Genomic DNA, 140,023 nt, shown 5'->3' with positions numbered 1-140,023 from the left:
CATATTTAATTGCTGACCTGTCCATCAAGGAGACTATCGTTGAAGACAATGACCCGATCCACTGTAATTGCTAATTCTTTAGAACAGAAACTGCATGATTTGTGAAAGATTGAAATTCTGGGCTGAAACGAGACTGAACGATTGTTAAGCAGCTGTGTGATTGATTATTGAACCTTGTCTATGCATTCAACAGGGTTGGCTTCCATGCTACTCCATGTACTACTCCAGTTTAAGCACAAAAATTGGATCACTCCACCGTGTACTCACCACAACGTTAGCTGTCGAAAGATCTGCAAGATCTCCAGAATGTTTGACAGGCCAGTTTCAGAACCTATTTTCCACTCATTCAAGGTACTAGATTGGATGCCATAAAACTTCATCTAGGACAGCGTGTTCTACTTCGCAAGAAAAAGTTTCTTTCAAGACCGTGACACCCCTCAGGACAGCAGCCAAGCAAATCACGGTCATCGCCTGCTGCTCCTGAGGTCTTTCGCAAGGTTGTCATGTGCGCACAGGAAGTCCGAGAATGATGGCACTCATGCTGACTGTTGAAGCTAGAGTTTTAAATACTGGTTCATTATTTTTGCTGGAGCATCCTCTAGATCGCCACCGCTACCCTTCTATTCAATGCATTACAATACGCTCTTCTGCTGGAGTTCAGTTACGACTAGATTGTCCTGCAATACCCAACTCAATATTGGGTGCACTGAATACTATCATTCGCAACTACATGTGAACGACCTCGACGACGTCCTCCGTCCACGGACGACCCCAATCATTTCGACTGAGAAGACAATGAAATTCAGCAGACGCAATCGTCGACATCTGTCGTTCGTTTGACAGAGAACCTTATCCACATCCCATGAGCCTTTGTGCACTGTGCATTATCTCCCATCTTCTTCGGGGTTTAGGGTTTAGCGTTAGCAGTGTCTGAAGATTGGAGATCCTAGGTCAATACCCAATTGACAATAATTTGTGTGGAGCGTGATACTCATGAGAGAAATTGCTAAGCACGGGTGAGTTTTGCCGGAAGCGAAGTTGGTTTGTAATTTCATAGATGAGATTTGGCCGGAATCGTTAACGGTTTAGGGTTTAGAGTCACTCGGCTGGCAGTCAGTTGAGTCTAGCGAACCAGTCTTTGAAATTTTGAGATATCAAAGAAACGCGGATGCTCCACAGCAGCAGATTGGAGTAACGAAAATGAAGTGAATTGAGGCGTATTCGAGGCTCTGGTTTCCAGCTCCCATGGCCTGCTTAGCTCGCACTGTGTCGGGTTGCTCGTCTGGCCCCGCTGCAAGGTCATTGGAATGGGCTCAAGCAAGTATCGTGTCTAACTCCTTTCGAATAATTAGGTTGTATGCTGGATCTCGTGTGAGAAAATCCGTAAAGCAAGAATGTGTGAAGTATTGCTTGATTGGATTCAGAAATGGGAAGTTAACGGAGCGACCCATTGCGGCTTCTGCATTTAATTTTGCAAATAGGTTTTGGGCGTCTCCGTCCTCACCTTCAAGGGTGACGTTTGATGGACCATTCTTTGGCTCTCATAATTTTTGCAGTAGTTCAAGTAGCGGGTCTAGGTTCAACGATAAGGAAAAACATTCCACATCCGTAGAATGTGTAAAATCGAGTTCAACAAACACGAATGCCGCTTTCGAGAGAAGGCGGCAGAGGTACTTGGAAAAGTTAGCATGTCCTGGTTGTGGAGTTTACATGCAAGACACGGATCCAAAAAGACCCGGGTACTTCAAAATGCCAGCCAATTTCGGGAAATCGGACGATGAATTTGAGGAAAATGTGGTTGGAGGCATGGAAGAAGACGAGTCGGAAGAATTTAGCGACGATGATGATGAGGAGTTCTCTGGAAGAGCCGAATTGGACGAATCTGATTTTACACTTGACGAGGACGAAGAAGATATGGACATGGATACTCGACTGAAAAATGCAACAGAGTGGAATGAGATAGGGGGCAATAAGCTGGCTGGGAAGGATGCTTGGGCTGAGATACTGGGTGGGAAGAACTGGCGAAAGAAGGATGGAGCGCAGGGAGAAGCAGAGGAAGAGGAAAAAGTTGTGGTTTGCGCTCGCTGTCATGCCTTACGGAATTATGGGAAAGTCAAGGATGAAAGTGTGGAAAATCTACTTCCCGATTTCGACTTCGAGCGAGTAGTTGGTGCACGGTTGAAGAAGGCCTATGGCAGGCGAGCAGTGGTTTTGATGGTTGTGGATGGATCAGATTTTGATGGCTCATTTCCACGAAAAGCGGCCGAAGTGCTTGCTGAGGCTGACGAAGAATTAGGTACGGCTTGGCAGGAAGGCAAATCTGGGAACACCCCAAGGTTGTTAGTTGTGATGAACAAGATCGATCTTCTTCCCAAGCAGATCTCTGCTAATCGTCTCGAGCAATGGGTACGCCGAAGATCCAAAGCTGGGGGCGTGACCCGAATTGCCGGCGTCCACACAGTGAGTGCGTTCAAAGGGTGGGGGATTGAGCAACTGGCGGATCACATAAAGCAGCTTGCTGGTCCCAGAGGAGATTGCTGGGTTGTTGGTGCCCAGAATGCTGGAAAGTCTTCCCTCATAAACTCCTTGGCGAAGTTTGCTGGAGAGAAGAGGAGAGTGACGGCGTTGACGGAAGCAGCAGTTCCTGGTACTACACTAGGGGTTCTTAAGTTGGAAGGGATATTGCCAGCTCGGGCACGGCTGTTTGACACGCCAGGTCTGATTCATCCCCATCAACTCAGCACCAAGCTCAATCGGGAGGAGCTTAAGTTAGTGGAAGTGCGCAAGGAACTGAAGCCCAGAACCTTTCGCGTGAAGGTGAGATTTTGTCATACTTCACTACTTCATCCTCAATCATGTTCAACGGTTTTTCTACATGCTCTACAAACGCATTTTCTCACTATTTATCATAGGTTGACCTGGGGGCTGTTAAATCTTCTTTGGTATGCTTATTATATCTGATGTAGGTCAAGGGAGCTATTGATTATACAGTTTTCTTGGCTCGATCAGATTATGAAGAAGGCTATTGTTGTTTGTTGGAGATAGCAGAACTTTCTTTCTGTCATAGCTAAATCTCTTTGAATTTGAACAGGTAGGTAGCACTGTGCATGTAGCAGGACTACTTCGACTGGACGTTATGGAAGCCCCGTCTGAGAGCATCTATGTGACTGTCTGGGCATCTGCTCTGCTGTCTTGTCACATGGGAAAAACTGAGAAGGCTGAGGAACTTTTCGAGAAGCACCTCGGTGACAGATTGGCGGTACTTGTTTTCCTCTTACTTGGACACATGAAATATCTGGACTATTTTTGTTTCCTCCTTGTTACCACTTGCACCTTCTCTCTGATCCCTCGAACCATCTTTTTAGTGATAATGATTCTCGTGGAGCACTGTGTTAGTATTGGTTGCTCATACAGCCAGTTTTGATAAACACGCGTGCTGGTCTAATTTTTCTATAGCTTTTGTATACATGTGCGGACGTTTATTTGTAAACTCATTATATTGGTTCCATGTTTCTACAGCCACCGGTGGATAAGGAGCGTGCTGCCGAAATAGGACGATGGGTAGCAAGGAGGGTGACCGTGACTGGAGATTCTTGGGAACACAGTAGTGTAGATGTAGCTGTGGCCGGTCTGGGCTGGGTGGGCATTGGCGTCAAAGGCATTGCAGTTCTGCAAGCTTGGACGTACGAGGGCGTCCAGGTGACGACTCATGAAGCCATGGTATTCGACATGGCGGCAATCTTTGAAAAGCCCGGTTTTACTGCAATGAAGTCTCCCAACAAAGGTGACAAGAAGTCCAAAGGTCAAAAATCAAAACCGAAGCAGACCAAACCTATGGAAGAAATGGTCTTTTGAACAACTTTGGCTTATGTTTTGAAGTCTCCTTTGTGTCATTTCAAGTAGTTGCGCATCAATTTCAAAATCTTTAGCAGATAGACGCGCTGCTAGGTATTCATTACTGAACTTAGGTTAGAGACAAATATCAGTTGAAGTAAACATTAAATGGTGCAGTCTAGAGCAGAATCGAACATATTTTAGCGTCAACCTTTTGATGAAAAAAGTATTTTTCAGAACAGTAAATCTTAGCAAGTACTCAAATTCCCAGATGACTTATCTTAGCCACCCAATTACCGACCTCAGCCTGCCGTATCTTTTGGAACACATATCTCGGTTTTTTCAATTACAAAAAAATTAGAATTCGATGATTTCATAGGTCAAAGTTGGAGTTGCAGTGAATTTGTTGATTTATATTTTTGAAAGAGAGTTTAGAAACAAGTACAATATTAAAATTTGAATTTTATTACTAATAATAATTTCTAACACATGGAGAACAAGAGTGAAGAGTGATTAATAGAGAACATTTTGGTTCTACAAATATTTATGTGATTTTGATTTCTATACGATCAGCAATATTTATTCCACTGAGTTGGCAAAGGCATATATCCTTAAGGTTTAAATAAAATATGCTTTTATATGACTGGTTTTACATTGTTTTCAGTTATCATTGAAAATTATGAAATTCTATGTGGTACAAATACAACAAGTAAATTAATTTGAGAGGATTTGTTTCAATGTTATATTGATCTTATAACAATTGAGTCCATACAATATCTGTTATCTCTGTTAGACCTTTAATTTTTTTTTAAGGTTTTTAGACTTGTATCAAAACAGCATACATTTATATCAGTTAAATATAATTTAAATTAACTAATATCTTTTATTTGAAAATAGTTATTGCTGTACTAACAAAAATAGTATATGATAAAAGAGTAAGCAAAAGCATATAATATCATAATATATATATATATATATATATATATATACACACATACACATATACATGTAGAAAAATTTATTAACTCACAAGTGGTATTCTTGAATCATTTTAGGTGTTTTAATGCTCTATCATAATCAAGTTGATATAATAATTCCTAAAACTATTACTCTATTTTTAAAAATTATTGCCTTTTTAAATTTGACCACTATTTTATAATAATTTGTTAAAGCAACAAGATTGTTTTATTTTGAGGTTACAACTAAAAATAAAAAAGATGGTAGAAAATGAGATACATTGTAAAATAAAAAATCATTAGCTAATCTTTATAATTTTATATTTTAGAATTAATTTTATTTAAATAGAAATAATATTATTCATAAATTATTTATTTTTAAACTTTAGATAAGACCATGCTAGTTCTTATTTATTCATTTTAGCATCACAAAAATTCTTAAATATAAGTACACATCCTTTATTCAATTAAATGAGGTCAACAACCTCATCAATAGCTATTACATCTAATATATTAATATTTTAATAGTAATGTAAAATATGAAAAACTCCAAATCTTTTGTATTTTAAATAAGAACAATTGATAGTAGCACCAAATATTGGAAAATAAAACTTAAATCAACTACATATCCAATATAGTTCCTCCAAACTGCAATTGATTGGTTGCTTAAAGTGACTTCTGGTAAGAACTTTATCTTGGCCTATGTCACCTCTTCAAAATCTTCTGGTAGCTTTTCTTAATTTATATTTAAAATTCCCATGCACATCAAGAACTAATAAGATTGGAAGAAATATCATGTTTCATACTCTTGTGGCCATATATAATGTATGCTTACAACTAATGTTGAGAGATTATGACATTGAATTCAAAGAAAGGACAACATGAAACACAACCTGCAATTTTATTGACTAAATGCCCACAAAGCACGACTAATAAACATACATCAGCAAGATTGCATTAGATTCTATGCAAGGTACCTTCCAACACTAAGTATGATAACAAAAAAATTATTTAGCCATCTGCTTACATGAACATTAACCAACTGATCTATCTACCAAAGTATGCTTTTCAATGCCATAATATATGACACAAATGTTCCATCAAAGTAACATACGGTTTCAATTGCTAGTGTGTAAAAATTTCAATAGATCATATAGAGCAATAATGGTTTGCAAGATTATACATACATGTATTGACACATAATCCTTTAGCAGAGATTCTATTGAAGAGCTCTTTCAATTGTAACTCCAAGTCCAAAGGCAAGGAGCAAATTCTACTCAAATTTATTGTTGAGGTTGCTGTTGGACTTCTTGAGCTTTAAGTTGTGATGGCACATATAGTCCAGTATGTAGATGCTTGTGTTGCTATTGATATTCTTAAAGTCTCACAATACATGTCGTGTGGTCTGCAACTTCTTTGGAGCTAAATTAAGTTGTTTCTGCACAACATTCAATATTTCAAGACCACTTAGAAAATATTGTAGACAAAATGAAGATTAGTGAATAATCATACAAATAATGTTGTTTTGAGTTAGAATGCTTGAGAGGAGAGGGTTTCACATGTGAATTGGAAACCTAGTTGGACAACCCAGAAGATGCCATTACACTTCAACCCTCCAATTCTTTTCAAGATGGAATTTCAAAAGCCGTGAATGTTGCTCTCAATGAATTTTGGCAACTCTTGTGATAATAAATATTGATATGGACTAGATTTGCTCCAGTTCCAGTTTTAAGATGTCCTCACATTAGTCAATGATTGGTTTTGTTAAAGTATTATGAATTAGCAAGTTTAATTAAGTTTTAATGTAAACAATGATGATTGTGTGATGTAGCCAATTAGAAGGCCAATTTGTCTCTTTTGTTTATGACATTGATTTATACCCCTTTGAGGTATTTTACAATAGAGATTGAATGATGCAAGGATCATCCATGTCAGCAGGGACGTGGCAAAAAGTATGACTCACGTGTCCACCTCGGCACAAAGTGGCGTCACGGCGCGTGCATGTGGCGCTGGTGGCCGTGGAGGCGCCCTTTCACCGCTGCTCCAGTTTCACGCGCGGCGCCTTCTAAGCGGATTCCGTTTCCACCCGATTTGCGTTCCTCGACGTTGGCAACGACGCGATCTTTTGCCGCATGGGCATCGCAGGAGCTCTCTTCGGAAGGACCCCCTTTTGTAGCAAGATTCTTCCCTTTGATCAGATCCCAACTAAAACTCTCATGGGTCACTAACTGCATGACTGATTCACTGTCGGGTGCGCCGCTGTTCGATCAAGTCGTGTGAATCACATGCTCGATTCGAATCTTGGATTTGTTTTTGCTACAAATGACTAGAATTCGAAATTATCGTCTGCTGCATTCACAACCGCTGAGCCAATCACATCAGTGTGACTTGATTTTGGAAGTAAAAGAAAAAGGAAAAGAAACTGTGATGAATTGGTGTGTCGGATTTACTCCGGAGACGTGTTTGATAGATTATGTGGTTTGCGAAGTTGGTGAGAACTGGGATTGGGTTGTTGATAGCTGGCTCTTCACTCTAACGCCCACGACTCCGGCTGCCTTGACCACCACGTCCCGGCAGCGCTCACCATTCAGTATCCAACACGCCGTCCACATCGGCGGCTCCAATTCTCCGATTGTAGTGGCTCGAGGCAGTCCTCGGATCGACGGTCACTAGATTTCCAGGTGGCAAAGCAGGCCGGCGATAGAGGATTCGAATGAAATGTGTGTTGGATAAGTAAAATCCAACGGTTTCAGCATACTAGTGTCCGGTGTCTGAAGCTGTCTTGAGCGCTTCCTTGTTTTAACTTCTAGTGTAGACGAGATTCCGCAGATTCTCCCTACAGTTTGCGAAATTGTACGCGTTTCGTTGCAAAGGAGAATATAGGGTCACTCTCTTGAGGGGAACTTTGAGCTTTGGTAGAGTGTGACAGCAGACGATTTCACTATTTGAAGGATGACTCCTGTGGTAGAGTCTGCAGTGGTTTGTTGTGCAGAATTTGCCGCTCTTATTGCTTCTCTGAAGAGTCTTTTCCACCTTTGATTGTGTAGAAGCGAGCCGAAATGTGTGAGAGATATCGAAAGCCTCTGGCGCGGATAGATAGAGCTTGACAGTGATTCTGGCAGAATCACTGGAGATAGATAAACAAAGGGTGTTGATTTCACGGCTATTCTTTCATTCATTCATTTATAAATTTGCCGACAATTCACTGCTTCACAGTTTAGCTAGATAGTCCCCGAACACACATCTAGTATTTAGCAGAAGGGAGTTTGTGCCGTTAGTAGAGAATTCCAACGTGAAGAGCTTGAGGAGAGAGTATAAAGACTTGAGGGGAGTCTTGAGTGTCTGACCAAGGCGAAATTCGAAGGAGAGAGGGAGTTACTGAAATCGACTAGATTTGATGAGAAGCCTCCACTTTGTGCATGAAAGCATAAGCTCAGCAGAATGTCTCCAGGAGTTGCGATGCAGATTGTTCAAGGCGCTTCGTTGCTGGCCAGCGCGTGGTTGGTGAAGTCTGTCCTAGACGCTGAAGACCAGAAGCCGATGGCCGGCGGCAGGGAGTGCGCGACTTGCAACGGGACTCGGAGAGTGCCGTGTATATGTACAAAGTGGTCAGACAACGATATAGGCTGCAAAACGTGCAATGGCTCAGGGAAGATGATTTGCAGCAGCTGCGGTGGCTCAGGCACCGGGCGACCGATTCCTGTACAGATCCGCGCTTCAAGCATCCCGGGGAATAGGAGGTCGTCGTAACAGACTAATTGGCACCGTCTCCCTCGAGCAGCTGCAGCTCTCAGATCGCCATTCCCGTAGAACCTATATCTCATCGTCATCACGCATCCGTGCAGCTTTCCTCGAGCCACCATTTGCAGCAGCATGGACTGTGTTTCTGGATGCTCGAGAGAGTTCTACACTGATTGGTGTCGATCAAAGCCACCGAAACGAGCACATCGTGTATATATGTACAAGTTTTGTAGAATATCTAGTTCTAGATGAGTACAATTTTGCCTTCATCACAAAGGAATTTGATTGAAAAGTTTTGTATCTGTTGAGGTTTGCGCCACCTCACTCGGTTCATGTTTTCATGTCTGATCTACGATGTGAAGGAACCACCGCCTGAAAGGCCGTCTTGATAAAAAGTTGAATGTTTCATTCGGTGAGAGTACATGTTTCTCTTTAATACTTGCAAGGTTTATTCATTCTCAGCTCCATTATGCGTGCTTTATGTGATTGATAGCATCATGATTGTTAAAAATTCAATTCTGTAGCATTGAGCAGAATTGATGTTCTGTGTAAACCGTTGTGATGGTGCATAATTGAAAAGAGCTGATTTCCTTGCAAATATTAAATGATACTATTCTTTGGAAAATTGATCTACATGAGTGAGGAAAGTAAAATGATGACCAAACGTTTCTTTAAGTTTGTTACGTGGAAGATTGATATTTGGGTACAATTTAATATTAACTGATTTATACTTCATCATCTTTACTTAATTGTTATTGGTAGGTCTTATGATGGAGGACATTGTCCAATTTGTTCTACTTTAAGTAATATAAGGAACAAATTTCTACTGACAAAGAACATAAAGGATATTTTTAATGAAAATTGATGAATTTAAGTTTAATTAGTCAAAATATAGTTAAGTAAAATATATTTTCTCTTCTATTGAAGATGCATGGTTTTTTTTTTTTTTTAAAATAAATAGTATTGTTTAGAGTGCAACATTCACCTCAATAAGAAATTTATTAAGCTTGAGCAATTCTTGTCTAATTAGTAGTTCATCAATTAAAAGTCGCCTTTAATATAAGATTTGGTAGATATATGTCAAGGACATACACTAAGAAGTTGTAGAAGTTTCTAGAGAAGCTTTGTAGTTTATAGAAGCTACTTCAGAAGTTTTGAAGCTCGTGGAAGCTGCTTAAGAAGCTTCTGAGTTCGTAGAAGCTACTTAAAAAGCTTCTTAGCTTGTGGAAGCTGCTTGACAAGCTTCTTAACTCGTAGAAGTTGCTTGAGAAGCTTCCAAGTTTGTAAAAGCTACTTGAGAAGCTTCTTAGCTTATAGTATATATAGGAGCCGAGATTGAGGGGATCCTCAGTCTCGACAACACACCTTTTTGAGCTCTAGCTCACCTTTCTAGTGTTGTTCTTGTACTTATCTGATTAATCTATTTCTTCTCGATTCTTCTTAAGCTTCTTGTTTAGATTTTCAATCAGTATTCTGAATTCATGACAATTTGTCAAGACTGCAGTCATCTTTCATATCAGAGTTAGTTCCTTCTTGTTAGAGTGTGGATTATCCCTCTGCTTGAAGGTGTTGGCATTTTAGAGGTTGCAGATTACCTTCCTCTAAACTCATATTTCTTCTATTATAATATTAGAGTCTTATCTTTCTTGGAGAGAGTGGATTATGTTTCTTCTTAAAGGTTTTAAGGCGTTTTAGACGTTGCGGAGTACCCTCCTCTAAACCAATATTGCCTTCTTATAGAATCATTTCTTTCCTTCTCTTAGGATGGCCGGAGATCAAGATATTAGTATGACTGAAAGTTCAGAGTCGAAGTTAGGCACCATTATGAATGCTCTTGCTACGTTATCACAGAGAACTGTAGAGATTGAAGGAGTCATTGCAAGACTTCATAACGATGGAGCATCAAGGATGGCACAATCGAGGATTCACCAACCTCAAGCTTCAACACCAAGAGAAGCAACTTTCCCTCTAGTTCAATAAAGATCCGATCGCTACGACTAGGGGCACGATCTACATCAGTCTACACATTAGATTTTAGATAATTAGCACGTAACATCAATTGAGATGAGGAAGCATTGATTAGTCAATTTTATTGGAGCTTAAGGGACGACATGAAGGATTTGTTATTATTTCTTTTCGATCCATGAACGCTCAATAAAGCCATTAGCTAAGTTGTGAATTGCAATAATCGCATGTTCCAATGTCGCCAAGACCAATGTTGAAGACAACATACGACTTGTCACGCTCCAACTATGGCAACAAGCAGCCTGAATTCACATTCAAAGGTAAAAGACATGCAAATTGATGTGGTATGTATCAAATCCCTAACTCTAGAAGAAAAAAAAGCAGAATATGGAGGAAGGACTATGCTTGTATTGCTGTGAAGAACACCATAGAGTTGGAAACTGCCCCAAGAAGCAAAATCGATGCATTATCACGACCAAAGGTGCATTTGTTTAGGAAAACGAAGATGCCCAGCCATAATAGGGACTGTGCGACTGAACAATTCAATACCACAACAACAATCAGGTTCCTCTCTTTCCGCTCAGCCTATCCATTGTTTTACCATTCTTTTATCTTTTGGCCCTCAGAAACTAAAAACCTTAGCATTATTAGATTCAAGAGCATCTATTTGCTTTTTAGATGAAGAATTTACTAAGCATCACAAGATTCTTCTAGTACAAAAACCTAAACCCGTTCACATAAAAGTAATAGATGGACAACCTTTATTGTCTGGTAGTGTCATCTATGAATCAAAACCTATAGAGGTGATGTTTAAAGACCATAGTAGTTATATTATTTTTAATATTATTAAAATCTAGTCAAACCCTATTATTCTTAGTCTTTTTTGGTTAGAAATGCATAATCCATTTATAGATTGGAAGTTACGAAGGATGACATTTCCTATAGAACATTCCGAGAGTAAACCTGTTAAAAGATACCAAATCAAAAAATCCTTATTTATTGGAGTAAGAGCATTTGTAACATCGTCCAAGGAAGGCACATTGTTTGTCATTTATGCGACTCCAACTAACGGAGAGAAGATTTTGACAGCAAATATACTAGAGCAATATAAGGATTTTGAAGACGTTGTCATAATACATGAAGTCTTGCTTGAGAATGCTCTGGACACCTAACTATAGAAGAAAAAATGGAAATTACAATAACAAAATCCTAATTCTAATAGAATACTAACAATGCTCTAATTAGACCATAATAATTCTAAGCAAGCTTAATCAAATTCAAAAAAATCTCAAAGAAATTTCAAACAAACAATAAGAATTCTTAAAGAAATATTAGAAGGATCACAAATATCACTCAATACATCTCCATTCAATCTTAATTTAATTCTAGTTAAAATCCTATTGAACTTCATTCAAACTTTAGGCCAAAACTAGTTAAATCTTAAATCCTAGTAAAATCCTAAACCCTAAATCAAACCCTAAACAAACCTTAAACCAAACTCCAACCAAATCCTAAACCAAATCGTAACCAAATCCTGAACCAAATCCTAAATCCTAAATCAAACCCTAACCAAATCCTAATCCAAATCCTAAATCCTAAACCAAATCCTTATCAAAATTCTAAATCTTAAATAAAACCCTAACCAAATCCTAAACCCTAACCCTAAATTCTAAACCAAATCCTAAAACTAAATCAAATTCTAATCCAAATACTAAACCCTAAACCAAATCCTAAACAAACCCTAAATCCTAAACCCTAATCAAATCTTAAACCAAACCCTAAACCAAATCCTAACCAAATCCTAATAATTCCTATAACAGATCTAAACTTCAATAAATAATCAATAAACCATTGATCTTAACTCAAATTTTGCACACTTCTTAAAAAATAAGTTAAAAACAAGCACGAAAAAATTGAAAAGGATCGGAGTTACCAAATTGACGATAACCTCAAAAGTGTGCTCGGGTATTGGTCGACTTCCTTCTCCAATCTTGATGCCAATCTTCTAGAGCCAATATCTCTCCTTTTAACTGTTCGATTGATTTCAAAATTTTCATACAAATAGAAAAACAAGTCTAATATCCTCTTACATAAGTTTCACTCCAATCCAACTAGTAGATTGCAAGAAACCTTAAAAACCCCTACTAGATTTAAAATTCTACTTTCTAAGACCTTGACCCACCTAAACCTCAATATCCCTCAATTCAACTGTTAGATCAAGCTCAAATTCACGACACGTATTAAATACAACTATAACCATAAACTTACAAAATTTCACTTGTAGATCTATTACAAGACTCTTGAAATCACCCAAAACATAAACCCTATTTTATTTCATAAACCCCAAGTCATCTAAAACAATCCTTGACTTTGCAAAGCTATTACAAAGTCATAACAACTTCAAATCACCTAAAATCAACGCTCATAGAAAGCCTATTTAGTCTGCTATCAAATCTTACTCTCCGATCTCCAAAAGAATCCCGAAGTCCTTGTCGAGACTCGGTTTTGTGCCTCAAGGTCTGATTTCGATCCTAGTTCATAACCGGCCCTCTCCGGGTATCAATATCTAGTTTTTCTAAGTAACCTTTTTTTAGAATTTACTCTTAATTTCCTTTTAAAGATGCCTATATCATTTATTTTTCCAATCTACTTTGATTTGCCTTACTTATGGTGCTACAAAGTAAATAGAAGTCACCTTTCTAAAAGGCAGCATTGCTACGTTTTAATTTTTCTACCCCTTTGACTATTAATTATATTTCTAAGATAATTTGTTCTAATACTTTGAACTAAGATCTCCTATATTACAATAATCTCTACACTCTTTCACCTATTAATCATGTTACATCATAACAATGTATTTCAAAAGAAGAATGTCAACATGCTATCGAAGCATCGACCATACAATTGTACCATAGACTTGTAGGAAATAGCACAACTACTTTTTGACCCAATCTACAATTTGCCGCAGACGGAGTTAGCAGAGTTGGAGAAATACATTGATGAGAATCTATCGAAGAACTTCATTCGTCATTTGAAGTTATCAATTGGGACACCAATCTTATTTGTGAAGAAGAAAGATGGCTCACTGCGGATGTGTGTGGATTATCGAGGTATCAACAAGGTGACAAAGAAGAATCATTATCCATTATTCTTGATATCAGGTCTTTTAGAACAACTTCGGTGTATAAAGTTCTTTACAAAGATTGATCTAAGGGGAGCTTACAACCTCGTGCAAATCAATGAAGGAGACGAATGGAAGATAGCTTTTCGTATAAGGTATGGCCATTTTGAATATAATGTCATGCCTTTCAGTCTTATCAATGCTCTGGCGGACTTTCAAGACATGATGAATGACATCTTTCGAGAGCACCTTGACGATTTTGTTGTCATCTATCTAAATGATATTTTGATATTTTCTAAGAATGTAGAAGAGCATGACAAACACATTTGTCTAGTCCTTGAAAAACTCTGCAAGTGAGGACTTTATGCCAAGTTGGAGAAGTGCTTGTTCAACCAAACTGAGATGAAATTTTTGGGATTCATTGCAACTACGAAAGGCTTGAAGATGGATCCTAAGAAGAGAGAAGCAATCGTATCATGGAAAGTTCCAAAGATGATTAGAGATGTACAATGCTTTCTTGATTTTGCTAACTTCTATTAGATCTTCATCAAGAATTATTTTCAAGTTGATGCTCCACTCACTCGGTTCACATGTAAAGACAAGCTCAAATGGAGACCTTTAGCGGAAAAAGTATTTCAAGATCTTAAGACGACATTTACTATGGCTCAAATCTTGATACATCTGGACTTTACAAAGGCCTTCTATTCAGAGACTGATGCTTCAGATTTTGCTGTAAGAGTTGTACTTTCGTAGATAAGTACAAACAAAAAGCTTCATCTTGTTGCGTTCTATTCTCGAAAGTTTTCTATCACTAAGATCAATTATGAGATCCACAATAAAAAACTTCTTGCGATAGTAGATTCTTTCCAAGAGTGGCGTCACTTTCTCAAAAGAGCTGTACATCTGGTGATCATATACACAGATCCCAAGAATTTAGAGTACTTCATGTCGGCTCAAGTTCTGAATCGTTGTTAAGCTAGATGGAATATGTTGCTATCTAGGTTTGACTTTGTTATTACTTATCGACTTGGAAAGCAACAAGTACTATCCAATGCATTATCAAAGAGATCATATCTAGCGCCAAAGGTTGGAGAAGCAGCGTTTGATCAATAGTCTATAACATTGTTGAAATCAAAATAATTTAGGCTTTGCTCTCCTATAGTACCAATTGATGCTAACTTCCTCAACCAGATACATACTGCGACTATTGAAGATTTTGTAGCCCTCGATATCAGCAACGTATCAATAATAATAAATTCAAGGTAGAAAGATCTTTTATACTTTGAGGAGCGGTTGTATATTCCAAAGGGACCAGCATGACTCCGAGTTCTTCAATCTCGACATGACTTTTCAATTGCGAGACATTTTGGATTCAATAAGACCTTGGAACTTATTTCTTGAGATTTCTAGTGGCTCCAAATGTGGAAGGATGTCAAGGATTTCGTCTTCTCCTGTGACATTTGTTCAAGATCCAAGAACCTTTGGTATTGTCCTTATGGTCTTCTTCAGCCATTACCTATTCCACATCGACTATGGTCTTCAGTTTCCATGGACTTTATTATAGATCTGTCGCCATCAAATTTATTTGACAACATCTTTGTTATGATAGATTGGCTTACAAAGATAGTATACTTTGTCCCTTGCAAGAAAACATTGTCAAGCAAAGACACAATAAGGCTCTTCCTTGATAGTATGTATCGATATCATGGTTTACCAGATGATATCATGTTGGATCGAGGAATCCAATTCATATCAAAGTTTTGGAGATCTCTCTTTGAGATATTAAAGGTGGATATCGAGCTTTCTTTGGCTTTTCATCTTCAAACTGACAGCCAAACGGAACAAGTGAATCAAATTTTGGAGCAATATTTATGATGCAGCATCAACTATCAGCAAGATGATTGAACTGCATATCTATTGTTAGCCGAGTTTGCATATAACAACACCCTTCATGCATCGACTCAACAAACACCATTCTTTTCCAACTATGGATATTATCTGAAGCTTGATTTGTTGAGTCTGTCAACTAATAACAACTCGACAGTTGAAGGATTTGTGAAACTATAGGAGCTTCAAACTACGTTGAAGCTTCAATTGCAAACCGCCTAAGAAGCTTACAAGGCATCCATAGACAAATTTCAGAATCAGGCACCTACTTTCAAAATTAGAAATAAAGTATGGCTGCTTCGACGGAATATCAAAACCAAGCGGCCATGTGATAAGTTGGACTACCAGAGATTGGGACCATTTGTCATCCAGAAGCAAATCAATCTAGTGGCATACCGTCTGGAGTTATCAGCTGCTATGAAAGTATATCCAGTCTTTTATATTTTTTTGTTGGAGCCTTATCGAGAGCCGTCTTTTCCTAGAAGAGTGCAATGTTTACTACCTAGTATTGAAATTGAGAACCACGAGGAATACGAGGTGGAAAAGATACTAGATTTGTGGCATAAGTGGGAGAAATTGGAGTACCTAATGCATTAGAGTGGCTATGATATCAATGAGCACTCATGAGAACTAACAAAAAATCTTATCAATGCATCACAAAAAGTACAGGAGTTTCATCGACGCTATCTTTAGAAACCGAAATCCTTTTAATGAAAGTTTTTCAGTGAAGTCCCTTCTCCTTGAAGCCTCTTAATCCTCGGCCTTACAAAGAAGGGAGAGAAGGAACCTCTAAAAGTCATAGTTAAAGACTATAAATCTATAATCTGAGTCCATTCTTCCATATTTAGTACTTATTTTTTTGGTCTGATATAGATAGTCAAGAAATAGATACCATACCAATCATGTCCTCTCAACCAAGTATTTCACGAAGGCGACCTCGAGATGAAAAACCGCCTGTACCATGAATAAGACAGAGGATACATAGTAACAAGTCGTTAGTGATTGTGTTTGAGGTAGAACTTACCTATGGTGATCTTCTCAAAGGAGTGTTTGTAGGGCATTTTCATAATGAAGACACGGAAGTTTATCCTTGGTCGAAAATCAAAGATGTAGGATACTATCATTGGTTGTAAGGACCAATGAACTACTTGTCGCACAAACAACAATTGGAGCATATTGCAGACACTATGTGACAAATTTTCAACTTCTTACATTGGTACTGACTCGCAATAGGAGTGCTTCTCGGAGACCTCAAAGCTAAAGGGGGGGGGGGGTGATGTCAAGGACATACACTAGGAAGTTGTAGAAGTTTCTAGAAGGTTCTAGAGAAGCTTTGTAGTTTGTAGAAGCTACTTCAAAAGTTTTCAAGCTCGAGGAAGTGCTTAAGAAGCTTTCTAGCTCATGGAAGCTACTTGAGAAGCTTCTTAATTTGTAGAAGCTACTTGAGAAGCTTCCTAACTTGTAGAAGCTGCTTGAGAAGCTTTTAAGTTTGTAGAAGCTACTTAAGAAACTTCTTAGCTTGTACTATATATAGGAGCTAAGACTGAGGGAATCCTCAAGCTTGACAACACACCTCTTGGAGCTCTAGCTCACCTCTCTAGTGTTGTTCTTTTACTCATCTGATTAATTTAATTCTTGTTGATTCTTCTTAAGCTTCTTGTTTAGATTTCCAGTCAATATTCTAAATTCGTGACAATATAACACAATTAATACAATCAACAAATAAACAAAGGTAAAAAAAAGAAAAAAAGAAAAAAAGAAAGAAGAGATGACGAGCTAGAATCTATCTTTGATGAAATAACTTCTTTGAATTAGCTTCTAATGATAATTGTAATATAGATTTATTTGATACAACTTAAATCAAGAACTTGTGCTTATTTATGAGCAGTTGAATAAATATATTGTAATACATTTTTTTTGATCAAATTTGATAAAATTGGAACAAATCCACAAAATAAATAATTGATATATTGACTAAGCTAATAAAAAGATACAAAAGAAATAATGATACATCTTCAAAGTTTCTTTCTTTACTAGGTAATTGAAACTAATAAGGTAGAGAAGAATAATATCACTTAAGACAATTGTTTTGTCTTCTTCATTGAGAAAAACTTTAAATTTGTTAGCTGCTACATTAATGCTACATCACAAAGAGGATAAAACTCTTACATTACTAAAAAAGTATTCAAATGAAATGGAATTATCTATAATATACACTTTACAAGAGAGACGGTTCAATTCAAGGTTCTAATTAATGCTAATATGAATTTGCAAATTATTCATCAATTTCAAAAAGAAGTAATACCATCATTCAATAATATGCTAATCTATAAGGAACTAATCACCAAGCACTTGAAAATGATGCAACATACATTTTTTCATTAATATACAATAAAAATTAGTAGCAATTTATCAACAACTACTCCTAAAATTTACTTAACAATGTCTATGAAATAGTGATATGATACATGTATTTAGATTTTATGTAATGGATGAGAATTCGTTGGCAACATAGTCAACAAATTATCCTTATTAAAATCATCATAGAATTAAAACCACTAAATCCAACCATATTTATAATAGTTTTTTTACAACAAGTTCAAATTGAATCTACAAATAAAATACAATAAAACATGCTAGATGTTGTTGTAGATTCAATTTTTATTAAAAATCCTTAGATATACTTAGTTATGTTTATTACTTTATTGTTTCATACTCCAACTATTTTATCTCTTGAAGTAAAATATGTTGTTGTAAATATTTTTACCATAACATTGAATAATGATTTGCTACTACGTAATTTATGAAAGAAGTAAATTGTCAACAAATGAAACAAGAAAAATTTATAATCGTTAATTGAAGAACATGTCTTAAATAATTAATTCAATAATTGATTTAAAGATTCTTAAGCAATGCTTCTTACCATCAACAACATTCCATTGTTCAAAACAAGTGTCTATTACACTCAATAAGAAGAATATTAAAAAAAATCAGGATTATTTTATTTTATTTTATTTTATTTTTGTCTCCTTGTTTGTAAAAATGATAAACAATATTTTCTTTATTTTATTCTTTATTTTATAAAAATTAACATATATATATATATATATATATATATATATATGTGTGTGTGTGTGTACAACTTAAGTAAAACTATATTACAAATTTATGTTTAAATTTATATGAAATACAACATTTAAGATATATAATCTTGATTAGCATATTTTCTATAAATTAAAATTCAGTTCATCTTATATCTAAATTAGTACATAATATATTATTTCATCATATTTGTAATAAAAAGAAGACCTAAAATATTTTGGTTAATTTTTTATATCAAATTTAACTTAATAAATCATCTTTAATATAAATACACACATACATACACACACACACACACACACACACACATATATATATATATATATATATATATATCAAAATTATATTATGTTTATAATATTTTTATCAATCGGAATTTTTTAAGTAATATGTAAAATTTTGTGAATTTCTTATTCTCTATCATTAAAATATAATTCTTATTTTTAAAAGAAAATTTTATAATTCAAAAACTTTTGGATAAGTATAAAATTTTATTTTTAAAACTATAGTTGGTTAAGTGATCATAATAAGAAAAGAAAAGAAAATATTCTATTAGTATTCAAATTATAATATGTTATATTTAAACATGTTTTAGATTGTGATATGCTAAAGTTTTTGTATTAATAAAAGTTTAAAACTATATATAAAAAAATTATAGGAAGAAATTTATTTTTAATTCTTTATGGAATAATAATTTTTATTTACATACTTTAAGCTTCAACACCTAATATTAATTCTGTAGAAAAAGAAAAATACAACCTAATAAGTTCTCATTTAGTTAAATTTCTAATATGAACCATTTGTTTTCAGATGACCTCAAAAATCAAAGATTACTTTGTAAAATATACCTCAAATGGCAAACTCTTTAAACAAAATTTTGAAAATCCGAATCATATAAATCCATGGTTATTTATTTATGTGTTACAATAATTATTAAATTCAAAGCAAATATGACTTGTGAATTAATATCTGTTTATTATTTGATTTATTGATTAATACAAACCATATTTTTAAATTATAACTTATTTCTCAATAAAAGAAGATTTTGAAATAAAATTTTTTACTATTTAAAGAATCATACAACACTTAAAATAATAAAATTTAATCAACCTAATTAATTTTACAAGATGTATCTTTCATTAACCTTTTCAAACATCTATCTAAAACTTTAAAACAATGGATCATATTAAGATCCAAAATTGGTCCAATTATTACTTGTTAAAATTTAAAGAAGATTTGAGTGTGATGTACTTTTTAGACATCTTTGAAAATAGCATTTTTTAGAATGTTTCTTCAAATTTTATCAATGTCAAGTATAAATCTAAAGGACATGAGAATGATATAATCAATAATGATATAAAAATACAGGACTCTTATTTGTTGTCTTTTTAGTTCAGGAATTTAGTTACTAATACAAATGTGATTATATAAGAAAATTGTGTAGTAGTAACATCAAGTCCTTGTTTGTTTGATAGGATCTACTGTTATAACAATAAAAAATTTGTACATTTGATAGTATCAATCATCCTAATCTATGATCTTATTTGATTGAATAGTCTGTAGGCAAAAGAATTTGGATAGGTTAAAATGGTGGCTTAGATACCATGACAATTAAGGTTGCTTCAATTATGGTTAATAGTCACTAAGATGATATTTGTGGTTAAAATTTAAATTATTTTCACATTATGTATAGAAAAAAATGAGTAAATTTATTCATATATTTTTTTTAATATATATATATATATATATATATATATACATGTTTAATTTTTTTATTAAAAAATATTAGTCTATTAGATTTGTACATTAGTTTATTATATTTGCATCTATACAATTAATTATAAAAATCACAAAACTATTATTAAAAATTATAATGCTTTTTCTTCAATTATATAATTTTATACATATTTTATTTAATTTTTATAATATTTCTTAATTATCTAATTTTTTACTTTTATAAAATTAAACAATCAATTATTTAATATTAATAAATAATTTTCTTTTCTTTTTCTTTTTCTTTTTCTTTGTCACAAGTTTGACATGTATTCAAGAGTTATTTTGCATGGAAAAGACAAATCTCATAACCATAAGGTCACTAATTTAAATTCTATTATTTTAAAACATTGTAAAATTTTTTAAACTTTCATTAAATTGTCTCACTCAATTAGGTACCTAAAGATTATTTTTATTGATAAAATCATCAACTATAGGTAATTCTTGATGTTTCAATATATGAGAATGAGAAGATGCCAAAATATAGTTATATTATTTTCTATTTCTTCCATAAAACTATGCAAAAATTTGACCAAATTGATTTTATTTCATGGTCAACTTAAGTAACATGCATAGTTTAGTTCTTATTTCAGTTTAGGCTTCTCTCTTTGTGATTAGAAACTTCTTAAAGATTCATTATAAATTTTATTTTCAGAGACAAGTTTGTAGAATTTCATAAAAAATTTGAATCATTTTCATGCAATTTTTTTATAAAGTTCATTTTTTTTTTCTAATAGAAGATCACATGACATACTAGATTGAATTTTCTTGACAAAAGTTGAATCAATAGTTAATATTGATTTTATTGCTTAAAGATAAAATTGCTCAACATTCAAGACGACCATTCTTTATTGATCAAAAGTAGCATCTTCTTCTTTTTGTGCAAGATAATAACATCTAAAAAGTATATTTAAAAAACCTTGTTATTTTCTAGGTTGATATGGAATCTTAAAATCAAATCCTAATAATGACATGCTCCAACAAGCTTGGTAGCAATTCAATATATACATTGACATGAAATCCTCAAGGCTCTTGTAATTTATATACATAGTGACTAGAGTGAAAGCACCTTCTAGATAAAGATATCATTCGTGAAAAGAATCAACAGTTGATTGAAGTTCTTTATCATGGATTTCACAGTTGATCTCAATTTATGAAAATTTCTTGGAATAAAAACCTTTTGAATGAAGTTTGTCATCTACTTTTACTTCTGATAATATGCCATTTTAGGCAAAGTTTGATGCATTTCTTTCCATAAAAAATTCCTTGGAAGAATTGATGGAATACAAGTTTGGTGTAAAAATAAATTTGTTCCTAAAAGCATCAAAAAATATTTTGACTTCTTTACTCCACTCAGGTTTGACTTTATAAGTGAAGCTTATAAGTGGGGCTGTAACTTCAAAAAAATTCTTGATGAAGATCTAATAATAATTGACAAAGTCTAAAAACATTACACAACTTTGGCTATTCTTGGAATCTTTTAATCTATGATAGTCTAAACTTTCTTCAAATCCATCATGAAGCCTTTGTTAGAAATGATATATCCTAAAAAATCAACTTGAATAATATGGAATATATATATATATATATATATATTTTATCTTGATATATAATCTTGTATCTCTAAATTTTTGTAAGACATGTTAAATATAAATTCATGATTTTTTGTATTTTTAGAATGAGTTAGAATGTCATCAGAATAGCAAACAATAAAATCATCAAAAAAATCACAAAAGACGTCATTTATGAGATGTTAAAAAGTGGTTGGTAAATTTGTGAGTCTAAAAGGCATAACATTATATTTGAAATATCTATATCCAATTCAAAAATTAGTCTTTTATTCATTTCATTCTTTGATGTAGACCAAGTTAAATACTTCTCATAGACCTATTTTTGTGTAGATTTTTGCTTGATTGAATTAGTCAAAAAGTCTTGAAATTAGAGATAAAAGATACCTATTCTTGATGGTAATCTTCTTAAGTCCTTGATAGTCTATGTACATCTATAAAAATCCATCTTTTTTCTTTACAAATAAAGAAGGAGCTCTTAAATGGTGTGCAAAGTTCTTAGCCAAATTTTTGTGAATGTATTCCTTGACTATAGCTAATTCATTTTGTGGTAAGTTGTAAATTGGTATAAATAGTGATTGAATTCGTTCGTACAAATCAATTGAATAATCAGAACAATGATGCTCTAAAAGAATATCTATATTTTTTATTTTAAAAACATCTTAGAAATCTTAATACGGACTAAAAATACTATTTGACATCTTTTTACTATCAAAAATAGATGTGGCATATATAGTAGAAGATGACCATTCTTTTGCCATATACACAAAAGTTCTTGCACCTATCAATAAGGATTTAGATGTATTGAACTTCTATATTTTTATTTGATCAATATAATTTTGAATTAAATTATAAGAAAAATTAAGGTTATAAGAAATTAAATCTATTTAAAGATTATATTCTTTTAACCAAATAATCTTAAATAAGAGACATTCATAAGAGTGAAGAAGGCTTCATTCTTGCTTTCATATATACTATCTAATTAGAAGTTACATAGCAATGTTCTATAGGACCTCAAACACATATTGACTTTGCAAGACACATATCTTAATATGCAAGGTAAGTTTTTTTATATGTGCACCACATAGTTAGCTTGTTCTACAAGCTATCAATATGTGTGATATATAATTAACTTATTGATCAAGTTTCTAACCTATCAATTAACTATAAATATTTGTAAAGTCCTAATTATGTCTATAAATCTATTAAAAAGATTCTTTAGAAGATAAATTAATTTAATCTACTTTTTCCTACTTCTATCTTAATATTCTATATACATCCATAGAACTCCATCTGTTTTTTTTACAAACAAGATAGAAGCTTTTTCTGGTAATTTTAAATGGCATATGAAATTCTTTGTTAAGTTCTCATTAATATACTTCTTTAGTATAGCCAATTTTTTTTGTGATAAGCTATAGATTGGTCCAAATGGTGATTAAGCTTCTTCTCAAAGATCAATTGAATATTCATAAGAATGATGCTTTAAAAGAATATCTATATTTTTCTTTTAAAAAATATCCTAAGAATCTTAATATTGGCTAAGAATTTCACTTGACTTCTTTTCACTATTAAAAATGGACATGGCATATATAATAAAAAATTATTCTTTTTTTGTCACATGTATGAAAGTTCTTGCACCTATTAGTAGGGATTTGAATATATTAAACTTATATATTTCTACTTGACCAACAAAATTTTAGATTTAATTATAAGAAATGTGAAGGTAATGAGAAATCCAATCTATCTAAGGATTACAATTTTTTAACTACAATAATCCTAGAATAACCAAATTAGACAAAGATCTTATTATATTAAATATTTCTATACTATTATGATCTTTAATTGCTACAACTAAAAGAAAAAACTCATAGATAACATCTCTAAAAGATAACAAATAATCATATATGACTTCTTCAACATATGAAGACCGCTCTTCATAGAATCCATCCTTAGAAGGGGGGGTAATATCACAGACATATATATTTATCTCAATAATTACTTATATGATTAAGTAGATAAATATAGAATAATTTTATAAAGACTTCTAGAGAAGCTTCTTAGATGCTTCATAGACATGGTGTCGTAATACATGAAGTCTTGCTTGAGAATACTCCGAGCACTTGGCTGTGGAAGGTAGAATAGAAATTGTAACAACAAAATCATAATTCTAATAGAAAACTAATAATACTAAACAAGCTTTAATCAAATTCAGAAAAACCTCAAAGGAATTCTAAAGACACAATAAGAAATCTTAAAAAAATATTAGAATGATTACAAACATATCTCAAATACATCTCAATTCAATCTTAATTTAATCCTAGTTGAAATCTTACTTCATTCAAACTTTAGGCCAAAAACTAACTAAATCTTAAATCCTAAAAAAACTCTAATAAAACCCTAAATCCTAAATCAAATCCTGATCAAATCCTAACCAAATCTTAAATCCTAAACCAAACTCTCAATCCTAAACCAAACTCTCAATCCTAAACCAAACTCTCAATCCTAAACCAAATCCTAAATCCTAAATCAAATCCTAATCAAATCCTAAATCCTAAATTAAATCCTAATCAAATCCTAAATCCTAAATCAAATCCTAAATCCTAAATCAAACCCTAATCTTAAATCAAACCTTAACCAAATCCTAACTCTAAATCAAATCTTAACCAATCCTAACCAAATCGTAACCCCAAATCAAATTTTAACCAAGTCCTAATTCTAATCCTAAATCCTAAACCAAATTCTAATCAAATCCTAACTCTAAACCAAATCTTAATCAAATCATAATCCTAATTAAATCCTAATCCTAACTCTAAACCAAATCTTAATCAAATCATAATCCTAATTAAATCCTAATCCTAAATCAAATCCTAACCAAACCCTAGTAATTTCTACAATTGATTTAAACCTCAATAACTAATAAATGAACTGTTGATCTTAACTCAAAATTTTCACACTTCTTAAAAATTAAGTTGAAAACAAGTACAAATTTTTTGAAAAGGATCGAAATTACCAAATAGACGATAATCTCAAAAACGTGCTTAGGTATTGCCTTCTCTAACCTTGATACCAATCTCCCAAAGATAATATCTCTCTTTTTTACTATCCAATTGATTTTAAAATTTTCATATACATAAAAAAACAAGTCCAATATCCTCTCACATAAATTTCACTTCAATCCAACTAGTAGATTGCAAAAAATCTTAAAAATTATCACTAGACCTAAAATTCTACTTTTTGAGACCTTGATTCACTTAAATCTCAACAATCCTTAATTCAACCATTACATCAAGCCAAGATTCACAATACATATTGAGCACAACTATGACCATCAATCCACAAAATTTCACTTGCAGATCTATTACAAAACTCTTGAAATCACTAAAAACATCAATCCTATTTTATTTAACAAAATCCAAGTCATCCAAAAACAAACTTAACTTTGTAAAGCTCTTACAAAGTCATAATAATTCCAAATTGTCCAAATCTAATGCTCATAAAACCTTATCTATTTTGCTATCAAATTCCTTTCTCCAATCTACAAAAAAATCTTGAAGTTGTCGTCAAGACTCAGTTTTGTGCCTTGAGATCTGATTTCAACCGTGGTTCATAACCGGCCCTCTCCGGATATCAATATCTAGTTTTTTTAAATAATTTTTGCTAGAATTTATTCTTAACTTCCTCCTAAAGATGCTTATATCATTTATTTTTCCAATCTACTTTGTTTTGCCTTATTTATGGCCCTAAAAAGTAAGTAGAAGTCACTTTTTAAAAAAGCAACATTACTATTAAAAGTTTTATTATCTCCCTATCTTTTATCTATATTTTTTTAATTTATCTTTTAAATTGGTTCTTCTATAATAAGATCCATATTATTATCTTTCATCATATATTCATATTACAACACGACAATAATTTTAACTTTAGATGTGTTTGTAGGTTAGAAACTTGGCCAAAAAGCTAACCATGTATTGGTAGCTTGTGGAACTAGTTATCTCCGTATAATAGCTTGTGGAACAAGCCAACTACGTGGCGCATACATAAATAACTTGCCTTGCAAGATAAGACATGTGGTTAGCAAAGTCAACACATGTTGGAGGTCCTATAGGACATCGCCACATAGCTCTTAGTTAGATAGTATATATGGAGGCAAGAGTGAAGCCTTCTTTACTCTTGTCAACGTCTTTCTAGTCTTAGTCTTATTTCAAGACTTTCTCATCTTCTTGTTTTTGGCAATAGCCATTCTAGTTAACATAACATCACCTTTTGAGTGACTTTCTAGTTCTCTTTAGTGATAGAAGAGTGTATTAAGGATTCTCTTTCTTCAAGATTCATATCCTTAACAACTGGTTATATATCTTGAATGAACTCAATGATCCTAATTTCCTAGGTATTGTGAACCATCTATTTGAATATGGAGCAATTGAAGGTTCTAAAATTTCTATCTTCACCTTTTTCTTTTAATAATTCTATTAATTTATGGAGTAAAGCTCTTGGTAATGGAATAGGCTTTAAATTCCATGAAACATGTGGTATAGTGAAAATCACTATTAGTGCAATAATACTAGGATCCACACAACCTATTTCATTAGGAATTAATGCAAATACTTTATTATGACTAATAAATATTTTTTGAAATATCTTCTTTTATGGTATTGTTAAAAATTCACCTCCTTCAATCTTTAATTTAGCCAATGACTCCTTAATTAATTGATGTTCAATCTTTTGCTTCTTCCTTAATTTTGGCTCTTCAAGTGCTTGCTTGATATATTTCATGGTATTGGGTAGTAATTGAGTAACTACTGTCTTAACTTTTTTAGTCACTATCTTATACTTTGTTTGAACTATAGCCTCATGCTTTAGCCCATAGCTAGCACCATCTTCCATACTTTTTATTACCTCCTTCAATTCTTTATAAGCTTTTTTTGAATATAAATTTATCTATATTTCTTCTTCTTTGCTATTTTCTATGCTTTCCAAAACCAGCAACAAATCATCTTCTAAGCCTATTTCTTCTATCTACCTATAGTCTCTTCTCTTAAAATCAAATCCATATTTTTAAAATTTTTTTCTTATTTGTTCATCCTTTTTCTATCTACTAAATTCAAATCTTTAATTTTTTTAAAACTCATAGATCCATTATCATTCACATCTAAAAATACATTATTTAAAATATTTACATTGGAGTTGGCATAATTTTCATTTGCATCCTTGTCTCCCTTTTTTATAAAGATGCTTTCTAAAAATCTAGGACAAGAAGACCACCCTGTTATTTGATCATTGTTGAGGCCTTCATAACTTCCTTCAAATAAAACATTTGGAACACCGTCAGAAGTTGTTCCTACCTCTAACAAAATCACTAAACATTGGGAGTCTCTTCGAAGGTCGTGATACCAAATACATTATATCTCGCCATCTATTCAAGGAAAGACATGTCGTTCTTGAGGATCTTCATCTTGATTTCGTCATCTTGGAGGTTGTGATAATTATAATGTCTTGTCTGATAAGTCCACAAATGAAAGCTTTTGACTTGAATTCACTGGTTATTGGTACTCCATCTCATCAAGAATACACAAAAGCTACAATAAAAGATAGAAGATAGAATATTATTTTCCTTCAAGCTTGTTTCTTCTATAGCAAAGGTTTGATACTCTTCATCTTGATTTTGATGGATGTCATTGATGAAAGACTTCAACTTTCTTTGCTGCATTTGCAAGATTCTTTGATGGCTCTCATGTGCATTCACTAATATCATATCTGTGCCAATGAACAAGATATTTCAACCTATTTCGGTACCACCTTGAGTCTAAGACTTCTTCCACCTCAAATTCTTGGTTATTATCCACTTCTATAGGAAGAGATGGCATTTGTCTTCTTCCCAAGATATTCACTGTCTTATACGGCTCCAAAAGAGACACGTGAAATATAGGGTGGATCTTCATAGACTCCGATAGATGTAATCAATAGGCAATAGGATTGATTTATTCACAAATAGGAAAAGGTCTCAGCCTACAATAATCTAATTTATCACAAGGAAGAGTAGTCTTGATATTACGACAAAGTAACCATACCTTATCACCCATATTATATTGTGGTTGCTCCTTGTGATAGGCATCCACATTGGTCTTTTGTCGTTCTTGAGCTTCCTTTAATTGTATCTTCATTGTTGTATGTAGCTTTGATAAGCAATTTGCTAAATCTCCCATTACAAGATTATCAACTTTTAAAAAATCAAATATATCAAGACGTGGATGATAATCATAATTGGTAAAGAAAGGTGTTTGTTGAGTTGAAGAATGTATCAAATTATTATATGTAAACTCAACCAATGGTAAAAGAATTATCCAATTATCTTGATGATAGTTGATGGTACATCTCAAATACTGATCCAGAACTTGATTTACCTGTTCTATTTATCCATCAATTTGAGGATGAAAAGCTGAAGAAAACTTTATATCCACATTTAGAATCTTATATAAGATTTTCTAAAATCTTGATACAAATTGAGTCTTTCTATTCAATACAATATCTTTTGGCAATCCATGATAGCAATAGATATTGTCATTGAAAAGCTCAACTATTTCTTCACCTGTGATAGATTTTGTATATAGTACAAAATGTGTCATTTTGATAAAGTGATCTACTATCACAAATATAGAGTCATAAAAATATAAGATTGAAAGATCCGTGATGAAATCCATAGAAATAGAAGACCATGGTTGTTCTGGAATGGATAAAGGCCAAAGAAGTCTATAAGGTCAATGACGAGGAGTTTTTGATCTTGAGCAAATATCACAAGATTGTACAAAATCTTTAACTGCCTCCCACATTTACGGCCACCAAAAATCCTTGGATATTAGTTCCAAAGTTTTATTGTATCCAAAATGTCCTACTGTTAGAAAGTCATGACGAGCTTGAAGAACATGTAATCGAGCTTCACTTTCTAGAATATATAGGCGTCTTTCGAAACATAATAGATTATTCTTGAATTCAAACTTGGAAGTATCATGAGACTTAGAAGAAGTATCCTTAATATCTTGAATAAGAGGATCAAAGGACATGCTTGATTGAATTTGCTTCACAAATATTGAATCAACAGTCAATGTTGATTTTATAGCTCAAAGATAAAAATGCTTGGGCTTCAAGAGAATAGATCTTTGTTGATCAAAAGATGCATCTCTTTCTTTTGGTGCAAGATAAGAACGTCTAAAAAGAGCATCTGATAGACCTTGTTATTTTTTGAGTCGATAAGTGATCTTAAAATTGAATCTAAATAAAGACATGCTCCAATAGGCTTGATGACGATTCAAGACAGGTATTGACATGAAGTACTTGAGATTCTTATTGTCTGTATATATGGTAATTAGACTTGAGATGCCTTCTAAATAATGATGCCATTCTTGAAATGAATCCACGATTGCAAAGAGCTCTTTGTCATAGATCTCATAATTAATCTCGGATGCTGAAAATTTTCTCAAATGGAAAGCTATTGGGTGGATTTTGTCATCTATTTCCATTTGTGACAATACGGCACTTATAGCAAAATCTGATGCGTTTGTTTCCATAAAAAATGCCTTAGAGAAGTCAATGTAATATAAGATTGGTGTAAAAATAAATTTCTTCTTTAAAGCATTAAATGATACTTTTGCTTCTTTATTTTCCTGAAGTTTGTCTTTATAAGTCAAACATATAAGTGGAGCTGTAGCTTAAAAAAAAATTCTTGATGAAGATTCGATAGTAATTAACAAAGCTAAAAAAGCATTGGACATTTCATATTATTCTTGGAATCTTCCAATCTATGATAGTTTGCCTTTTTGGGATCTATTATAAGGCCTTCGTTAGAAATGATGTATCCTAAAAATTTAACTTGAGTAGTGTGGAATATACACTTTTTCAACTTGGCATATAATCTTGCATCTCTAAGTTTTTGTAACACACGACAAACATGAAGCTCATATTCTTCTGTATTCTTAGAATAGATTAGAATGTCGTCTAAATAGTAAACAATAAAATCATCTAAAAACTCACAAAAAATATCGTTCATAAGATGAAAAGTGGCCAGTACATTTGTGAATCCAAAAGGCATGATATTATATTCAAAATATCCATACCTAGTTTGAAAAGCAATTTTCTATTCATCTCCTTCTTTGATACAAACTAAGTTGTATGCTCTTCATAGATCTATTTTGGTATAGATCTTTGCTTGATTGAGTTGGTCAAGAAGTCTTGAAGTCAAAGGCAAATGATATCTATTTTTGATGGTGATCTTGTTGAGTCTTCGATAATCCAAATACATATGCATAGATCCATCTTTCTTCTTCACAAATAAGATAGAAGCCTTAATTAGAGATTTAGAATGGTGTATGAAGTTCTTTGCCAAATTTTCATCAATATACTTCTTTAATGCAGCCAACTCATTGTGTGATAAGCTATAGATTGGTCCGAATGGTAGTTGAGCACTTTCTTGTAAATCAATTGAACAATCATAAGATCAATGCTTGGAGAAAATATCTACATTCTTTTTTTCAAAATCATCTTGAAATTCTTGATATTACTTAGGAATATCACTTGACATTGTTTCACCATTAGAAATGGATGTAGTATATATATCAAAAGATGATCTTTCTTTTGTAGCATGCATGAAAGCTTTTGCACTTACTAGTAAAGACTTAGATGTACTAGACTTATGTACTTCTACTTTGCTAATGCGATCTTGGATTATACTATTAAGAAAGTTAAAGTTACAAGAAATTCAATCTATTTGAAGGTTATATTTTTCTAGCCATGATAATCCTAAAATAATCAGATTAAAGGTAGATTTTATTATATTAAATACTACTACATTGTTATGATTTTTAATTGCTATATCTAAAGGAATAGTTTAATGGGTAACATTTCTAGAAGACAACAAATGACCATGTATGACTTCTACATGTATGGATTTAACTTTCTTCACTAAAGATATTTTTTGATTTTTGGCAAAATCTTCATCTATAAAACATACTGAGGCTCTTGAATCTAACAAGTTAAAGACTTTGTGATTATTAGGTCCTAAATATACTTCTATTATAAAATAAGGTGAGGGGCCTGAGGAGAGGATAGGACCTTTACTAGGTATTGCACATGATTCCAACCACATGGTCCCTATTGTAGTTAGAGAAACTCGTTTTCCAACACATTATCTTTTTTGGTAATTGAGCTCCTCATTTTGTAATTGTGTTGCTTCTTTGGACAATATTGAGCAGTGTGCTTAGCTTCTCGACAATATAAACACAACCCCTCTTTGCAACGTTGAGTCTTTTTATGCTTCATGAGAGGTTTAAAATGTATCATATCAATTTGCGTTGGTTCTAACTTTAGTAAATACGTTTCAAAAAACTTGGAAGTTACCGCCATTACTTGACTTCTTCTTCTCCAACAAAATCTTTGTTCCTAATGCCTTTTTAATAAACAATTGTTGCATACAATGGCTTGAGTAATATATTATTCTAAAGATTTTACTTTTGGAATTATTAATAATAAATCTTTGACGCTATCCTTCAATTTATATCAAAATTGGTTGATAAGTGCTTTGTCATTTGAGTTTATGTTGTAAGCAAGATTTTGGAATTTGACAACATATGTAGTGGCTAATTGTGATCCTTATTGTAAAGATGAAAGCTTGGTCTCTGCTACTTGTTCTTGATCACTTTCTCCAAATATGGCCGTAAACACTTCTAGGAATGAATTCAAATCATAAAGGAGTCATGAATTTTTTTCCATTAAAGGTGCAAACCAAGAGAGAGTACTTCTTGATAGTAGTATGTCTATAAATCCGACTTGGATAAATCCATCAAGATATTGGAAAGGATGCAACTTTAGATAGAACTTGACTTGTTCCAAAAATCTTTGAAATTTTGATCTTATTCCATCAAAATTCTCTGGCATACTAATCCTTTCCCTATCATACTTGTAGAAGCAAAACTCCTTGGATTTGGTTGTAACGTTGATCTACTTACTTCTTTCAACTGCACAACTTCTTGCTATAGATTCTGAACTTCTTCCATAGGTATAGGCATAGTACTTCTATGATTCACTTTGGAAATATCTGAGATTTCCATTCTTAGAGTGTTGACAAGATCATGAAGATCTACCATAGTTACAAATCTATTCTTACTTCCGTTGAGAGTAGCATCAATAATCTTTCCTTCCATAGACAACTCAAACAAACTCAAAAGTTAAATTAGAGGAGGGTCATCCTTAACCTCTAAAAATAAATTCCACAAAGAGAGGTAATCTATTCTCTTTAAGGAAAAGATCAGTGTTTGAAAATAAGATTTTTTGTTTAAAGGTGGGTAGTTTGTAATCTTTAAAATATAATAATAGAAGTGAGATAATCTACTCACATCTAGAACAAGACAGAAAGAATATTTTAGCACTATTGTCAAACTGTCAAGGACATGAATCTCAAAGAAAGAGAATCCTTAATACACTCTTCTATCATTGAAGAGAACTAGAAAGTCACTCAAAAGGTGATGTTATATTAACTAGAATGGCTATTGCCAAAAACAAGAAGACTAGAAAGTCTTGAAACAAGACTAAGACTAGAAAGACATTGACAAGAGTAAAAAAGGCTTCACTCTTGCCTCCATATATACTATCTAACTAAGAGCTACGTGGCAATGTCCTATAGGACCTCCAACATGTGTTGACTTTGCTAACCACATGTCTTATCTTGCAAGGCAAGTTATTTATGTATGCACCATGTAGTCGGCTTGTTCTACAAGCTACTACACGGAGATAACTAGTTCTACAAGCTATCAATATATGGTTAGCTTTTTGATCAAGTTTCTAACCTACAAACACATCTAAAGTCAAAACCATGTCTATAAAGCATTTAGAAAGCTTCTTTAGAAGACTTTATAAAATTATTCTATATTTATCTACTTAATCACATAAGTAATTATTGAGATAAATATATTTGTCTATGACACTAGCAAATAAATTAACCATTAGAAATATGGAATCTAGACCAATTGTAGATGAAGTAGCAAAATAATTTGTCAACCATGCTATCTATTCTATTGGAAATTTATATTTAGGGTATGATCAATTCTAATTAGCAGAAGAAAGTAGGGATCTTACAACCATAAAGATTTTTTTGGATTTAATGAGGATGCATATCTTACCACAAGATGTTACCAATTTGGTGGCTCATATGGAAAATATAATGAATTATGTATTGAAAGAATTTGTGCCAAAATGATCATTCTATTTTTAGATGATATATTAATGAAAGATTGCAAGTATAAAGAAAGAGATGAAATTATTAATGCAAATGGTTTTAGAATATTTATCGAGAAAAATATTGAAGATGTGCCTCAAATATTGGAGAAGCTTCAATCAATAAGTTTGATATTATCTTTGGAAAAATCAAGTTTTGGAGTTGAAGAAATTCTAGTGGCGGGACGTATGTATGGAAAATATGGTAGGAAAACAATCTCCAATAAAATTAATGCTATATCCAAAATGAAGGCATGTAATAGTATTATTGAAGTTGAAAGATTTTTGGATGCATGTGTGTTTTATCATATTTTGGTGCTTCATTTTGCCCACATTTCAGAACCATTATACAAGTTATTAAAAAAAGGTAAAAAATTTATTTGGAAGGAGGAACATGAAGAAGCTATAGAAAATTTGAAGAAGATTTAACTTCACCACCCATCTTTAGATAAGTGGATTATCAATGTAGAAGGCCAATAGTAGTGATGGTAGATACTAATCCAATAGCAATTGAATAGGCTATTGGACAAAATAATCAAGATAGAAGAAGTTTTTTTATAAGTTTTGGAGCTAAAATTCTTATAGATAGACAAAAGGCATGTACACAAGTTAAGCGTGAACTTTGGAGAGTACTTACGTCTTTAAAGGTTGAAAGAAATTATTTGATTGGAGCTAATGTGGGTTTAGAAATAGATTGTCTATCTTTACTTGGCATGATAAGTAATTGTTCTACCCCGGATATTACTGTGTTAAGATAGATAGCTTATATCTACACATTAAATCTTCTTTTGTAGCTCATCACTAGCAAAGATAATTTGGTAGCAAATATATTATCTAGAGCTAGATACACTGGCAAAGAAGAGATGATGGCTCATTAAAATGGAGAAGATGGAGATAAAAAGACCTATAGATATTCATTTGCCATCGAAGAAGTGAATTGTAATGACAAGTTTAAAGTCTTCAAAAAAGATCTATATGAAGATAGGCTTAAAGATATTGGAATCTATAACAATAATTTTGTAGTTGGAATCATATATAACATCTAATAAAGGTCCTATTCTGTCTTCAAATTCCTCACCTTATTTTACAATAGATATGTCTTTAGGACCTAAAAAACATAAAGACTTTGTTTTATTATATTCAAGAGCCTCAACTTATTTTATAAACAAAGAATTTGTCAAAATAAGCTCATTTGTAAGAAATTGTAGTGCCTTCTTTCCATCACAACTATAAATCCTAGCATAATGGGAACCATCATCTAAAACTTTAATTTCCATTCTTGCAGCAGTGATATAAGATTGATTAAGAATTATTGGATATGTAGCTGAATTTTGTATAAAAAAATTTTGCTCCACTTCCGCATCTCTAATTCTTCTCTTTACTACTAGACAAGCTCTATAAAGATCTCTTTGTTGGTTATTTGCTGCTCTAATTACCTATCCATGATTCATATGAATTGGTTACTTATTATTTTCATACATCTTCTTTGATATGATGTTAATTTTTGACTCATGATCAACCAATGCCAACACTGGATCATATAAATCACCAAGCTTTACTTGTGTCTCCATGGTCGCTCTGGTCCAATAAGAAATTGAATAGCTCACTCCATCTTCTTCATAATTATTGCACTTAATATAATTTACAACTAGGGCTTCTTGTGCTTGATGTATTCCTATAAGCATATTATTAATGATGAAAGTCTTGTATTTTAAGTTTGCTTCTCTCTTTACTCTTGGTATTGCAGATTGAACAAATACATATCCTATCTCTTCTTCTTTATCTTGAGTCATCCGAGTATCTAATGCCTCAATCATAATAGCTTTAGCTATCATTTGTCTCTTTCTTTCTATTACATCAATGATCAACTTATAGAAATCCTTGTCTTCAAGAAAAACCTCTAACTTTTCTTGTAATTTTCCATCACTAGCTTGAAGAAACAATTCAACCTTATTTGGTCCCAAGGTTAACTTTTCCATTTTCAATAATCAAGAAAATTGCCTTTCAGATTTTCTTAATAATTTTGTAGCTTGTAAATTTTTGTTGGATTTTTTAATCTATTTTAAGAATGATTTCTTGATAATTCAATCAATATCCTCCAAAAAATATTCATCCTTCAATACATGTAAAAATACCTCCAATGAACTTCCAAATTACCCTATAATAGACCTTATATGCTCCTTTATCTATAGTAACATAGCAAGTTCAAATAATTTAATCATTTCCTTCTCAGAAATACGATTCAATTTCATTTCCCACACATAATATCTTAAATATTTAAAAATATCCCTTCCAATAAATTAATCAATCTTATTAACAAGCACTTGCAATGCTTTGGTTGTCAAAGCTTCTATTTGATCATTGCCCTGTTGCTATTGCATAAATAATATAAATGCTTGAAATATTTTTGTAGTATTTGGATCAAAGTACATACCTTGTTCACCAATAGAAAATCCACTTGAAGCTCTACTTAAAGATCCACTTGTAGCTCCATCCAAAGCTCCATTAAAGACACTAAATTCAATCTTCTTGCGTTCTTGCACCATCAATTCCAAATAACCACAAATACGATCCTATATCTTCTACCTAAGATATTTTACATCGGGTTCACCAAGTCTATTGTAGTACGTATTTTTTTATTTAGGAATATATTGGATATTTGGATGTAGAGAGCTTATTTTTGATTTAATGGCTTCTTACTCAACAACCAATTTATCTTCAATAGAGGCTCAAAAAAAAAAACTAAGAAAAGAAATTTACATAAATTAACCAAATAAAGCTTTTATCTATCATAAGCTTTTGTACATAAATTTTGTCTATAATCCAAGAAAAGTCTTTATATTTTTAACTACACCTTCAACTTCTTGAGTTTAAAAAACTATATTTTACTTGATAACTATAGTTAAAATCATCCAACTCAAATTTTATTTACAACAGTTAGAAATTATCACACTCCATAAATATAATAATTATAAAGTAACAATAACCAATAGCAGTAGTAGTAACCAACGGCACTAATAGTAATTGGCTTTAGTAACAATAACCAATAGCAATAATCAATAGTAATAACCAATAATAATAATAATAACCAATAATCAGTAATAATAACCAATAGTAGTAATAGTAAATAATAACTAATAACAGTACCCCCTTCAAAATTATAGAACTTTAATACTCAATTTTTTCTAATCCAACCATTGGATTGAGCTCAAAATTTTTGAAGAGTAAGATAATACCCTTAATTTCTACTACACAAAAAATCAATTGTAAATTCATCATTGAATTCCAGATATTGTTTGTTTAGTAGCAGATTTGGTACATATCACCTTTACAAACATTTGTATATTGATTTCACTATATTTCCCTAACTCAAAACTCAAATACTACAAAACTTATATATAAAGTTTAATAACATGAAAATACACATTTTTAAAAAATATTAGCTAAAATCTTATCAAATTGCATAAGATATAGCTCAAAACACAACTACTAGAAATCCAAGTCATTTACTACTTCTCAAATTCTAAGTGCTAATTTCAACTTCTAACATCTTCTTTTTTTCGACTTAGAATTTATCAAAAAATATATGTTAAGTGTAGTTGAAAAGTATTCTCTCTAATCCCAGTCATTGATCCTTTGTTGCTTTCTATATGCATGTGTTATATCCAAAAGAGTGACAACAGATACAAAATTGATACCTCAACTTTGAGTGCCTATATCTCTTTCATAAAAACTCCAAATGACTCAAAATTTTCACCAAAATCATAATTAAAAACCTAAGCTTGCTGTTCCTAACCTTTGTTATTCAAATGCCTCTCTATTTTGTTCTAAGCGGTTGTTTTAGTAGTTAGAGATCTGATTTTGACCCTGTCTCATAAATGGTCGACCCGTGGATATCAACCTAACCTATCCTAAGGATTTTTTAGTCCAACCCTACCTTCAACTTAATCTTAGTATCAACTATACTAATTATTTATTTTTTTTAATTTGATTTTATTAATTTACAATCTTTCTAAGGTAGTAAAAGAGTCTCTACAACTAGAAGGTAAAATTACCAATTAACCTTTAACCTATTAAATATTAAGATAAAAAAATAAATTAAGAGGCTTTTATAAATACCTTGAATTTTATTAAATTCAAGGTATCCATAAATGTTGCAAAGAATATTTCATGCTTTTGCTAATCCATTGTAAGCAAACACATGTGAAATATTGGCATCATTAAGATTTATTGCAATCAACTCAAAAATCTTCCTTTCACAACATTTTTACACCTTTTTTACCTTGACATTAGCATCATTTCTTGGAGGATCTTCACTTTTATTAACAGTATTTCAAAGATCCAATAAAACTAACAAAAGCTCTAATTTCTTCTTCCAATGGTAAAAGTTCTCACCTCTAAATTTCTTAATAACTCTCAAGCTTTTACCTTCACGTAAAGCCATGTCTAAAAAAAAATGTATCAAAGAAAATAAAGATAGAGCTTTTAAAATTAAGATAAAGAAGTTTTTGCCTTAAAAATCTAAATTGCCTTCTTTGTGAATAAACTAGTAATTTTATTCATTAATCACTCTCAACTCTTATAAAAAAAATTCTAATCTCACAAATACCCTCTTATCACTATCAAAAAACTTTTTAAGAAATTTAGCACATAAAAGCACAATATTAATGTACCATTGATATAATTCAGCAAAGAAAGATAACAATAGTATTGTAAAACATCATTTTTAGGTATCTCACAACTTTCAAGAATATGAATGCACTTAATAAGAAATAAGAATAAAAATATATCAATAATAAGATACAAAAGAATGTTTAGAAAATATTAAATTCTAATATTAGTAATAATTAGAAAATCTATTCTTTACAATAAGAAAGACTTCAAAGAATCTCAAATTTCATAACTAAAAGTAAATTGGCTCATAACTTATTGAATAAAAAGAACTTTGAAGTTACAATACATAACACCAATATTATTGCATATGCAAAGAATATAGACTATGATAATTTTTACTTCTATTATCCGTTACTTATAGATAGTGGTTGATGTCTTAATCAACAAGAAGCTTGTGGAGAAGCTCAAAGGTAATAAAAAAAATAGTTCTTTTGAAGAAGGAAGTTTATGTATGCCTTGTAATGCATTTCTTTGGTAATGGCACGATGCTTTCTTGATATATGTTTGAATGGAGATTGTAAGGCCCAAAACAAGCTACAAGGAATAGCCATGGTCATTGTCATGTTATGTGAAGCCTTGCTTGAGAATGCACCTAGCACTTGGGTATCGAAGGTAGAAAGAATATTGTAACAATAAGATTTTAATTCTAATAGAATTCTAAATAACTCCAATTAAAATTTAACAATGTTAATTATGCTTTAATCAAATGTAAAAAAAAACCTCAAAGAAATTATGAAAGAAGTATAAAGAAATCCTAAGAAATTCAAAGAAAGTATTAGAATAAAATCTTAAATGTATCTTAAATAAATTTCAACCAAATCTTAATTTAATCTTAATTAAAATTCTAATAATTCTTACTTAAATCCTAAATAATCCTAAATCCTAAAAAAATCCTAAATAATCCTAAATCCTAAAAAAATCCTAAATCTTAACCAATTCCTAAATCCTAAATCAAATCTTAATCAAACTAATTTAATCCTAGGGCAGTTTAAAACCTCAATATCTATGAAACATATCATTGATCTTACTTAACATTTTATACACCTCTCAACAACTAAGTTGGCAACAAGCACACAAAATTTGAAGAAGATCAAACTTACCATGTAGAAGATCAAACCTAAATTCTGCTCAAGTATTGGCCAACCTCCTACTTTAATCTAGTTGTTAAAATTTCAATGCCAATATTTCTTTTTTAAAACATTGAATTGCTTCCAAAATATACCTAACTTATTAAAAATCAATTCTAGTTTCTACATAAAAAAATCCTCTTCAATCTAATTTATAGATTATTAAAGATCTAAAAAATATTTATTAATCATCAAATTCCAATTTTTGAGACCTTAGCCCGTAAAAACCTTCATACACTTTGTTCAAATTTTTCAATTGACTTCAAAAATTCTATACAAACTAAAAACAAGAAAATCAACACATTGCCTAAAATTCATTCATAAATACACCACAAAACTCAAGAAATCTTTAATTTTGTAAATATAATTTTATTTTTCAAAATCCAATCCAACATAGAACATCACTAATTTTTAAAATCTTCCAAAAATTGAATATTAACTCAATTGACATAAAACCAAAACTCAAAAATCTCTTTAAAATTTTTCTTTCAAATTCTATTCTTTAATCTACCAAAGAATCTTGGAGTTGACATAAGTATGTAGTTTTATGCCTAGGGGCTTGATTTTGATCCAAGTTGACAACTGGTCCTCTCCAAGTATCAATATTTGGTAATTTGAGGTAATTTTTACTTGAACCTATTGATAATTTCTTTCTTAATATGTCTATATAAATTACTTATTTCATTTACTTTGATTTAAGATATTTATGTTCATACAAAGCAAATAGAAGTTCTTTCTCTAAAAGCATTAAGTCTAAACTTTTTATTATCTTCTTATCATTTATCTTTATTTTTTACTATATCTTTTTATTAGGCTCTTCTATAACAAAATCTATGTTTTTATTTTTTACCATATAATCATATTACTATACAATAATGTTTGCCACAATAGCCAATATATAATCAATCTAGTGTTGATTACTAGATTCTTCATCTTCTTGAACCAAGTGGATTTTAATCTTTTGCCATTTTTATAATACAAAAGAAGAAGATACCATAGAAAGTATTGGTAAAGACTATTACTATAATTTGTGGAGTTACAAGATGGAAGAGTCTTGTAGAAATTCTTTTAATACATGCATATATTACTAGAAGCCAACATGACGCTTTCATTGAAGAAAAGAAGAAGCAAGATTCTAAAGATACAAGAGAAGGAAGTACTTTTAAGAAACAAACTTAAGAAGAGAAGGCTTATGGGATGGCTTCACAAGAACTATCAACAGAGGATGTTTTGGAAATATTAAAGAAAAAATTAAAAGACAGAAGAAACAAAGGTAAGTTTTTAATATACAAACTACTCTCTAATATTAAGATAGCAGAAAATTTAAAGGAGGTGCTTGAAGTATATGTATTCAATGCTAAGGTTGAATTCATATTAAAGTAGATTTTGACAATTGTCAAGAAAGAATTTCATAATGTTATTATTGATAGTACTAAATAAAAGAGGCAATCGATGAGAGAAGTTAGATTGAATCATGCTATTGATGTATGTATATATGAAGATGAAAAAGATGAATTTGATAATTTTTACAAAAAATCTGTAAATGAAAGAAGGAAGTATAATCAAAGACTTTGTTTTGATGATCAAGTATTAAAAATAAATAAATAAATAAATAAATAAAATCAAATAAAAAAATCAAATCATTACATTCATAAGTATTAGAGTAGATCAACTATAGAGGCAATAATAAAGGTTGAAGATATGGATGAACTAGTTATTTTTTTGATTGACTATGGTTTGAAAATAAATCTTATGTCAAAATCTTTATAAACAAGAAAAGTAGTTAATTGATTCTGAGCATGGATGGATAATATAAGTAGCTAACAATACAGTAGATAAATTGTATGGTACTTGTCTAGATATAAAAATTTAAATTGGTGATATTGCAATGGAACAAAAAAAAATTATACAAAATTCAACATCTTATTTTCTTATTTTAGAAAAACCATATATTATTATAATATAGATGGAAACAAAGGTATTTGATGATTGTTCAGCTTATGCATAAATTTATAATAAAGATGAAAGAAGGACAATATAGTTTTTAAAAGTACCTCCAAATCATGAACAAAGTTGAGATAAGTGAGAGAAGATCTATTGCTAAGAGTTGTTGTGAAATTCAAGGATTTTGTAGAAGTACCACTTTTAATCAAGATTATAGAGGTACAAAAGAAGAATTATTCTTGCAAGATATACATGCATTTGATACAGAATTTATTTGAATTTTTGAGAATGTATAAGGGGATTGAAGATTTTTTTAAAAAATTGAAAAAAAAAATAAAAAAGATTGTATGATATTCAAAAAAAATGTGACTTAAAAATATTAAAAAATAATAAAAAGATTTTTGGTATTTATAAAGAAAATAGATCGAAAGATCATTTAGAATTGATTGCATCCATTGAATTAGAAGATGATGATAAAGTTGTGCCAATTCATTTAAGGAAGATTTATTCTATGATTAAGTTCTTTCAAGTATCAAAGATTATTGTGGAAATAAAATATAAGATAGTAGATAAGAAAAAAAAAACTTATTGCAAAGCTTTTGCTAAAAGATTCAAAAGAATAGATAGAAGAAGCATCAAAGAAAAAGAGTTTAAGGAATCTAAAGAATATTGGATATAAGTTCATTAAAAAAAATTTAAGAATTAAAGATTAGATTAAATGATTTAAGAGTTGTAATGTGGATCCAAGAATTGTAATGCCTATGATTATTTTCACTATATCACATGTACCTTAGAATTTGAGGCCAATTCCAGTATCAATGGCTCATTTACTAAGTTCAGTGGAATTATTGAAAGAAAAGATGTAAATTAAAATTTTACAGCCTTCTGTTGTACCATATTCTAATCAATTATTTATAATGCTTAAGAAAAATAGATCACTACAATTTATTCAAGATTTACAACTAGTAAATATAATAACTATTAAAAATATAAGAATTATACCAATAATAGATGAATTTACTGAAGTATTTGTAGAGAGGACAATCTATTTAATTGACAATTTATATTCAGACTATGACCAATTTCAACTTACAAAAGAGAATAGAAACATGAAAATTATAAGAACACAACTTCGATTAGTTAGAATGTATATTCTTCCATAGGATGCTACTAACTTGGTTATGCATATAATGAATGGAATAAATAAGGTGTTAAAGGATTTCATTCCTAAAAATATTATACCTTTTTAGATGATATTTTTTAAAAAAGTATAAAGAAGAAGAGAAGGATGAAACTTTAGATAGGAAGATATGTTGGAAGTATGTTACTTATCATATATAGGATTATAAAAGTATATTAACTTTGCTTGAAAAAGTTCTTCTAACACTATCAAATACAAAGTCTATATTTATATTACAAGTGTGATTGTTGGGTCTTTATGTAGATTTTATGGGAAGAAATTAGATCTAATCAAAGTTGATACAATTGAAAGAATGAAAAAAGATTGTAGTTCTATAACAAAGGTGCATAGGTTTTTAAGTACTTGTATATTTTTATCATATTTGAATTCTTTATTATGATCATATAGTAGATGTATTGTATGAATTATTATATAAGGAGTATCAATTTAAATAGAAAGAAAAACATACTAAGATAGTACAAAGATTAAAAAAAATTATTAATATCATCTTTGTTTTTGAGAAGAATTGATTATAAATATCATAGACCAATGATTTTTACTATAGATATTAGTCTAATTATAATTGAATAGATTGTAGATTAAGATGATTCAAATGGACATAAGTTTGGAGTTTGGTTTAAAACTAAGATTTTGAATAATAGCCAATGTGGATATTCACAAATAAAGAGGGATTTGTCGAGAGTTGTTTCAACTATGAAAGCTAAAAAGGATTATTTGATTGGAATAATGATCATGATTGAAATAGATTGTTTATTTTTTATTAAAATGATTATTAATTATAAAATACTTAATATTACAATGTTAAGATGTATTGCTTATATCAAATCATTAAATCTAGAGTTTAGGCATGTTGCAGGTAAAAACAATCCAATAGTAGATTTGTTATTTTAAGTAAGATATGATGGAAAAGATGAAATGATTGAAGACGTTGATAATGTGGATACAAAATTTTATTTGGTTTCATAATTAAACAAGGAAGATAAGTCATTTTATGAAGAAAACTATGAAAAATAATTATTGGATATTGGATATTATTTGAACATTCTGATCAATCATTAGTTGAAAAATTAGTTAAAAAATTTAAACAAATCAAAAAAAAAAAAAAAAAAAAAAAAAAAAAACATTTAGTTTATATTACAAGGAAGGTTTCTATGAAAGAGGCTAAAATCAAACATTGGAATGCGACAATAAATAGTAGGAACCAAAGAAAATCAACAAAAATTATACAAAGAATTTTATAATAGTCTATGAGTGGGGCATAGAGGAATTTGGGCTATTTTAATTAAATTAAAAGAATAATATTGATATGAAAATATGTATTGAGATATAATTTCATTTATAAAATCTTGTGTGACTTGTCAAATATATTCAAATATATGACATTGAAATGATCTATATTTAACATATTCTTTGGCTATTTATTTTAAATAGATTATTAATTTAATTATTATACCAACTAACTTATGGCAAATGAGATATTTAGTCTTGTCTTGTGAAAATTTATCAAACCAAGTAGAAAGCAAAGTATTGAGAATAAAGTCTACAAAAGGAATTTGTAGATTTTTGCTTGAAGATGTTATTTGCCACTATAGGTGCATAGGAAAAATCATTACAGATTGTCGAGAATTAAATACTTAAGAAGCTTATAATTTCTTTGGAAAATATGGGATTAAATTATCATTGACTGTTATTTCTAATTTTGAGAGGAATGCAAGGAGTGAACATGGACATCCACCAATTATAAAAGCCTTGATTAAAGCTTGCAATGAGAGAGTGAAAGAATAGCCTCAACTTCTATTTTATGCATTATATGCTAATCGTACGACACATAGCTCAGTAATAGAATATATATAAATGGAATTCATGACAGGTCAAAAATTTATCATGCCAATTAAAAAGCATGTGCCAACTTGAAGTATGCTACTATGGGAAGATGGATTGACAAGAAAAGAATTATTGGTAGTTAGAATTTGGGAACTCAAATAAAGATTAGAAGATGTGGAACTAGCACTAAAAAGTTTATAAAAAAAAAGGTTAAAAAACAAGGCTAGATTTTATAAAAGACATTAATTAAAGCCTAAAGCAATTGAAGAAGGTGATTGGATACTTATTTATAATACCACTTTGAATAATCAACATAATACTTTGCAAAAGTTTTTAAAATGTTGATTTGGACCGTATATAGTTTTTATCAATTTATGATAAATTTAGATATTCATTAATAGAGTTAGATGGCATAAGGTTCAAAATACCTATTATTAAAAAGCGAGTGAAGATTTTCAAAAGGTGAGATAGATAAATAAATATAGAAGTTCTTATTCAAAGATTCAATACTTTAGAAGAAGAAAATAGTATTGAAATGGATATTAACAATGATGAGGATGGATTAAATACCAAGAATGAAGAGGTGGTGTGATGCAAGGCAAATTCATTGGTTCTATTGATACATACCAAAAGATGCATAAATTGAGCAGCGGTTGATATTATATTATAATATGACTATTTGATTAAAAAAATAAAAAATAAAAAAGATATTATAATTTATATTCTATCATCTTAGATTAATAATAATTTTAGAAATTTAAATAAAACTTTTATAAAAGCTATTAGTTTATTTTCTTGCTTTAATAGCTAGTAGATTAAAGAATAGTAAGCAAATTTACCTACTAGGTTATAAAAAATTCTTCTAGTGCCTTAAAAAGGCCAAAAATTGATAAAATAAAGTAAAATATATAAATATTTAATATTATCAATATAAAGATGAAGTTAAAGATATGATCATATTAAAAAAATTCCTAAGAAATATTACATTGATATCCAAAGGACAACCATTTGTAGATCAAGATCAAAATCAGACCTCCATCCACTAAAATGGTTGCTTAGGGCAAAGTAGGAGAGATTTTAGTAGTTTGAAAATTAGATCGCAAAATTGGATTCAAGTTCATTCTAAAATTCTAAAGCTTAGTTTCATAGGTTTTAAGAAGACTTTGCAATTATTGTGCAAAGACAAAATTTATAACAATCATTTTGGATTTATCCAAGAAAATTAGGGCTAACAATATTGGCTAGTTTGTAAGATGTGAATCACATCTATAATTCAAATTTTGTCAATGCATAGTTAAATAGATGTACTAATTTTTTGTGAATTTTTATAATAAAATTTAATTAAAAGCTATTCAATTATGAATGCAAAGCGGTACCAAAAGTTGGCACTTTAGAATTAAGTAGGGTTTTTAGGATATTTGAAGATGTACTTATTAGAACAAGGAAAAATTTGGCATGGTTTTAGTAGACATATATATTGAACTACATAGCAATTTGGAGCTCAAGTAAAGATTTGGAGAGGGAGAAATTGTTGCTTGAACTTCATCATCAACCATGAAGTGGGTAGCTGAGAGACACTAATTTAGTTCTTTTGTATTTTTCACATAATTTATAAATTGGATTATATTAAAATCTTCTATACATATAAAAGACATATTATTTCAATATTATGTAAAATTTTGAACCAATTGGGCTATTTAATCAAAAATTATAGAAACTTGAAGTTTGTTGCCCAAGATTAGAGATTGGAGAGAAAATTGGAAGTTGCAAAAAAAGACAAATAACAAGACAATAAAGGATTGTAATTTCTTGAGGTAATAAAAAGAGTATTTTTGAACACTTTGCATAAACATTAAATCTTTTTGCATTGGAATTCAAATTGCTTCCTTCTCAATGGCTGAAACCTATGATGGTTTCTTAAATAATTGCAACATACAACTTCACCTTCTACAACCAAGTATCCAGTACATTGTCAAACAAGAAGATACAAAATACAGTATATTGGTAATACATTGAAACATTAAGCTCATACCTGAATGCACTTCATATAACGAATGAGGGGGGCATTTCTTGGGAAGAACCAATCTACAATCCCTTCAAAAATCAAAAAAATCAAAAAATAGATGTAAAATATTATTAATGTAAAACCCACAATATATAGACTCCGCGTTTATAATTATAAAGATAACCAAACGTTTGTCTGCAATGATCCTGATGTATGATATCTTGATCTCTCTCTAATGGTGATTTCTTTTACTATGATTGTTGTAATCAAACTTGGACGTACACAAGAGTGGTACATATGAATATTATCATAGTTTTCAACATGAATTATTTGCATCGTATTGAATGAAATCACACAAAACACACACACGCACACACACACACACACACAAATATATATATACATAAAATTCTTACCCTTATTTTTATTATTATTGTAATACATACAAAGCAAACATTTAATTCTAAAATGAACATTTGTTGCACTATCAATTGAATGTGAGAAAAATTACTAATCTATTTAAAGAATCAAATTTACATGATAGGTCGGTAAGATAAATTACTATTTCAAGTTTTAAAACATCATCTTGTATGAACTTCTTCAAATATTGAATACACAAACTAAAAAATCTTATAAGTCTTGATGTTGTGTCGAATCTTTGCATTTCAAGGTTTGTTTCACGAAATAGTAACCCCTTCACTCACTCAAAGGAATCCATCCATCCAAAAGTATCGATGAAAGGATGAATGAAAACAGGCCACACTCTGTTTCATCCACGTAGGGTTTCATTTGGTTTTTGTCTGCATTGCCATACCTGCACAACTTTTCCTCGTCGAGGTTTTGGCCGTTACACACGTTTTGAGCTTTCGACACAATGCGCATTGCCCTCCTGTTTTCGTCTATTTGATCGTTTGAAGTAACACGCTTGTTTTCGAGCAGAAGCAAGTTTCGCATCGTTGTTGAGAGAACTGTTCAAACCCTTTGGAGTAGAGAGGTCTCTAGACCCGGAAACATGAGTAAGAGTCTGGGCATCCCGGTGAAATTGCTCCATGAGGCAGAGGGTCACATTGTGACCGTGGAGTTGAAGAGTGGGGAAGTTTATCGCGGATCCTTGATTGAATGCGAGGATAATTGGAACTCACAGCTCGAGTCCATCACCTATACTGCTAAGGTGAATTTTCGACTTAGAGCATTAATACCTTGGAATGCTTGTGTCGGACCTTCTCATACTTCATTGTAGAAGTTAGGGCGCGTTGTGGTTATTTCGTGTAACTTCGTTTATGTGGGTTTAGGGTTTACGTAGTGCAAGAAAATATTGAAGGTCGCTCTAGGGCAATTGTTATATTGAGTTGTCAAACCCTGTATTGCCTGATATATGGGATATGTGATTGGAGCGCTCAGGACTGTTTTCACTTCTGGCGTAGAATTGCGAGAATGCTTATGTTCTCTCTTGTGGTTACCGGATTTAAAATCTCTCTGATATGACATCCCCTCTTTCATCGAAGGTCTCTCGCTTGTCAGTAGTCTTTCAGAGTGTGGAGTTTGGCAATCTACTATTTCTAGTAGAATCTCTCTATGTGAAAAAGAAAAAAAGCCGTTTATTTCTCTATTAAATTACGTTATTTGTAGGTAGTTTCAATGAAAGCACCCCCGGAACGCTGGAACAACTGTGTTAGCCACCCGGTAGCTCAAAAAAATTATTCATCTGTAAATTAGCTGCTGATCACATGGTGCGAGGTTTCATATCTCTTCTAAGTCTCTGTCTTGACTTAAAAATTAGCCTTCATTTCATTTTGGGGGGTATTAGAAGGAGTTCATCAGTCAATTTGCATGCCCGCTCTGTCCTTTCAGTTGTGAAGTGGCCTCGTGTTGACAGGTCTTTGGTTTTCGTGTTTCAGGACGGAAAAGTCTCTCAATTAGAACACGTTTTCATTCGAGGAAGTAAAGTGAGGTGTGTTTTGCTCTTCATCCTGTTCAGAAATTTGGGATTCGAGTTACTAAAATCTAATATTGGCTTTTTAGCTTAATCGTCATTGATATTTTGGGAGCTGGAGCTTCACTTTTGCATTGCTGGATTTCATATTCTGTCTGTTCTTAGAGTCCTAATTTTGATTTTGAATGGATTGTGCTATTCGCTGTTTGTCTGGTTTTTCTGCTATCTGCGCCATCCAGCGGGCGTGAAAGAAAATTCCTTGGAAGGAACTTGGGTACGAACACTTCCTAGTTAGGAAATATCGACTATCGGAATTCATGATTTCGGTAATCTTTGTGTTGCAGATATATGATCATTCCTGATATGCTCAAGAATGCCCCTATGTTTAAGCGCCTGGATGCCAAGATTAAGGTGCAATATTTTCCACCATCCCTCTTTGTTCTGAAGATGTCTCAGACGCTGTTTTCTCACGTATTAAAGTTTGTAGCCTGGGATTCTGAAGCGTTATACCATGGAAGAACAATGGGGACTTTCGTGGGTTTATTAATTAACATAACTGTGTTCAATGTGCAGGGTAAGGGATCGTCAGGTGTTGGGGTTGGTCGTGGTCGAGCATCTACCATGCAGGCAAAGGTTAGTGTGCCCTCCTCTACTTACGTTCATATCACTGTTAGGTGTTCTGAGCTAGTATTAGTTCCAAGCACTGGTTAGCTGGATAGGTGTTCAGTTTGGGTATCTGTTTTTTGGTGTTTCTGTTCTTCTAGTTTGTTTAATTTGGGGGTCATAGTATAGTATGTTGCAGTTATGAGAGCCTCAATCATCTTATTAAGTATGGTGAGATGACAAGTGAAACCAAGCTTGTTTGTTACAGAAAAAGTTGTTAAAGTTCTTGCTTTTGCGTTTTGTCTACAGGCTCGATCAGCCGCCAGAGGCTCCGTACCACCTCCAATGGGGGGTAGAGGAGCTGCACCTCCCATGAGAAGATAAGTGAATGTGACCTGCTTGATTAACACGTCTACCGGTAAAATGGAAGTTTGACACGCAATAACTTCTCAGCCTTTCTTCGTGTTCAACGCTGAGGCGTATGCCTTCTGTATTACAGATCACCGTCTAATCAAAACATGGTTCTTAGTGTAGGCTACTGGATATGCTTCACCAGATCATAACAAACTTCCTATCCATGCTGTGTGGTGACATTTCTTAAGTCTTCATGGTGACCTGCAGGTTTTAGATGAGATTCAGGTTGTACAGCTAGGTTTTGCAGGTGATCAAACTTTTTGAACTGTAATTTCACACGTGGAAATTCGAAAGCTTTACAGTCCCTCCGTAAGTCTGTTTGCTATGCTTTTTTTCACTCTAAGTGATTCATAGACAAAAGTTAAGTTTTAATTTTTAGTTTTTCATAAATCTGTCGGTAACTCCTATGAAGACTAAAAGAAACATGTTGAATACTTAGAGTTCTCACTCTTATAAGTATTGACTTTTAAGAATATTTTGGTAAGATGTATATTTGATGTTTTGTCCAAAAACCACAGAATGAATTGTATTTTTCATTGACTGCCAGTGGAGGACGTTTTTGTCAGCGAACATTTCATTGGGAACGATTAATTGAAGAACAGTTATGTCAATACCTCGTAATTATTCTAAAATAAATTACAGAAGTTTAATATTAATTATTGATCTTAATGAACAGAAATATAGCCAGAACAAAGCCCGATGTAATATAAAAATACAGGACTCTTATTTGTTGTCTTTTTAGTTCAGGAAATTAGTTTCTAATAAGAATGTAATTATATAAGGAAATTGTGTAGTAGTAACACCAAGTCTTTATACATTGTTGTACCATTTGTATTCTTGCTTGAGAATGCATTGAGCATCTAGCTGTAGATGGTTAGTAACAATGCAACAACAATTCTACCGAGTCCTGTAGAGCCTTAAATAAACTTGAAGTAATTTGTAATTTCTTAATCGAACATTAATTTATTGAAATGAATTTAAAAGAAATCTCCAAAAAAATACAAAGAATTGTTAAGAAATACCAAAAATAGAATTCTTAATATAACTATAATCAAAACCGTGATTGAATGTTAACCAAACCCTAGGTCAAGCCTTAATTGAAGGCTTAATTGAACCCTAAATAAATTCTATATGAAACTCCAATGAAACCCTAAATCCTAAATAAATTTTAGATAAGTTCTAAACCAAATCCTAAGCAAACCCTAATCCAATCAAACCCTAGACCAAACTCTAAACCAAACTCTAATGAAATCCTAGATCTTAAACAAATTCTTCACAAATTCTATAGCAAAATGGAACTTCTACAACTAATGATTGAACTCTTTATATCAATTCAAAATCTGCACACTTCTTAATGTCTTAGTTAGGAACAAGCACAAGAAAGATGAAATCAATTGCACTTACCAATTGAGAGAAATGCAAGATAATCCAATCACGTGTTGGATAGCCTTCTATTCCAAATTAAATGTTAAACTTCTAGCACCAATATCTTTTTCTTAAATTGTTGAATCGCTCTCAAATTTCATTGTAATGTTGGAAATCAAGTCTAGTATGAATACAAAAATATTTCACTTCAATCAATTTGAGGTATTGGTAAAGATATTAGAAACACTCACTAATCCTCAAACTCCAATTTCTAAGACCTCAACCCACAAAAACCTTCACACACTTTGATCTAATCATTGGATTGACTTCAAAATTTGCATACACATTCATGACTAGCACATCAACACACTTTCCAAAATCCACTTGTATACACATCTTGAAACTCAAGAAACCCTCAAATTTATAAACATATTTTTATTTCTCAAAATCTAAACCAACTAAGAATATCACTAATTTTGAAAATCCCTCAAAAACTCAATATTGATTCAATTAACATAAATTAATGTCAAAAAATCTCTCCTTAAGTCTTCTCTTATATTCCACTCTTCTATCTCCAAAAAAAACTCTAGAGTCACCATAGGTACATGGTTTTGTACCTTAGGGTCTGATTTTGCTCCAAGTTGACAATTAGTCACCCTCTAGTATCAATTCTTGACTTCTTGAGATAAATTTGGCTAAAATCTACTCTCAACTCTCTCCTATACATGCTTATATCATTTAATTTTCCAGTCCACTTTGCTTTGCCTTATTAATGGCCCTACAAAGTAAGTAGAAGCCTATTTTACAAAAGGCAGCATTAGCACTTTTTAATTTTAGTATCTTTTTGACTATTATCTATATTTCTAAGATAATTTGTTATAATATTTTAAAATAAGATCTTCTATAATATAATATTTTTTTCTCTCTTTCATTTATTAGTTGTATTCCATCATGACAACATTTGATAGGATCTATTATTATAACAATAAAAAAAATTATACATTTGATAATATCAATCATCATAACCTATGATCTTATTTGATTAAAGAGTTGGTACTTAAAAGAATTTGGATAGGATAAAATGGTAACTTAGTTACCATAATAATTAAAGTTGCTTCAATTTTGGTTAATAAAAGCTAAGATGATATTTATAGTTAAAATTTAAATTATTTTTATATTATGTGTATAATTAAAAAATATATATTTATTTATATTTTCTAAACATACATATATATATATATATATATATATATATTCAATAAAAAATATTAGTCTATTAGATTTGTACTCAATTAATTATATTTGCATCTAAACAATTGATTTTAACAATCACAAAACTATTATAAATATTTATAATATTCCTTCTTCAATAGTATAATTTTATGTATATATTATTTAATTTTCACAACATGTCTTAACTATCAAATTTTTTACTTTTATAAAATTAAATAATCAATTATTTTATACAAATAAATAACTTGATTTTTTTTCCTTTTTTTCTTTTTTTCTTTGTCACAAGGTCAACATGTATTCAAGAGGTATTTTACATGATAGACAAATCTCATAACCATAAAGACACTAATTTAAATCTAGATCATTGTAGAATATTGTCATGGACATGAACCTCAAAGAATTAAAAAGTTTATACACTCTTGTGTCACTCAAAAAGATTAGAAAATCATTCAAAGATGATATATTATTATATTAGAATGGCTATTGCAAAAGACAAGAAGACTAGAAAATCTTGAAACAAGACAAAGGAATAGAGAGGCATTGATAAGAGTGAAGAAGGCTTCACTCTTGCCTCCATATTTATTCTCTAACTAAGAGCTATGTGGCAATATTTTATAAGATCTTTAACACATATTGACTTTGCTAGACACATGTCTTAGATTGTAATGCAATTTATTTATATGTATGCCATATAGTTAGCTTTTTTGTACAAGTTATTAACACGTGTGACATGTAACTAACTTGTTGACCAAGTTTTTAGGCTACCAGTTAATTATAAATATATATAAAGTCAAAGTAACATCTATGAAGCTTCTAAAAAGCTTCTCTAAGAAGATATTATAAAATAATCTACTTTTGCCTACTTCTATTTAATCATATGAATAATTATTAGAATTGATATATATATCTATAATAATCATATTATTTTCAAACATTACAATTTTCCTTAAATTTTCATTAAATTGTATCACTCAATTGATTACTTAAAGATAATTTTTCTAAGTAAATTCCATCAACCAAATGTAATTCGTGAAGTTCTTATATTTGAAGTAAGTGAAGAATCCAAAAAATAGGTATATCATTCTCTATTTTTTCTGTAAAACAATTTAAAAACTTCAAGAATTTCATTTCATTTCATGGCTAATTTTGATATTATGCATAGTTTAATTCCCATCTTAATTTAGGCCTCTCTCTTTGTGACAAGAAGCTTCTAGAAGATTCATTATAAATTATATTTTCAAAGACAAGTTAGTAGAATATATATTACAAAATTCTTTGAAAAATCTTAATCATTTTCATGAATTTTTTTTTGTAAAGTTTTTTATTTTTTTAGTAAAATAATTTTGCAACTAATAGGAAAGGAGTGAGTGTGTGAGAGTTTGTGTCTCTGACTTCCAATGACTTTGCAGCACAAGGACTAGCCTAGACGACACCACCATCCGTCCAACTGCCTTGCCTTGCCACTCCATGTCATGATGTGCCATGCCATGAGTATTGCATACCATTGCGTGATAGCTTCTTCTAATTGCACATTAGTGCCTTCTTTGTCAGTTGTTTTTTCCTTAGTTTGAAATAAGGCTTCTTTTGGATTCGTTAACACCACTGTTGAGCATGATTAGAAGGTGTCTGAGTCAAGGTGTCAAGCTTAGTTTTGTATTTCATTTTCAATAAGTGTATTACAATGTGGCACACATTGTTAAGATAAATACCAAAAAATTGTTCATTTAATCATTTATGCTTACACATATTCATAAATGCATAACCTTATCATTATTCTATACTTGATATATAAAAAATTTAAAATTTACCTTTGATAATGGCTAAAATGATCCAATTCTAATAATTATAATAAATAATAGTTAATATCTTGAAATAATTAATGTCTTGAAATAATGAATATATACTTCTAACCTGATGTTTCATACTATATGGAGATGCTATGTCTCCATTTAGTATCAAACATGAGGTCAGAAGTGTATGTTCATTATATGACATATCTATGTGATGTTGAATTGTTTAAAATTTTAATATTAAAAAAATTAAGTTTTAAACTTTGTAATTTGTTATTTTTTTAAAATTTTCTGTAGAATCATTCCTTCAAAAGGCAAAAGAATCGCTACAACATGGAATAATAACTATATAATATTAAAACTTGATAGATTTGCACTTTTTTTAAACATGAATCTTGTTTAACAATTACTCAAGTTATTTTTATTTTATTTTTCTGTATTGTGGAGTCTCATTAACAAATGGTACAATTGATGGATTTCCATATTCATATTTATTATTGTTATTATTATTATTTCTAAAGAAAAGTTACATTACCTTTTATAGGTTACCAGCAAGGTCCTCAATTTCTAGGCACTGCATCTAAACAATGTAATGAATATTGAGATTAAAGTATTCTCAAAACATTAGGGCTGTTGCTACAGTAGCTTTGAGAAGCAACATAAATTAACCTTGAAGTGTCATTTTCTATTAAGGCAATGCGCGTACTTGACTGGATCTGATTATAACATTGGAACAAGTTTTTGAAAAATAAGTATATTTGATCGACTAATTTATATCTCAGGCTAGACTATGCATCTCATTAACTCCTCAATTACAAATGTGTTACCGAATTCTCATATTCTTTTTTGATCATACAAAAATATGTACATACATATATAGTTATCTTTTTCACTGCACTCATATATGATGAAACTTCGTGGTCGGAAGCCATAGATGAGGAAATATTCAGCTCAGCATTCATGACTCATTTTTGTTTACAATGCGTATTTAACTAGAGACCGACACTGTAAGTCACAGCATGATGGAACCGATCAATAAGCTGAACATTGTCAATTATGAGCCCTCGGGCTTCAGCAGAAGGGTCAGGCACCATACGATTACGAAAATGGCGGTCAACGCGATCAATTGTCAGTTAATTCACAATAGAGGACGAAAGAATTGGGAATACGAAGACAATTCAGAGTGGCCACATGCAAGACTCCAGGAGGAGCTTTTGATATTAGACTACATCACCACTACCTCCATCGACACAGCACACCTCCGGAGGAACAGGTAGAACCTACAAACAGTACAAGAAATCTTACGACCTCCCCCATCCTCGCATCATCCGTTTCAGTCCGCTTTCGGCCTCTTGAGGTGGCAGTGCTGGAGGTTGAGAAGTTTCAACAGCAGCTAAATCTGCAGCTGTTCGGTTCAAGTACCCTGGGTCCCTTAGGTAACCACCTTCTCCAAACAGGCTTCCTATCGAGCCCCCCATTGCCTTGGTAAGAACCTCCGAGATTCGGATGCCACCTCTATCTCTCAGAATAACTTCCAAAGCCTCCTTATGTGCTGGGTCCAAGGCCTCTACATCTTTCAGTAAATTCTGAATCGTTGGTACTAACACATTGCTGATGCTCGTCGAAGACAAATCTGATTGTGAACAGAGAGATTAGTGCACTACACGGGCAAGTAAACATGCATAGAGACTCCATGACCATTAATAGAGTGTCTGCACTAATGATTATCGGAATCCGAGCCCCAGTCTATCTCTCTCCCTCTGTCTCTCTGTCTATCCAGTCTCTCTCTCTCGCTCCGAAATGCTGCAACTGGTCTGAGTTGCCCTACGTTTCGCAGCTAAGGTAGCGCATAACAGAGAAGTACGCCAACTTCTTTGAAACAATCTTGTGATTTTGACATGAAAAGTAACCCTTGACATGAAAATTTCTCTTCTGATGATAAATGTGACGTCTTAATGTCGACTCCTCCTTCAGAACATACCTTACCAACTACAAATAAATATCACTCTAAATGCAAACTGCGTTAGGTGTCCACACAACACAGACGTAATCGAATTGAATGCAACCTACCGGGGCCGCAGATTCCTTGTACCGACAGTAGATGAACATGGCTACTAAAACTGTAGATCAAATCGAGTTAGAGGCTTACCAGTAGCATCCAATGCACGCACGGCTTCACATATAATATCAGCCCTCTCGCGTCGCCGCGCTAGCTTGGCACTAGGCATTGGTGTCCCCGATAATATGAAGAGCTTGTTCAGCAAATGTGTGAAAAGTTAAGTCCATGATCCGGATTATGTCTATAAAGTTAGGAGAGATATGATGATTAACGATCCTAGAAATATAGCATTCTCCTGATACTATCAATCCAAACCGCGTGTGGGAATAAAATATTTGAGTAAGAACCCTCGGGTGAATGCTGGCACGACTGGAAAAGGATATAATCTCGTAAGGTTGATGCCGTCAGTGGGATTGCCACAGACAGAGCACGAATCACTGCTATTGTTACTTCGTGCGATCCATCCTCGAGAAACGAATCCATTTGCATTTTGACCTTGTCCACGACCTGCACGCGCACAAAAGCTTATTTTACTTCTAGTCACATCCTCGATAACAATGTCATGTTCTAGGTGCGCCGGACCTCAGACTGAATCCAATATCGGAACACTGTAAATCGAAATTATTACTTAGACAACTGACCCCGGTAGTGGTTGACATAACCCTCGATAAACAATAATCCAACACCAAATGTAATTCTTTCATGATCACAAAATAAATAAGCAGCCATCTTTTGCAAACTTTGACTGCATCGAACATAGTCATTGGGCTATATGCTTTCAATAAACTTTACAAAGACGTTCTTTCATCAAATGCATTGCATGGGATAGATTTTCATGTTACTTACCTCATCGTCCTTAAAATGCTGAGCTACGGCGCCAAAAGCATCGATAGTGGCATGCTTAACATCCGCGTTAGGATCTGAACCAAGGGTCACCAAAGCCGGGATAACCTGCTGTGTAGCAGATTTCAACTCTACATTTCCAACCTATGGCCACGTCCCGTCAACATAGTTTAGAACCACGAGCTCATGTAACCTTCACGGACAACATGATAGGCAACAAAAATAAATCCTCGTGATTTCAAAAAACCCAAACGACACCAGTATCCCACTTCACAAAATGTGTGGTCTCCAATTAAATAGAGTAGCTTCTAACCAGCGCTTTGGAGAGTACAGCTGCACTGATTTTCACATCAGCATTAGTATTCACAACAAGCTCCCATAGAACGCCAAGAATAACTGCATGATGCTGCTCAAATGTACTGCATTTCAAAACCCAACGGCATATGCTCGTCAGCCCATCCCATGCAACCAGAATTCGCAAGTGCCGCTTTACATTCCACAATCAACGCTTCTGTGTCTCAACAGCCAAACTGCAACCCAGAAAGCACTATGGAAATAACATTTGTTCCAGCACTTTCAGCGGTGAAAAACCACTGAATCTTGCGCTAACTTTACTATATTCATGTAATGATCAACACAATGTGTACACTAGACTAAAAAGATGCGTACAGAAAGCCGTATTCACAATTGCACTTTCTCCTAACGATTCTCAATAAACGTGTTACTTTTGCAAAATATACAGAATATTGACAGAAAACACTTACCAGAGAAAACGTACAGAATCAATAAGTTCTGAAGTTTTCGTAGGTGTCCAAGCACCAAAGGTGAGGCTAGACCTCAAAATAAGATCTCTCAGGTAGACTGCCAGATCCTCTGGTTCCATACCCGGAGCACCTAACACTCCGGCCAAAAGCAGAGGCAGCACGCACATGGTTGCTAAACGCTCCTCCAATGGTGTCCTTGGTTTGAAACCTGACAAATGCCAGAAAACGTGTACTTTAGGCGAACAGAACCAGCACATTCTCTTCAGTGATATGAAAATTGTTGGATCGAGTCAGCAGAATCGTGCGGCAGCAGAACAGGAAGATATGATTAGAAAGCTGGATGTCGCATGAAATCAAGCCTCGCCCATTAGCCATCAAGACGGCTTCCAAAATGACGCATACAAGTAAGACAAGTAAGGGACGGTAAGAACTTTGTCAGAATGACAACAAAAAACCCAGCATTCACAACCAAAAACCAGAACCAAATCATCAAGACCAGGCAGACTTGACACATGTACCTTTGACACGGTTAGAGAATCTGAACGACATATGTGCATCATCAAAGTCGTCACCATTGGCAGCACGGAAAATCGGGAGCATAACAAGCCGGAGATAATTGACGCCAAAGCAATCATTGATCTTTAGAAGAACCTACATGTCACGGACAAATGTCAGAAGCACCCTTTCACAGAAAATCATAACTGCGGTAACAGTCCGAAAAATGTATACTCCCGATTCTATCTACATGCAAGCAGTAGCCAAGAAACCTGTCTACGAAATCTAAGGCAATCAAAAGCTCAAATACCTTGCAAAGGCGAGTTCGAAGGCTTTCTTCTCGTGGAGGAAGCATGCGAGCAAGCTGGAGAACTGTTTGTAAACAGTCCGTAACTAGCCAATCGAGTGTTGGCCAATCCGTATTGGATCTGAAGCACCGTCACAGCAGTACCAATTACTCCACATCATACAAAGCAATACAGACATCATAGATTGGATAAAAGAGCAGCGAAGTAACACAGATCACTTCAAATAACGTAATGCTTGAAGGACAGACATAAAAGTATATGTGATCTAGAACAGCCGTTCAAGAATAGGAACACATCCTAATTACACCCTACCCACTACTTCTGGAATGAAATAGCATGTAGACCGGACCAATCTCCTGAGGAACAGAAGAACGAGATTAGAGTGACAGCAGATGGTAAGACGGACATGTGCTTACCCAACGTACGATTTGATGACGACTTGCGTGAAGGAAGTAGCGTCCTTCTGTACATCAGATGCGTCAATTGAGAATGGACACGCCTCAACAGCAGCTTCTTGCACCTCTGGCAGTAGCTGAGTAAGCAAGCGAAGTAAGACGTCGATGCTCCACCGTTCTCTCTCTCCCAGAGTCCGAAGCTGTGCCTCCGCAGTACCTTCCACTCCAGACATGGGCGGACACCGCTGCAAGGCCACAATGACGTACTTATAAGCACTGCAAATTTATAACCATACCAAGTATTTGTGAACTAAAACATTCGAACTTCAAAACTCTGACAACTCAGTAAAGCAGATATTTGAAGTCTTAAACAAAGATCACTGACGACAACATGAAAATTAATCTCAAATTCTGTAATTCTCGAAGTAAGGAGTGACATATGACCAGTTCACAACAGCATAATAAATACTGGCAATCACCTGGGCAGCAAGGAGAAGCCTGGAGAGTAGTCCCTTATAAAGTTGAAATGGGGATTGATTTTCACGTTTTCTCCAAGCTAGTAATGCAGGAACAAGCTCTCTCAGGCTGGTATCGACAACCGGACCCATGGGGTCGCAAACCAAATCAAACATTAAATCCTCCACCTGTGCTTGCTCGAAAAAAAGAAAAAGAAAAAGAAAAAATCAGTGTTAATATTCTACACAAGGAGAATCGAATGAAATAAATAAATAAATCAAACTTCAACGACTGCATAGGCTGAAACTACCAGACGTGACGAGTTTACATGCAATATTAATTAAATCAAATCCTTGCTAATACCTATGAGACCTCCAGGCTTATTCACAATCACACTCCAATCCATGCCAGAAGACTTCTGACAGCTTTAGAATCTAACAGGCCTGCTAAGGTCACGCTGCAGACTGAATAACGACTTAATCATTTTAAATTAGGGCGGTGCCTAAGTTTATTAATTCTCAAGCACAGTAGGGTCCACACTAGAAATCTATAGGAACCCAACTACAGTGCTTACTTTGTGCCCCCGGCGAGCCAGGAGGTCAAAATGCAGCTCCGTAGGTTGGCCCCACGGCAAGGCTGACCTTGTAATACTTGTCCATGTCGTTGAAGAGGGGCAAAAGTACGGCCAAATTATGAGATGCAGCTTCCCGCACTACCGATGCTGGATCACTTGCTAACTGCTGTATGATGGATAAGACAAGAGAAGTCCGCATTTCAGATCCCACAAGCTGGCCCAACTCTCCACACGATTGCGCTACCAGAAGTCTTCTTTCCTCATACTTGTGGTCAATCTGTGGACAATTCATCATGCTATCAGGATAAATAGAGAAAAAAATGCGCCCGCGACTAGTCACACTCACAGACCCTAAATAATCCAGAAGAGAACCAACCTTTGGCAGAGCCTCAACTGCAATAATAATACCCATCAGAGGATGTGATTGTGACACATACCTGTTCCCAGCATTGTGGTAGTAACTCAGTCTCGGTCCGCATTTGCCCAACTTTTTTGGATAGCTCTACACATGCCTGAAACATAACAAACTCAGTTTCAATTGCTACTGCAAAAATCGGAGAATAATAGATGTCAAAAAGCATGTTCTCTCAGACATCAGTTTCTTCTACTAAAATGTTATAATTAAAGACACAGGCCGCTACCATACCGCTAGAAAGTAACGAAATTAATGAACAAATAAAAACATGACTGTTTTCAGATGAGTCGGCACAACAACGGCGATACCCACTATCCAAGAAAGTCTTGACTTACATCCATTATGATATGTCGTTGTGCTTCGTCTGGTCGTTTAATCAGATTAAAGAGGAGGTGCGTAAGTGAATCTCGGACAGTGCTCTCCGGATGCCTCTCAATAGCACACATGATGAGAGGCAGTAACTCCTGCGGATGAAAGCGTAACAAAATAACATGAGTACAGCACTGCATGAAGAAATAGGAGACCAAGTAGATATCGATACAAATTTTGAAGGAAGAGAACTATGGGGCATCATAACTTATTATGCACGAATACAAAGTTGTCAGTGTATGGTGAAAGGACAATGAAAGAAACCTCTCTGTGATTAATAAGCACGTAAGGAACTATCTTGGGCAAAGCGTCAGCCAGTATCTGCACGGTTTCAACTTCCTGCTCGATAACGGAGCCACAAAAATTAGCGGTCATACTTTTCACAAAACGAAAACCATGCGTAGCCAAATCCAACCAAAGTCTCATTTGTTACACAAGTCTAAAATGATAAAAGAAGAAACAAACGAACAGGAAACATACTGGGTCGTGTATATCCTTAAGCTCTCTTAAGTTCACATGCTCGTTGTCTGAACGTGTGTCGTCTCTACTGTCATGTCCACCTGATGTCCTGCACCCATTGCTATCTACCAAAGTCGTGCTATTTTCTAAAATAACTTCTAGTATATCTTCTACAAAGCTAAAACCCGCATATGCACGTGTATTTTCAACAGGTGATATCCTCGTTTTTGCAATACCGTTTACACCTTCAGTTCCAGCGTCGGTCTTTGGATTTGCTGTTGCTGCGATTGAAATGGGATCAAGCTGTGCGAGGTTGGACTCTGTCTCTAGGATTGGCAATGCCGCACTTAAATTGGACTCTAACCGTGCAGTTGTTGGCTCTGCAACTGATTGCTGCACATTTTCAACTTTCCTACTCGACATCAACTTATCTAGCTCCAATTTCAATGAAGTAACCTCAGCTCTAGACTCATTTAAAAGCCTGGTTGATTGCTCAAATGATTCCTTCATTTGCTGAGCCTGCCACAAAACAGAAGAAGGTCGATAGACTCTTGTTATATTATACACGCTCACATATGAAGGTTGGTTACAAAGAAACAACCACTATAGCTTTATGATAAAATTGTTGAACAACAATAGGCTTGGAAGTATCACATGCTTAATAAAAATAATATTGCTTCCTAATTTAGGCCGAGCACAAATACTCACCTGCTTCTCCCACTCTCTCTCTCCTTTTCTATGCTGTTCCACTGTTTTGGCCAAGGACAGATTCTCCCTCTCAAAGGCTTCGTTCTGATGAAGAAGAACATCGTTTTCTTTCACAAGCGCCTCTCTATCCTGAAAGAAAGAGAATAACAAAGACACAAAGGCGTCCTTATGCATACGCTTGCATTCCAAATGGCAGAGCCGACTACAAAAGGAAAAGCGCAATAAAAGCATTGCCAACCGCAGGTCATATGCTGGGGAAGTATGTCGACGCACCAGTACCGCTTCGGCCGTGGAACAAACAAATGCGTGATAGTAATGACGAAGAGCATCAGGCACATGTGCAACAGTGTCAGGCCAGTCATCCAAATCAAGGTTCACCTGCATACAAGGTTTTCCTCATTTTCAGCTGGATACAACATGAGAAACTTGAATGGGCTTTTTAATGAACACAATCCAACGATATCAAAAGTTGCATTGCAAATACTATACGACATCGATCTTGAATAAACAGCTGCTCCTGTAATCTTACGAAAACGAAATTCATTTAGTGCCTACATCTAGAACCGGCAAATCTACATGAATTTTCTATGCCATTTCTGCCGTTTCGAACGTCCATGGAAACCTTGACGAGTTGCCGCGTAACAGACCACCAACCATACCGATGATTAAGGCTATTCCCTCTAGTTGGATTCATGCATTGCGACAATATCGTCGTACCACGATATAAAACACTTCATGCGTCAGACATAAACTCATAAGAAGGTGAGTTCTCTGAAAACGAAATACACTAAATTCTGAATTTTCAGTAGTTAAAAGATACCTCCTCTTGGAAAGTCATTGCAGATATCTTGTAGCCAGCAACCATCAGATACTCCTTAACTGCACAATTTATATCTAGCTTCTCTTTTTCACCAAGCTTCCCGAGCACTTTGACGCTCCCGTTGCTAGTCATCGATTTCTCACCATTTGTTGCAGTATCCGTCAAACTAACATCTGCCAGAGAAAAACAACAATTCTATGTCTGAGTTGTTTCGAGCAAGGATTACAGATTCTGTAAGCATACACGACGTGACTCCGGCCAACAAAATATTCAACATTCCGTTTGCTCATGACACTCTTGTAAGGCCGAAAAACACTGCAGTTCATACCAGTAAATGAAAAATCCACTTACCAGGCCTAGAAAGATCTGAAGCAACTTCCACCTGATTTGACAACTTCTCTTGTAAGTTCTTTATGTCCTCCCGAGCAAGGCGTAGTTCATACTCACAAACCGCAGCTTTTTCAGCAGTCAGCTCTTTCTCCTCGGCAAGCTGTACAGCATCAATACCTGAATATACACAGGCCCGAATTTAGGTCAGACGAATGAACCTGCAAACCCTCAAGCACTCGATTTCTCTGAGGAACAACCAAATGCGTCCTCCATGCTGCGCACCAACAATATCCATTGGTACTCTGAGCTGTCTGATCCAGGAACTAAGTTTTTCGCCCCTTCTATATCATTTGCTCGGTGACACTTCACAGGCAAATAGATGTGTAGTACTAGAAATTCTCATTTCATATGATCGTCTGAAATCGTTATAAACAATTGGTTGAAACAAAGGAGACGACCAATTCCTGAATTAAAAAATGAGAATGGATACATGATAATCTGGCGGAAAGAAGATGCACATTTAGGAGAATGAACCAAACTAATTAGGGCGATCAGATCTACGACACTGGCTCGTCATGAGGTAGACAGTGCAGAAAAGTAATGCAGAGATGGCGCACTGTTGATGCAATTTATCCACGTGAGGGAATGTGAACCTCGTTCTTGATACAATCTGCGAACCCGTATCTACAGCTCGGGAGGAATGGAAGAAACATACAAAAAAATAAATTATTTAATTAAATAAAATACCGCGAACTGGCGCGGGGACAGCGAGAAACGCAACGCATGGCAAATCGCATTCCAAACCTTGTAAGGCCTGCATTTTGGCAAGCTCTTCAGGCGGGAACATGTCGGAATTGGCGAAAAACAGCTGCAATTTCGTAGCCGATTCCACGAGGCCGTCCTCCTGAAGCTCGTGGAGAAACTCGAAGGCAGTAAGAAGGTAGTTCTCTTGAAGGAGGAAGTCGATGCACGCCTTGCGACGCATTTCATTGGTGGTGGCGCCATGCTCTCCAGATAAGCGTTCGAATGGAGGCTGCGGGGCCGAAAACGAGCTGCGAGGGGTGGCCATGGCCGCTAGCCACAATAGCCAACATGTAATCAATCTGGTGTTGATTGCTCGATCCTTCGTGTTCCTACTTCCTCTTCCTCTACTCCGACGACGAAGCTCACGCTCTTTCTGTTCCCCTCTCCCACCCGTCCTCTCCACGCTGGGCCGGGTCTGACCCGCTCGGTCCATATCACGGCCCACGGGAACAGCGCTGACGTGTCAGTAATTCATGGGAACGTTGAGGTCGTACCTGAATGCACTTCATATAACGAATGAGGGGGGCATTTCTTGGGAAGAACCAATCTACAATCCCTTCAAAAATCAAAAAAATCAAAAAATAGATGTAAAATATTATTAATGTAAAACCCACAATATATAGACTCCGCGTTTATAATTATAAAGATAACCAAACGTTTGTCTGCAATGATCCTGATATATGATATCTTGATCTCTCTCTAATGGTGATTTCTTTTACTATGATTGTTGTAATCAAACTTGGACGTACACAAGAGTGGTACATATGAATATTATCATAGTTTTCAACATGAATTATTTGCATCGTATTGAATGAAATCACACAAAACACACACACGCACACACACACACACACACAAATATATATATACATAAAATTCTTACCCTTATTTTTATTATTATTGTAATACATACAAAGCAAACATTTAATTCTAAAATGAACATTTGTTGCACTATCAATTGAATGTGAGAAAAATTACTAATCTATTTAAAGAATCAAATTTACATGATAGGTCGGTAAGACAAATTACTATTTCAAGTTTTAAAACATCATCTTGTATGAACTTCTTCAAATATTGAATACACAAACTAAAAAATCTTATAAGTCTTGATGTTGTGTCGAATCTTTGCATTTCAAGGTTTGTTTCACGAAATAGTAACCCCTTCACTCACTCAAAGGAATCCATCCATCCAAAAGTATCGATGAAAGGATGAATGAAAACAGGCCACACTCTGTTTCATCCACGTAGGGTTTCATTTGGTTTTTGTCTGCATTGCCATACCTGCACAACTTTTCCTCGTCGAGGTTTTGGCCGTTACACACGTTTTGAGCTTTCGACACAATGCGCATTGCCCTCCTGTTTTCGTCTATTTGATCGTTTGAAGTAACACGCTTGTTTTCGAGCAGAAGCAAGTTTCGCATCGTTGTTGAGAGAACTGTTCAAACCCTTTGGAGTAGAGAGGTCTCTAGACCCGGAAACATGAGTAAGAGTCTGGGCATCCCGGTGAAATTGCTCCATGAGGCAGAGGGTCACATTGTGACCGTGGAGTTGAAGAGTGGGGAAGTTTATCGCGGATCCTTGATTGAATGCGAGGATAATTGGAACTCACAGCTCGAGTCCATCACCTATACTGCTAAGGTGAATTTTCGACTTAGAGCATTAATACCTTGGAATGCTTGTGTCGGACCTTCTCATACTTCATTGTAGAAGTTAGGGCGCGTTGTGGTTATTTCGTGTAACTTCGTTTATGTGGGTTTAGGGTTTACGTAGTGCAAGAAAATATTGAAGGTCGCTCTAGGGCAATTGTTATATTGAGTTGTCAAACCCTGTATTGCCTGATATATGGGATATGTGATTGGAGCGCTCAGGACTGTTTTCACTTCTGGCGTAGAATTGCGAGAATGCTTATGTTCTCTCTTGTGGTTACCGGATTTAAAATCTCTCTGATATGACATCCCCTCTTTCATCGAAGGTCTCTCGCTTGTCAGTAGTCTTTCAGAGTGTGGAGTTTGGCAATCTACTATTTCTAGTAGAATCTCTCTATGTGAAAAAGAAAAAAAGCCGTTTATTTCTCTATTAAATTACGTTATTTGTAGGTAGTTTCAATGAAAGCACCCCCGGAACGCTGGAACAACTGTGTTAGCCACCCGGTAGCTCAAAAAAATTATTCATCTGTAAATTAGCTGCTGATCACATGGTGCGAGGTTTCATATCTCTTCTAAGTCTCTGTCTTGACTTAAAAATTAGCCTTCATTTCATTTTGGGGGGTATTAGAAGGAGTTCATCAGTCAATTTGCATGCCCGCTCTGTCCTTTCAGTTGTGAAGTGGCCTCGTGTTGACAGGTCTTTGGTTTTCGTGTTTCAGGACGGAAAAGTCTCTCAATTAGAACACGTTTTCATTCGAGGAAGTAAAGTGAGGTGTGTTTTGCTCTTCATCCTGTTCAGAAATTTGGGATTCGAGTTACTAAAATCTAATATTGGCTTTTTAGCTTAATCGTCATTGATATTTTGGGAGCTGGAGCTTCACTTTTGCATTGCTGGATTTCATATTCTGTCTGTTCTTAGAGTCCTAATTTTGATTTTGAATGGATTGTGCTATTCGCTGTTTGTCTGGTTTTTCTGCTATCTGCGCCATCCAGCGGGCGTGAAAGAAAATTCCTTGGAAGGAACTTGGGTACGAACACTTCCTAGTTAGGAAATATCGACTATCGGAATTCATGATTTCGGTAATCTTTGTGTTGCAGATATATGATCATTCCTGATATGCTCAAGAATGCCCCTATGTTTAAGCGCCTGGATGCCAAGATTAAGGTGCAATATTTTCCACCATCCCTCTTTGTTCTGAAGATGTCTCAGACGCTGTTTTCTCACGTATTAAAGTTTGTAGCCTGGGATTCTGAAGCGTTATACCATGGAAGAACAATGGGGACTTTCGTGGGTTTATTAATTAACATAACTGTGTTCAATGTGCAGGGTAAGGGATCGTCAGGTGTTGGGGTTGGTCGTGGTCGAGCATCTACCATGCAGGCAAAGGTTAGTGTGCCCTCCTCTACTTACGTTCATATCACTGTTAGGTGTTCTGAGCTAGTATTAGTTCCAAGCACTGGTTAGCTGGATAGGTGTTCAGTTTGGGTATCTGTTTTTTGGTGTTTCTGTTCTTCTAGTTTGTTTAATTTGGGGGTCATAGTATAGTATGTTGCAGTTATGAGAGCCTCAATCATCTTATTAAGTATGGTGAGATGACAAGTGAAACCAAGCTTGTTTGTTACAGAAAAAGTTGTTAAAGTTCTTGCTTTTGCGTTTTGTCTACAGGCTCGATCAGCCGCCAGAGGCTCCGTACCACCTCCAATGGGGGGTAGAGGAGCTGCACCTCCCATGAGAAGATAAGTGAATGTGACCTGCTTGATTAACACGTCTACCGGTAAAATGGAAGTTTGACACGCAATAACTTCTCAGCCTTTCTTCGTGTTCAACGCTGAGGCGTATGCCTTCTGTATTACAGATCACCGTCTAATCAAAACATGGTTCTTAGTGTAGGCTACTGGATATGCTTCACCAGATCATAACAAACTTCCTATCCATGCTGTGTGGTGACATTTCTTAAGTCTTCATGGTGACCTGCAGGTTTTAGATGAGATTCAGGTTGTACAGCTAGGTTTTGCAGGTGATCAAACTTTTTGAACTGTAATTTCACACGTGGAAATTCGAAAGCTTTACAGTCCCTCCGTAAGTCTGTTTGCTATGCTTTTTTTCACTCTAAGTGATTCATAGACAAAAGTTAAGTTTTAATTTTTAGTTTTTCATAAATCTGTCGGTAACTCCTATGAAGACTAAAAGAAACATGTTGAATACTTAGAGTTCTCACTCTTATAAGTATTGACTTTTAAGAATATTTTGGTAAGATGTATATTTGATGTTTTGTCCAAAAACCACAGAATGAATTGTATTTTTCATTGACTGCCAGTGGAGGACGTTTTTGTCAGCGAACATTTCATTGGGAACGATTAATTGAAGAACAGTTATGTCAATACCTCGTAATTATTCTAAAATAAATTACAGAAGTTTAATATTAATTATTGATCTTAATGAACAGAAATATAGCCAGAACAAAGCCCGATGTAATATAAAAATACAGGACTCTTATTTGTTGTCTTTTTAGTTCAGGAATTTAGTTACTAATAAGAATGTGTTTACAATAGAAAATTGTGCACTAGTGATGTCAATTCCTTTTACTTTTGATACGGTCTACTGTTCTGACAGTAATATTAATTGTACTTTCGATTAGTCATCGTGACCCATGATCTTATTTGATTGATTACTCTGTCAACAAAAGAATATGGATTGGTCAAAATGCTGGCTTAAGTACCATCACAAATTAGGTTGCTTCATTTATGGAATAACAGCCAAGATCATATTTGTAATTAAAATTGAAATTATTTTCACAGTATGTGTGCAACTAAACAAATAAATTGATTAATATATATAAATATCTTTAATTTTTTATTTTAAAATATTAATCTATTAGATTTGTGCTCAAGTAATTATATTTTTATCTACACAAATGATTATAAAAATTGCAAATCTATTATAAACAATTATAATGCTCCATCTTCAATGGTAACTACCCATTCTTTTACTTTTATTAAACTAATTGATTAGTTATTTTACACAGATAAATTACTTGACTTGTTTTTTGTTATTGTTTTGTTTTGTTTTTTATTTGTTCTTTTTTTGTCACAAAGTTGTCATATTCAAGAGGTATTTTGCTTTGCAAAGACAAATCTTATAACCAAAAAGTCACTAATATAAATCTAGGTGCTTGTAGATCATATTGATTTAAACATTGTAATTTTTCTTAAATTTTCATTAAATTTTATCATTCAATTAGGTACTTAAGGATTGTTTTTGTATGTAAACTCTATCAACCAGAGGTAATTCTTGGGGTTTCAATACTGAAGAACAAGAAGAAGCTAGAAGAGTGTTATTTTATTTATTTATTTATTTTTGTAAATCTATGCAAAAGCTTCACCAAATTGATTTTATTTCATGGGTAACATGGGTAACATCCATCATTTAATTCCCATCTCATTTTGGGCCTCTCTCTTTGTAACTAGAAGCTTCTTGAAGTTATATTATAATTTTTGTTTTTAGGGACAAATTTGTACAATATACATTACAAATTTTTGTGACAACCCAAATAATTTTCATGCTACGTTTTTGTAAATTTTCTCTTTTTCTCATGTATTGGAGGATGGTAATTCTCAAAAGAACTTTTGGAAACCTCATTATATTAATATTAATACATATTAGCAATTTTACATGCAATAATTTAGAAAAAAAAATTGGAGTGTATATAATGGCATTGTTAGAAGGATCATCTTATTCATAGAAACTAATATATGAATGTCTATTCAGTAATTTTTTTTGTTTTTCTTCTTTGTTTTATTTATTTAAGTCATATATTTTTATTGTCTTCTTGGTGTAAACATGTTATGTTTTTTTCTTCATCGTGTTCATATGTTTTTTTTGATATAAAGTGATAATTTATTGTCTTTTATGTAAAGTGGTAATTTATTCTCTTTAATATAAAGTTGTAAGTTGTTATATGGAAGATTAATTATTTGTATGGTAGTTTTAAAAAATGGTCAAAGCAATATAAGCTATAACAACGTCAAAGTTATTTTTATATATTTCAATTTTTATAATATATATGCCTTTGTTTTTTCTATTTAATAAAATTTGAATAGATTCTTAATAAATATATTTTTGAAGTGAAATATTATAGACTATTTATATACATGTGTATTTTACATTAAAATGACATTCATTTTTTTAAAATCATATAACTATTTTTAGAACAAGAAATTCAATATTTTTTTGTAATATTGGTGGAAAAAAATCATTGTCAATTTTTGGAAATTATAATAAAAAAAAATATAAATCATAGATGCTTCAAGCTAATCAAGTCCAAAATCAATGCCTCATGTATCATTTTGTGAATAATCTGTATTTAGGAGTGTTTTTACACAACAACAAAAGGACTATTTTACAAAAAAATTACAATGTTTTCAATCATAAGTTTGATATCTTTCTCTTAAATAATCTAGGAAAAATATCATATATATGTATATTCCTCAAATATGCTGAAATATCAAGAATACTCATGTATTCTTCATAATAGCAAATATACCCCTCAAATTGGTAACAATAGCAAATGTATCATTGTTGGTGATAAGATATCACCAACATTTCTTGTTTAGTTATCATATGGGCTTAGGCAGTGGTCTACACAAATTTTGTAATGCCTCTTTTTGATTGATTCCATCAATGCTTCCATAGCTTTTGATCTAATTGTGATTGTTAGGCCAAGTGTAATAATCCTTAGAGTGAAGAAATATAATGTTGCAATTATTAATGTATTGGTTCTTAATAGGGTCTTCAAATATGATGTTAAGGAGCTAGAGATGAAGGCATGAGGCATATTATGTGAGGAGGACAAGTAGTCAAGCATCGAAGAGTTTAAGGCTACCTAGACTTGGAACTAGGTTATACATTTGACATTATCCATATGTCAAGGATAAAAACTCAAAGAAGATACATAAATAAGTCAAAAATGAATCAAAGAGAGATGACAAACTAGAAATAAGAAAGTTAATATATTTAATAAGAAATTGGAATAGCTATTGCTAAAGACTAGAAAACTATAGATTCTTGAAATTAGACTAGAAGCAAGAAAAGAGTTGACAAGAGTGAAGAAGACTTCACTCTTATCTCTACATACACTATCTCTAAAAACTACATGGCAATATTCTATAGGACCTCTGATACATGTCTAATTTGCATGACACATGTCTTAACTTTCAAGGCGAGTATTCTATATGTGTTCCACATCATTCCCTTGTACCATAAGCTACCAATACATGTGACATGTAACTAACTTATTGGCCAAGTTTTTTAAGCTATCAATCGTCTATAGACATATATAATAGTGAAATTGCATCTATAAAGCTTCTAAAAAGCTTATCTACAAGATATTATCAAATTAACCTACTTTTACCTACTTCTACATATTCATATTATCTCGGTAACTACAATTATGTTTGACACATTGTGAAGAACAAGCAAAATGTCTTAGTGAAGAAGGAGCTTGTATTGCAAATATTGAAGAAATTCAAAGGTTCACTTAAAGAGAAGAAGTTTGTAGTGCTAAAGATAATAGAAAGCCACAATTGTAATGATCATTAAATTATCCATTTGATATTTAAATACTATAGATGTCTTCATCCCCTTGAATATTACAATCTAAGTGCTCTAATACTTGTGATTATTGTTATAAAAGATCATAATAGATAATAAGGTCAAAGCGAATAGAGTTTTAGAATTATAAATCAAATTACTCGTTAGGATATTTTAGCAAATTACTTCTAAAGTTGAATAAGTATGCATTTTGGCAGATTTTTGTGTACCATTACCATTGAAAATGCATATGGTATGCACTTGACTTCTAATCTTAAATAAACAACCTTGAACTTTTATCCAAAAATCTCATTTAGATAATTTATCACCCTTGTGTGGCATCACCCTCTTGATTTTTTACCACCCCAAAAATCACAATTATATTTTAAAGCATATGTGCTTGCAAGCAAGTAGATGGTAGTGGTGGTATGTAGATGGTAGTAGTGGCATTCAATTTGAATGATACAAACACAATAGTAGGAAGAACATCATTGTAGCAAGGCAATGTTAAGAATTTGCAATGTGAGGCTTGGTTTGCAAATCAATAGAAGAAAAAAATGTGAGATTTTTCCAATTCTCAAAGAGCAAAAAAGGGGTGTGGCAAAATCTATATGGCCATCAATCTTGGGCCCCAAATGACAACTAAACAAGAAATATTGGTAATATCTTATCATCAACAAGGGTACATTTGCTATTATTACAAATATAAGGGGTATATTTGCTATTATCAAAAATACAAGGGTATTCTTGATATTTTAATATATTTGAGGGATATATATATGATACTTTTTCAATAATCTTAAATAATATAAGTTTAGATTGTTAGAATCAAACATATTAATATATTTGACTAAATTAAGTGTGACTAATGAAACATGAAATTTATTCACTACATGTATAATTTAACATTACAAAGCTTTTGCAAATTTTATTTTTTAATGACCTAACATGTTAATTTAACAGACAGTTTGGTACAATTATTTTTCAAGTCTTTAACTGACAGAACTTAGAAGGTGCACAAAGTAATTTGACTCAATTGTAAATCACAAAAATGCAGGCTTGTATTTTTAATTTCTACACTGTATTTAGATAAAAAAGATTAAAAAGATTAAAAAAAAAAATCCTTTTTCTATTATGCCCCTTTAAACATGGACCAAACTGTGGTTTTCAGTATATTTATATTACAAATCGTTACCTTTTCATCTTTCTAAAAAAAGGTTTCATACCTACGTAGTTCAGTCACAATTAATTTTGACAATTTGCTCTAACCCTATTATTGAATGTACGAAGCAGAAAATCAAGGCATACATATTGTGTGTGTATATATATATATATATATATATCCACAAATCTATACATTCCATTGCAATAAATGCATGAATGCCAACCAAATACACTTAGAAATAGAGTTGTACCAAGCAGAAAAAGAAAATGCACTTTGCAGCGCTATTTATGAATGTTCATTTAATCTTATGTGAGTGTGTAGATATAGACACACATGTTGCCTTGGGTTTCATAGTAATAAAAACATCATGCGGTTCAACTAGATTTGGTGTTTTCTTACAATCTTAGTACATACGTTTATATCTACGTGTACTTAATTAAATTCAATCATGCATAATATTATTTTATATCCAAAATTTGTGTTGCAGTGAAGATTTGATTGACACATACAGATTTGATGATCATTGTTCATTAGTATGAATCATTGCTAGCTTTTGTTTTGCTTTTTTCCTACAGAGAGTATTGATCGATAACTAAGCAAACCTATCAGTGGTTTTATTTTTATTTTTTAATTTTATAAATATTTATTAATGAAGTCTTCTTTTTTCTAGCAAATGCACGGTGTCGAAGGCACAAGGTTTCAAAACATGGTTATCTTTGGAAAAGACAAGTCATATATCAAAACGTGAGAGTCTTTCGATGCTTTTGAGGTTAAACAAAGTTATGTTGTTACAAAGGCAAATCCTTCGGGTGGCCGTTTAGAAAGCACTCTGACAATGTTGGACATGAGAGGGCTTGCTTTAATATCACTGTTATTATAGAAGTTCAACCTAATGTTTCATATGCATACTATTTGATCACCCGTGTTTTTTTTTTTTTTTTTTTTTTTAAATTAAACAATATGTTATATGACCAAGTCCTAATATAAGACCCTAAAGAAAGCAAACCTATCTTTGTTCTCATCATATTATTTCCTTTATATATATATATATATATATATAAATATTCCATGGCTGTAACTGCCTTGCAGACTTTACCAAAACCCTAAACCCGCAATCCGGTGATGTTCAAAGCACAGACTGAACGCATGTTCCAGGGGGAACCGAGGTCTGCGTGACGTAGCCCTAGGAGAAGATTCCGCATGGAATGGATCCGAGCAAGAGTCTCAATTCGCTCTCACTCACCCACTCGTGCGGGTCGTGGAGATAGATCGAACTGGCGTTGCTTCAATCTTGGATGGCGATGCCGCCGAGCCGCATAAGACTTCCAGACGATTCCCACACCACAAAGCCAAAACCAGTTAAGTCAGTCAGTCTGCCATCACCTGCGACACTGGCAACTGGACTCAGTCAGGAGGATCCTATTCCGGGCGTGCGTGTTGTATGCTCTGTCTTGTCGCGCATTTGCTTACCGTCTTTTGTGTTGGTTTGGCCTCATCTTTTATAACGGAAGAGTTTGCGGATTTCAAGTGTCGAATTCGACGGTTGCAAGGTTCGGAAATCCGAATCTGAGATTGGCGTCCGGTGCTGTAGTTGCGGCGCTTACAGATTCAGCTCCGACGCGGTGGAGCGTGTGAACGCAGTGTTGTGTAAAGTCAGGAGAGACTGACGTTCAGCCCCGTCCACTTTTGGTGGTGGTGGCGGCCTATTGAGGAGAGATCATTTTAAGTCTGGCGGGCCTGGAATCGTGTGAGCAGACCGGGAGTAATTAGATCAGCGATGTGTTAGTCGCATTCTCTGTAGCTCTGGAGCTGAAGTTTGCAGCGGAGGTTCATACAGATTTAGTTGTGAGGATGAGAGAGCGTTCTGTGGTTGTGAAGTTGCCGACAAGAATCTAAGAGATGAGAGAAATCGGTGTAAAGAGACAGTGAGAGGTTTATCGTTGGGTTAAACTGGTAGTGCGGACTTTCGCTATCACTGCACTTTGTTACTTTGCTCGATTTCTTTAACGTTGGATTCGATTCATACATCTCGATCAACAAACATGCGCCTCCCCATCCCGGATCGGGTAGAGCAGTACCGCATTTATGTGACTCTTCGAAGAGATCTTGCAGTAGGAATGTTTGCCTACATACAGGAATAATCAGCCTCTTTGAAGTTTGGTTTGTAGTAAAAGGTGATCTGCAAAGAGGTTGGTGTAGATCAGCTCTGAGGGCGTTGAGGGACAGTCTCGCACGTTACTTGTGCCGTGTATTCCCTCCTTTTCTACAGATGCTCAAGTGCTAGGTGTAGGTGAAAATCTTCACGTAGAACTGGAGTTCCTGGCTCAGATCCATGCCTACAGATCTCCTTTCTGACCAAAGAAGAGAGAGAGGTCCGCAGGTGGTGAATTCATTAGCAGTCGGCTGCGCATTGAAGCATCAATTATGGCTGGGATGTTCCTCCAGTGCAAATTTAAACTGCATCGCAAGGGGAAGAGTTCTCTGGAACCTCGAAACTCCGCAATTAGAGGTGGAATTCGAGGACGTTTGTGTGCGCCATGGAGTGAAGCTGACACAGCGTCTGTTGACTCCGAAGATCGGGAGGATGCAGACCTTGTTCACCTCGACGGTGTTTTGTCATTCAACCTTGAAGCATTGATGCGTGCCTCGGCGTATGTGTTGGGTAAGAGTGGAGTGGGGATTGTCTACAAAGCAGTGATGGACGGTGGGATCATTGTAGCTGTTCGAAGGTTGGGCGAGGGTGGCGAGCAGAAATGCAAGGAATTCGAGGATTTAGTGCGCGTAATACACCACATGAAGCACCCACATGTCGTGCGTCTGCATTCATATTATTGGGCTCCCGACGAAAAGTTGCTCATCTATGACTATCTTTCCAATGGTAGCTTGGAGACAGCTCTTCATGGTGAGTTTTACTAGCAGCTTTACCAAAAAATGTGGGCTCATCAAGCTGTTCGAGGCTGTTCTAGGAGTTTGGACTTATGACAGTCGAAGTCAGTAAAGTCTCCTTGGGATGACGGGATAGGGACGTAGAAAATCCGCGGGGACGAGCATTATTGAATCTGTGCACTTTCAACTTATCCTATTTCGCTGATACATCGATGGTATTTTTGCAGGGAGGACAGAGGGTCCACTTCCATGGGACTCACGTCTTCGCATATGCAAGGGAGCAGCTCTTGGCATTGCGTACATACATGAATGCAGCCCACGGAAGCATGTCCATGGTGACATTAAGCCGAACAACATTCTTTTAGACAACAACTGGGATGCCCGCATTTCTGATTTCGGTTTGCAACGACTGTTGAGCCTAGTGGGTGCTGTATCTGGCAAGGAGGTTGAAGTCAAAAAAGGTGATTCTCAAAGAGGCTCTTCAGTGTCGCCTGCTCCGATCGTTCCCCCAGCAGGTAAGCAATATTCTCAATCCAAATTGTTCAGTGCAATTTTTTATCGAATCTTAGAGTTGCTCGTTTCGAGAATCTCGCCTTCAGCATCCAGTGAACTAGCTCACTTCATTATCCTACATTGGTTTCTAAGATTCTTATATTCAACTCTATGGCGAATAAAGTGTTCAACCATTGCGAATGAAGTGTTCAAGGAGCATACTTGTAGGCATGTCTGAATCGGCACCTTTTGTACGGTGTCGAAAAGTGGCTCATGGCGGAGATTATATCAAGTCATGGATCTGGTTTACGTTGTGCAGGTGATTCTGTGTCGAAATTCGCGGATACTCTTCAAAACTTGAATCCAAGCGGGACGTTTGCAGAATTAGGAAGAAAAATATCGAGAAGAAGATCAACAACCAGTCAAAGTACCGATACGGCGGCTACGCCACATTTGCTAGGACTGTACCAAGCACCAGAGACAGCAACAGCGAAAAAGCCTAACCAGAAGAGTGATGTCTATTCTTTTGGTGTAGTATTGCTTGAAGTTCTTACGGGAAGGTCACCATTCGCTCAGCTGGCTGCCGGAGAGCTAGATCTTGTCACATGGACGCGGCTAGGTCTCCAGGAAAAGAGACCGCACAGTGATATTTTTGATCCTTACCTGGTAAAAAGCACCACAGATGAGAGTGAGATGATTGAAACACTCCAGGTGAGTACAGATTCTCTTTCAACCTTGTCTACATCATATTCTGAATGATGCGGTCTACAACAGCACTTTGTACTTGAAAAAGTGATCAATGTCCATCAAGTTGCATTTCTAAGAACGAGCACGTCTTGCTGCAGGTCGCCTTGGCGTGCACTGCGGTAAACCCCGATTCACGGCCCAAGATGCGGCATGTGGCGAATTTCTTTGAGCAACTTTGAGTGACCGTGGTTACTTTTATATAATCGGCATACCATCATCTTTTTTAAGTCATCAAGTAAAGGTGATCTCAACATGGTCCCACAGATATCTGCACGTGTATTGGATTACACCTTACGATAAATCATTTGAAGAATTACGAACTACTGAGGTTTTCCAGAACTGGAGCAATTAATGATGAGCTGCGGGGAACTCGAGGATACGGTCTTCGTAAGCTGCTGCTGAATGGTAGTTTGCTGGACCCGAGGAAACAGTTTTGTACTCCCCGCTCATGTAAGAAAGTTCCAGCACTCTCTGTGCCTTGCTCTATGAAACGTCGCATTGTTCGTTATGCGGACCTTGACTTCTACAAAGAGAAACTGAGCTGCTAGAGAGTGTAAAAGGGTCCCTAAAGTTCATCAACAATACCTGTAATCTCGTTAGCATAGAGTATACATGTCCTATCTGATGAAGATTATTTCGACCATGATGAAATATTGTATATCTATATACATTGTTCTCGATGATAGATAGGCACCTGAGAGAGTAGAGTGCACAAGGAAGTAAATTTGAGACCCTTCTGCAGAGGCTTATTCGAACCATCTATTGCAGATCTGATCAGAGTGGCATTTGAAATGGGAATCTCAATTGGCTTGAGAAGTGAACAGATTGACTTGTGAATCGAAATGATACAGACTATTTGATGTCTATTACTTAGCAAATTGTTTCATTGAATTACTTCAGGTGTAGTTGCTGTCTTTCTGACACAGAGAAACATATCATGCTATATTGTGCTTGCCTGTGCCGGAGCAACTCGTCAAAATGTAAATCCTAGCATTAAACTAACTCAATGGCCAAGCCACAAAGCGATGCAGCAACTAACATGTTGCAATTGGAGTTCTACTTACCTCGTTTAAGTTTCAATCAAATAAATGTTGTACTTCTTTTTATGGTGCATCACTGTGACGCGAAATGTTGCTCTTTCGAAGGGTAGTCACCAAGGACGACGTCCCGGCCGACTCTGCAGGAGTATTCCTTGCCTACCAAGGATGGCTCTCCTTCATCACTGCCATGGTCTTTCTTACCAGCATTGGTGTCAACGAGCCTTCCTCACTTTCATGGTGCAACTCTCGAATCGCAACCCCGCGTGCAACACCTTCTCTCAAGAAATCCTTCTCTTGAGAGCTGCAACGTCGTCATTTACCAGCGGTGAGTTAGATCGTGCTGCATCCTCGTTAATACTGTATCTGATTATGATTCGCAGAGGCTCTCTGCGAGATGCTCAACGCTCTGCAGGTCGCTGAGGGCACATGGAAAGTTGTGAAGGTGAAGTTGAAAATTTTCAGACTTGACTATTGCCTGGCTCGAATCAGTGCAAAACTAGTAGACTAAAAATCTTCTCAACGTTTGCATTTATTATCATCCAGTACTACAACATGATTGTGGGCTTACAGAGCAGAAGAGCCCCACTAGACTTAGTAAACTATATCTATTCCATCGAAAGTGAGGCAAGTCGAAGCCCATCTTGGAATACAGGTAGATCGACCAGGACGGAAAACGCTGCGTGCATCAAAGCTTGGATACGCGCTGCAATTCGAGCTTTGCAATGGTGCCAAGATGAACCTCATCTGGTCCATCTGCTAGCCTGAGAGTACGCGCGCTTGCCCATAAGTGTGACAATGGGAAGTCAGAACTCACGCCTCCACCTCCGTGAACTTGAATAGCATTGTCCAGTACTCGCAATGCAGCGTTCGGGGCAGCAACCTTCAAGATCCCACCGTTGCATCGGTACACAATCATGCTAAGTTTAACAAGGTAGAAATTAAAACACATGAAAAAAGAAAATATCTAATGTCTAATAAACGAACAAAGAGCACAGAAAGAGAGTTGTGTTTCACCTTTGCCATGGCAATTGCACCTTTGGCGACTTTATTGCCATACAAATCCAACTGATGAGCAGCATTCAGAACAAGCAACCGAGTTTGCTCAATATCTAGTCGAGACTGCATCACAATCCACTGAAATTTAGTACAGGAATTTAAAACCAACATTTGGACCCTCAGAAATTTTGCTTATTGTCCTGACAAAACAAGACAAGTATGTTCTCTACTATCTGTATGACCAAAACTTGGTAGTTTCAAAACTAGAAACAACTCAGCACGTGAGTGAAGAAATAGGCGCATGCAAGGGTACCATTCCTCCGCATTACTGCAAAAAAGAACATCGGAAGGTAGAAGTAAAAGGTGACATACCTTGGCTAGCATATGGGCAAATGAGCCCTGCTGGGAAAGGGTCTTGCCAAATGCTTTTCGCTGAGTTGCCCTCTTCACCATCGAATCCATGCCACGCTCTGCAGCGCCCACTAGCCTCATGCAGTGATGTAGACGCCCTGGGCCTAATCTACCCTGCAGCCAACATGAAAACCAACACATATCAACCAAACGACATGCCTAGGCCGTGCAAATCTTTTGACTGGTCACCAGCTTAACACTTAAACCAACATGAAAAACAAGATAAATCAAGGCTTGCAGGTCCTCGCTTACTTGAGCGATCTCAAATCCTCGGCCTTCGCCTAGCAACAAATTGGTGACAGGGACTCTAACATTCTCAAACTTAACTTCGGCATGGCCGTGGGGAGCATCATCGAAGCCAAAAACTAACAGTGGCCTGACAATTTTCACGCCTGGCGTGTTGATATCTACAAGTATCATAGACTGTTGCTTGTGCATAGCAGCATTTGGGTTCGTTTTACCCTGTACATGCAAAGAGGACATTTAGCAAGAGAAAATATCTAAATCAAATAATCCAGAAGTGTTTTTCAATTTCTACCTGCACATCGATTTGATCACCATCGGGCTTTATCCATACAGATTGAGCTGGTATCTAGGCCTAAACAACTAAAATACAAATCTCAACAACCTGACAATGCTGCTATTCGTAGATACTGACCATCACTATAAGCAACTGACATCGTGGATCCATTGCACCACTAGTCCACCATTTGTGGCCATTGATAATATACTCGTCTCCCTCTCTGTATCATCCCACGAAGCAAGAGTGAGGCACTCCTCTGGTTGAAAAAGAACATGATGTCATTAAACACAATGCTTTATGTTGTAAGATGGAAAAAAGTAGAGAAGCAGAAACCACCAATCTAGTTTATTTGTTGATGACTCTTCCTCTATAAACAACATAGTCACACATAAAGTTGCTACGGGCTTATTCGTAAGAGTGATCCCACCAAGAGCAAGAATTCAGAGGGGAAAATAAAATATGCAAAAAATACAACAAAAACTGATGACGTTAGGAAAAACCTTAGATCTGGTGCACACATGACTCACCTAACCATTGAACACTCGATATTAGTCGCATCAGAAGATGCCACATTGGGTTCAGTCATGGCAAATCCAGAGCGTATCTCTCCTTCTAGCAATGGCCTCAACCACTTTCTTTGCTGCTCTGAGTTCCCGTACCGTAATAAGACCTGTGCCTCATAAAAACCATCTCAAATCAGAACCGGTAGGAGAAATCCTTGTTCAAACAATTATAGCTAACTGTTTCATTTACACAATGCTACAGTAAATAGGACATTGCAGTCCCGTGCGTACTCAAGCCTTCACGTTCATATGATTACCCGCAACCATGGAAAAAATATCCCCGTTCAAAAAATGTTTCTATTTCTACACGCCTTCCCACTGACACAGTTGTAGATACTGAATGGTTAATTTGTTCGTACCTCCATATTTCCTGTGTCAGGAGCATTACAGTTCAATATTTGAGGAGCCCACATGGACCTCCCTAGGATCTCACATAAGTGGGCATACTCCAAATTGCTCAGTCCCGCTCCTACTAGCCGATCGGCTGAATCTTTAGAACGCATAGCTTTCTCAGTCTCAGACATTAAATCCGACGCCAGAGCAGCACTGTCTGCCTGCATAATGCAATGGTCTCATTAAAATTATAATAGAGTCACTTAATTCAAACTTGCGAATAACATGTCCCCACAATGAAGAAAACCAATATTTTATATATCTCTAGTCTCATCGGCGAAGCATAAAAGATATAACAAATAACAGTACCGGTATCCAAAGATTCCAAAGCCCTTCTGACTTGGCCAACTTCTTAAGCCTCTCTTCGGTTGGATGAATGGTCCACCTAGCATTAGAGTACATAAGATCATTAAGCTCATTTTCACTTGGATAGATATGTCGTTCCATAAAGGATATCAACCTTTTCCTTAGCTCCTGTACTCTCGCCGAAGGAGCAAACCCCAACAGATTCTGACTAGAACTGTCAGGCCCAGTGCTCCTTGCAGGAAGTTCTAGAGAAGCTGGTCCATCAAAAGAAAAAAAACGGAAAAAATAAATGAATAAAAAGTTGAGAAATACCTTATTGTAATAGACAAGACAAATGCAGAAAACTAAGATAAGCACGAAACAACGCTGCTTTTTACTTGACAAAAGCCGTACTTCAGTTTTACAAGGTGGAACACTCTGTCAACTATAGCCACATTGTATTCGGCAAGCATATGCTCACATTTATAAGTAGAAAGTGCCGCAGAATCCGATAAAATATCCAGATCAGGCAGCAAGCCTCAGCTAAAAACTACATAAAACAGAATTGAGAGCTTTAACACATCCTTGGAACTATTTCGGCACTCACCAGAAGGAGGTCGAGGTGGTAAAATTGGCCCTCGCTTAGCCAATCTCAACGCAGTCGCAGCAAAGAATAGCGCCATTTTCCCTGCGTCCTCTGCTCGTTTACCACCAGAAGCGTTGCCCTGTCAAACCAACAAATCAATAAGTCTACAGCAAACATCCTGATACAATTCAGCCCTCCCTTGAAAGCTCAGGCCCTCCCGAGTATATTTAAATATTTTAAAATTCAGTTTTACCTGAGGACACGTAAAAAGCCATATTACAAAAGGTCTTGTAGGTCACATATGTATTAACTAATACTAGACAATAATGCAAGAGTTAGAATGTCGAGTCTGAAAAAGTAGGAGTAAAACATCCTACTAATGTTGAGATGTTAGATTGCTCTACTAACGATGCTCAAAAAGGGAACCATTCAAATCTTTTATGGTTATGGGATTATCAGCAAGTAAGCTCAGCTAACCTGAAGCATACGCAAAAAAACTCCAGCACAGATGGCAGCGTATCGAAACAATGAAAGGACGGTATAGAAATTCCACGTGTTTGCTGGCCAGGAAACATCCTGTATTCAAGCGTTGGTGAATAAAAGTCTAATCACGTCAATAATCCCTTTGTCTATGTCAAAGTTGTTCTAGTTTACGCAAGCAGGTGCAGTATAACAAACACCTTAATGATAACGAATCTTCAATAAAACCCATAAATGGCAGAAAACGAGAAGGATATACCAACCACGTGTAAAAAGATCCTGTGGCTAATCAATATGAAATGAAGGGGTGAACCATGAGAGTACGCTTCACTTACAGCAGCACTACAATATTCAGCAACGTATTCTGGTAGCGATGGTATTCCATCTACAAGCTGTTTACTAAAACCAATGTTTTTGCCTGGAAGCTCGTCACTATCAATCACATAGGGCTGCATCAAAATACACCAACGGGTTCAAAAAAGAAGGTCAATAGAAAAAAACACAATATTTGATCAAAAACTTATAGTAGAGGAAGAATACAAGTGGCTCCAACAACGGAATTAAAATATTCACAAAGGTGTTCAATTAGTTCCAGATAAAAAAAAGCTTGACAATTGTACCAGGCAGTTGTAGGCAGCATCTGACATCTGATTTCCAAGTGTTGACAATTCCCAATCCAGGACACCGATAACACGAGGCTGCAGAATTTGCATGAGAACCCCTTAGAAGACCAATATCTTTAAGGACAAAGGAACGTTTCGAGCGCAGAATTCGGTGCAGCAGATAGACAACAAGATAAGAGCTTAAGCAAAAATAATTAACTATAAAATAAATAAATAAATAAATAAATAAATAAATAAACAATTCAGAAGCTCATTGCCATAATATCCTTCGAAATTCCAAAGTTGTTCTTGAATACTTAAGACTCACCTCAGAAGGATGAAATATGAGATTATCAAGCCGATAATCTCCATGCACAATTCCGGTCTTAGAACCAGCAGTTCCATCCTCTGCCGGGATATTCTCTCGTAACCATTGAATGACTTCTAACATGTTGGGATCTGGATCAGGTTTCCCTTTACCTGTCGATTGATGGTATTGTGCAGTCCACCTTTCAACCTATTCCCACAATTACAGCAGTAACGAGTTTAGTGACAATCACTATAAGAGAAGCAAGAAGGTTATTCGAAGTGAATAACAAGTGAATGAAGCAGAAAACCAAGTGATATTAACAAGTCCCAAACCTGTCTCTTGCAATAATTATCTTTGCGCCCATATCGACTCAACCCTATGGCATCAACATCTGCTGCATGAATAGCAGCCAGAACTCTGGCCATTTCACCATATATTGCCCTTCGCTCTTTGGGATCCATACCCTAAGCAAGAGCAGCAAAATTAAAAACTCCAACCATGTCATCGACAATCACGTTAAAGCACACCATTTTCTCAAATGAAACAGATTCACTTGCTCAAAATACCTCTGATCTGCTTCACAAGTTCTCAAAGATCAACATAAACAAACGTAGGTAAAAAAATACGCGAGTTGAATACTACGCCCTTGACGAAGAAGGAACCTTTTATAAGATTCACTGGCACTTACAACAAGTTCTACACTAAAAGAGATAAAGGGCAATATGATTGGACTTTGGTCCATTTTAAGACACACCAATCCGCTTAGCTAAAACAACTCCATATTCTTACCCAACTCTGGTAAGAACATCTATGAAAATTAATATTTATGAAATAGGGATCTTACTGGCAAAGTCGCATCCACAAACAGACGTCCCTCCAAGTGCTCCATAACATAGAATGGAGTGCCAATCACTGTAGAATCTGTGCACAGGCAGTATACACATGGAACAGGCACTTTGGTTTTGCCTTCACCCAATGCAAATAAGACCTGTAAAATAGCACAGTAAGTTGAATAAGAAAGACCATCGAACGCCAACCCGAGTTATCTACGTCAATGTGAGTATTGAAAAAATTAGCGACCAAATTCCTCAATGTTTGACACTGAAAAATTGATTATCCCGATTATAAGGAAGTTATGTACATGTGAAGCATTACGTGAGTAACGAACTACAGCGTTCAGAACTAGCATCACCTGACTGCTCGCACGCTTTATTGAGATTAGAGACGAAAAATTCACATAGGTTTCCAATATTAAAACAGAAATCAGTGGAGGAAAAAATCTAGACAGGCACCTGATACTCGCGCTCAATAGCGTGAGCTGACTGGAGAATTTGCCCAGGTGGTTTCTTCCGAAGCACATAGCGCTGAACACACCTATTCAGTTCCACTTGCAGAAGGTATGTCGGATTCGATTGTCCATGTCCAAACTACAAGATCAAATCAAACAAAGGTTTGTAGCGGTAGCACAAGCAAAACACTCAAAAACCCTACATAAATCTTTTAGTTGGGCTCATGCATCTTCTTGTGATCGTATGTGATTCCACGCTCGCTTTGATGTGCATACCAAGGTCTACGACGAATAAGGAACGCGTATTCGTAATTCCAAGCATGATATATGCTACATGTGAAGACTTCAAGTCATTTCATTAAATAATGGACGCGATAATTGGTGGATGCTCAGAATGTGGCATAATTTAGTGAATGAGTAAAGAGAAGAAAGGAGATCTTTGTGTATTGCGAAGCACAAGTGCTTCAAGTTCAGAACCTTTACCTGAGAAATCTTTAAGGATGCAGGCGGAGGCAGAAAACCCTTGACATGTGTTTGCAAATAACTTAATAGTCGTCCCTCGTCAAGCCGGTGGGCAGAATCCACGGGAACCACCATGGTCATTGTATTTTTCGCCATTTCCCTTCTAATTTCAATCTGATCAATCCCTCCCTGTCAGATTCTTTGCGAATCTCTCTGACCGCAGGAATTCAAGTCGATTAGCTACATCCAAATGACCTCCAAAAACTGGACTACCAACCCAATTAAAGTGCACCAAAGTTCACTCATAAATTCCTTACAACCACTAAAGCGAAAACAGATAGAAATCTTCCCAATTAGCGTTCAATCATTCACAAAAGACCACTCGATTACGTCATCATCAGCGAGATCAAGGCTAGACATGAACTTGCCATTCAAATTCCAACACTCGAGGTAGTTAATCACACAATTTACCTATGCAAAAGTGCACCGCCCTTAAGAAACCCTGCAAAACACTGTAAAATTGTCGAGAGATGAGCAGAGACGAACATAGTGCACGAAGCAATTCCGGTCAATGGATCAGTCGTCAGAGCACCGATAGGTCGCATTGATCGGTGCCACATGAAGCTTGACGGGAAAGGATGCTTTTCTCCAAGTCCTCCAGAGGTGGGACCACCAAGTGGATGAACGACGCTGCGAAATCGACTGGATGATTCAGTGTCCAGTTGAGCCGCAATCTGGAATCACAAGTTGAAGAATTTGTCAGCCCCTCTCAAACTCACCTCCCAAACAGTCGAAACATGAGAATGCTCCTGCACAGATTTGCAGTTCGTCAATTCTGCAGAGTAACTGAAATGGGTACTCGTTTGTCTGGTGCTTCGGAAGATAATTGTGAGTAAGTCGAGCTCTATCTTTGGATTAGTGCATTATAGAGGAACCCATTCGTAGATTAATTTGTACTTCTCTTGATGTGGCAGTGTGTCGAACACGCTAGCATGGTTCGGAGGCCTTGTCGACATCAATTGAATTGGGGCAAATCAATTTAATGTCTGTGGTTTGTGAGCATCTTGGGTGAACCTTGCAATTGGGGTTTTCGTTACTCGGGTATCAGGTCATCGAGCTGTTTGGTGCCTGATGGTTCGCCTTCCTGGCTCTTAAGGGCTTCTGCGATCTCAGCGTTAGCGTGGTTTTTCATTCCAGGAAGACCTTATCGAAGGTGATTTCGTTTTCCGGTGTGCACATTCTTTGTACAGGCGGATTCTTCGTTGCCACATTTGATATGGTTGGGCTTACTTCTCCTGGATCATTGCACCTAAATTGGGGCTTGATAATTGTAGCCCTGTGACAAGTATTCGGCTATTTGTCACAGAGTTTAGGGTTTAGGGCTCAGCAATTCCTTGAGGCAACCTGCTGGTAATCCTGAGGCTCCGGAGAACCTCAGCAAGAAGTTTATCTTTGTGAATTTAAGGTGCAAACAATTTATGTCAACTTATTCTTGCTTAGCATTTTTTTCTGTATGGGGTTGCCTACATTTCAGGAGGAGGGTTGACGATCGGTTGGTGATCTTCTTCTCTCGTCTTCGTGTAGGTTTAAGTCACAATGAGGTATGGAGGAGTGGAGGGCGTGAAGCGGAGAAGACTGGTGGTGGAGGAGTCATCGACCTCCACAGTATCAAATTCTTCTAATGTCATTGAAACTGTTTCTGAAAGGGAAGCTCCTGCTGGTGAAACTTCTGTTTTTGATCTCGACCTGCTCGATTGTACCATTTGCACGGAGCCTCTGGCAGCACCAATTTATCAAGTATGAAATCATCCCTCCTGTTTTATTTCTGAAATTTGTCTCTTTTTTCTTTCTGCAATTAAATAAATTTGGCCAAACCTTACACCGTATGTGGGAGTACAATTGCAGTGTGAGAACGGTCACGTTGCGTGCGCCTCATGTTCCAAGCTGACCAAAAATGTGTGCCCCTCTTGCAAACAACCAACGGGCTCCATCCGATGTCTAGCACTCGAGAAATTGATCGAATCTCTCAAAGTCAAGTGCAAATACTATTCCTTAGGGTGCTCTGAAATGGTGAAATTCTCTGACAAGTGTTACCACGAGAGGATCTGCTCATGGGAGCCTCTGGCATGCCCCTTTCCCGAGTGCAGCTTCCAAGGACAATACAACTTCTTCCAGGAGCATGTCAAGCTCAGGCACGGTGACAACTGGGCTCCTCTTGTCCCCGAAACCGACGTGAGCTTTTTCATGAAGCCGACGGATAGGTACTACATGCTCTTCGATAAGGGCATATACTTCATGGTGCACCGCAGAAAGTCCAGCTTGGGTGACATGTGCTACCTTTCTCTGCCGAAGGTTCTGTCAGCTTGTTATGGTACGGGCACATCCTTCCACTACAAAATGGAAATCAAGACAGTAAGCAACGTCGATGGTGCAACCCTATCCTCCTTCAAAGTGGATGCGCATTGCTGCAATGAGGATTCTAAAGCATCGTCAATCCCCAAGGACGGGTTCTTAATTGTGCCTGAGGACAGATCAGTGGAAGTCTCAGTTCTGTTTTTGCCTCCTCGTCTCTCACCGAAGTTCGGCAATTCGTCACTTCGGTGGGGGGATCCTTGAGTGGTCCCTGCAAGGTTGGTCACCAAGATGAGCTTATGGCTTACGTTCTCTAGATACGTGGCAAGCATAGTCTAGAGCTGTTTCAACGAATTGGTTGAATGGCATAGTTCCTTGTTTATTACAACAATTTGTATAGTTGAAAATGCATTTAGTATCTATAATGAGTTCATTACCTCCACTGAATTTGTTGTGCGCCATGCGCAGCCCTGAGTGTTCGTGTAAGAACTTTTTTCATGAAAATTATCTGGTATCAAAGATGCGTCTTCTCTACTCGGTGAATAGGAGCAGGTATTGCAGATTTTTGATGGCAACTTTTCAAGGGCTTCCGTTGGAGGCTCCTTAGGTTCGACAGTAATGTATTTTTGGCAATTCATGTAGTCGGTCATAATCTGCCGCGTATATGGTAATATGGTATTAGAAGCACTTCATTTCCTGATCAATAACGAGTACATGGTTGCGGAAGAGATAACTTAGTTGCTTTGCGCTGCATTTGCAGCAAACACTACAGTATTTTCTATTCGCTTGAACATAGTGGTGAAGGAAGTGAAATTAAGTGGGTTTGTCATATATTATCAAGTTTCATATTATGCTAAAAAAGTGAGCATGTCAGCTGAACAAAGTATGTATTGAACAGTTGCACCTTTGGTCAGAATTATTCTTATTAATCCACGTGCATCGTTCATTGTCCTCAATCATGGCCTCATCAAACTGTGGATGTAACAACGTATTGGTTCTGCTCTTGCGTTGCTCTGAACACTCTGTTGTATTATACAAGATGCCTTCCCCAACATAATGGAGCCATCAAAAAAATTGATTGCTTCTCGGATTGTTACAGCTACTTCAAGGCTCAGCTCAAAACACTGTACTCAGATATAAACTAGACAGAGTTTTGGCTTTCTCTTTTTCAATACTCCTCACAAAGGAGAGTATTTGAAAATACATCTAGTCTGGCCACACCTCATCACACGCTTCAGTCGATGTGGTTTGAAGCACTACTAACCTCACCATAGTATATTGATGGTAAAATCTGCACCCGTGTACATGAAGACGTCGCCGAAACTACTTCCAGCAGCCGCATCAGTCATTGGTCAAAATAGTATGATCCCTATTCTGCTATGGGATCTCATTTTGAAGCGAGAAAAGTAGATAGCAAGTTGGTGAACAGAGTATTGCTCCGTGGTCAACAGCCAACATACAGAAAGATCTAGAAAAATGTCTTTCACTTCCTTGTAGAATCTTTTCTCTTGATGAAATAAGCACCAATTTTCGAGGATAATTTAACCTTTTTTTGTTTCTCCCCTGATTGAGTTTTCGTGGTCATGACAGGCTGACCACTGGACTCCACTGGCGACCTCTCTTGACGCCCTGGACTGGCACCGCTTGCAAACGAAAATGAAGAGCGTGAAGGGCTACTACTTTGAGAATCCTCTAAGGTACATGTGCTATTCATGCTGCCTTGTCTCTCTCCAGTAATAAGCCTGTCCATTGGATGACCACCATTTAATGCTCCTGAGAATGATAGAGATTTTCCCTCCATCCTTTTGACCCGCAGAGCTGCTTCACAAGAAAATTTGGCTGCTTCAGCTTCCTCCCGCTTAGTTACTGCTTCGTCCAATTCAATTCGACAAGCCCGAACTTCCTTCTCTAATATTTCAACTTTCCGCCGCATTTCCCTCTCACTTGCTTTTGCTGCATCTACCTGTTCATACCATGCATAGAGCACCATTGCAGAAGATTCAGTCAAGTACCTACATCAAACTTAATAGCTGATGGAGCAACAGGTATATTGAGATCGAATGAATAGTTGCCTTAAAACCCATTGCAAGTCACTTAACCTTCCATTGAGCTGTAACATCAGACTCCGCTTCCAATCACTTGTCATATTCCAATCGTTACAAATCCCTCGTGTTTAAATCAAAGCATCATTTCATTGCAATAGCAAAAGAGCGCTTTAAAATCGAGATTGTTTGTTCCTTACCTGGTAGTTTTGGAGGTCTAAATCTGAAACTTTCTGGCTCAAAAATGACTTATCAACAATAGCACACGAGTCCTAGAAACACAATCCACTGCTACTTCTCGGTCTACTATTGATACAAAACAGGAACATATACAAAAGGTAAAGTGAGAATCTCACCTGAGCCATCCCTACAGCTGCACGCTTATTAACTAATTCTTGCAAGTCTCTAGTTTTAGTTGTTAAGTTTTGGTACTCCTCGAGAGACATTGATATTTCACCACCCTGTTCCTCCCCTCGTTTCATACCGTAGAACTCCGGTATAGTCTTCAACCTCATCTGCAACACAGAGATGCACTTGAAAATAACTAAAAAGATCAAGGAAAATTTGTTACACATTGTTGCAATGCCAGTAACAACTGAATGCCGTATTGTGCTATTTGAGAAAATTATTCAGTGGCTAAACTCTGACAATACTGTTTACTTGAAAACGTTACGATTTTAGGAGAAACATTTTAAACAACTAAACATCAGACAAATACTGCAAACAACCTGTGCAAAAGCCCATTCTTCACTTGCTTTGACTGTGTCAACTTCGAGTTGTAAAGCCTGCAATTTCGCATCGATGGTTTCAATGTGCGCCTGCGCTTCCTCAACCTCTAGCCTACTCCTCTCAGCTTCTTCAGTAGCTTGTCCAGCGTGAAACGTAGCTTCCTCTGCCTCAGCTATTACCTGCTCCGATATCCAGCATGGGTATATAAGAACTACACACTCAGCGAAACAATCGCATGTGCTGAATTTACACTAGATACAAGGTTCAGACGATGAAAATGGACTATACTTGGTTGGTGAATTGCCGACATGAACCACAAGGAAGAAAGTCAACAAACATGTGTGATGTTAATAGGATTGGGTTCCCCAAAGACCTTGGTCAAGGACTCATTCAAAGCAAGATTTGCATCTTTCAACGTTGTCTCCGAGATTACCGCAGCCTCCAGTTGCGCCCTCATTTGATTCAGTTTCATTTCATATTGGTGGTCCTTTTCAGCCAAAGCTACTCCATTATCCTCTCGTATTGCTGTCAATTCTGCTCTTGTATTATTAAGGTCTGCCCTTAAATCCGCCATGGAGGCTGCCATTGTCCTCTCTGCCTCGTTCGCCTTTTGCAGTTTTGCGGTTGCTTCGTCTAGGTCCAGTTTGAACGTCCTCGCCTGAAAACAGATGAAAATTGAGATCCGTTAGTTATTTGCTATTTAACATGGCCTGTACTACTCCAGTTTCTCTCATGCAATACATGTATTTTGAAGAAAACTTAATAGCACCCGTTAGAATGTCAGTTGTAGTCGTTTTCCTGGTCAGATGACTGTTGGACAAAACTTCTGCTATGCTTAGCCTTTTATCTAACTCTTCCTCCCTAAGATAGCATTGACTTTGCAACCTGAGTTTTGATAGGCTGGGCTTCGATAGGTACTTTGTCAGCGAGCTTTGAAGCATCTTCAAGATCTATTTTCATTCTCTGAAGCTTCAAACTGTAATCCATGAAGGCAGCTTTAGCCCGTGCTTCGCCTTCTTTCGAGGTAGATGCCTCAGCTTTCAAGGCCTCCACCTGCGCGCATAATGCGGCAGCTTCCCCACCTACCCAGTCTACTGCTTGCTTTGTTATCACCAGTTCATCCTTCACCTTTTGCAGCTCAGCACTAGTAGCAACTGAAGACTCTTTAGACTTCGCTTCTGCATCTTTCAAAGCATACAACTGGGTTTTGAGATCATTGATCTCTGCCTGTGAACTGTTGACAGTTTCTCGGTACTTCGCCTCGACATCTTTAATCTGAGACCTCAATTCCTCCAATTCCAGGGTCATTCCCTCTAGCTTGCTTTCTGCTTTTCTAGCCGTTACAAGATCACCCCGCACTGCCTCAAGATCAGCACATAGAGTACAAGTAGCTACTATGTCTTTGCTGATAGATGCTGCAGGTTTAGTCTCAGACTTCATCTGTGCCGCAGTCGCCTTCTCCACTAGATCATTTGCGGCCATCAACTCCACAGTCAACTCCCCTATTTTCTTTTCTGATAAGGACGTCGCTAATATCAGTGTGTTAAAGTCCAATTTAACATCAGCCTGCACTTCACGAATATCCTCCTTCAAACCCCTAACTACTTCCAATGAGCTCTCAAACTCTTCCGTATATACAAGTTGCAGCTTTGCGATCTCTTCTATTACACTAATGAGCATTGCCAATACAATATTGTAGAGCTCCTTAATTTGGGTCAGTTCAAACTCAGAATCCACTGGGACATCCTTGAGAGTTGCTAGCTCCTTCCGACATTTTTCGTGCTGTCCCTGTGATGCACTCAACTCACCACACAATCTGGTAATTTCTATTCCTGCACTAAATAATTCTTTGCATGCTGCCTCAAGCTCGGTCTGCACATACTTTATCTCTTCCCTCTCTTTAGCAAGATCTGCTGTTAAGATGTCCTTCGCAGCCTCTAACGCTGTTAGTTCAGTCTGTAATTTCAAATTGTCTTCATGGGCAATTTTGATGTCGGTGGCAAAGTTCTCACGATTGGCTAGTTGTTCCGCCTCAAGCCTGCAAATATCTTTGTTTGCACTGAAGAGCGCCGAGGAGCAGGTTTCGTACTCCTCATGCAACGCTCTCAATTCAGCTCTTAACTTCTCCATCCCTCCTTTAGCTTCTGAAAGCTCATTGAAAATGGTATCATACTGACCAATTCCATGTTGTAAAGTTTTTTGTACATTATGCAACTCTTCTTTTGTACTCTTTAGCTCGGTAGTGCATTCCTCACAACGAGCCAATGCGGCTGTCAACTCATCCTGTAGTCTATGGATCTCTTCTTTCGCATCCGCACATGCTGAGAGTGAAGCTTCATAATCCGCATGAATACCAAGAGTCTCATTTCTCGCAACCAGGATATCCATGTAAGAGGCTTCATGCAAACCTCGCAAGTCCTCTAATTCTGCTTCCAGTGCATTATTATCTCTTAACGCGGTAGCAAGTTCTGAGGAAGAGAATTCATATTGACTCCGCAATCTAGAAATCTCTTCTTTCACTTCATAAAGCTCCATCGACGAAGATTTCTGCAATCTCTGCGCAACTTCGATACCTTCATGTAGTACATGAATATTATCCTTCGCATGAGCAAGCTCTACAGTCAAATTTTGTGCAGCCTGTAAATCAGCTTCAAGCCAAGTAATTTCTTCTTTCGCTCTTGCCAGCTCTAAGCTACAGGTATCATGATGGCTCCGAACATCGCTCAAAGTTGCCTGCAAAGTACTAACATTCTTCTTTACAATCTCAAGCTCTAAATACACGCTTCTATGCTGATCCCTTTCAGCTGCAAGCACAGACTGCAGCCTAGATATTTCCGTTCGAGAATCCTCAAGCTGTAAAGAGGTCGTTTCATAACGTACTCTTTCAATCTCGTGCTTTGCATTATCAAGGTCTGCAAAACAATCGAACCGGCATAAAGTACACTCGCTTAGAGGTAAAGTAGTAACACCTACTAGCCAATGCTCCTGCAACAGATTAGGTTCTGATCCACATTGAAAATGTTCGAAAAATCGTACTAAAATATGTCGCAAGGTAGCCTCTCTTATATCTTGAGTGAAAGGCACCCAAACCCAATCGTAACATGAGAAAGAAGGGGTTATCCATCACAACCATCATCCTTATTAGACACATTTTCTTAGAATACTGAGCTGGGCAAAGAAATTAACCACAACCAAAGCTGTCATAAAAAAACAGACAAAAAAGTATATTCACTGACGTCTTTTGTTTTTATCTATAAAAAGATGTATGCATTTACGAGAGCACATTGCATTTGTATCTACCTGCTGCAAACTTTAAATTGAGATTCTTTGCATCTTCAAGCTCATTGTTAAGTCTTTCGACTTCCTTGTGAAGTGCTGTGTCAAGTTGCCCGCTCGAATCCTCCCTCCAATTCGATGGTAATGGTACAGCCTCCACCTCCACGTCGTCAGAAGCTGCGAAATGTTCGACAAGGGATATGTGATCGAGGAGACTCTTGATGTTGGTGAATTCTGTTAAAGCCTGTGCCTTGGCACGTTCTGAGACAGCTAATTGTTCTTTCAACTTGTTGATTTCCTCGTGAGCACGTTGAAGTTCCGACTCAAGGGCAACAGTCCTCTGCCAAAGTTACTAGATACGTCAAAACCAGATATAAATTAGGGTTAATAAATACACAAGCGCACTATATACAGGAAGAGGCCACATCTCACGCTGACGGTGTAGAAATTCTGCTTGGAAAATGCCTTCACTGGCTTATACATGTTTAGTCGTATGTAGGGCAGTTTACAATGAACATACTTCAGAACGAAATTACATTTAAGCACGATAATTGCTGAGCACTAGGACAATGTAAGGCCAAACAACACTCTTCCCCTCCACACGCACATACGCATGAGAAGAACAAGAAAAGACAAGAAGAAGAAGTCACATGGTAATCATACTAAAATGGAATCAGTAGAAAATTACAAACGTATGGTAAATACAAAACTACACCTCTTCAATGCATGTTTTTATTACCTCAGTGAGATGACTGGAACCAACCACGGTCTGGGAACCCAGCGAATGGTATGAATCAATGTGTTTAGTTGATTCGTCCAGGAGGTAAGATTGATGTGAGCCATTGGTCTTGACAGGTCTCTTGTCTTTGAACATGCTGAACGCCGCTTTGGCTTCAGATGCAAATGGAACCAACGAATCTACATTTCCCTTTGGCTCCACCATGACTCTCTTAATACTCTCCAAGTCCCTGAATGTGCCGACACAAATGTTGTGCCCCTAATCGATAGTATCGCTGATGACTGATCGTGTTAAGGAAAAAGGACTTGTATCAGTCTAGAGCTAATCAATCAACCTAAGTACCCAGTGAACGCTAAATCTGCCAGAGAGACCGTTTCAACTCGCAACAACACAAATCTCATCTTAATGGAAAACCCAATGAGAAGCAAACAATATTGAACAAGCTTCCAACGATTGAATTGCAGAATCTGATAAAAACATACACAACAACTAGAGTTCAGAGTGATTTTCACTTGCACAGCCGTTGTTTTCATAGTTGCAATAACTCGGAAGTGTATTCTAACCTTACACCCGTTAAACGTTGCACCAAACCATCACCTCCATCGTGCATGATAATGGACTAGTTGCCACCATTCCCCAGAGATCTCGTCAGCACCCGACACTCCGTACACATTCAGATAACAACTCCTCCATATAGAACTTCTGACACATTTCCGAACGCAACGGAAAGGTTCTGCCATGATGTGTTGCTAGCACATCAATTGACCACGGTAACAATTGGATCAGTGCCCCCATTCGAATCACAGGAACCTAAACTCCATAGGGAATCCAAGACACGATTACTCCAACAATCTGTGTTTGTTGCTTCAACTTGTAACCAAGTGCAACAATACAATTTCCATGGTGGTATCATCCAGCTTCCGGCTAAATCGTTGCGATCCTCGGTCAGACCTAATAACAACAGCACAATTTAGGAGACTTTCTTAAAATCTGCCACGTTCGAACTTAAACAGTAACCCTACTCTATTAAAAACCATGTGAAACAGCATCCGAGGAGAAATAATCTTCTGACACAGCATTGTGAGACCCTTGAATTTTCTTCGCGTTTTTTAAAATAAGGTCAATCCAAAAGATGATCGAGTGAAGGTGCGAGGGAACATAGCATCCTTGTGGCCACAAAATCTGTAACTGCTCAGACTACTGCAACAACTGCTTCAGGAATCTATACGCAACTACGTTCGCTCTAAATATGCTTTAAATCGACAACTAAAATCCACCCCTTTCTCTCACAAACCTCTAATTTGCAAAAAGTAACAACCGCACTTGCAGATATATCAATAAAGAATTATCAAGAATGTGGTCACGTCAGGTGGAATGATAAAATTCAATGCCTGTCCCGTTTACAGATTCTTCATGTGTACTAAATTTCTAGCAAAGAAATCTTCCGATATCGTAACCGCTTGGGCGCGATCCAAACCCTGCAAGCCACCACTCCTTTCGAACCAGACAAACGCGCGCATGATACTCTCATGTATTAGAAAGAAACACCGTGGTCCCAATATCACTCGCACAGCTACAAAAGAATCAATCATGCCTTTGCTCCACTGAAGGACTAAGTAAACTAGTGAGACCGTCTGACCGCAAAAACGCAACCCAGCTCAATCACTTCAACCACTGTACCGCAAAACCAGAAACAAGGCACACGAGCTACAAGCAAAGAGACATCGCTCCCCAAAACTGCACCTCGAAGCCACATCCCAACATCACCCAGAAACAGTAGACGAAAAAGCACACTCCCTTACCCTCCCCACCCACACACACACACCCTCAAAGACAACTTTTCACGTGAACAAAGACTGAGTCTGATCCAAGGAGCCCAGAAATGGAGAAAATGAAAATCATGTCAAACCTCTCAAACCAAGAAGCCAAAACTCAAGAGCTCCCAAGAGACAAAGCTTGAAAAACGCAGACGAGGGAACAGCGAGAGAGAGAGAGAGAGAAGGCTACGTTTTACAGCAGAGAACACAGAAGAGGTCTGTTCCCATAGCCAGAGCCTAGCATTGCAAGCTCACCAACAAGTTTCAGGCGACAGGTTAGTGTACTGTCAGCGTTAATGGCCAAAGACGATGGCGTCTGTGATTGTCCAAGCAATTTGTCGCGTCCAGAGTAATTCCTGGGACACACACACACACAGAGATAGACGACGATTCAAGGAGAACGGGCAGGCACGCAGGCTCGGAGGAGGAAGAAGGAGTCGGAGCTTGGGCCGCAGTGACTGACTGCTACACTGCAAGTTGGGCTTGGACCTGGCGGGATATCACCGATAGATGACGAATCCGTCCCTTCCCACGTCGCCTGGCGTCGATTCCACACTGGATGAAAGAATGTGTGGACGACAGTTTCGTAGACGAATGAAAGTGGTGCATGGATGGATTATTTGTGCCGGCATAGCCTGTAGCTAGAGGAGGCTTTTGCAGGAGTGCTTGGTTGACTTTGAAAATTGGATGGGATCATGGGCACACTTGTCAATATTCCGGAGCATCGCCGGTCGCCTTCTCTGATTGGGGGCACCCTGTTTCCCTTCATACACAACCTTTCGGCCGCGCTCTAGATCCCATGTCCCGATTGGGCCATCCGAGTTCCCCTGGGGGAACTGTTCCCATGTCTACCGCCATTGACACACAGTAGTCACTTGATGAATGTTTTCCAATTCATACAAATAAATTCATCCATGATGCTCTCCATTTATAATCACATCCATGCTGCTCTAATCCTTGTCACGATCTTTTTCATTATTTTTTAATGTGTATAAATTACAATATTTGGATCATTTTTTCGTGTTAGAACCTCGTATAATTAACTGTTTATGTATGTTGTGATGAATAATTGACAGGTAACTTGTTCTGTATCATTATCTGCACTCGGTGTTAACTATCCCATATCCTTTTAAAACTTCATTCTTAAAACCAAAATCAATACGAACGTAACGTAATGAGAAAGTAATATGATTGATCAGGTGTTCCAAAATATGACTTGTGATTCCTGAATTGTTGCTAAGCTGAAAATTTTGATGTACACGAAAATCTTCATACGTACACAAACGCGCACACACATACACACACACAAATATTAAAAAAATGTAAACTCTTTTCAGCACTAAAATGTTCGGAGTTCACCTTAAAATTTGTGTTCAGATGATCTGTTTGTTTAATTCAAATCAGTTGCTACTAAAAGACGGGGTTACAAATCTATAATTGTTTAATTTTACAAAAAACTATATAAATGTGTGGGCGTTGGTCAATACATCAATATTCTTGCAGTCTTTGACATGCACCAAAACCAATAATTACGCATACTTTGACGGTGTGCGTGAGGGGAATCAGGTGGCAACGATACCCCAAAAGTGCTGCCCGCCTACCCTCAAAAGCCAAGCCCTGATGACAGTGTTGAGTGTTTTTTAAAGAAAGTCACTTCGGTTCGGCGGTAGCCCCTCTCCTCAGACTGAGTCAAGTTCCCCCTATGCTAGAAAGAGAGAAAGAGCATTGGGGCACGACGAACAACACGGCATGAATGGACCAGAGAGCACCTCAGAAGAAGCTTCTAGAGCCTCCCTCCCTCACACACCGGACCAGATCCCTATAAAAGCAAACCCCCCACCCCACACACATTCCCCATACCCTCACCGCACAACAAGCATGACAGCAGCGTCAGTTACAGTTCCCAGCTCCTCCTCGACCCCGTCCCCTTCTCCTGCCCTTCCCTTCCCCTTCCCCTTCCTTCTAACACCTCTTCTTCCGTTAGTTTGCTCCCCGCCCGTTCTCCTCCTGTTCCCTGTTCCCTGCTCTCCCGCGTTCCCAATGAGACGTGCCAGCTCCAGATATGCACAAAGGACAATGCCAGCAGGATGAGCGCCAAATTCCCGCTGCCACGTGGGATATGGGCGGCGGGAAGGCTGAGATGGAGGTGGGAGGGACGGTGACAGGAGTAGGCGGTGCTGGCACCTTGGGATTGTGGGTTCTTGTTTGACACCCCCCCTGCTCTATTAAATAGTAGGACCAGCCAGGGTTGAGTACAAGCAATCCTTCTTTCTTTCTTACACTCACTTATGAAGCTGTTTTTAAACAAAATTCATGACTCCCAATTTTTACCAGTTGACAAGTCTTTGATTTCCAACCAAATGTCATCCTTGCTCAGATGTAGTGTATCATTGATTAACACACATGTTGCTCCATCATAAAAATAAAACATACCATTTTATTTTTTATTTTATAATCTGTGTAGTGAGCATTTGATTGGTATGAGTGATATATATATATATATATATATATTACGTTGAGAATTTTAAATTTTATATATTCAAGTACAATATGCATCTGATTTTTATTTGAGTCTTGTATATATTTAACTTTTGAATATCATGAAAAAAATCCAATATAATAATAATAATAATAATAATAATAAATCACATGTAAATGATTATTTGAATTTTTGTTTGATAGATTAGTTGTTTACAGTCTTGTCAACATTTACCCTTGCTTCTCAAAATTCATTCCGTTTTTCAAATATACCCTTTCCATATAATGTCTTTGATGTTTCCAAAAAAATAGTATTGCTATTGCAAAGATGATATAAGGATTTACAAAAAAATATTGTAAAAAAATCCTACATAGTTTTAATTGAGACATATATTAAATTATTACATCAATAAATCAATCTGATGAATGCATATATATATATATATATATATTTATTTATTTATTTATTTATTTACATACATACAAATGTGTTTTGGTTATTAGATACCCCTTAACAAATATTTTACACTCACTCAAGAATATTTGTTAGAACAAAGGTCCTTCCAAAGTTGTAAACTTATACCTAGCAATCAGTATTTCTTGCGTAATTATAAAATTTCTATCCACCAAGGTTATAAATTAAGCGAAATACATCTCTCTCCATTTATGTATGTATATATATATATATATATATATATGTTTATATTTTTTTTCTATATTTGTTGTCTATGATAGAAAAATTTGAGGAAAAAGAATAAAAATGAAAATTAAAACCTACAAATTGTAGAATTCCCATATTAATGCATTTTTTTTTATTTATTTACAAAAATCTACCTTAAGTATATAAAAAATTCTATAAATTATTTAAAACTAAATAAGGCTATTGGACTTTGTAGAGAAGTAGATCCACCTAATGATATTAACTCAGTGTGCTTATTTTTCAAAAATCTATTATAAAATTAGTCAAATACATATATTTTTCTTGTAGATGTTTATTTTGTTGTAAAATACATCTAACCTTTTGTTTTACATTATGTAGTCTTAGATTTTTTTGGTCTTCTTTTATAAATATAACTCTACATTAGGTTTTATTTTATTTTTTATATTTGATTTGTCAGAAAAAAATTTAAAAAATTATGTGTTTTATTTGATAATTATTTTAAAAGCATATGCAATGTAGATATTTAATTCTACAAATTTATTCTAACTTCTTTGATTTAAATATCCTTAATTCTTACTACATATATATATATATAGAGAGAGAGAGAGAGAGAAAAAAAAAAAAAAACAAATACTTATTGTTGTGTATTTTTATCATCCAAACATCTAAATGCCATTCTTATATGTTTATCTTGTAGCTTAGTGTTGAGACATTTTGGACAAAAGATTTGTCTAAGCCTTACTTCTAATAAATAGAGTCATTGTCATTATTAACTTTGTCGTGTTTTGTTGTTTTGTTTGTCTTTCACATCCGTTCTCATAAATTGGTCAAAGTTTATATTATACTACATTGCCATGTTATGGATACTCTTTAATGGGTCATGAACTACTTAAGTACAAAATATTTGGAATAGTTCTAAGCTACAACATCTGTGTTGTTGGTATGATTGTGATTTTTATTAAAGTTTGATTAAGCCAGTTTCAACTTAATGACTGTTTTGAAAATAAGTAAAATTTTATTGTTTTATCAAATGACATTAGCTGCAATTGATGTTAAACTTGGAAAGCACTTTAATTATTCAAGGCTTTATGGTCATGACATTTATAGATTAATTAATTTAGGTTTGTTTGATACAGTATTGTGATCAATGCTGGTATTTATTAGTTTCCATTTTTATCCAAATAATTTGTTCAAAACAAGTTGATGATTTAATTCATCTCTTATTTGCAAATTTAATAGAAATAGAATAAGAAAATTAAAACCACTGTAAACATAAAGTTAAATACCACATATCACATACTTGGTACACTTTAATAATTTAACTTTATAGACTTTATAAGAAAAAGAAAACATCTATAGATATTTCGGTAGCTTTAAAATACACAAAACTTTAATAAATGCAAAAATACGTCTTTGAAAATATTGATGAAATTATTTGATTGATTGATGGATATATTTTTTTTCAAACATTTTTTTTCCATTTATTTATTTATTTCTTCTCAGTGTCTTTTAATAAGGACCAAGTACATTTTTTCAAGTACAACCTCCTCTATATCTCTCTCTCTCTACACATAGATAAATATAAATATATACACACACACACATATCCTCAAAAAAGATTCCTCTGTTTTGTATTCTTCAAATCTTCCAAAGAGTACAACCACAACCTAATCATTCTTTCTGATTTAGTATATTTCTCAATAATTACCTTGGTATTTATTTTAATTTCCAAAAAGACATATATCACAACGACAACAACAACAATAATAATAATTTTCACTCTTTAGTTTCATGAAATAAAGAGAAGGAGAAGAGGGCTTAAGATTTTACAGATTTGACAATTCGTGGGCCGGGTGAATGAAATAAGCCCCTGCCGTGCCGGACCCGGTGCTGCTGAGCCAGGTGCTGCCGCTTCTCAGTGTCCTCTTCCTCCACAACAGCATCAGCTCTGTGCTCTGATGATTCTGTTGTTGGAAGGGAGGGCGGATTCTTCTGTTGCTGTCTTCCATGGATCTCATTCCGTCGCACCGCGTTTCACATTTCGTGCATTTTTTCACGCTTCCGAGGTTTTGCGGTTGTTTGCGACGTTCTCTTGTGTTTCTTTACTGGAAACCCTAAACGTGTGGTGTAGAGGGTAGAGGAGAAAGGACGAGTTACATTGCTCGATCATCGTTGATTTCGTTGGAGCTCTGGTGCTGCAGCTGTCTCGATTCAGCACGTTGGGTCTTGCGTGATAGCCGGTAAAATTTTGGTGGGGTTTTAGGCATTAAAGTTCACTTTGTTTCTCGGGGAAGTATTGTTGCTATCTCAATGGTTTTTTTTTTTTTTTTTTTTTTTTTTTTTTTTTGTTTCCTGCTCATTTGGGACATGCTATGGTGCTTGGTTATTATTGCAGCGGTGAATCTACTCGTTGGTTGGTTTCGTAGTGGAGGAGAACGATGGGGAAAAAACAGCATAGCAAGGATCGTATGTTCATTACAAGCACGGAATGGAAAACAGAATGGGGAGGGGCCAAGTCGCGCGACTTGAAAACTCCGTTCAAACGCCTGCCGTATTATTGCTGTGCGCTGACGTTCACGCCGTTTGAAGATGCTGTTTGCACAAAAGAGGGCCATGTTTTTGATATTTTGTAAGTCCGTGCCTATTGCATTAGAATCAGGTTTTGTGTAAGTCTCAGCAAGGAGGTTTTGGGTATCGGGGTTTAGTTCACCCGATATCTAGGGTTCAGTTTCTGTCGAACGTTCAAGTGGAAAGTGAGTCTGGTCTTAGGCTGTTTGGTCCGAATTGTGCTCATTAGACCTGTTTCCGTCGCAGGAATATAATACCTTATGTCACGAAGTTCAAAAGGAATCCTGTAACTGGCAAGCCACTAGCAATCAAAGACCTCGTCAAGATCCAGTTTCACAAGAACGCTGACGGCGAGTATCAATGTCCAGTGCTTCACAAAGTTTTCACCGAGTTTACACATATTGTGGCTATTAAGACGACCGGGAATGTTTTCTCTTATGAAGCCATTCGTGAATTAAATATCAAGTCGAAGAACTGGAAGGAACTACTTACGGACGAGCCTTTCACTAGGGATGATATAATCACAATTCAGGTAGACATGGTTACCTGCTCCACTAGTCAATGGGATAAATTATTAGGGCTAGCAGTTAAATCTGCAATTTTTGTTGTTTCATAATGTTCTGGTTTTCTCTTGATGTGGTATGTATGTGATTACATGGAATGTAAGACTTTGTTTGATGCTGGTATTAACATTTCGTATATTATTATTATTTTTGTCCAGGACCCTAATAATCTGGATGCTAAGGTGCTGTCCGAATTCGACCACGTTAAGAAAGAAGTTGACCTCGATTCTGACGAGTTAAAACAACTTAGGGAAGATCCTGCATACGGCATAAATATGTCTGGTGATACGAAGCGCATTTTACAGGAACTGGGCACGGAAAAGGGTCGAGACATCGCCTCTAGTGGTGGCGGTGGTGACAAGACTCAGCGTGAGCATGCAGCTGCTGTTGCTGCTTTGAAAGCAGCAAAGAAGGTAGGAAAGCTGATATTTTTCTTCGTTTTTGCAGCACGCAGCTCAAGCGGATGGATTCTTGCCCAACTCTTTAGTCGTCATTCTTACTATCTCATTTGCTACATTATTGAAGCTATCTGATGTGTTACTCTATCGTTCTAATGGATATTGGGCTCTTGTCAACGTGGTTTCTTTTTAGAGGGCACAGGAAAATCCCGAAGAAGAAGAGAAGAAATTGCCTCCTAAGCCAGCACCATTAAGTATCGTAGATATTGCATCAGCAGCAATCAATGGGCGATCTGCTGCAGCTACACTTGCAGGCTCCGCAGAAAAGACTGCTGCACATGTTGCAGCTCATACAGCGGGCTCGCTTGCTCCCGTCAGCTCGAGATTGGTAATTAGAATTTGCTGTGACCCTGTCAGAATTGCTGGGCTGTCTGCCATGTGTTCCTTCGGTTTGCTTACTTGTCTAGCAGTTATACAACTTTGATTCTAAGCAAACCAGCCCACTCATTGGACATGTCTCGATTGTCTCACTTTTCATTGAGGAGTGTTCTTGTTTTATTTTTTACTTTTGACCTCATTTGATAAGAAATGCAGTCATTAAACAGTACCTACATTTAGGTGGTCTTCTTAAATTTTTGCGATTGCCAGCGCTTATACCAGTTGGCAATTTTTTTGATGGATTCAGGTGAAAAGCAAATATACATCAGGCGCAGCATCCCGGTCCTTCACGTCAACTTCTTACGACCCTGTCACTAAGAATGAATTTGAATATGTGCAAGCCGAGCGGAACCCCAAGAAAAAGGGATATGTTCGAATGCACACATCCCTTGGTGACTTGAACATCGAGCTTCATTGTGATATCACACCGCGGGCATGCGAGAACTTCATCACTCTCTGTGAGCGAGGGTACTATGACAACGTAATTTTTCACCGAAGCATTAAGAACTTTATGATTCAAGGAGGTGACCCTACGGGTACAGGAAGAGGGGGGGAATCCATCTGGGGCAAGCCCTTCAAGGACGAACTGAATTCTAAGGTGACGCATAGTGAGAGGGGCATTCTAAGTATGGCCAACAGTGGTCCTCATTCCAATGGTTCACAGTTTTTTTTCCTATACAAGTCTGCGGTCCATCTCAACTACAAGCATACTGTGTTTGGCCGAATCGTGGGTGGTTTGGATGTACTTTCAGCCATGGAGAAAGTTCCTGTTGATGATGATGACCGACCCTTAGAGGAGATCAAAATTTTGCGTGTTTCAGTATTTGTGAATCCGTACGCAGAACTCGAAGAAGAAGAGAAGAAAGCAGCTGCGGAGGCTGCTGCAAAATCCACTGATGTCGATGACGATGCTGAGAAACTCGGCAGCTGGTATAGTAATCCCAGCGCAGGTGTGGCGCCTCAGGCACATGGTACCGGTGTCGGTAAGTATTTGAAAAATATCGCAACACGGAAAGAAGCTGATCCAGTAGCCGTTGATGATGGTGCGAATGTGCCAAGCAAGCGGACAAAGATAGAGAATGGAAGCGGCGTGCAGTTCAAGGATTTTTCGAGTTGGTAGGGTCGATACGAATCAAAATCTGCATCTTTGTCCAACTGATTCAGATTGGGCAGTTGGTCATGTATTATACATTTGTAGAGCTTTGAAGAAGAGAATTTAGTTTTATCCGATCAACTTTCAAGAGTCTGTTTATGTAATGGATTATTATTGCCTGCGTATTATTTTCACTTGTGAGTGCCGCATTGTGAAGTGTCTTGATTGTGACAGTACGTTTACCCACTTATAACTCACATTTGGCCCTAATGTTCGCAGCCTCTGGTGACACCTCTGTTCTCTTCGATCGAAGCACACGCCTTATTCTCCGCTAACATTGTTTATCTATGATTGTGACGAGGCGTGAGAAATCAAACTAAAAGACATCGGGTATATCGTTTACAGAGTGTTTTGACGGCTGTGACGAAGTTGATGCCTACGTCATTGTTGGAATTTACGATAAAATTTGGATTTTACGGTAGCTTATTTCAGTGGTTCTGATAGATTTTGGACCAATTGTAGAAACAAGATTGCAGATAGCCCTATTGACAACTGCACATTTCGCAACGCAGGCTCACCCGGGCAACAAGGACTACTTCCCTCCCTCATTAAATGATTGATGTGTGCGGTTATAAAGAGATAGTGGAAATGTGAAAAGTGTCGGATCGTCTTTACTACCAATGTAAGGCAACTTGACGATACATGTTTGTAATGCATACTTCCTAAATCCTTTTACGATCCTCAGGCAAGAGAGTAAGACATGAGGACAGCATCGCAGTAAACATCACATTCTGAAGTAGCAAAATTTACATACTGGATATTGTGCCAGTTGAGGTCACTGCCGGCGGTGTACGTTCAGCATCCTATGTATACATCCTATGTCCGTAAACGATGTGATTAGGTGTAAATCACCTTATGAGTTGACTAGATTTCTCCCAAATCATTGGCCTCTAAGCGAACAAGTCAATCTTCCAAAAACATGCCGGCTGGTTAGTGCGCATCTTCTTGTCGAGAGAGCTGATGGTCTTCATATCGTCCTCCGATAACTGGAAGTCGTAAACGTCGAAATTCTCCTTGAGTCTCTCGACTTTGTTCGACTTGGGGATCACCACAGTATTGCGCTGAATTCCCCACCGCAATGCAATTTGAGCAGCCGTTTTATTATACTTCTTTCCAATGTCCTTCAAGACAGGGTCCTCCAGTGCAGAGGTGGAGCCGAACCATTCCACGTTAGAGGCTCCACCACCCAATGGTGTGTGCGCGGTGATTGAGATTCCATGCTTGAAACAGAATTTTACGAGAGAGTCACGTTGGAAGTAAGGGTGGGTCTCGATCTGGTTCACCGCTGGCTTGATCTTGGAGTATGCGAGGCAATCTCGTGTCAAGAAGATGTCGAAGTTACTGCAAAACCAACCGAAGGAAAACCACAGAAGCTTAGTATCGTTGTAGGTGAGAACTTAAATTTATGTGGACATAAAGATCAAATTATAGAACATTTAGCGCTGAAACATCAACGAGAAATAGAGTGGAATCGCCACCTGATACCAATGCTCTTGACAAGTCCAGCAGACACAAGATCCTCCATCGCGTGCCACGTGGTTTCATTCGAAATAGTCACATCAATATCCAGGACTCCATCGTCACCTAGTGCACTTGAGGTGGTACCCACACCTGAAAATGCGAACATCAAACAGCCTTGATCAGAATGCAGAAATAGATCGGTTTCTATTTCCTCTAAAAGAATGGTCAGGATATGGAGGTCAACTGGCGAGACGATTGAATACAAAAGGTAACAAGGTTGTCAAATAACAGACCTGTATGGCGAGTTGCAACAGGAAAGTGAACCAGGTACAGGTCTAAGTAATCGAGCTGAAGGTTCTTTAAACTATCTTCACATGCTTCCCTCACATGGCCGTGGTCACTATTCCAGAGCTGTCACAGTTGAAGTCCAGAGTGATACTTAGAACCTATGATAAAGGAAAGGCCCATTTAAGAAGAACGAGAAAAGCGTTGTCTATGATACAATAGCAAATTACGATATACAATCTTTTAAAACGAGTCGAAAGGCCACGGAAAAATGCAACTGAGAACCGATTGAGTGGAAGATGAGATGAGACTCACCTTGGTAGTGATAAACATTTCCTCGCGCTTGACCAAGCCCTGTTTGAAGGCATCAGCAAGAGCTGCTCCGACCTCCTTCTCATTGCCGTAGTCAGCTACACAACCACGTTCATCCAAACTTTTAAAAACCTACTTTGTTTAAAAAGCCATGTAGCATTGTCAACCTAAAATTTCCTGCCGAAAATGTGGCAGCTAGATCCGCGAGAATGAATTGAATATCAAATGTTGACCTCCGAGAAACCATACAAATGACTTCGATTTTACGACAAAGTTCCAAACAAAAGGTTAATTACCTGCACAATCAAGATGACGGTAGCCAATCTTTATAGCCTCCAAGATGACGTTGTGGATGACCCCAGGGTCAGCACGCCAGACACCCAAACCTACCATGGGCATCTTGTGCCCACTGTTAAGCGTCACCGTCTTCTGCTCCATGTTTTTCTTTCTGTGTCAGGAGAATGCAACGAAACCTTAAGTGGTATGCACGAAAATTCTTGAGTAATCATCAAGCGACAGAATTAGTGTCCACAGCCATAAATATCATTCACGGGTTAACTTTGTATCTTGTGGAATAAAGGGCTTGAGCTAAAATAAAGATAGCTCTCTGGAATTAGAATGCGCTAATCATCCAATTTCACAAGCTGGACTAACTCGAAAGCAGACACTAACAAAAATGCAGCACTGATCCATCTGACACACTCACAAACCCATCTCAATCGTAGCAGAAGACGCTGCTAAAACCGTTTTTACACGGGAAACTGCCAATGACACCAGAACCACAACAAACGAAACCTCCCATTCAGACACAATCACAAGCCAAGAGTTAACCAGATTTAAAACCAAACCAGCTCGGATTTGTGGTCTCAGCATTAATTTGTATGCTCAACGCATAACATTTATAGAACACGCTACGAAGCACTACAGCGATGAACCAACTCACTCTACAAGTTACAAAGCGTCGACTCACTACAGCAAATTAGTAATTCGTTCCAAAATAAAACTCATCGGCATAGAAAAAGATTCCAAGCACACAAGATTGAATTGGAGACCATCACCACAACCCATCCGTACTACCCGTCCACAATACCTTTTTTTATCGTCTACCGTATGCGAAACACGTACAAAACATCAACAAGAGATAACCCAAATCTGACAACTCCACGCTTCGCAAAACCGATCACCGATCACCTCAGCTCATCAACAACCACAACCACCGAAACGACAACCAGCACTCGCAACATCGAGCGCTCCACGTGCGGAGCTCACCTGCGGACCCAAATAGCCAATGACTCAACAAAGACGAGCCAAAGAATATTCACGGCGAGCCTCAGATCCTGAATAAAATTGAAACACACGTAGGTTTGAGGTGCATTCCAGCACCAGTATACTCGTATACAGGCAGCCCCACAAGTCAGATAAATACCCAAAGCACCGAGAAAGCCAACGTTATCCGCACATGCAAGCGAAATCACCACACACGCGTACAAACATGCACGCAGACCCACACAACAGAAGCCGAGTTAAACAAGAAGCTCTCCAATCCAGCGATCGATAGCAACAAAGCTAATGCCACGATGAGACCCCATAGCACTCTACCCGTACACTACACCTCGTGAACTCACTCACTATATTAGTACGACCTTCAAGCTCACCCGCTCCTCCTCGAAACACGGCAACAAAACTAGTAGCACGTCCAGCAGCAACAGAAGCTCCGGCAGAAGATTGGTGTTCTTCTCGGGCTCCTCGGTTCGATGGCTATGGCGAAGGCTCTCACCACAATTGCGAACAACGAGAGGAATTCGTGAATCAGCGAGGAACGCGAGCTGTAATAGGAAATGGACAGAGCGAGAGAGAAGATAGATGCCAGGCAGCGTGATCTGGTGTACAAGACGAGGAGGGCAGATTAGGCGCTGATCTCCGCGAAGGGGATAATTAGCAACAGGGGCATGATTGGAGTAGTCTGCGAGATCTAGACGGCACCGATGCGACGGCGATTTCTGTCATGGGCCGAGCTCTGCTTCCATTACTTTGCACTGCATGGAATATTCACTTGGCACCCAATATAGTATCTCGCATATGGTTCCACTCCTCCCTGTTTCGACGTGACGTCTGCCCTAACGTTGCTCATCAACATGCGACGTGGTCTTGCTTGAGGGTGACGTATGCCCTATCTCCTTGACCTTTACTTTGCCTAGAAACAAGTAGAGTTTTAGGTGTTTGAAGAAGAGTGTAGATTTAAAACAAAAATAAAGTAAAATGAAATTAAATTTGATTTTTGGAATATATTTAAAGCAGTAGAATAAGATGATTATGTAGTAGAAGTGTAATTTGGAAATTGACATGGCTAAATTAAGGATTTTTTTATTTTATTGTTGTATATGAGATATTTATATTAAAAAAAAACATGTTATAAATAATTGTCAGTTAGATGGAAGAGGATGTATCACAATAATTGGTGGAAAAACCACTTAAGTCTATTTACATGGATATATGATATAAAGATTGTTGAGGTATGCAACCAACATTGTAGTTCACTATCTTTTTGTATTATAGTTTTTTGTAAAAATAATAAAGTTGTTGTGTACATTAATAGTATAGCTTGTAGTTACTATTTAACTTCTTTTTTTTGTTGTATATATTGCAACAACTACATGATTTTATTTTAAAAGAAATTACTATTGGTTTGTTACATCAAATTTTTGTATGTTGAATTGCATATATATATATATATATATATATGTATTTATCAAATTTTAAATAAACAATGAAAAAACAAGAACATGCACAAGTCATATATACACATTCATAATTAAAACACCAACCAATTGTTGCATAGACTTTATAAATGTATAACATTAGTTAGTAATTTCTATTATTAAGATATTGCTTGCATTGATTTTTTTATATATATATTCATTCTATTAATGATGTGCTTTTAAAATAACACAAAGTATGTATCAATATCTCGGAGTACAAAATATCAATCTTGAATATTATAAGCATTTTTAATATTTAATCAATGTCTCAAATTATTATTTGTATGTTTTTATTTTTAGAATCATTTAGTATATGCAATAAAAGTCAACTTCATACTATCATAAAACTTGCTAGATTATAATTGCCAATTGGTTTGCTTCAAATGATCAAACAAAAGTATGATGTAATACATATATGTAATAACAAAGATGATAATAAAAAAATAAAACCTCTTAATTCTTTTTATATTTGTAATTAGAACAAAATATCAAGATAAATATTTCAAATTTAAAATTGTAGATAAAACATGATTTATTTTTAAAATTTAGAAATATATTGATCCAAATCTTAGTGATGCAACTTATATTTACACACTATGCAATCAAAAAAGAATATACTAAATACAAACAAACTTTTAATATGATGACTTATTCAAAATACACAATAAGGATTTTTTTTTTATTTTTTTTATTTTTTTATTTTAGGAAATTTAACTGAATTCTTTTTCATAGGGGCACAATATGTTTATAATACATAAAAAATATATAGAATGTATTAGAAGAAATTTCACAAACAATAGAATCTATAGATTAAACTAATGTTATGTAAATGAAATATTCTAAAAATATATTTTAGAGATTATTTACACAAGGACTAAAGGCAGTTATTCGTTACAAATACAAATACAGATGAAAAAATAAATAAAAAATAAAAAATTGATGTACACTGTTGATACAACGTGTGTTGGAACCGGACATTGTGATATACCCATGGAGTTGACATCCGGTATGACATGATACCGCATCGATCGTCGGCGGATATCTAACTAAACCTTGCGTTTGTTTTTGGAAGCTCAAGTGCATTCGTGGGGGAAGGGAGGGGCCCTCAAACTGATTGCGATCATGCTCTTCAATGTTTGCGAGAGGTTTTCGTTTCGCGTCGTGGACGCGAGCAATGAAGAAAATCGAGCGTTTCACGAAGGAATCAAGCACATTGTCGAGGAAGTAGTATTTAGAATTACGATCACTTTCGTAGTTAGTTGGAATTTTCTGTTGCAGGGAAGACGATAGGGGTCGCGAGGGAGAGATTGAAAGAGTCGTGTCGAGGCTTTGTCAGGAATGAAAATGAGGAAGATATGGCTTAAGATGGCTCCCTTGCTATGGCCTGTGGCGTACGTGCAAGTGCAACGCAACTTTCCGCGGTCTGTTCCTTCCCTCACCTGCGCGGTACACAATGCACCTGATGAGACTCGCGGTACATGTGAGAAGCAAAGGATCTTTTGGCACGCTCTACGAGATTGCCGCTACATTAATTTACCACCGACGGCAGAGGCTGAAGAAGGTGAAGCCGGATCAGAGTTATTGGAAGAAGAGTTCGGAGAAAACGAAGATAGTGTTGGCACTTGGAAATCTGAAGAAAGGTTGTTTGATGCGACTGCTGCAGACCGTAGGAAAGAACAAGGAGTAGTTGCGGACTTAGACTGGTTGAGGTTGACGGACCGGGAGCTTCAGGTGCATTGCAGAGTGGAAACTCTACGATCCTCTGGTCCAGGAGGACAACACAGGAATACAACTGAAAGTGCCGTGCGACTGCTACATCTACCAACTGGACTTGTGTCATTCGTAATACTCTGTAACATGCCTTTAGTATATTAGACCTCTTGCATCTTCAAATTTCAGAAATGCATTCATTCCCGTCATCAATGCGCGGAGGCGGTAGTTCATGCGCCGCAGGAATGGATAAAACCCTACCAAGTCGCTGTAATGTGTTTGGATCGACGTGTTTGCGGAGAGTTGTTTGTTTACGCAATTTTACACTCACCCAACCTGTTGACATTTGACAGGCAGCAGAGGACCGGTCTCAACATAAGAATCGAGCCAAGGCTTTTAAGAGGTTAAGGGAGGTGATCGCCTTGACAGGTGACTGCGTGTTTTGTTACATGCACAGTTCCTTATTTCTTGTTCAAATTGGAGTAGTTTGTTTTGTCACTCTTTTCTTTCGCCTCAGTCTAAAGCCCGAGTATTTTTTATCCTTCTGAAATTTTAGGATGTGGTATTTTGTCTTTGGTATGGCTTTTTGGTAGTTAGGCGGCCCTTGGAATTGAAGGACTACAAAGCTCCACCTGAGCTGATGCGTATACTGCCCTCCAGCCCTCAGACACGAAGTAGGAGAGGGGGAGGCCAGCAGATTGGCTCAAATCATGTTGATTTTGTCCTGGTTGGCTTCCTCATCTATCTATTTTATCTCATGTTTTGCTGTCCAATCCAGCCTGTTTGAATGCTATTTGTTTAAACTAATTTATTTTTAATGTATATTGCTCTGTTTCGCATATTTTTCAGAAAATTAGCGCCCCTTTGTTACAGTCGGTAGCATGAGCTTAGTAAACTGACTACAGATAATCGTGTAAATGGCTCTATTACAGGGGGTTCAGCCTTTGCTTGACTTGCTCGAGGCTACGAAAGGCTCCATCTCGGAATGTGCTGCAATTCTTGGGTAATTGATCAGTCAAATTTGATCCTTTCACTAGATCATGCAGTTTCAGGCTCATATAGGCTATCATGCGTGAATCGATTTTCTTCACATTTTATCTAACAAGATTGTTTTGATTGGCAGGCTAAGCACTGGAGCGCTTTCAAGACTTATAGTATCAAACAGGGTGTTATGGAAGGGAGCCAACAATCTGCGAGCAGCTCATGTACGATTTTGCCACTTTGACCTCAACTAGCTACTGCCATATGTATGTTACAAGGACAAAGGTGCAAGAAGAATAGTGAGGCTGAATTTGAAGAGGTTGCTACGAGGATATTGAGGGGATATTTTACAAGCAATAGAGTCACTAACTTATTCTGTAACTTCAAATTGCAGAATTTGAAGCCGCTTCGGGGAGATTGAATTTCTCTGCCTTGCTTGGAGGATAATCTGTATCAAATCGTGGGCTAGGGACTTCCTGATAGACTTTTTCCTTGGCATGATACAACTGTATAATCGTGAAATAGACATCCCTGAGGTATTGTACGTCTGTTTTGTGTGAATTTTGTATATCCCTCTCATGAGATAGTAATTCTAAATCGAGACACCTTGAAATATCATTGTGAGCATCAAATGAGGACTCCGAACATCCATGTTATAGTCTCTAAACGAGACTTTTCTTTAAAATGCACGTCGTTTTGATGACCTCTGGCACTTATCTGGCAAACTCTGTCTATTTACAATTTACTCCCACCGCATATGGGGCGCTTTTAGCTTGTTAAGATGTTTGTTAGGGATGCTGTGACCTGCATTGTCAGCGAATTTGCTGAGGATCGTTTGAAGTTTGGTGGCAGCGGGAGTGGTGGCCTACAGTACATCGATTCATACACAAAAGCTGGCCTCGCCTATTGTGGAAATTGCTACATCGATGTCGTTGCACCCTACTGATTATTGTTTGTAGGTATTGCCTCTTAAAACTTTTTGTTTTTTTGTTTTTTTCCCCTTCTTTTGTCTCCTTTATTGTCTTCTTTATGGTTTTATTTTAATGATTTTTTCTATTTGAGTACTCTCATCTTTCTATGTCTTTGTAAATTTCGTTACAAAAATTCATATCAGACTTCAGCACATCATTTCCCCTATTTGTGATGTGAGTTCATCACTGAGAATACGATGTCATTGTTCTGTTGCAGTGTAATATTATTGAATTGACCCCATGCCGTAGTTCATTTGCAACAAAAGGGATGCATGGCAATCTAATTCCTCGCAGAATCTATCAACCACAGGTTTTGGAGTGATTGCAGAATACTTGCTCAACGTAACTTACGCTGATATGCTTTAAATTTCGAACTGCGTGTCGCAGTTGTTTTAGGGAGAAATCCATCTCAGTAACAAAGGTTCCACGTGGAGTAGAAAAATGGTTCTCTATTCAATGCACGGGGAATTTTACTTCCCAATGGCCGGCATTGGCCCTCCTGGAACCTCAGTAATGTAACCCTTTATTTCTTCCCATGCATCTGTTTACAATTGAAACAAATTACATTAAAATTATAAGTAAATATATTTGTTTGTTACTAACTTTCAACTTGCCTTCTTCAGAAGTGCTCATGCCGGAGTGGTTATCGGGCATGACTAGAAATCATGTGGGCTCTGCCCGCGCAGGTTCGAATCCTGCTGAGCACGTCCACGACGAGTATTATTTTGACGTGATTGCACGAGGAAGTGTCTCGAAGAGTGTCGATTGCTTTTTGGATAACTTCCAGTCCGAGCTGCAGCTCTGCCGGATTGTGACAGATGAGCGATGCACCATGAGGAATTCAGGTTCGTGTGATGACTGATTTTTGGTTATAATTAGTAAAGCTTAGTGATTGGTTGGTCGATGTAATTAGCACTCAGACAAAAGAATTTTATCAAAGTCGACGTAATCAATGCGACGTTAACCACTGTACCCAAGCTCGCGATGAAATCACCAGAGATTCACACAATCGATGTGAAGCGTTGTGATCCGGCAGCAACCCCACATGCCACCTCATCGACGACTCCATCAGAGAAGTCCAAGGCTGCCGATGGAGCCCAACATTCCTCAGCATACACGCACAACCTGACATCCTCGCTCAGCTGTTTTAACTGTTCAGCACTACTCACTGGGCTTAAATTACGTATATTTTAGGATTAGATCACGGCATTTTAGGCAGATATTCAGTTTTGGGTTGCGTTAGCGAATCAGTAAAAGCTTCAGTTTTCTAGGCTTGTCGCCTGCGTGATTACTACAATTAGGAATTCTTTCGAAACGAATTACTGGTACCATTCATGTGTGCAGTACCGTAAGAATCAAACAAGTATTGATCAACATTTGCTTCATGTATGATTGGTTGCTAACAAATCTTTAGTCAGTTATTTATGCACAAATAAGCAAGGGAGTTGATGGAACTAATACAACTTAAATTAATATTAAAAATAATACAACAATATCAAGAGTTCTTTCATCAGTTCTACCATTTTTGTTATGCTTCTTTTAAATTACAATAATAGGTATGTACTAACTGAATCTGAAAAACCACAAATAAATTTGAAAGAACGGAAAAAATAAAATCCAAGTTTAGCAAAAATAAATATTAACTACGTTTAACTTTAACACCTTAGGTCGGTCGGGTATATTATAATGTACACAAAGTTCAAGCTGAACAAGTTTTTGACTAGGTGTACTCTCAGCTCTTTCCAGACAAACAGGAATGCTTTGAATCTTAGCAGTTCTGTAAAATAAGACGCAATACGGCGACTTAAACAGGACTTGTATCGCTGCAATCAGGCCACCTCATTGGGGCAACTGTTTCACAATTTTGTTGGCCGTGAATGTAAACCTGTGGTGCCAAGATCTGCACAACATAGTTCAAATGCAGTTTTCGTTCAAGAAGCATATAGAAAACATACAAGGTTCGTGCTAGGGGACATCTGATGACATAGAGGTTGGAATAATTCCGCTAGAATGGAGGTAGACTTCAAAACCAAGTAAATCACTCTTTAACTTCTAAGAAGCACAGTACTGGTGGATGAAGTGATGAGATATGCCATGGATTAGAGATGAAACTATGGAGTGTAACTTAGGAGTGCAGTATTTAATTTTCTGAACAGATGATTATGGTATTGTATGATGACAATAATGGTTCGGTTAAACAGGAGATTGGTCCACAGTAGTCTCCAATGAAGAAAGACTGCAGAACGCACCAAGTGAATGGGAGAGACGATAGATTTTTGAAGCCGTACGCCAGCAAAACCTGGAATAGCTGCCAATCTGTTATAACCAAATACCTCGGATTTAGCACTGCACATTCAATATCACAACAGTAATCAAAAGTCAGGATTCATACAATACTGCAGTTTAAATTGCAATGGATACTGATAACCTCTCACTTCCAAATGGTTGACCATCAACTGTCCAGCTTAAGCGTCAGATCAAGGAGGTTCAAATTTTTATGCGTTAGAATCTCTAGCCAATCAGACAAGCGTAAAGGCCATAATTAAACCAAGGGGGACACAAATAACAACCACTCTCAGAAGTCGATTAGGAGAATCCAAATCTAAACTACACTTACCTCAGCAAATACGTAAAGTTCCCATTCTTAAGGTCGTGCTCTGAGAGGTCTTCTTTCTTGGAATAACTGTCACCACAAGAAAATCAACGAAATCTGCTTGTAATTTGGGTTTAAAAGTAAAGTCGCTTACATTTGAATAAGGCAATGTATGCAATAAGATGCAGGGATAACTTCACCTCAGATTCAACAGTTCCCATGGAGTTGCTGGACATTACAAGTGCTTATTACAACTAGTACCTCATTGAAACTTAATCACTTACTAAGAGAGTAAATTAGGCGTTTCATGCACAGGAAGTCCATCCATTTTGAGTACTCCTATGGGAAGTTCCAGAATGTCAAACTAAAAACTTCAGCTAGGAAGTACCCATGTGTGAAAATGACTACTATAAGAAAGAGCTCTTATAAATCATGATGTCACAACCAGTTAGATGATAACCTCCAAGGGAAGTCTCGCTCCAAAAACCGTGAGACACCAGTCATTGCCGGCAACACGTCAATGTGCACCGTCTTTGGTGAGGTAGTCAGGTCTGTATAAAAGGTAATATGCTTCAGGCTCAGGTTGACCCGTTACACGCAAGAAATACTACTAAAAATACTGTGCACAACTCAAAGGAAAATAACTACTATAAAAAAAATCACACGGATAAACTTCTCCACAGATATTCTGATACTTGCGGCAACCACTTAACATCTTTATACGCATGTGTTACCTTTGTTGTGAAGAAGCTCAAGAGCATGACCTCCAGGGTAATTAGCATACGAAGCAGACGACATTATCAAGGAAGCACCAACACTGCCAAAAGAAAATAAAGAAAATGAAGATTTTAAAAATAAAAAAACAAAGACGTACATTTTTCAAGCAAATAATTACCTCATTTCGCACCAAAATACACTACAGGAAAGTCGCATACTGTCAATATTCAGATAAGTATACAATGAACAGAGTAGAGCTGTGAAATAGTACGGTGAGGTTCAAACATAACCATGGTTACCTTAGCACTAACAGTAAAAAACATGATCCATAGGCAAGAGTCCACATAGGCTTCCGCCTGTTATTGTATCTGTAATCATAATCATCTTCACTTAAAAAAATGCAGAGGAGAAGTATTATATACACAACCAAATCTCTTCGATTAAACGGTACCTTATAAACCTACACAATTCACCAAAACAACCGAGGCTTATACAACATCTGGACATTTTGTGAGTTGAATGTATTTTGGTAATCCAGAAGTTTGCCAACGCAACAGCACGTGGAGCCTCACAGCTTGAAAGATAAACGGGAAAACAGGACCGTTTCGTTCAGTGCAGTGGGAAAGAGTATAGAACATACATTCGAGCAACAGTAGACGCTGCAGCAACATTCAGCATCGGCACTGCAAAGAGAATAAATCGAAGCTCCTGACAACCATTAAAGATAGAAAGATATAGTTCAGTACTCTTGCCGAAGGTTCATCTACATTCACTAATGAAACAAAAAAGTTATGAATGACCGATGATCGTGTTTGATAGGTTGCTCACATCCTCGTAACACGTGATAAGTTGAAGCCACAGGGTGATCAATGAAAAATTGAGTATGTACCTTGTGAGGAAGCTTAGAGTACATCATTATAAAGCTTAGTATAGGAAGCACATATTGTGCAACTCTTCTTTCTAAGAATAAGCCAGCCTGCAAGAAGTAGACAAACCCAGTACTCAATAAAAAGCAAGAGTAAACATAACTTCGAGGGTGAAATTCCATGCACTTTGAGCAAACTGACATTAGACAAACCTGATCTAAAGAACATAACTCATAAACTATAAAATAAAAAGATGCAGAGTCTCGCACAATAGATTATTTAACTTGATCCACCGTTAAAGAGAGGAGCGTGGCAAATGGAAGTCATACCAAAGATAACGGCATTGCAGCTAACATTGCTCGTGGTAGCGCTGAAGTAAAATACCAGTGTACGGGCGACACCTTTCCCAATAGGTTAAAGGAATAAAACGTGAAGAGAACTTACAACAAATGAAGATTCTTAAAAATATTTTTATAGCAAGTCATATTCAAAATTGATGTATTGTGCAGGATACCCCCCATTCTGTGCTACGATTTAACACAGAATTAAACCACAGGACTTGAAATTCGGGCCAAATCCACTGCCGCCACACCACTGAGTCCAATCCACATGTCACCGCTGCACAGCATAAAGCCCTTATTGAACAATCGATCGTTCCCCTCATACCGCTTCGAAGAAGCTCATACACATGTTCAAATGAAAAAACCACCAAGATGCTTTGATATTATCTATTCTATGGTATTTCTTGGCATAAATGACAATCATTATGCCTGAATCTATATTAATTAGTTCTGACTTAGAACAATGCTCCACGTGTAACATACCACAACATGAATCATACCATATAAATATTGTTCTGTTATTCCTACAAGAAGTTGGCCTCTGAGGATGCATGCTTTAACAGTAGAGAGCATTTCACGCAGGAGAAAGACATACCTATGCTTAACACGGCTGTAATTGCACAAGATCTGAACGCACCCCAGAAGGTAACGGATCCAAGCTGCCACCCACAAGAACCACAACCAATCTGCCACTAAGAACCAAACTTGAACAATAACATCTGTTTTGATTGATACAAGAGCACTAAGGGAAAGTTCACTAAGAAGAATACAGAGAGCAGACAGACTCTCCCAACAACAATCAACTTGAGAAACAAATTCAGACGCTCATATGCTGCGAACTAGGAAAGCACCATCAGAACTGTTATATTGTACATACCCACAAAAGTGTCAATCCAACGGGGGCGAGAAGCAAAATGGCATCACAGCGGAAAACAAGTGTCGTGAAAACCTGCACACTAAGTCACCAGCAGAGTGAGCTGAACTCAACAGAGTCTGATGAATGATGATGATAATCGCCAGGTGACTTAGCAGCGTAGATGCCTCTGATCTTAAACAATACAACCTTAAAACAGCACAAGTGAACTGAAACACAACACAACGCCAAATATTCAACGTGCTGAGATCAAAATTTGCTATATTATTTGCCAATTTCGGAAGCAAGAGATGCGCCTAATGTACCAAGAATCTCAAGGTGTTTACAGGCCGCCCTCGCATCCAAGAAGTGAATGCCAGGTTAACTGCGTGGTCAAAGCATCCAACAGGTTTCCGTAGCATCAGTGCATGCACTTGTGAGAATAGTCACCTAGCATAGTTTGAACTTCCTAGCAAAAAATCAAAAGGAAAAACAAGAAGTACTGTACTCAATAATTGTTCAAAACTTTTAGAAGTGCAACCTCTATGAAAATATGCTCAAAAATCACAAATGAACGCATGCCGACCAGATTAATGCAGGGACACAGAGGATATTTTTGAGCTGAGCCGAGAGATTGAAAAATTTAGTCTTAAACCAACGATGCAAGAGATGCTGAACGTAGTTTCCTACCTACCAAGAACTAGAGCGAACACGTTTGGAAGAGGCCGAGATGCATAAAATAGAAGATGAAACTGTGTCGCCGTTATTATAGCAAAAGTCGTAGATACTTCGTTGCCGAATTCCCTTTTAACCTGTAAAGAAGATACCACTAAAATTAAACGATTTACCCAGCACACGCTTGAAAACCCAATTGTTATCACGCTGAAATAAGCACCTATTTGCAACCGAAAAATGTCACTTGGCCTTAGGAGTTAAGCTGGAGCATCGTTTAAGGTCACAATTTGTTAAAGCGGATGCTAATCAAACAAAAGCAAGAAAGATGTTCATAAGCACGTTTAGCAGTTCGTAGGGTACCTGCGCACGCAGAGCTGATAGGGAACCAAGTACTGTTGCTCCAAGAACCAAACGTACTGTATCCAAAGAGATCTAAAAGCTTCAGAAATCAACACTCAGAGACCCTAGACCTACACAGCAAAGAAAATTTAACGAGGTACCAATGAAATATAAACTTGAAATATGAAAATAATAGGATGACACAGAATGAGTCGCTACATTTATTGAGTACATAATGCTGAAAAACGCTCTCAATGAACTATCTCGTCCGTGATTAAGTGAGTTACCGGTGTAAAGGGCATAAAGCTTTGGTAGATGCAGAAGATTAAGGACCAAAACCACAGGAGCTGATATCACTGCTATCATTAGTGCCCCTGGCACATATAATTATATGAGTTACACAATAAATTCAAACCACGATCTTTACCCGTTTAAAGAAACTTTCTCACGAGTTGAAGTAAAACAATTCTATTTTGCAGGTAGTATCCTGCAAGTCTCAGATTCTTACAGACTGTTACGCAGTTAATCACCTTCTGCGCGAGAATAATTACTTTCATTCTTACACATACTCATGGCCTTCGCTAGTGGCAGACGTGACCATACTACTGATTAGCATTTCAGAATTATGCACACTACAAATCAACAATGATCCTAACTAGAGACTTAAGAAAAAGTGCCCTTAAAACAGTTTGAGATGTCAGATAGAGTATACCGAGAAATGTGCGAGGCACTACTCCTGGGAACTCAAAATGGTCGTACTGAAAACACAAGTTGGAAGTAAATCACGCAGCCCATAATGTGCGCAGAAATGTTACAAGAATCCAACCTAGTTCGTCACAAAACAAAAGACTACCAAGCCAAAAGATAATTTCATCGTGCAGATGGTCTGAACAAGCTGTAGTGAAAATTTTCCAATGATGTGACTTACCTTTTCAAGATGATGCCGATGAAACAAGAAGTCATGCATAGCCTGCAGCAAGCGAAAAAAGTTGACGTAACCACAACGCAAACGTGAGGGTAGATGTTCAAGAAGTACAACAGCCCAAAAATAAAATAATACATGCTCTTAGGTGGTTCCATAGTTCGTTTCTGGCCATGTACAATGTTTTCCACCATACCTGAGTATTGAAACTTTCTTCCACTTTTGTATAAGGGGCCATATAAATATGGAACACGGCAATAGCAGCGACTAAAACGTCCCATTCTGCATTAAATTCACCTTCTGCAGACTTAGTATAGCACTCGCTCTAAATCACAAAAACTTGAAAACCTAAGTAGATCCCAACGAATTAGGTCCGGTTCGATAATTGCTAAGATTATTGGTGCTGAAATTATAAGCAGGTGTTTCTAAAATCACTGGTGCTGAAAATCGTAGTCAAAGGCTGTTTTGAAGAGTTGAAAGCACAGGAGTCTAGATTTGACTATCCTGAAGTAGTGACTTTCACTATGGACGTGGCTACGGGTCTGCAGTGATATGAAATCTCCGCATTACAGATAGATGACCAGATGAAAGAAGTGGTGAGATCTTGCAGTAAGACAAATACAGGCATACAAGCTTGAAAACAAGCTGGAATTTTCCAAAATCGATGATAAAAAAAGCTACCGAGCTAGAGCAAAAATAATATATAGAGAAAAACAGACTCGAATAATCATCAGATAGCGATACGCACGACGTGCGAAATTTCTGAGACTACAACCAGCATTTCAGAGTTCGACTCGCTCCGATTCTGTTGAATTACAGGTAAAGTGGGCGACCAAATAGCGCAATGAGCTCCACAGTGCTATAAAGGGAGCCACAAAATGATTACAATTGCGCAACGCCACATGACTCTAGAAATGACAAAATGATTACAATTGCGCAACGCCACATGACTCTAGAAATGTCAGATTTTCTTATTAAAAGGCCGAAAATAATATAGCTACAACCAGCATTACACTAAACAACTGCACAAAACGTCAAAATTGCTGTACAAAACACATTTTCATAAACCCAAAATCCTATACTAATTACAAATTTAGTGGCACTACAACTCAAACGCCACTCTTGCCTCGGCGACATAATCATGTAGCGTACCATTCAAAGCATAATACCTAAGAATAGCTTCACACCACTTGTAGTTATCAGGCATTGGTCTTATAATGCCTTATCACCATAATTTACAGAAAAATCGCGTGATTTCGGCGATGGCACCACATTTCATTCAATAGAATTAAATAAAATAGAAATCAAGAAATATCTGTAAACGAAGATTGCAGCAACGTGAAAGCTAGGAGAGAGCCGAGAAATTAAGTAATTCAGAAATCAAGCCACACTTGGAGCTATAACAAAGCAAAAAACAAAAAAAAAAAAACCCCCGACACAAGGTATTCAAATGTTAGCCAGGGAGAAGAGCTTTAGGAAACTGACTGTCAAAACGCGATGCGAGCTTGCGGAAAAGCATGGTGGTTGGCGAAGCATCAATCTTGTCTCCTCAATTCTTCGGCGCAACGGAGGCAGAGTGTGATCTCGTCTAGGTTTGATCACAATGGGCTTTGGCACAGCCCCAGACAAGCAGCTCTGCCATCGGGGAAGTCCAACTCAGCATTATTTTAATGCGAATACACGTCAGCTCATTTTCATTTCGCGCCATCTTCCGCAAGGACCTCACTTTTGCAATTCGGGCGGACTTCATCTACGTTTTTAATTGTTTGCATTCCACGATTTTCCATATTTGTTTCCACCACAGGCCTGATAATACTTTTTCTTCAACACCGTTGCAAGTCTCGAATTAGTGTGCCCACGTACTGACCAGTATGAATGGAAGCAGCCATGGTGGGAAGGTGTATGGATTATAAGCGAGCGGAGGAGCATGCTCATTGAACAGCACGTACCAGAATTAGCCCCTTCTTTAACCCTCAGAGCTTACAGAGTATCGTTTCATTTCTGAACATTTAATAAGTTAAAAGCAATCCAGTGCCCAATTTCTTCCGTTTGGGCCATAGCTCACTGGCTCTACTGGTGGAAGCGGCCAGAGTTTTTAGATAATCGTGGTGAGGCTTAGTAAATATGCCAGTTATATTTGAACTAGTTAGTAGATTCTGGAGGTGGAACCTTTGGATTGAACAATATCTGCATATCCTAAAACTTTCAGTTTCAGTGTGAGATATGAAGCCTCCGTTTATGACACGTGCAGGGCACTCCGACCATACTGAGAGAATAAGGGCAGCCGTGAACAAATCTGGGTTGAGAGAAATATCCAATTAAATGAAGCATTGTGCAGAATACACCTGCTTAGATTCAAGAGCTATTACTGTGATTTGAGGGAGGATGAACTAAGATTTGACAAAAGAAATCATCTTTTAAAAACACACCTGAACCTTGCGACACACTCACAACCTGATCTACAACTATTCTTAAATAAGGAACTCAGGATACCTGCAAATGTGCTTTTATTACTTTAAAATTACTGTACAAATATCGCCAAGAACACCTCGAGTAAACACTTCCCTCGTTTAAGCAGCCAATCCTCCCCTCCGCCAAGGAGGATACTCTGGGCCATACTGGGTTCTTGCATCACCTGACACAAACTCCTCCTCTAAGCCGTAGTCTTCACCGAAGTACTGATCAATCAACATATTTGACATAATTCGCAGTTCTTCGTTAGCATGAAATTGAAGCTCCTCCATAGCTGCAATGCCATCCAATTTCTCAACAAGCTTTGGCCCTTTCCCATCAGGTAGTGCTCGCATAACCTGCACAACAAAGCCCACGAAATGAAACTCTTCCAAAGAACCTTTGCTGGTAAAGTGATGGCTTGGTTATTTGAAGACATGGCATCATTAGGTAATGTATTTTCATTACCAGCTCTAGGAACTGCAACCCCAGTCTAGCAGATTCTAGATCGGGAGATTTTACAAGAGCTATGAAGCCCATGAGGCAGCCTCGGTCCACCAAAACATTCAAATGCTCCAGAATAGGTTTCCCTTCTTCTCCTTGATCACGCGGAGCCACACATAAGTTCCCCAACGCATAAGCTGCCTCTTTCCTAACGTCAAATGTTGACGTAGCAAGAAGATATAGAAGTGGAGAAACAGCCCCTCCATTGAACACTGCTCGTTTGTGCAAGATGGAGCCTGCCGCCAAGTTAGATACTACCCAAGCGGCTTCCTGTAGCCAAATCAGAAGAATACCAGATCCAGATAAGTCTAGCTGTATGAACTACATTGTTACCATTACGACATATTGGTATTGTGTCCTTACTCTGTTCCAGCTTCCACTCTTCACTTGCATAAGTAAACACGATCAACTAGTAAAAAGATTGTTAAAACCACTTGGACATCAAGTGAAGAAGCCATATATGTGCTATAAAAAGAATGTGCCTAAAATGATAACAAAGAATATTCAGTTCTCAAGATAAGATGAGATCGCAAAGAATGAAAATGCACCTTTTGTAGAGTGCGATGCTCAGTCTCCAAGATTCTTGCTAGGGCACCATTGATCCCACCTGTTCCAAGGCATACTTCAGCTAATACATCCTCGGTCATCACAGATACTATCATGGCTTGATAATGATGGAGACGCAGCAAAAATTTAATAACAAAAAGACAAACTGCGTTGAAGGGTGAACAAAAAGGTGGGAGGATCTTATGCTAAAATTCTGTTGCTAGGTTCGAAGACGTAAGAAAGTCATAAACTGGGTATTGCGACATACGCCTGGAAGACTTACCTGGAAGAGACTGGCCAGCGGCTAACACAGCATCGCACTTCGAATTGTCACTGGCTACAATGTTACCGATGGTTCGTAGAACCTTCACATATCGATTCCAAAGATCCATCTCAGACACAACCATAATAAGACCAATAGATACGTTGGTATAAGGCACATCTTTACAAACAAAGAGAGGACAAACAATCAATCGAGCAGTGAAAACAAAACTGACCAAAATACAACTAGACAGTCACAGAACTAAAACTTGGGGTTAGAGACGATGTACCGGTGTGAGTAACGGTTGATGGTGGGATACGGCCAGGCGAGCCACAAGGGGCGGGAGAAGACCAGCATGGATGAGTTGGCTTGAATGTAGATCTGACATAGATGTCACATAGACCAAAACCCACGCAACTTCTACAACCAATTCGTCATCCCTGGACGATATATAATAACATCACCCGAGTTATGGATAACACAAGGAATAGGGCGGATACTAATAGGAACTTATGCCGGTCTCGTGCTTTGGAAAATTAGTCCTGCTAAAATCTTGATGTCTTTAATCACAACACAAGACCAAGACGTGTTCATCACATCAATGACTGTTTATTCACTGAACGACAAGATGCACAAATGCAATGAGACGCGAGATGATGGCAACTATAATAACCAAATCTGATGGATGAATCTGCAGTATTGCAGACTACTCCTCGCAATAAAGTCGGAAAGAAGACAGACTTCGAACGAGCAATGTGAGAGCATAATAAACTACATAACGTCGAAGAAAAATACCCATTTGATACGAGTCGAACAAGAGTGTCAACAATACCGTCCATCTTCATGAGCTCTGTCGCTGCTCTGGAGTTGGGTCCCTGCAAGAAGACCACGACCATGAACCCACAATGTATCCAGCAATGATGGAGGCATGAATGAAATAATCATTATCCATGATCTCAGCAGACGATTTTCTTGAGAGGGACGAGGATTGAAACCTTAAAGCACAACGACAACCATAAGCACACTAAACGTCTGTCCTTCGCTACAAAGCACAATGGGTGTATTATAAAAGAAAATTACCTTAATAAGATTAGATAAAGCCCAGGCAGCTGTGCGAACCAGAGTGATAATGGGGGAGGAGAGATTCCGAGCTAGCGCTGAAAGGGCGCCTTGTCGTAGTAACCAATCGCGTAGATCTTCCGCTTCGCCGGCTACATTTCCTAATGCCCAAGCACACTGCTCTACCACTCGGGCTGGATTCTTCTCTGTCCTCAAAAAACCCACACAGTACAAACTTTAACACCCACTCTCTTAAGCCGTTACCATTGTAAACCCAACTATTCCAAATCCTTGGAACAATACAAAACCAGTTGTCAGATCACTGATGCTCTATAATTAAAGAACATTATACTGCAAGATAAACAACCGAGAAGCTTGCCAAGGAATTGTTATCATGTATCATGTCCACACGAAAAAAAATAAGTGTTTAAAAAAACAAATTCAAGCTGTTCTAATTTGTAGAACCTGGAATTCTTCGTGAGCAAATGCCCTTCCTATTCACAACATCGAGGGATTGCAGATAAAACTAATGCCAAAATGTTTATTAGAATTTCTCAATTCAATTCCAGTATTTTGAACGCAGTATGCATCGCACAACACTTCATAAGAGCAGACTCTGACCTCCAAGGTGAAGGATAAGAAGAGGCAAAGCTGGCTCCACAGCACGTGTTTGTTCGGGATCTCCAGAAGCAATGTTTGTCAAACACCATGCTGCCTCAAATAGCTGCCAAACATACCACAAACAATCAAATCGAAATTTAAACATTACGTGCAATTAAAAGCATTACTGACATCATCACTTTGGCAGAAGCGAACAAGCAAGTGTACACTAAAGACGATTAACTTCAGGTAATTATTACAACATTACTATGGTACGAGTTCGGAGCTTTACCTGGTCCTCAGATGCACCGAAACCCAGACAATCAACAAGGAGAGGCACTACACCAGCTTGCACAGCAACATGAACAGGTGGATATGCCGAGCACGACAGTAGCCGCCTCAGAGTCTGCAAAGCCTCCACTTTCTTTGGAGTTGCTTTTTTACCTCTTCATGAAGCCACAACAAAGGTTGTCACTCAATTTGAACAAGGACAATAGGATCCCTTCACAGAACTCACAGAGATTTTCAGACCTCCAAAATCCCAAATCACTCAACTAAATTCTCTGTCTGCTATGACATGCGAAAGATACATAGAGACTGTAATAGACTCAACACTTTACCTTTGCTTCTCCATTTTCGGTAATTACTGAATTGCAACAATAACACCAGCTTACAGACCTAACAAAAAAAATTGTTTGATGGGAACTCGGGTTAAAATCTGGGAGATACATGTTTTTGAGGTTGAGGACAGCAGCAGCAGTGCTGTCTTCAAGGAGTTTGTAAGCAACGTCGTCATCTGCGGCAACTGCAGCAAGCTGCATGGCATCACCATCCCCATGATCTGCAGGGTCTGCTCTCCTCAGCCGCTTCGCCCGCACGACAGAATCCCGTCGATCCTTCCCAATAGTGATAGCTGCTTGTCGTCTCCTCTGTCCAGCGCCTTTCCCCACTGCACAAAAACACCCATTCACACCATGTCAAAAAATCAACATTCAAAGCTGGCAACCAAAGAATAATTCAGCATCACTCGATTATCTGTGTCTCATTCCAGTACACCCAAAGAAGACTCATATGACTCAAAAAGAAAACTGAGATCCTCATCCAATCATCACATTAGTAATCGACAATCCTCAGACAATCCGCAGCGCACTTGAGGAGAATTAAATCCGAAAGAGGTCGGAGATCAGATGGAACTGTACCTGAAGTTTTGAAAGGATCCCGACGCAGGTTTGTCGCAGCGGGTCCATCACCTCCGTGGTTCATCATCGTTCTTGCTCTCGCTTCTTCTTTTTCGCTAGCTCTCACCTCCACATCCTTTCACGCACGACCCGGTGCTCCAGACCTAATTCAGTACCCACCTTTACAATCCTTCCGGCTCCCAAATTTTCTCGTCACGATTCGAAACTCCAGATTGAGAATAAAAATCACTACAGTAAACCAACCAAAACCCCTCTCTCCACAATCCACACCTCCTAGACCTCGCAACCTAGCACGAGATCCTAGAAAACACAAAACAGACTGATCCTTCGGTTCTCCATAAACCCACTAACGCGTAAGAGCGGAGCTGTGAACCAAGATGCTTGCAGAACATGAATCAATGTTCTCGCAGCTAAATCACACTCACAATTGCACCCCTGAAAGGAATCGACGCAGCGGGAGGACGGAGCGAGATCGGTTTCCCCAAGAGCATTCAAGCTCCGCGACAAGTGGTCTACTGGATGAATGAGAGATAAGCCTTCGTGCTTGGGTTTCATGGATGACTTTCGTGGATGAGAAATACATGAGCGTGACCGGCCATGGAGAGAACAAATATGCGGTTTAGGGTCACTAATCAACTTCTAAAATAATTATTTGGATAGATGAATATTTGAAATCGATGTTTCTACAAGTAAAGAATTTAGAAAAATTTGAAATTTTTCAACGTACTTGTTTAATTTAATAGTTTAGGGTGTCTGAGGGTGATGAGAGAAGTCCAAAATAAAGAAGGCCAAGGGATTTTGTAATGTGATTTGATAAATTAATGCACAAGAAAAATAAATGCCAATGGTGCCACCTAGGCTCAGATTAAAGACTATAATTCTTACAAATTGCATCTTTTGCCAAGTGGAAAGTCATTTTAGCTTAAACCCTTCTTCCAAAGTATAGAATTTTTTTTTCAATATCTATGTTTGTTGTCTCTAAGTTTAAAGATAGAGTGAAAAATAAATAAAAAGTGAAATATTTGTCCAAATTTAATCCCTCGCCTTCTCTTGTGTGCATAATAAATCATTGGAAAATATTTATGTCAAGGTCAAGTTTAGAGACATGTCTTCAAAACATACATTTTAAAGAAATCTTAATGACAATGCTAATAGTATATAATAATAATTAAAATAACAATAAAAAATAATAATTTTTTTAAACTTATTTTTTAAAATATATATTTAATTTTTATAGATTTTTAAAAATATTAATAAGTATAGTTAATTTCTCAATATTATATTTTAATTTTGATAACAACCTTTAAGAGAAATCTATATAATTACATGGTACACCAAAGATATACATATATATACAACTATATATAAATATGTAAGTATATGTATTCTATGTATAAGAAGTCTTTTCAATATTTGTGCAATGAGATAAATTTTAATAAATTAACTTCTATTTAATTATATTTTAAATTTAATTAATATAGATATTTCTTATATAATTTAAATAATTTTATAAATAATTTTATTCTTATATAATATCATTGATATTATTTTTATATGATAATATATTTAAGTATTATTTTATAAATTTTAAAAATTTGAAATAAATCATTAATTAAAATATGATTTTTTGGAGGACGTATAATTGATATAAATGTAATTTTAATAAAAACATATTAAAATATGATAGCAATTTGTTTACAACCTTATTAGTCTCTGTAACTTTTTATATTTTATTTATTGCAAATAAAAACACTATCCATGATATAATTTTTTTGTTTATATATACAAATATGTTATATATAAAGGATAAAACGACCCAAATTTTTACTAAAGCGACTTACTCTATCTTGACTATCATTACACCTTTGTAGCTCCCATCCTTGTTCTTAGTTGTTCCCCATTCCTAGCCATTGTTAAGGATGGAGGCAAGAGGTTGAAAGGATACAATGATGGCTTAACACATGTAGATTAATTTAGTAAAAATTTGGGTTGCTTTATCATTTTCCTATACATATATATACATACATATACAACAAACTTTCATATACTTTTATTACTATTTGATGTATAATTAATTTAAGTTTTTGTTTCTATTTTTTGATAATGAACAAATTTTAAATATTCTTATATACTTTATTGATAATAAAAAAATCTTAAATGTTATTATAAAATTATAAAATTATGAAAATTAAACATTTTTATGTAGAAATTTTTTCATTTCTATATGATACAAGTAACAAAAGATATTTTTTGCTAGTTATGTTTATAAATTCACATACTACTAAATATTTTAATTAAAATTTATATTTTTTAAAAAATATTTAAACAAATTAATGAGGTTTAAATTAAAATATATTTCTGATTTGTTTATAGAATTAAAGAATGAAGGAATATTAAATATGACGAACATAGATCTTATTTTTGGAATCAATATATTGATGAATAACTGAAGAATTATAAATAGTTATAAAAATATATGAAAATATTTAAAATAGAATAAGACAATGAAAAAAAAAAAAAAAATTAGAGAGTTTTGAATTAATAAAGGTATTTAAAAAAACACTGAAAATATCAAGAATGGCATTAGCTTTGCCAAAATTTGTATATTATAAAACAAGAATATCATGTAAAAACTTTTGAAAGACCACAAGACTTGCTGGTTAAGCATCAAAATTATTAGTTGCTTCTAAAGTGACTTTCTAAAACTAAAAAATTTTAAAAGAAGTTTTCACACACACACATACATATGTATATTAAAATCAATAAATTTAATTCTTATGTAAGAGCTTCTTTAACATTTTTTAAAGATATTATTTATTTAACTTATTTTGAATTCATTTTGTTTGTAGATATTTTTTAGATATTATTTTTACACTATTTTCTTTTGAAGAATCAATATGAATTTATTTTTAAATTTTTTATGTAATTTTTTATCTTAATATAATATATTTTGTTTTTGATTTAAGGAATTTTATTCTGGATTGATTTTACTTCAATCCACATTTGTGTATGGATTTGTAAGATTTTTAAATGGATTTCATGTACCTTCATTAATAATATTTTATCACAAGTGCAATAGATATTCCAGCTTAGTTTAAAATCACTTTAATTTCAAGACTTTTTCTATTTTAAATTCTAGTCTTTTACTTACTTTAATGTGATGTATTAGTATTTTATTTTGTTTACTTTATATTAATTGTATTATATAGTTTTATGAAAAAAGTATAAAAATTACATTAGAACTTTGTTGATTTTGGTCACTACAATTAATTTACTTAGATTGATGTGTTTTCAAGTAATAATGAATCTAAACTTATGATAATCTAACTTGTTGCAATATTGATAGATCTTGATATTAGGAGAAAGTAACTTTCTCCTAATATCAATTGTAAGTGTAGTGATACAATTATAATGATAGTAAGTAATTTACAAAGAATAATTAAAATAAGTTAGATACTACACTTATAATTGTCATTCAAAATTTTATTTGTTGAGATTCATTTCAAAACATTTTATTTAAATCATGATCCCTTTTAAAAAATAAAAAATAAAAATACAAGAAGAATCAAACAAAATTAGATTGCATCAGTCAGAGAGCGATAGCTCACTTAAACAAGAATGTTGAAGCAAAGAATAAATTTCTAAAATTTTAAGAGAGTTGTAGATGACACCAATATGTGATTACTTGGGAATATAACTACCTTTCTTATTAAAGAATGGGAATCTATTTCCTACCCTATTATTTTCCATGCCTCTTGATTGTGACAAAAACATAACTGCATCTTGTGGAACAAAAGAAGTAGAGAATATTATTATACAGAATTAGAAAGCTGCGCCTTCTATCTCTCACAATGTAACCCTAAATGAACAAGTTTGAACTTGCCTCTAAGACCATACTCTTCCTCATGCTTTGAGGTCATTGTGGCCCAAATTCTCTAGAGAGATTGTGCTACATATTTTTTTAGGGAGAGATTTTCTCTACCCAAATCCCTGATCTGCAGCATATTGGAGGTTTTCCAAAGCTCTTGATTCAAATGACTACACATTAACATCCTGCAACCACGTCGCTCAGATCCCGAGGAGACGAATTCCACCAAATCCATCGTCACATTCCAAGTTCACAGAGAAATTTCTGCTCACACAAGTACGACCACGATCACAGAAAAACCCAGAATTGCACTCAGATTAATAAATAAACATCGCTCCGCTCAAAGTCGATGCATCTGCAACAGCTGAATCCCTTGTCGCATGTGGCTGATGAGAACACGAGATGACGAAGGCAGCATCCAGTGGACGAGACACGGCCACATCGGTTGATGCGACAGCGACCGCTGGTCGGAAAAGGATGGGCCAATATGACAGTCGAACGACCCCAGGGCGTAGTCCCTGTGAGAGTTTTCTGAACGAGTAATATCTTGCCAAGTGGCACACTGTGTTAGGTTACTTCATTTTTGGTTTTTAAGAATGCACTGAATGGATGGACAGAATCAGCGACGGAGTTAAACTCCATTACTTTTGGATGAGAGAGGGACCACATCCAAAGGGGGTGAGGCTTGAGGGCTCACGATAGACTAACTTGAATTCTCTATTCAAACAGCCCCAATTATGTGGGCGAGAAATAGCCAAATGGCAGCTAAAGTTGACGATACCAACGAAATATTAATAAGCTTCAAAACCAACATGGGTGAAGTATTAATCCAACGCTAGGAAATAGTGTGGTAATAAACTCTGGGATGTGTGGGTGAGATCCCGTGATTGGGACAATTCCAACCCATACATCCATCCGCCTCATTCGTTCTACAACAATCCATCCAATGGATGGATGAAGGTATGGGGTTCAACCATGATGGACGAGATCTGCTGTTTTTCGTTGGGCCGAGGCGACGTCGATTTCACGGGAAGGGGGGGGGGGTTCTCCTAGGTTGCCTCAGTCTTAGCCTCGCACGATTTCGCGTGTGTGCGTTGCCGTTGTTTTCTCACTGTTAGGTTCTAAATTAGGCCCTTTGGCCTCGCAATTTTTCTTCTCATTTGTTGCGCAATTCGCGTCTGTCGTTGCGTTGAGGTTCTGATTCGATTCGGTCTTTCCAGTTCCGGGAGTTTGTGTTCCTTTCGGCGGGTCTAGCGTTTCGTGCGTTTTGGGGAATTGGGAGCTTTCTAAATTTGTTACAGTTTGATGTTTTCGGTGTGCCCTTATGCAAGTGGCCGGGCCCTGCGTTGCTGGAAAGCCTCGGTTTGAGAGTGGTTTTGCCAGCTATGGCCTGCCGAGTTTATCTTTTGCTGTTCGGGGTGTCTTCCCGAATCGCGTGAGCTTCTGAAGTTTCGATTGTTCATTCTTGCACAGTTGAGGGCTTATAGAGAATGTATTGTCCTTCTATGTTTCGTTTTTCATGTCGTGATAATGGCCAGGGTTTTCTTAATCTGATTTTTCACAAGATAAATTTCGTCTTTCGAGTTCAATCTCTTTGGCTGGTTGCTGCTCTTGTTTTCCGTTTACCTTTTCACAAGCGCTCTCGTGCATTGTAGTGCTCAGATGCGGATTAGTTCGCCGTCACAGCGTTTGTTGCATTGAATGTAACAGTACTCCAAGTAACTTAACATCTGCCGTGAGCTTCAGTTCATTTTATATCTGCTTTTATCTGCACTTTTTTTTTAGAGTTTTTTCATTTGCGGCTGTTTGGCATTTGTCAAGAGCAAAGAAGGGGAGGATATCATGGTTTGCTGGTACGGAACATCACTTTCATCAACGGCATATCTCTTACAGTTCAAGGGTCGGAAGTCTGTCGAAATTCCGCCTCGAGCAAGCATTGACAGCAGGCCAGCGCTGGAGGGTTCCCTGATTCGTGATAACTACATTGTCGAAGAGGAAGACACTATTGGTGCCTTATAGGCGGGCTACAAGAAGGTATTTAGACATACGTTCCTCGTTTTCTTTCTTTTGTTTGAGATTTTTTTTCTCTTCTTGAACTTCGACGTCGTGGCTTTCATTAGGTCATGTTAAAAATGCGCGCTTATTGATATTATCCGAAAATTATGAACCACTTGTTACAATTTAGCTTAACGGAACGAAGTTTTGTGCGATGTCCTGAAATTGGCCAGAGGTTTTCTTGCGATGTCATGTTAATCACAAAATCCTTGGTTACTATAAAACTAGTTGCTGAATTTTCACGGTTGGGAGAGGTCAGGATGCTGATTAAATTACACGAGCTAAGTTGTCGTCTATCCTTATTTTGTTGTTGACAATTGAGAAGCTCCATGATTTTTGTGATCAAAATGCTCAAGATGTATGTGAAGTGAAGTCTTAAGATTAGGTTCTGGGTCTGGAAGTTTCTGGTCTATCTGATGATGATGGTGACGGTGAAGATGACTGTTCAGTATATTGCCATTTTCTGGTTGCTGTGCAGGTTGATAAATACTCGACTAGGGGAAGATCTCATGAGTGCAACTTTCGATTTTAAGGGTTGCGCATCTTATATTCTAACGTAATGGGGACCTTCGGAGCTTCTCATTATTCCCTAAACTTCTTCATTGATTTTCATCCAAAGCTGCCATCATTTGATGACCCGGTTCATCCAGAAGCAATCTCTTTGACGGATGGTTGGAAGGGTCTTGGGCTAACATATCTTCTGCTCAAAGGGCTGAAAAATGCAAGCAAAACTTTTAAGCTAATCACTGATTCTGCTGAAGGATCTTCAAAGAAGGATGGTTTGGGTACGAGCACGGGCAGCCGTTCTGTCAGGCGAATCCTTTCAGCGAAAAATCCAGTTAGTGCTCGTCTTATTCCAAACAAAAACACGGCTGGCTACGGTTTAGGCAAGCCATCCAGAAGTAAAAGCAAGCTGTCAAGCCACACAAAAGCTTTCAAGAATGACACTTTGGGAGTTTGCAGAGAACAGAAGAATTTAATTGCGGAAGTTGTAGAAGATTTCTCAGAAAGCGCTCTGTACGAGGCTGCTACCCGGTCTTCAGAGGAACTGAGATTCTTAACTGAAAAATCTCTCAGAGAATTTAACTTAGGAGTTGAAGGTGTGATGACCACTATAACGGGGCTATCTCGAAAAGTACACTATAAAAATGAGATGAAAGAAATTATTACTGTTGTCAAAACTGCTGACCGAGTAGTGCAAGGTGTAAAGGCTGCCAATGGATTCCTCCAGACTTTCAGTTCTCCAATCGGTGACTTGCTCGTCCTTGGAGCTGGGGCCAATGGAGTAGTTCTTGGGATGAACACAGTCAAGATTGTACTGAAAGGGGTGAAAATCTCTAAAGGCCTTACTACAGTAACAAAGTTATGCAAAAACAGGAAGACTGGGGCGATTGGGGTGGGTGCGGAAATGGCCATCAAGGCTAATCAGAACATGCTTGGCCAGCGCTTTAAGGTGATTGTGAAAGGCTTGAAAGCTTCTGAAGGGGCTGCTAACGTAGTAAGCATTTCCAAGGAGGTTGGCAAAACTCTAGGTATGTTGGATCAGGCTGAACTATTATCCTGGAATCTTGTCATGAAAGGGTTCAAGTTCACCAAGAGTGCTATCCGAGTCTTGGAACCAGTTGGGAGCCTTCGTTGGGGAGTCATGAGTGTGGCAAGGAAGGGAATACTCGAAGCCAAAGGAGCTGTGGAAGGCGTAGGTGTTGTTGTGAAAGCTGTCGTTCTTTCGCAGGAGCTCTATATGGTGATACTCAAGTGTGTTGGGTTTACAAAAGGCTCCATGGCAGCCTTCGAAGAGTTTAAGCGGAGATCATCGCTTGCCAAGCGTTTATCAGAACAACCACCTGAAGTGAGTAATAGCAGTTCGGAGGACGCCTTCTCTCGTAGGACCGAGATTAGCTTCAAGGACTTGCTCCAGGGTCAGTTCATTACGTCTTCTGCAAACTGGACTTTAACAGAAGCTGAGAGGAAAAGTTCTTCGAGCGACAGGTGGGGGTCTCCTAGCCACTCCTACTCTACCAAGGATATTAGTTTCTACATGACGACACCAGAGTTGCAGCGAAATATTGATACGAATTCCCTTCCACTGTTCATTCTGACACTCGCCAGTTGTCTCAATTTTCAACCTTGCGAAGAGATTCAGCATCAGTCAGGCTAGATTGTACATCCCTGGTAGGTATATTCTAACTCAGTAGTGGACTTTGATGTACGTTTACTTGGAAATGTTCAAGCGAGGTGAGGAGGCATTTAGACGACAATTGACTATGATCAGTTATGGGCCTATGACTTTCACGCTAGGACTGTGCATAGTTTAGAAATTTAAGAAAAACATTCTTTCTCTTTCAAGAGAGCCATTACACATGCACTGACACGATCACGCATGAAATCGAGTACCCTGTTGCGTTGTATGGACCGTTATGCAGTGACGTGTGCTGGTATCAGTCCAGCGTGAAATGAAACTATTACTGTATTCAAATGATTGTTTTTAGCATTGTTGGTGCAAGACCATCATAGAATCTAATTTCTAGCATTCTCTTGAATTGTCTAGGAGAGTTCATGTGCGTGTGTTATGTTTCCATGCTCCTGAATCTTATTTTCGGCGAGGCCCACGTCGGCCACCCTGACTAGTTACCTTCCAGGCGAACCTCTCAACTGTTCGACATGCTTCACAATATCGTTTTGCAGCTTTGAGGTCCCTTGTACAATGAGAAAGTACTTCCTTAGCTTTTGAACTTCATTTCTTCCATTTCATTCAAATTATAGTATATTATTAGTCATTCACGTTTTAATTGTTTTTATTTAATCATATTTCTTCATTTCTCAAGATAAAAGTTTACATTTTTCTGTCATAATATTGGATTTTGTATCACAAAGATTATCTTTTGTGTGGATACCACACCAAGTTTTTATGTCAAAAATATTTGCATTGAATTGAGTCTATATTGTTCACAAACATATCTTTTTGAGTAAGGACTACAACACTTCAGTCTTTTGTATATTGGATATTTTTAGAAATGATAGTTTATTGCAATGTACTTGTTACTTTACTTTAGAATTCATACTTTTGTAGTTTAAGATTAATTTATTTAGGAGAAATGTTATCCAACACCAGATATTTTTAACATAATTCTACTTCTAGAATTTAGAATTAGATATTTGTTTGAAGTAGGAAATGACATAATTAAAATGTTCCACAATTTTGTTGTTTATATGAATTTTCTGGGTGTTAACAACTATGTCATGGTGTACAGAAGCTATCTTAACATTTCCTCCTTTTTGCAATATGCAATATTAATTCAATCCTGATTTTCTATTAATAACAAAGCATACCAAACCAAAGGTCTTTCAATGTACTATACGATAATTTACATAAAATAGGACTCAAATAATAGAGAGAATTGGAAATTAATGGTGTGAGTTGGAAGGAAGGCTGCCGAGGAAGTAAGCTAAGTGGTCTGGGCATGGTTCACCTATTCTTTGAAAGCCCATCCGCCCTATCACAAACATGAAGGATTCTCTAGTGTTTAATGGAGCAATTGTGCAAACTGTCTACAATTCAGCCAATGAAGTTGGTGCATCATGGCTAGACATACAGCAAAATGAAGTTCCCGCAAGAACGCCAAATCTTTGCTTCTCCACGTAGTGCAACGAGGTCTTTGATGAATCCAGTGAAGAGATTTGTGGTTGCCAAGAGTTGCCAACAAAAGCTCACGTTGAAGGTTGAGAAACTCTTGGGTGCATCAAATCCCACTTTTTGCAGAAGTACGCTTTTTGATAATGAACCATCACCATTTCCACCGAACCGACGTTTCGATGATCTTCAAGTCATACCTTGCTCAAGAATACCTTGCCCTTGTTTCAAGCTGAGAGCGTCAAAACTGCAGGGTTAGATAAATGATGTATACATGGGCGAAAACCCTGGTAGTCAACTCATTTGAATCCGGAATCTACAGTCTGTGTGTTGGTTAGAATCTCGGGTACTATTGCCATCCTTTTCATGCCCAACTTGATGACCTCCAATCGTTGGACCTTGCGGTGTCGACAGCAACGTACTCCAAGATGGTTTGATGTTTAGATGGAAAAGGTGGTTCGTGGTAAAGAAAGGGGAGCCCACACAATTTTGCGATTAATGCAAGACAATTCACTGTTGGCGTAATGTCACATGCGAGTGACAATGCGGTGCCAAGCCAAAGTAGAAATCCCTAGAGCAAAACGATCACAAACGCATATCTACGACATCCAATTCTCATGTTGAAGGCAATAAGAATTCTATTGCAGATGGTAATCCTGAACTTGACCGTGAGACTATAATTACAGCATTCTTTCTTGCTGGAAACTCAAGATCTAGGAGAAGATAACGTAAAAACAGTGGTCGTAGGATTCTAATGAGGTCGTTGCTCCAAGTTGCTGGTGGGAACTACACTTGGTTACTCTGAAAAAACCGATTGACATGATCAATGAATGAGCCGTTACAAAAAACAGAAAAAAAGAATCACGAACACAAACAAACAAACAAATTTGATTCTAGTACAGGTCAGTGTGGATATATTACTTCAACCCAGTATGGACTTGTCACAAGCTTGATCTCAACGACTGTAACTGCCAGCAATCAGTGAACTGTTCTTTCTCAAAAGGTGGAAAACGCAGGACAACTGGCTTCAGAAGTGAGAGAGTCGTGACTGTGTTGCCTTTGTGGTAAGGAGTAAAATCCTCAGCAGCATATGAGGAAGGAAATCATTAGGTAGTAGGCTTAAGAATGTAGTGGAAGCAGCTTTGCTAATGACAACGCCTTATCTAAGGTATCTGATCCATTGTTGACCACCTCCTATTTCCAATATATAGGCCTACCTAATTTCGTTAGTTGGGCAACTAAGTTTGACATTTTATTGATCAGAAATAGGTAGGGGGCTGGTTAGAATGATGTTAAGTTGTGAGCAATAAATAAAATTCATTGTACTTGGAATGGATATGCAAGAATCATCAATAGATAGCAGTTGTTGATTGATTGGGGTGGAATAATAGTATAATTAGGTACCACACTCTTCTTGATAGCATTCATAGGTGCCAAACATCATGGTTTTGTAAAAGTTAGATTTTTGGTTTTGTAATCCACCATCAACTAGAATTAAGTAGGCTTGTATGTCCAAAATGGATCAAAGAGAATCTTTAGTTGAAACATTTATATAACTTTTTTTTGGGCCAAATTGTGTAGAAACACTTGGAATCCTTTTGATTTCTATTTCTTTATATGGGAGTATTTTTATCCATTTTTATACCTACTGGATGTATGCTAAAATACTTAAGTTATCAAAAATGAATCATATACCTTATTGGTTTTATAGAAGTTACAACTTTATATACAATAATTCTACTTTTCACTTATGGATAAAACTTTTCAATGTTTAAGATTCTTCTACTAGAGAACCACATTTTGGCTCTGTTTTTGGAAGGATCAGAGTAAGTGCAAATATTTTTAGATTCAATGTAATAGTACTACTCCCCAGTTGCTCATTTGAATATTTCTATGTAACAAGTAAAGATAAGAATAAATTACTTGAGATGTAAATAAGCCTTCTAATTGGTTGAGAAATTACTTTTATTTATTTATTTGAGATGAGGCTTCTATAGAATTGGACATGAGATCACAATACTTCACATAGAATTTATATGTAGACAATACTTTTAAGAGGAGTTTACTTGAAAAATATTACAATTTGAAGGTCAATTTTTGCACATCCATCTTCACAAAAGCAACTTAAATATTATACTATCTATTATATTATATTCAAACATATCCATAGTTGTTTAATCTTTTCTTCACTTGATTGTTTTACTATCTTGCTTTGATTTAGATGTATAAATCTCAAAGCCACATGATTTTTCTTCTATAGAATTATTTAAGTTTGTAGATTATTGCAATTTTAAAGATATCAATTTTATTAATCTTACTAACATCAACTATTCTTGTTGTTATTACATGATTTTATAAATTACATGAGATTCATAAATATGATTTTTTTATCATAATATTATTCTATTATGTAAATAATTATAATCCAATATATATTAGTTATATATATATATATATATATATATATGCTAATATATCCATTCAAAACTTATAATTGTATAGATGCTTATTAGAATTTCTAATCTCAATTAATAAGTTTGTTTTACTTATTTATTTATTTTATATTATTTTTTACTAAGATTTTTTGAATTCTATAAGATCTTTAAATAAATAAAGAATTAATAAATAGCATAATTTATTGGTTTTGATTAAAGTTGATATTATATTATATTATATTACAAAAGTAATGGATTGAATTTCTTTTCACTACCTAAGTCTAACAATACATCAAAAGTACAAAAGCTTTTCATACCAATTTTAAGCATGTAAATTTTATCAAATTCCATATGTTATATTGTAGTAAAATCACTATAATAAGTAAGTTTATATTCTTGCTTTAAAATTTAAATCACTATTATATCTTTATATTAAAAAATAAAAAATATGTATGTTAAATTGATCTTAAAATATAAACTATTTCTTTGAAGAAAAATAATTTGAAAGTTTTAGTAAATATAAAATTTATTCTATAATAAAATTTTATTAATTTAATATATACTTTAGAAATTAAAAATATCATTCTTATAAGCTAATTTTTTAATTTAAATTGTTGTTTAGACATAAAAATCTTATATGTGTAATCTATTGATTTTAATATCTAAATATAAACTATTCAAGAAATAATATAGAAAGAAGCATGAGTATAAGTAAGACCATCATATAGCCCATTCAAGATAAAATCTTATTTCTAACATTCATTATTTATAGCTAGGAGATATAATACAGAGTAACTTGCAATTAATTCTTACAAGATCCTATCTTCATTATTCTATTATCTTGTGATTGGTCCTTGTAAGATAATTTTTATTAAGTATTTTTTATTTATTTTAAATTTATTTTATTAATTTTTAAAATCCACTAATTATATTTATTATAAAAAATTATAAACTTTGTAACTTCAAAAAGTTGATACTTCTTTTTACTACACAATCCTAAGTTATTATATTATTCATTTGATTTATCTATTTTTATATTTTGATAACTAAAAACTTACTATAGTAAAAAATAGATATTAATAAAATAATATTTATTATTTAATCCTATTTATTTATAATAGTATATTCAAATATCATTTATAAAATACAAAATTTTTGATTTACTCTATTTTAGTTTATTTCACTAAATTAGATTTAAAATATAAAATATATTTTATAACTTTATTTATTTATAATTATAAATATAGAATAAATTTTCATCAAGTGTATGAAGTAGAAAAAAATATTAATTAAGTTTTTAGTTTATAATCAAAGGTAGAAGCTTTAAAGACCAAATTCTATTATTAAATATAATAATTAATTTATTTTTGAATAATTCTAGCTAAGAATTTAACTTATACATATATATATATATATATATATATATATATATATATTTTAAGAAGATTTAAAGGAAACTAAAAATAATAATTTATAAGCTTACTTTAATACTTATGTAACATTTAGAAATCAAATGAGAAGTTGTTTAATTAGTTTTTTTCTACGAACCAAGTTTAGCTAATATTTTTATAGGTTCAAACACATAGAAGAAAATTAGACTCAAGCATGTAAATTATAGATTGTTACCATGATAGTTTCTTTACTTTAATAAAAGCTTGTAATTTTTTTTTTTTTAGCATATGACATACTTAGGATTATTTAACAATTAGATTTATGTCTAGAAATCTTCTTTAATCTTTTGTAAAGAAGATATTACCTATCTAACATGATTCTATCTACTTCTATTTATTTCTATTCTTTTAGGTTTAGGAATATATACATAATAAATAAACTATTATAGGTTTAGTAAAAAAAAATAAAAAAAAAATTGTATGACCTTCAGAGCATATTTTGAAAAAAAACCACAATTCCAATTTACATCCTTGAGTGTATAATATTTAAATTAAAAAAATCCATAAACAATTAAGATCTTTTTAAATATTTTTTTAGTTTTAAAATTAATTTTCTTATAATATTTAAAGTACAAATGTATTTCCAACAAGAAATGTGGCAAGGTTTAGACTTGTGATAATTTTTTAAAATTTCAAGATGACTAAATTAAACAACCCAACATAACCAACTATTAATATTATTTTTTAACTATATATTAGTATAGTTTTTAAACAAAGGTAGGAACAATCATTTGGAACCACCTTGGAAAATATAGCAAAACATGGAAACATAAAATCCTCACATTAATATTTAAAAACCCTTAGACAGACCATAAACACTTCAAGAATTTTCCTAAAACATTTCTTAGATGAAATAAGACAGGAACATGCAGTGCAAGGAAGTTTACATGGTAAAAACATCCTCCCCTCTTAAGCACCATATCTCTTATTTCAATCTAGACTCTCAAAACACAATCTCCAGACACTTCGTCAAGAGCAATTTATTTATAAAATTCTCAGCTACTGTCATTTGTGTCAGAACATTGCCTGATTTTGGGCACATCGAAGTCAATAACCAAAGGCAGTTACCGAAGCAACCCGGTGGAGGTGGACATCAGATGTCGTCTTTTATTGCAGTTATCATAGGTTTGCATAGAATAGTTTACGTGACGTCGCGAGGGGGTCTATATCTTGAGGATGCTCGGTTTCATGCGGGCTGCCAGATGCCCTGGCACCGTGATTGAAGTGGCGTATCCCCAGATCACACTCTCCTACAGTGCTGGCCGGTCTGTGGGGCCCAACTGATTCGTCTTCAGTTGCAGCGCGCTCTATCATGGTCAATTTTTCGGTTTATATTTGATGTATTTCGTATTTAGGAAACATGCCGAAGTTTACCTCTGT

At 36.1% G+C, this 140,023-nt stretch overlaps 15 protein-coding genes and 1 non-coding gene across 55 annotated transcripts; 10 read left to right on the top strand and 6 right to left on the bottom strand.

The window, feature by feature from the left end:
* The first annotated feature begins 897 nt into the window (after positions 1–897).
* On the top strand, positions 898–4,205 carry LOC112295276 (GTP-binding protein BRASSINAZOLE INSENSITIVE PALE GREEN 2, chloroplastic). The gene is made up of 3 exons (XM_024546610.3): positions 898–2,817; positions 3,092–3,259; positions 3,520–4,205. The coding sequence occupies exons 1-3, from the start codon at positions 1,246–1,248 to the stop codon at positions 3,853–3,855; spliced, it is 2,076 nt and encodes a 691-aa protein (XP_024402378.1). The 5' UTR covers positions 898–1,245; the 3' UTR covers positions 3,856–4,205.
* A 42,629-nt stretch (positions 4,206–46,834) lies between these two features.
* On the top strand, positions 46,835–49,244 carry LOC112294966 (small nuclear ribonucleoprotein SmD3b). Its single transcript, XM_024545997.3, has 5 exons — positions 46,835–47,152; positions 47,880–47,932; positions 48,259–48,325; positions 48,488–48,547; positions 48,827–49,244. The coding sequence occupies exons 1-5, from the start codon at positions 46,994–46,996 to the stop codon at positions 48,899–48,901; spliced, it is 414 nt and encodes a 137-aa protein (XP_024401765.1). The 5' UTR covers positions 46,835–46,993; the 3' UTR covers positions 48,902–49,244.
* A 5,182-nt stretch (positions 49,245–54,426) lies between these two features.
* Positions 54,427–63,503, bottom strand: LOC112295443 (uncharacterized). Its single transcript, XM_024547048.3, has 20 exons — positions 63,119–63,503; positions 62,336–62,491; positions 61,985–62,157; positions 61,438–61,542; positions 61,165–61,293; positions 60,478–60,975; positions 60,262–60,336; positions 59,964–60,092; positions 59,651–59,725; positions 59,281–59,490; positions 58,663–58,827; positions 58,205–58,428; positions 57,791–57,908; positions 57,504–57,636; positions 56,986–57,193; positions 56,535–56,640; positions 56,225–56,365; positions 55,762–55,885; positions 55,469–55,585; positions 54,427–54,952 (listed from the first exon to the last, which is right to left on the bottom strand). Exons 1-20 carry the CDS (start codon positions 63,381–63,383, stop codon positions 54,621–54,623), a joined length of 3,483 nt encoding a protein of 1,160 aa, XP_024402816.1. The 5' UTR covers positions 63,384–63,503; the 3' UTR covers positions 54,427–54,620.
* A 935-nt stretch (positions 63,504–64,438) lies between these two features.
* Positions 64,439–66,848, top strand: LOC112294967 (small nuclear ribonucleoprotein SmD3b). The gene is made up of 5 exons (XM_024545998.3): positions 64,439–64,756; positions 65,484–65,536; positions 65,863–65,929; positions 66,092–66,151; positions 66,431–66,848. The coding sequence occupies exons 1-5, from the start codon at positions 64,598–64,600 to the stop codon at positions 66,503–66,505; spliced, it is 414 nt and encodes a 137-aa protein (XP_024401766.1). The 5' UTR covers positions 64,439–64,597; the 3' UTR covers positions 66,506–66,848.
* Positions 66,849–72,876: 6,028 nt separating this feature from the next.
* On the top strand, positions 72,877–76,510 carry LOC112295056 (receptor protein kinase-like protein ZAR1). The gene is made up of 4 exons (XM_024546186.3): positions 72,877–74,421; positions 74,633–74,920; positions 75,217–75,608; positions 75,743–76,510. The coding sequence occupies exons 1-4, from the start codon at positions 73,944–73,946 to the stop codon at positions 75,821–75,823; spliced, it is 1,239 nt and encodes a 412-aa protein (XP_024401954.1). The 5' UTR covers positions 72,877–73,943; the 3' UTR covers positions 75,824–76,510.
* A 685-nt stretch (positions 76,511–77,195) lies between these two features.
* LOC112295055 (putative acyl-CoA dehydrogenase IBR3) lies at positions 77,196–84,198 on the bottom strand. Of its 3 annotated transcripts, none has more exons than XM_024546185.2 (18): positions 84,055–84,198; positions 83,605–83,757; positions 83,126–83,260; positions 82,678–82,821; positions 82,166–82,297; positions 81,852–82,040; positions 81,542–81,619; positions 81,257–81,370; positions 80,919–81,017; positions 80,463–80,580; positions 79,880–80,130; positions 79,537–79,731; positions 79,142–79,284; positions 78,750–78,834; positions 78,344–78,553; positions 78,053–78,205; positions 77,699–77,803; positions 77,196–77,564 (listed from the first exon to the last, which is right to left on the bottom strand). In XM_024546185.2, the coding sequence occupies exons 2-18, from the start codon at positions 83,737–83,739 to the stop codon at positions 77,370–77,372; spliced, it is 2,481 nt and encodes an 826-aa protein (XP_024401953.1). In that variant the 5' UTR covers positions 83,740–83,757; positions 84,055–84,198; the 3' UTR covers positions 77,196–77,369. The 3 variants fall into 3 exon arrangements, with proteins under 3 accessions (XP_024401953.1, XP_024401951.1, XP_024401950.1); XM_024546183.3 differs by having other exon boundaries at positions 83,605–83,796; positions 84,055–84,195; XM_024546182.3 differs by having other exon boundaries at positions 84,012–84,151.
* Positions 84,199–84,336: 138 nt separating this feature from the next.
* LOC112295057 (putative E3 ubiquitin-protein ligase SINA-like 6) lies at positions 84,337–86,469 on the top strand. Of its 6 annotated transcripts, XM_090244431.1 has the most exons (5): positions 84,337–84,471; positions 84,558–84,796; positions 84,918–85,048; positions 85,168–85,380; positions 85,489–86,469. In XM_090244431.1, the coding sequence occupies exons 4-5, from the start codon at positions 85,180–85,182 to the stop codon at positions 86,197–86,199; spliced, it is 912 nt and encodes a 303-aa protein (XP_090100557.1). In that variant the 5' UTR covers positions 84,337–84,471; positions 84,558–84,796; positions 84,918–85,048; positions 85,168–85,179; the 3' UTR covers positions 86,200–86,469. The 6 variants fall into 6 exon arrangements, with proteins under 6 accessions (XP_090100557.1, XP_090100558.1, XP_090100556.1 ...); XM_090244432.1 differs by lacking the exon at positions 84,918–85,048; XM_090244430.1 differs by having other exon boundaries at positions 84,558–85,048.
* A 474-nt stretch (positions 86,470–86,943) lies between these two features.
* Positions 86,944–94,997, bottom strand: LOC112295053 (uncharacterized). Of its 9 annotated transcripts, none has more exons than XM_090244427.1 (9): positions 94,794–94,994; positions 93,285–93,470; positions 92,722–93,002; positions 92,007–92,322; positions 89,625–91,618; positions 89,140–89,364; positions 88,706–88,885; positions 88,334–88,492; positions 86,944–87,898 (listed from the first exon to the last, which is right to left on the bottom strand). In XM_090244427.1, exons 3-9 carry the CDS (start codon positions 92,923–92,925, stop codon positions 87,419–87,421), a joined length of 3,558 nt encoding a protein of 1,185 aa, XP_090100553.1. In that variant the 5' UTR covers positions 92,926–93,002; positions 93,285–93,470; positions 94,794–94,994; the 3' UTR covers positions 86,944–87,418. The 9 variants fall into 9 exon arrangements, with proteins under 9 accessions (XP_090100553.1, XP_073396873.1, XP_090100547.1 ...); XM_073540772.2 differs by having other exon boundaries at positions 89,080–89,364; positions 94,794–94,992; XM_090244421.1 differs by having other exon boundaries at positions 89,080–89,364; positions 89,592–91,618; positions 93,285–93,672; positions 94,794–94,962.
* A 4,522-nt stretch (positions 94,998–99,519) lies between these two features.
* Positions 99,520–102,931, top strand: LOC112295319 (peptidyl-prolyl cis-trans isomerase CYP65). Its single transcript, XM_024546717.3, has 6 exons — positions 99,520–99,917; positions 100,073–100,306; positions 100,492–100,777; positions 100,967–101,221; positions 101,400–101,594; positions 101,892–102,931. Exons 2-6 carry the CDS (start codon positions 100,116–100,118, stop codon positions 102,762–102,764), a joined length of 1,800 nt encoding a protein of 599 aa, XP_024402485.1. The 5' UTR covers positions 99,520–99,917; positions 100,073–100,115; the 3' UTR covers positions 102,765–102,931.
* A 455-nt stretch (positions 102,932–103,386) lies between these two features.
* Positions 103,387–106,704, bottom strand: LOC112295320 (NADP-dependent D-sorbitol-6-phosphate dehydrogenase). Of its 12 annotated transcripts, none has more exons than XM_090244428.1 (7): positions 106,485–106,704; positions 106,047–106,124; positions 105,152–105,303; positions 104,859–104,953; positions 104,552–104,669; positions 104,276–104,408; positions 103,387–104,138 (listed from the first exon to the last, which is right to left on the bottom strand). In XM_090244428.1, exons 2-7 carry the CDS (start codon positions 106,097–106,099, stop codon positions 103,688–103,690), a joined length of 1,002 nt encoding a protein of 333 aa, XP_090100554.1. In that variant the 5' UTR covers positions 106,100–106,124; positions 106,485–106,704; the 3' UTR covers positions 103,387–103,687. The 12 variants fall into 12 exon arrangements, with proteins under 12 accessions (XP_090100554.1, XP_073397006.1, XP_024402491.1 ...); XM_073540905.2 differs by having other exon boundaries at positions 106,499–106,704; XM_024546723.3 differs by having other exon boundaries at positions 105,946–106,124; positions 106,511–106,704.
* A 2,003-nt stretch (positions 106,705–108,707) lies between these two features.
* LOC112295253 (uncharacterized) lies at positions 108,708–111,810 on the top strand. 11 transcript variants are annotated; one of them, XM_090244437.1, is made up of 8 exons: positions 108,735–109,456; positions 109,678–109,753; positions 109,918–110,051; positions 110,257–110,327; positions 110,448–110,529; positions 110,700–110,841; positions 111,158–111,264; positions 111,664–111,810. In XM_090244437.1, exons 1-6 carry the CDS (start codon positions 108,953–108,955, stop codon positions 110,724–110,726), a joined length of 894 nt encoding a protein of 297 aa, XP_090100563.1. In that variant the 5' UTR covers positions 108,735–108,952; the 3' UTR covers positions 110,727–110,841; positions 111,158–111,264; positions 111,664–111,810. The 11 variants fall into 11 exon arrangements, with proteins under 11 accessions (XP_024402322.1, XP_090100563.1, XP_090100562.1 ...); XM_090244436.1 differs by having other exon boundaries at positions 111,587–111,810; XM_090244434.1 differs by having other exon boundaries at positions 111,494–111,810.
* LOC141046474 (uncharacterized) lies at positions 111,664–112,712 on the top strand. Of its 3 annotated transcripts, none has more exons than XM_073540540.2 (3): positions 111,664–111,786; positions 111,900–112,121; positions 112,274–112,712. In XM_073540540.2, the coding sequence occupies exons 2-3, from the start codon at positions 111,908–111,910 to the stop codon at positions 112,468–112,470; spliced, it is 411 nt and encodes a 136-aa protein (XP_073396641.1). In that variant the 5' UTR covers positions 111,664–111,786; positions 111,900–111,907; the 3' UTR covers positions 112,471–112,712. The 3 variants fall into 3 exon arrangements, with proteins under 3 accessions (XP_073396641.1, XP_073396640.1, XP_073396642.1); XM_073540539.2 differs by having other exon boundaries at positions 111,664–111,791; XM_073540541.2 differs by having other exon boundaries at positions 111,667–111,791; positions 111,903–112,121.
* Positions 111,902–111,983, top strand: TRNAS-AGA (transfer RNA serine (anticodon AGA)). Its single transcript has one exon. It is a non-coding gene; the product is annotated as a tRNA-Ser (tRNA).
* Positions 112,713–112,898: 186 nt separating the features above from the next.
* Positions 112,899–120,203, bottom strand: LOC112295252 (dol-P-Man:Man(7)GlcNAc(2)-PP-Dol alpha-1,6-mannosyltransferase). 2 transcript variants are annotated; one of them, XM_024546550.3, is made up of 20 exons: positions 120,068–120,203; positions 118,779–118,864; positions 118,589–118,630; positions 118,373–118,418; positions 117,948–118,034; positions 117,682–117,737; positions 117,341–117,458; positions 116,973–117,031; positions 116,671–116,742; positions 116,389–116,452; positions 115,967–116,070; positions 115,782–115,853; positions 115,476–115,562; positions 115,227–115,294; positions 114,886–114,954; positions 114,604–114,686; positions 114,330–114,420; positions 113,894–113,959; positions 113,526–113,622; positions 112,899–113,176 (listed from the first exon to the last, which is right to left on the bottom strand). In XM_024546550.3, exons 1-20 carry the CDS (start codon positions 120,099–120,101, stop codon positions 113,081–113,083), a joined length of 1,497 nt encoding a protein of 498 aa, XP_024402318.1. In that variant the 5' UTR covers positions 120,102–120,203; the 3' UTR covers positions 112,899–113,080. The 2 variants fall into 2 exon arrangements, with proteins under 2 accessions (XP_024402318.1, XP_024402319.1); XM_024546551.3 differs by lacking the exon at positions 117,948–118,034.
* Positions 120,204–121,072: 869 nt separating this feature from the next.
* LOC112295251 (importin subunit alpha-9) lies at positions 121,073–125,707 on the bottom strand. Its single transcript, XM_024546549.3, has 11 exons — positions 125,204–125,707; positions 124,734–124,953; positions 124,297–124,450; positions 124,026–124,128; positions 123,426–123,610; positions 123,141–123,220; positions 122,635–122,785; positions 122,367–122,448; positions 122,086–122,144; positions 121,502–121,807; positions 121,073–121,392 (listed from the first exon to the last, which is right to left on the bottom strand). The coding sequence occupies exons 1-11, from the start codon at positions 125,268–125,270 to the stop codon at positions 121,153–121,155; spliced, it is 1,647 nt and encodes a 548-aa protein (XP_024402317.1). The 5' UTR covers positions 125,271–125,707; the 3' UTR covers positions 121,073–121,152.
* A 4,427-nt stretch (positions 125,708–130,134) lies between these two features.
* On the top strand, positions 130,135–133,617 carry LOC112295460 (uncharacterized). Its single transcript, XM_024547109.3, has 2 exons — positions 130,135–131,105; positions 131,605–133,617. The coding sequence occupies exon 2, from the start codon at positions 131,686–131,688 to the stop codon at positions 133,282–133,284; it is 1,599 nt and encodes a 532-aa protein (XP_024402877.1). The 5' UTR covers positions 130,135–131,105; positions 131,605–131,685; the 3' UTR covers positions 133,285–133,617.
* Positions 133,618–140,023: the final 6,406 nt, after the last annotated feature.

This window comes from Physcomitrium patens, chromosome 18, assembly GCF_059467195.1.
Source record: "Physcomitrium patens ecotype Gransden chromosome 18, ASM5946719v1, whole genome shotgun sequence".
In the NCBI taxonomy this organism is placed as follows: Eukaryota; Viridiplantae; Streptophyta; class Bryopsida; order Funariales; family Funariaceae; genus Physcomitrium; species Physcomitrium patens.
The sequence above is the reverse complement of the archived record's forward strand: the minus strand, read 5'-3'. Positions and strand labels throughout refer to the sequence as shown.

Excerpts from the sequence above, each read along its gene's own strand:
- LOC112295252 (XM_024546550.3), bottom strand. The coding sequence starts at position 120,101 with ATGCTTTTCCGCAAGCTCGCATCGCGTTTTGACA. Across the intron at positions 115,854-115,966 it reads ATCGTAGCACAGAATGGGGG|GTGTCGCCCGTACACTGGTA; the intron begins GTATCCTGCACA and ends CTATTGGGAAAG. Across the intron at positions 115,563-115,781 it reads CTGCAATGCCGTTATCTTTG|GCTGGCTTATTCTTAGAAAG; the intron begins GTATGACTTCCA and ends TACTTCTTGCAG.
- LOC112295320 (XM_090244428.1), bottom strand. The coding sequence starts at position 106,099 with ATGTTGCGAGTGCTGGTTGTCGTTTCGGTGGTTGTGGTTGTTGATGAG. Across the intron at positions 104,409-104,551 it reads TGTTGCAACTCGCCATACAG|GTGTGGGTACCACCTCAAGT; the intron begins GTCTGTTATTTG and ends TCGCATTTTCAG. Across the intron at positions 104,139-104,275 it reads GTCAAGAGCATTGGTATCAG|TAACTTCGACATCTTCTTGA; the intron begins GTGGCGATTCCA and ends TTGGTTTTGCAG.
- LOC112294966 (XM_024545997.3), top strand. The coding sequence starts at position 46,994 with ATGAGTAAGAGTCTGGGCATCCCGGTGAAATTGCTCCATGAGGCAGAG. Across the intron at positions 48,326-48,487 it reads GCCTGGATGCCAAGATTAAG|GGTAAGGGATCGTCAGGTGT; the intron begins GTGCAATATTTT and ends TTCAATGTGCAG. Across the intron at positions 48,548-48,826 it reads CATCTACCATGCAGGCAAAG|GCTCGATCAGCCGCCAGAGG; the intron begins GTTAGTGTGCCC and ends TTTTGTCTACAG.
- LOC112294967 (XM_024545998.3), top strand. The coding sequence starts at position 64,598 with ATGAGTAAGAGTCTGGGCATCCCGGTGAAATTGCTCCATGAGGCAGAG. Across the intron at positions 64,757-65,483 it reads CCATCACCTATACTGCTAAG|GACGGAAAAGTCTCTCAATT; the intron begins GTGAATTTTCGA and ends TTCGTGTTTCAG. Across the intron at positions 65,930-66,091 it reads GCCTGGATGCCAAGATTAAG|GGTAAGGGATCGTCAGGTGT; the intron begins GTGCAATATTTT and ends TTCAATGTGCAG.
- LOC112295055 (XM_024546182.3), bottom strand. Across the intron at positions 78,835-79,141 it reads ATCGAGTGTTCAATGGTTAG|AGAGGGAGACGAGTATATTA; the intron begins GTGAGTCATGTG and ends GGGATGATACAG. Across the intron at positions 77,565-77,698 it reads GTGCAATTGCCATGGCAAAG|GTTGCTGCCCCGAACGCTGC; the intron begins GTGAAACACAAC and ends GGGATCTTGAAG.
- LOC112295053 (XM_090244421.1), bottom strand. The coding sequence starts at position 92,925 with ATGGTGGAGCCAAAGGGAAATGTAGATTCGTTGGTTCCATTTGCATCT. Across the intron at positions 89,365-89,591 it reads CCCAGCCTATCAAAACTCAG|GCGAGGACGTTCAAACTGGA; the intron begins GTTGCAAAGTCA and ends ATCTGTTTTCAG. Across the intron at positions 87,899-88,333 it reads CAGCTGTAGGGATGGCTCAG|GTAGATGCAGCAAAAGCAAG; the intron begins GTGAGATTCTCA and ends TGGTATGAACAG.
- LOC112295253 (XM_090244437.1), top strand. The coding sequence starts at position 108,953 with ATGAAAATGAGGAAGATATGGCTTAAGATGGCTCCCTTGCTATGGCCT. Across the intron at positions 109,457-109,677 it reads CAACTGGACTTGTGTCATTC|GCAGCAGAGGACCGGTCTCA; the intron begins GTAATACTCTGT and ends GACATTTGACAG. Across the intron at positions 110,328-110,447 it reads GAATGTGCTGCAATTCTTGG|GCTAAGCACTGGAGCGCTTT; the intron begins GTAATTGATCAG and ends TTTGATTGGCAG.
- LOC112295319 (XM_024546717.3), top strand. The coding sequence starts at position 100,116 with ATGGGGAAAAAACAGCATAGCAAGGATCGTATGTTCATTACAAGCACG. Across the intron at positions 100,307-100,491 it reads GGCCATGTTTTTGATATTTT|GAATATAATACCTTATGTCA; the intron begins GTAAGTCCGTGC and ends TTTCCGTCGCAG. Across the intron at positions 101,222-101,399 it reads CTTTGAAAGCAGCAAAGAAG|AGGGCACAGGAAAATCCCGA; the intron begins GTAGGAAAGCTG and ends GTTTCTTTTTAG.
- LOC112295276 (XM_024546610.3), top strand. The coding sequence starts at position 1,246 with ATGGCCTGCTTAGCTCGCACTGTGTCGGGTTGCTCGTCTGGCCCCGCT. Across the intron at positions 2,818-3,091 it reads CCAGAACCTTTCGCGTGAAG|GTAGGTAGCACTGTGCATGT; the intron begins GTGAGATTTTGT and ends GAATTTGAACAG. Across the intron at positions 3,260-3,519 it reads ACCTCGGTGACAGATTGGCG|CCACCGGTGGATAAGGAGCG; the intron begins GTACTTGTTTTC and ends ATGTTTCTACAG.
- LOC112295056 (XM_024546186.3), top strand. The coding sequence starts at position 73,944 with ATGGCTGGGATGTTCCTCCAGTGCAAATTTAAACTGCATCGCAAGGGG. Across the intron at positions 74,422-74,632 it reads CTTGGAGACAGCTCTTCATG|GGAGGACAGAGGGTCCACTT; the intron begins GTGAGTTTTACT and ends GTATTTTTGCAG. Across the intron at positions 74,921-75,216 it reads TCCGATCGTTCCCCCAGCAG|GTGATTCTGTGTCGAAATTC; the intron begins GTAAGCAATATT and ends TACGTTGTGCAG.
- LOC112295460 (XM_024547109.3), top strand. The coding sequence starts at position 131,686 with ATGGGGACCTTCGGAGCTTCTCATTATTCCCTAAACTTCTTCATTGAT.
- LOC141046474 (XM_073540540.2), top strand. The coding sequence starts at position 111,908 with ATGCCGGAGTGGTTATCGGGCATGACTAGAAATCATGTGGGCTCTGCC. Across the intron at positions 112,122-112,273 it reads ATGCACCATGAGGAATTCAG|AGATTCACACAATCGATGTG; the intron begins GTTCGTGTGATG and ends TGAAATCACCAG.
- LOC112295057 (XM_090244432.1), top strand. The coding sequence starts at position 85,180 with ATGAGGTATGGAGGAGTGGAGGGCGTGAAGCGGAGAAGACTGGTGGTG. Across the intron at positions 85,381-85,488 it reads TGGCAGCACCAATTTATCAA|TGTGAGAACGGTCACGTTGC; the intron begins GTATGAAATCAT and ends GTACAATTGCAG.
- LOC112295251 (XM_024546549.3), bottom strand. The coding sequence starts at position 125,270 with ATGATGAACCACGGAGGTGATGGACCCGCTGCGACAAACCTGCGTCGG. Across the intron at positions 122,449-122,634 it reads ATCAACCGTTACTCACACCG|GTTCTACGAACCATCGGTAA; the intron begins GTACATCGTCTC and ends CGATATGTGAAG. Across the intron at positions 121,808-122,085 it reads AGCATCGCACTCTACAAAAG|GAAGCCGCTTGGGTAGTATC; the intron begins GTGCATTTTCAT and ends ATTTGGCTACAG.
- LOC112295443 (XM_024547048.3), bottom strand. The coding sequence starts at position 63,383 with ATGGCCACCCCTCGCAGCTCGTTTTCGGCCCCGCAGCCTCCATTCGAA. Across the intron at positions 60,337-60,477 it reads TTAAGGATATACACGACCCA|GAAGTTGAAACCGTGCAGAT; the intron begins GTATGTTTCCTG and ends GTTATCGAGCAG. Across the intron at positions 60,093-60,261 it reads TGCTTATTAATCACAGAGAG|GAGTTACTGCCTCTCATCAT; the intron begins GTTTCTTTCATT and ends TTTCATCCGCAG.